Source organism: Macrotis lagotis, chromosome 5 (assembly GCF_037893015.1).
Source record: "Macrotis lagotis isolate mMagLag1 chromosome 5, bilby.v1.9.chrom.fasta, whole genome shotgun sequence".
NCBI classification, from domain to species: Eukaryota; Metazoa; Chordata; class Mammalia; order Peramelemorphia; family Peramelidae; genus Macrotis; species Macrotis lagotis.
Genome location: NC_133662.1, coordinates 232,906,863 through 233,051,041, shown reverse-complemented (window position 1 = coordinate 233,051,041; position 144,179 = coordinate 232,906,863). Strand labels below are relative to the sequence as shown.

The window sequence follows — 144,179 nt, the reverse complement described above, 5'->3', positions numbered from 1 at the left end:
TTCTCACTTGATCATCACAACCCTGTGAAGTTGGTTCTTTAAGTATTGGTCCCATTTTAAAGAACCAGAAACTGAGGTTCAGAAAAGTTCATTCTGCCTCTGATAAGAGTAAGAAATTGAACTTAGAACCCAGATGTCTGAAAGGTTTGTGGAAACGTTAAACCTTGAAAGATGTCCCAGGTGCCCTTTGCATAGAGATAACTGAAGGAATATATGAAAGAAGAAATGACTTCCACTCAAAGAGAACTTATATTCTAATGTCCTTTTCTTATTTTTTATCAATTTTATCAGTTAATATGCATTATAAAGCACTTATTATGTGACAGACACTGTAAAAAATGTGAATACCAAAAAAAAGGCAAAAGACAGCCAAGGAGCTTACAATCTAATGGAAGAGATAACATGCAGACAAAGATAGACAAATAAGAAATAATTAAAAGAGGGGAGGCACTCAAATTATGAGAGGTTGGGGAAGGCTTCCTGTAGAAAGTGGGGATTTTATTTGGAATTTAAAGGAACCCAAAGAAGCCAGGAGATAAAGATGAGGAGGATAAACATTTTAAGTCCATCAGCTCCAGGCCCCACATATAATACACGGTCACCCTCCTTAAATGAAAGAGTGAAATTTCACTGTTTAGGACAGGGTCAATATTGAGATAAACACATATTTTACACGTAGAGGTCCATTGAATTAATCAGTCAATCAAATCTCCCCCATTACATTTAAAATAACTGACAAGGAGCTACTGCATTCAATACACTTCCAGTGAGTGAATGAATCAATCATAAGTAAGAAACAGGTGTGAACAAGACCCAGTCATATGTCAATCAAAGGTTTTAGATTAGTGTGAAAAGTTCTTGATTAATTTACTTGCATGGAAAGCAACTAGATAAAATGGAGAAACTTTGTTCAAGTAATCCATTCAGATTGATTGACAGAGACTTGGTTATGTCCTGTGAGCTTGACATAAAATGCCAAGCCAATTTGAGACCCAGGCATTTGAACACCTGGAAGCTTAGTGATGGGAGTTGTTCCAGATGAACCCCTGAGAAGGAATTACCAGATCCCCTGAGAAGGAATTACCAGATAAAGGGGAAGGAAAGAAAAGGAAATGGAAGGTGAAGAGAAAAATCTAGGTTTGACCTCAGTCTTGGTGACTTCCTCCTCCTGCCCTTGGTTGGGGCTTCAAACAGTCTCAAAGATTTTAGACTTCCCAGTAGTACCCTAGCACCATCCCTGGAAAAAAAAAACTGGCAGCATTTACATCAGGAGCTAGGGATAAACTAGATGCAAAGATGAAAGGCAGCTTCATTATTTAACAAGGAGTCTAGTAAATGAGATCCATCCCCAGTCATCCTGATTCATATCTGGTCAGATGGCTCCAGAGGAAAAAATTGAGGCTTGTGACTTTGTCCAACCCTTCTTTCCTTAACTCCAAGTCACTTATACAATATGGCACCACTTCCCTGATGTCACAGTCTTCCTCAAGAATGAAGGATAAAGAGCAACAACAAGAAAAGTACAACATGCCCAGGGATAACTTAAAAAGCAATAAGAATTACAATTAGCATTTGTGTAATGCATTAAGGTTAGAAAAATGCTTTACAAATATTATCTCATTTAATCCTCATAACTACCCTGGGAGGTAGCTGCTATTATTATCCATTTAACAGATGAGGAAACTGCAGCAAATGGTGGTTAAGTGACTTCTCCAAGGTCTCATTGCTAGTAAGTGTTTGAAGCTCGATTTGAAATCAAGTCTTCCGGATTCTAGTTCCAGCACTCTATCCACTACTCTAGCTGCTTACTCTCACCAAGGGAAGGAAAAAAAACTTCTGGCAACCAGGGAGTTAGTGTTAGCCTCATTTTCACATGTGTTCTTTAAGGCTGAGCTCACATTTCTTTAGACTCTGTTCATTCTTGTGGGAAAGTGTGTTAAAAGATTTTGAAAAGGAGGAATGCTTTGTAAGAAATGTTCTTACTAATTCCACTATAGTAAATACCTTTAATGTAAAGCTAATTAAATCTGGTGATGTGTGTCTTGGTGACTGCCCCCTCCTCCTGTCCTTGGTTAGAGAGCTTAAAAGGGTTCAGAGGATTTTAGGCTCCCCAGCAGTATCCTTGCGCCATCCCTGGAACAACTGATGGCAGTGTCTGCATCAAGAGATGAGGGTAAACTAGACACAATGACAAGAGGCAGCCTCAATATTTTACAAAGAGCCTATAATCAATAGGATAATTAATGCGAGAAGCACACTAGTGGAGGATTGTGAGATAGCATTAGGAAAAACACCCCCCCCCCACCAAACCCTATGAGAGGATAAGTAACTACCCAAGCTCTGGAGATCTAGCCTGTGGAGGTTGTTGGAATATCTCCTGATGATGTACTACATGCGGATAGTAGAACAGAAATATTAAAATATCACAAATTAAATGTATTTGTACTCCATCACATCAACATCAGTCAGGAGCTAGCACATTTCAGGAAAGTTGGTATATGGAAAATGAGCATGAAGACCCAGATCCAGCCTTACTGGGGTGGGAGAAAATCATGGGCATTCCTCTGATCCAGGAATATACATCTATTCATAGAACGTCAGAGCAGAAAGAGATCTCAGAACACAGAATGGTAGAACAGAGAGGGTCAGAGCTGGAAGGGTCCTCAGAGATCTGGTAGTTCCAAACCCTTATTTCACAGAGAAAGAAACTGAGGTTGTCTCAGCCAAAGTGAGATTTCAGGATCAATTTGAATGATGGTGGTTGGGGGGAGGGAAGATGTGGCTTAGTGTAGGGGATTTTTCAGGTATGTGACAAGACGTGGGAGGAAGCCAGGCAGACAGAAGAACTAAGCACACAGTCTGTATATTGTACTGACAGCCTCATCCCTCTGTAAGAAGACAAAATTATAGCAGAGGAAGGAGCACGAACACCATAAAGTCACATGCATGTTGTGTCAGATGCCAATACACCGGCAGGGGACACAGTAGTCATCGTTTTGCTGCAGAGCTCCTCTGAGCCAAAGCCTATCCTAGGAGGACACAACTCTGAAATTGCAAAAGGAACAAAATAAAAACAAGGACTCAAATAGAGAAAAGCACTAATATTCCACCACAGCACTACTCAACATTTTGGTAAGCATCTATATGTATCTGGCTCTATACTAGGTGCTGAAGATACAAAGACCAAAGCCTCCTTGCCCTCGAATCTCTTGCATTCTAAGAGGGAGATAAGACAGAAAAAGGGGAAGTGGAGTCAAGAAAGGGAATCTCGGGGAGTCTGAGGATTTGGGGACTCACAGAGCTTATGAATCAAGTCAAGGGAGAGTCCATTATTATATCCTTTCCTGTAATAATGTCCACATTGCTTCAGTTACTGTTCCCAGAGGAAGAGCAAGAGAGGGGAAAAGGAAGTGGGAAGAAAGGAGCAGGGTGCAGATGGCAAGATACCCAGTTTAAACAGTCCCTGGTTTCTTTTTGGATTGCTTGCTTGGATATTAAGCATAATCTGAGGTCAGTTATAGTATTGTGTGAGCATTCATTCTCCCACCCATCAGTATCATTCAGCTCCAGGTGTTATCCTATCTTTAGGACTCTGCCCTAATATGTAGACTTTAGTATAAAGATGTTTCTTTCTCCTTTATCCAATATAATCTTTACTCAGCAAGGGCACCCTTTTGTGGAACTGCTTGACTAGTGAGTAAAACTATCAAGTGAGAGAAGAATGATTACTTCCTTGTAACTTCCTTGTGACTGTTACTACTCGGAATGAATGTCACAATTTCTTTGCCAAATTGTTCTAGGAAAAATGCTTCTAATAGTAACAGATATGATCATGGCACATTATCCCATCCGTATTGTGAATCTTATATAACACAGGCCTGACCTCAATGATAATGGAAAGAACCCACCTTAATCGGTTTCAACAATTCTTAGCAAAGACTTCCATGATAAAAATAAGTGAAAAGTATTCCCATAATACCTAATTCATCTGTGGTTCCAAAAAGTTGTATCTTGTGCAGCAGCCACATCTCAGTAAAACCTTCTTGGCAGATGGACTAAATTAGGTGGAGGGTAATAACAAGCCTCAAATCCATTCATGAGTTAGGGGGATGGCAACTCATGTGAAGACATCCCCCAGCATAATGGACAGAGAAGGATTCCAATGGCCTTCCTCTTACAGCTTGGTCAGGCATTGAAGACACCAAACTCATATACTGCATTGTGGGCCACCACCAGTCACTTTGACTTTTGTCCTGCCACTGGACTTTGATGACTCTGGAAGAGAGAGTGAGGAAGACAACTTTGAGCGACTCTATCTCACTTTAATACAATTCAAGACATCATCCACAGGGACATTGGTACTCTTCAAAAACAAAGGATGAACAACAAGAGCCTTAGAATCCCTTAGGCATGGATGACAAAGACTCCCCTGATACCCCATAAGATGAACATACATAAAAGTAGCTCTTCCTCCAACCAGTCAGATGTTATTATACACCAGAAAAACTTCTTTAAAGTCCAACTCCATGAGTTGAAGAACATACATCTACCAAATCTCAAACTCCCTACTTTCTGCCTTTTCAGAGTGCTAAGAAAGTGGGGAAAATAGCACATTAAGCATAGAGGTCTTTACTAACACAACATTTCAGCATAAAAGATTATCCACCATAGTCTTTATTCCTATACTTGGTTTCTCCCAGTTTTTTCAACACTGACTTGTTTATCTTATTGCCCATCTGCTGTGTTCTTTTAGGTTAATTTGTATTTTTTCCTATTTATTTCTACTCCTTAGCCCCTTGTTGTTTGTTGCTAAACATTACAAATAGCAGACCACCCTGCCCCTGCTTAGAACTTTTGGTAATGGTACCTTTTTCCCATTTAGTTTTGAAACTCCTTTGGCTGACCTCTACAGTCTCTTATCTTTGTCTCCATATGCTCCCTATTGAATGGAGAATTCTTTACCCATTCAGCGCATTCTGGTGAAGGGAAAGAGATGTTACCTTCATTTGCTGCCTTCCATCTCTGGTTTGAATTTCCAATACAAATGTTCTCAATTATGTTTGCTGGACATCCAAGTGCCCACACCTGTAGCTATCTTTTAATTCCCTCACTCTTGGTTACCAATTACCCTCTACCTCCTAAATGTCTTGCTTGGTCCTTTGCTCCATCAAATGGACAACATCCACCAAGGCCATTTTAGCACTAGCCGAGCCCATTCTTTGGCTCCACCTGCTGGTCAAGCCCAGCCTAGCAATACAATCTTCACCACAGCACAGGGAAGCTGGACAAGTTTTCTCAGCCCATGACCTACAAGACTCAATGAAACCTTGGTGGTCTGGATCATTCTTCCAGCTTCACCTTTTGCTGAGTAGCAAGGGCCCAGATATAGTTTTCAAAGCCAAATTCCTCAAATTCAATAGAGATACCTGGAGACCCGCTGTGACAAACTAGCATCCAAGGAACCACCTATTGTAAATAACATTCACGGCACTGTGCTCACTGAAACAGAAGTTTGGGGGTTTATAAGTGTTTATAGTGGAAAAACTCAGGATTTGAATGCTGTCTCTGACACTTAACTAATTGAACTTGTATGACCTTGGACAATTCCCTTAATGTCTGTTCACTCCAGTTTCCTCAACCTGTAAAATGAATATAATCTAGAGTACTTATGTTATGAAATGGTTATAGTACATGTTTATCTATTTGCAGAAATAGCCAGGTAAGTGCCATAGTGCACAGATCACTGGACATGGATTCAGGAAAACCTGAGTTCAAATCTGACCTCAGATACTTACTAGCTGTGTGATCCTGAGCAATTCACTTTAACCCCTGTCAGCCTCAGTTTCCTCACTTGTAAATGGGAATAGTACTAGCACCAAGATCTCAGAGTTGCGAAGATCAAATGAAGTAATATTTTTAAAAGGTTTGTCACATAGTAGGTATTTAATAAATTTGTGTTCCCTTCCAAATATACATAACATGATATGATATAAAGTATGAAGCTTATAATATATTATATTTATACTTAGTTTATATATATGTATATATTTATACATATTATATATATACATGCTTAGCTATATAAGCTTAACTTCAGACTGTAGTAAGATTTTTGGGACACTCTATGTTCCAAAACATATTTATTTCCATTTAGCCCTAAACTGTCTCCCAAACTGCTGTCTGGTATTTCCAACTACCTACTGAACATTTCAAAAAGGATGTCTCAAGAGACAAAAAAGTTCAAAGCAGAACTCAATATCTTTTAAGCCAAACCTACCCATCTTCCTAATTTCCCTATGTCTGCTGGGGGCACTGCCCTCCAACAATCAGAAGATTTCAGCCAAAAGTCAGCACCCTATTGATTACACTCCCTTAGAATTAGGGAGTGTAATCAATAGGGTGCTGACTTTTTTTTTTTGCTAATTGTGTGATACCAGTTTAGCTCTATGGATATCAGATTCCTTACCCATAGAATGGCAGAATTGGACCTGACCACCTCTCAGATCCCTCCCAGCTTTAAATCATAATCCTATGAATCATATACATTTTGTAGATATTTATGCATGTATATACAGCTATGTATGCATATATGTTCTTAATTTTGTACATTTATATTGTGTGTATATTGCCATATATTTCATATGATCATATATGTACATGTCATTTCCCTTGATGGATCTAAGCTCCTTGAAGGCAGATTCTGGTTTATTTTTATCTTTGTATTCTCAGAACCTAGCAGAGTAACTGGCTTAATTATAGGTGCTTAGTAAATGTTTTTCTACTGATGATTGACAGATTCTCAAATGAGACAAAGAAGGTAAAGTGCTCAGGAATTTTAAATCCAAAGTGTCATATAAATGTCAGTTTTTATTAAACTGGGCACACTCCAACCATTTTTGGAGTCAACTGCAATCAAAATGTTACCCAAAAAATTAACTTTAATAATAAATAAGATGCTATCCACTTTAAAATTATTTTTGTTTTTCCTGTGGAACAATCCTACAAAATTAATATGGATCATAACATCATGAGTTGCAGGAAATTTAGAGACCATTGAGTCCAATTTTCTCATTTTATAGATAAGAAACTGAGACTCAGAGAGGTGAGGTCTTCCAGGTAAGTGAGTGACAAAGATGGGGCTCCAATCCATCCAATCCAACTCATCTCTTACTCATGGAAAGAGTCTACTGCAACATCTCAAATTCTTAATTAAGGTTTCTTTGGCATTATGCTACAGAAAACTAGTCACTTTTGGCAGAGCATGCTGGACATTCTGGCATGGATTACACCCATTTAATCTTTTCAATATCAGAATCATTTCCAGGCCATCAAACAAAACCATTGCTTTCATGTGAACAATTCTAGGACACACTGCATTCACTATAGCCAAGATAACAAAGTGACCAAAAGGATACATGGTGGCAACCTTCATGGACAAAGATAACTCATGGTCATGTTTAAGAGTTTGACTGTTTCAGTTTCTCTGATGTACACCCCTCATCACCTGGTTTAATCACAGACTGCTCTAAGAATCCCATTCAGTTAATTATGTAATATGGTCAATTCAAAGAGGTGGGTCAGAGAGATCTTTTATCATCAATAGTTCAAGGGAAAGAGGCATAACAGAACCTAGGATCTAAAGCATCAAATGGTTCAGTGCAGTCATGTTGGATGTTATTCTTCCAAGTCCATAAATTAATATGCAGTCAGTTATAAAAGCAGTGCAGAAGACTACAATGCTTTGTATAGGAATGAAAGAATCAGTATTTATTAAGCACTATTTGTCAAATAAGCAATGGAGATACAATTACAAAAGTAAATAGCTCCTGCCCTCTTGGAGCTTACATTCTAATGGGGAAGAGAATACATATAGGAGAGTGATGGCTAAGGAATGGAGGTATGACCTAGGAAGTCATAAAAATGTTTAATAGTCACCCTGGTTACTCACACTTTCTAGAGGTACCAATAGTGATGTCACTGTGGAGCAAGAAGTAAAAAGGGGAAAAGGGAGAGAGCACACAGAGACAGGGAGGGGAAATGATGGGAGTGAAGAGGATACGTGATTCTAGTGGACGTCGTTCCTAGTAGTTTGGCTCCCCCATGTCGACATCTGGGGGAGGGGTGTCCATTGGTGGGGGGGGGGAGAAGGGGTCCATAAGCTGGAATGGTCAGTGTGAAGATGAGGATAAAGGATATCAGCTTATTCTTTTAAAAAGCAAAACCGATCCTCAAGGAGATCTATGTCTTCACCAATTCTAAAGGCACAGAGACCAAGGAATTGTATTACAGAAGCAAAGGCTTCTTTGTCCCTTTGTAAATAGTTTGGTCCTAGAGATAACATTGCTCTTGAGTGGAAAGCAATTGTTTTTCCAAAGCCATTTGCCAATTTGTGGCCGAGTATCACTCCAGCACCATAAAGTATCCGTGATAAGAAGCAGTGGTTTATGGTCATCATAATGTAGCACAGACCAGAGCCAGAACAAGTCATCTGTGTGCTCTGGTAATTGCTCCTCTACCACTCCCACTCCCAGCACTTCTCACTGCCTTGAGCCTTCCATATAAAAGATGTGACTTGCAATTTCACAAAATAAATATCATGATGATAATTAAAGCTTAATGAGGGATATTGTGATATTCAAATATGCACATTTATTTTTAAAATATTAAAAATCACCCCTTATTTTGTCCCTCTTCTGCCTGCATGTTGAATCCTGGATGGTTGTCCACTCTACCTACTGAACCCTGGTTCAGTCACAAACCCAGAAAAGAATAACTGATTGGCATTCTGGAAAATGTTCTCATGACATGGAGTCCAGTTAAATAATGTCTTTTCTTTCTATCTTGAAATGAAGTGACCCAAATATCATCATCTTAGATGGAAGGGAAATGGCAGACATAAGCAACATTGGGGAAGGCTTGAAGCTCTAATTTTGGTTTTGAATAGATGTATGCATTGTAGTCTCACAAACCTCATTCTTGATGGATGAATACCAGCAATATTGAGAGGACAATCTAGTCAAGTAATTTGGCATCTTTGTATTCCATGATTGACTCTGGCCCCATTCTTTTGGGGGGTCAGGCTTCTCCTCCTCAGGGTTCCCAAATAGCTTACAAAGATTGTAATTTTTCTTTTAGCACCTGCCAAATAAGGTCTCTGATGGTTCATTTTGGAGAGTGGACCAGCCTCAAGAGCAGTAAAATTGAGTCCCATCAAGGAATTGTATTATAGAAGCAAAAGCTTCTTTGTCCCTTTGTAAATAGCTTGGTCCTAGGGATGACATTGTTCTTGAATGGAAAGCAATTTTTCCTCTTTCCTCAGCTCAAACCCCCACTAGATGCAGTCCCATCATTTTTAGGAACCCAATGATTAACAATTTAATCCATTTAATAGCATAACATCAGGAGGTTTTTATAAAAGGATAATAATATTTCCCCCAATGCATCACTTTGGTTGGGGAAAAGGGGGAGAATTGGACTCATAATCTAACTCAGTTCCTACATAGCATTGGTTCACAAAAGTTCATATCCAGATGTGGTACAATTGCTGAATGAATCCTTCCACTGGTCTGGAATCCTGACGATCACTCTCAAAGATCATTCCTTGCTCCACAGTACCATCAACGCTGTGTTGACCATAAAACTCAACCTTGATCTTGACTTCCATATTCCTGTGGCTTACTCTCTCAGAGATGGAGATTCAGTTCTCTAGATACCCTGAGTAAATAATCACAGAAATCCCTCCAATAACAAATGAGTCAAAGAGACTGTGACTGCTGCTGACAGAGTTGATTGAAGCCTCTGAAGCCAATCAAAGAATGTTTTCTTCAATAGCTGGTTGGCTATGGTGCTGTAGTTATTTCAATTCTCCCAGAATTAACATCTTAGCATCCCCCATTTCATTTGACTTCACATTTTTATTTTTAGATATCTAATATACTGAATGGGTTACAGCACATCCTGAATACTCTCAGAAAAATCCATCATCTGCTGATTCTACCATCAGGACATTGTTGAAATATGGTATCACGCCTCCTAAAGGCAGAAGCCTTCTAAAGCAGGGTCTCTCTATTCATTTTTCAAGATTATTCAAAGGGAAGAAGAATTTGATTGCAGCTGACAGCAAAAATGGTTTAAGTGGGTTTAGTGTAATTTTTAACATTGACACTTATATAGTGCTCTGAGGCTGTCAAAGCACTTTACATTCATTATCTCATTTGAGTATCACAGTAACTGTGAAGTAAGTACTACAGACCTTATTATCTTTATTTAATGTATGAAAGATAAGTTAAGTGACTTGCCCAAGGTCATAATGAACATTCCAGGGGAAGCAAAGATATCAATCCAGAGACATTAACTTTGGGATGTCTTTTTGAGAAGTGATCATTGTTTGCCATCATTGGCAAGCAACTTTTGGCAAACTTGGGCAAATTCAAGCTTTTCAAAGCCTTTTCGATTCAACATAAAGAGGCAGCTAAGGGGCTTAGTTTATAGAGCTTTGGGCCTGGAGGAAGACCTGAATTCAAATCTGTTCTCAGACACTTACTAGTCATGTGACCCAAGACAAGTCATTTAACCTCCTTTTGCCTTAATCCACTGGAGAAGGAACTGGCAAACTCCCCAGTATCTTTGGTATGAAAACCCCATAGACAATATGGTCTTCAGGGTCACAAAGAGTTGGACACAACTGAACAACGACTATATACAAGACATTGTTCTAGGTTGTAGGGACACAAAGACAAAAAGCATAATAATTCTTGACCTCAAGTTTTTCTGGGCAGAAGAGAAAGTCAAAGACATAGATGAAGCAATATAAAATGGGAAATGAAAAGAGAAAGGAGAAATTTTTCTAGTGATATTTAAAAAAAAGGAGGAGAACAATATTGCCTAGGAAAGGCAGGAATCACAAGGAATTGACTGATCAAAGAATCAGAGATCTATGCTAAGGCTGAAGGGGACTACCAAGGCCATCTAGATCAATCCCCTCACTTTACATTTGAGAAAAACAAGACGAAGATATTTCTTTATATGCCCGAGATTATATTGGTAAATGCAACAGAACCACAATTTTAACTTATATCCTGAAGCTCCAAAAACTATTTCCACTCTATCACATTAGGAGCAGCTCAAGTGTCTTACAAGATTATTTGGGTTCTCCCCAAAGTCTCACCTTGCCAGCAGCTGGTAAAATTGATGGAAGCTAGAGATATGGAACTGGTTGGAGAATGCTATGTTCTAGTCTTCACAGGAATAGGTATATTAGCTGGACTCAAATGGAATACACTGGTTCCCTCTCCCTCCCTCATAAACTCCCAATTTCTTAGGGAATATCCTTGGAAATCATGACAGCTTCCTCTGGCTGGGTTGTTTTAATAGTGTGACTGGATAGATCACTGATATTCAGTGATGAAAAATAAGTTTCCTTATAAGTTTTTACATCATCCCCTGGTGATGATAAGTGGAAACTTTTCCATTAAGAAGATATATGACACCTTCACAACTCAGCTTTTTGCTATATTAACTGGTTGACCTTTGTCCTAAAGAATGTATGGTGGCCCCAACATGTTGGGCAATGATTCTTGTAACTAAATATTGTGGAAGGTTTCTCTTCACATTATTGGCATAACACAACTGGAGTGTACTTCCATTTTGGGTTCATGGTCTTTGAAGAGCACTCTTCCAAATTGTTCGATATTCTCCCTACAAATCCAACTCATGCAGTCCGTGACCCCCCAGATCACTTCTCAACCTCTGTCCTTGCTGAGGTAGCTTTCTATTTCTCTTACCTTTGCTTCTTTCCCACTCCCTTTTATAGGTTATTTCCCCAATTAAAATGTAGGGGCGGCTAGGTGGCACAGTGAATAGAATAACCCTGGAATCAGGAGTACCTGAGTTCAAATCTGGCCTCAGACACTTAATAATGACCTAGCTGTGTGGCCTTGGGCAAGCCACTTAACCCCATTGCCTTGCAAAAACCTAAAAAAAATGTAGAGACAGTCTTTCTTTTTGCTTATATTTATCAAATGACTGGCATATAGTAAGTACCTAATCAATGTTTGCCAGGTTAATTAACTGAGGTATGCTATCATTGAATCTCTAAATATGATGACACATCTCCAGGAATTTGGTGTCATAAGAAAAATCAAAACAGCTGAATTGAGTGTTAGGAATTGCCATTAGTTCCTACACTTCCTGCTGTTACAGCCCCTGTTCTTGAATAATCCACTTTCTGAAACCCTGAACCTATTTAAGCTGAGTGTGGACCTAGAGCTCTCTATAGACTGTACAGAATTTTCTCAGTGTATATGAGCTGATCCATAGATTATAGAACATTCATACTCTGTTTTCTCCTGAATCTGCTGGCAAGAACTTCCGCCTTTTGTCTACATAACATTTACATTCGAAGTTGCTACTTAATATTCCCTAAAATAGTTTTTCAATGACATAAAAGACTTTTCACTGATCAGAGCTTCCTCGTGTGTTATCATAAGTGGTAAAGTTGATTCATTTGAATATCCTCGGTAAAGCAGGGCCCAGGAAGGCATGATGCTGTAATTTAGGTTAGGCACACTACCCTCTCTATTCAGGATCTATTGTGATAGCCTTTTGATAGGAAGAAAGCTTTTTAGATAATAATCACTGGAACCTGATCACCTGACATCAAAATCATCAACATGCCTCAAAACCAGTACTATAAACATGAGGAAGTATCCAGTTCTTGAATAGAGGCTATTCAATTGTTACTGTAATAATTGTATTGCCTAGAGTCATGTAATTCTAACAAGATCCCACTCCATTGTAGACCCCATTATAGAGACAGCTGGCGGGGGTAGTGTGCAGTTAGGAAGAAAAATTCAGACATAGACATTTACTAGCTGGGTGACCCTTGGTAAGACACTCAGCCTCTGCCTCAGTTTTCTCAGCTATAGAAGGGGGATAATTCTTATCTCACAGAATTTGGGGGTGGATCAAATGAAATAATATTTGTAAAGTGCATAACACAGCAAAATAGATACTTAGCGAAAATTGGTTCCTTCCTATGATTATCACCAGAAAGGAATTTTGATGGGTAATAATGAGCAGGAAGAAAAACATGATGGTCCTTTTATTACTTAAAAATAACCAGGAAGAAAAACTCATCAAGCTTATTTTGAAAAATTTCAGAACTCTGATTAGGGTAGTGACCAATGATAGCTTTAGAAGGCTGATGAGAAAACACACTTCTCACCTCTTGGCAGAGAAGAAACTCACTAAAGGTGTAAGATATACATACATTTACAGATATGTCCAATGTATTGATTTATCCTACCAGATTCTGCCTATTTTTACAAAAGGGGCAGGGTAGGGAAGGATACTGATAATGGTGCAAAAAAAAAGAAGAAAATACAGCAAAGAACATGAATTAACAATTAACAAGGACATCAAATGGGGAATGGAAGGGAAGAAGCATTTCTTGAGAGCCTTCTGTGACACTGTCCTAATAGTGTTTGTCCTTCATTTTCAAAGATGACCACAACATCAGGGAGATGATGTCATGACAAGCATGTGAATTGGATTTGAGTGAGGGGAGCTGTGCTAAGTCACCAGCCTCACTTTCTCCTCCAGAACTATCTGGGTCCAGTAGCCAGATATGAATCAGGACAAGTAGAGATGGCCCTGGATGCGAGACCATCTGGGTTAAGTGACTTGCCCAAAGTCACACACCTAGTAAGAGTCAAGTGTCTGAGGCCATATTTGAACACCTGTCCTGACTCCAAGGTCAGTGCTCTGCCACCTAGCTGCCCTGGCACTTTCCTAAGTATTCTCAATATTACCTCACTTGAATCCTCACAACAACCCTGGGCATTATTTTTATCCCTATTTTACAGTTGAGGAAACTGAGGCAATGAGAGGTGAGATGGCTTGCCCAGGGTCACCCAGCTACTTAAGTAGCAGAGGCTGGATTTGAATTCAGTTTTCCCTGCCTCCAGAGCCAGCATTCCAACCACTATACAGAGAGCAGAGGAACATCAGAAGAGAATATGCATGCAGGTTAAGGGGTTTTGGGGGGGCGTTGCTACATTGTTAAATTTAAATTATACTTTTAAAACACTGTTCATAAGAGAAATACAGAGTTTAAGATTCAATCTTCTTAATCTGACACTGACATATAGTTGCTGGGCCCACAGGGGCTGGGAAAGTTGCCTACCCTCTGTTCTGTGTCCAGGAACGCGCTTTAGACCAACTCAGTCATGGGGAGCCTGGCCTCTAATGAAAGGGGACCAAGGCTCCCTGTCCTCATATGCTTCAGCTCATTAAACTCCAACTCCAGCCCTGGGGACAGATTATTTAAAGCTTGTGCTGTGGCCCATGGCTAGAGTTTCCCCAAAAAGGAGAATTAAAAAGATACCCAATGTACTATACGAATAAAGTATAGGACAGGTGTTTTATTCCTATCACAACAGAAATTCTAAGCATAAAAGACTCCCAGTAAGCATTAAAAGAATGTCCTAAGACGGTCTTCAGTAACTTAACATATAACAAATTGCTACAATCTGCTGAGGCTGATTTCTTAAGCCTCCTCAAAGTATAAAGCAGGAATACTAATTAATCATTCTACATTTCACCTCAATTCTGCATCATCCAAACAATTGCCAGAGCATGTCTACTGGTAAAATGGCCAGGCTTGGGGGGAGTCTTTTTGTAGCTGGTCATTCTGGGCAGGAACGAAGTCATCAGGGACTCCTCCCCCCATCACTATTCATACTGTTGTTTGTCCTGCCTTTTCAGAGACGATGTGATGCTCTGTATGACATGCAAGTGAATTGGATCTGAGTGTCTCGTGTTCTCTTGTGATTCATCAGGACCCAGTGGCCAGATAGGCATGCTATGACTTCATGGAACTAGATCTTTGAAAATTCATAAGGTCAAATCTAAGTCTAGATCTATCCATCTCAAAAAAAAAAAGGGCAGGATCCAATTTTTCTAAGTAGGATGTGTACTTTAGATACCATTTGGTAATGGCCATATGGAAGCAGAATTGGGGTGGTGGGGTAGGGGCAGGGGGGGGAACAGGTTTAGGTCAAGCTGCCCCTATTCTTAGAAATCAAATCACAACAGTCCTAAAAGAGCTCCTGGCTGGAAGAAAAAAAGAAAGGCTGAGGAAATAGTTGCTCTCTCTTTGCTATCCATTCAGTCATCAGTTCTTCCACTACTAAGGGAGCCAGAGGACCCCTTATCCTCTCAAAGTATTAACTCTTTAGCCCTAAGATCATATCCAAGAGCAGCCCCCCAAAGCTCTCTACCTGATCAACTAGAACTAAGAAGGGCAATTCTGAGCATGTTTCAGGAGACATCTCTGGCATAGCTGTATATTTAGATTTCATGTATGTTAAGCACATAATAAAAAGAACTCATTCTAGAAATCACATCACAATATAGATGCAGTCACGGGCACTGAAACGCAACAAAATTTCATAAGGAGTAGAACTACCAATGATGCTACCGCAGCCGCTGCTGACAAAGCATACACACAGACCAAAGACCTCTGGGCCTTTGCTAATGTTCTCATAGAACTGAGTAATGCGCAGTATTATTAGCAGTGACGTCCACCATCAATTCCCAATGGTCCAAGTCCATCGCTTTACTGGTGAGGCTTAGTCAGGAGGAGACATAGTAGATTCAGTCAGAGATAATAACAGCAGTGCTGCATAGGAGCAAATATCCATAGCTGTCATTCAAGGCCAAAAGTTTTGGAGAGATAGACTGAATTAGGGCGATAGTCATTTCTCTGACTCTACTCATACCTTGCCTTCTAAACTGGTGCCAGTCTTCTAGTCTGAATCTTGCTCCCCAAATCTAGTCTTCATCCTGGGGACTGCAGCTCTCTAAAGGGACACCCATTGAGAGAACCCTCTATCCTATGGCCTCTATCTCTGGATAAATGGCCCCTCCCAAAAACATCATATAAGGAGGACACCCAGCCCAACCATGTCTTCATTCCTCCTCTGTCACAGTGAGGATTTCCCCACCATGTCTCGCATTTGGTACCACACCATTTCAATTTCTTTTTATGTATTGTCTTTCCCTATTAGAAAGTAAGCTACTTGAGGTCAGGGACTGTCTTTTTTTCTACTTGTATTTATATTCCCATAGTTTATTTTAGGCATTTGGGAAGCATTTAATGAATGCTTGATAATTTGGAGCCTGAACTTTGCTACCAGCAGGGCCCAACCCTTGGCAGACACTTAATAAATGTGGGTTGACTGACGCACTGACCTGATCTGTCCTGCTTTATGATTGTCCTGGATCCTATTTGGTCCCTCCTCCCCTTCATTGGTCCGGATTTTCTCTTCTCAGGACCAGGGATAATCACTAGCATCTACCTTGTTTTATGTCATAAACAACCTGATGGGTGGGGAGGGGAAAGTAAGAAGGCAGGAGATAGAATAGTGGGTAATGGTAGACATGAAAAAAACATTTTTAATGCACACACGAGAAAAGAACAGAAGGGACACAAATATAACCATTTTGTTACTGTTTAGTCTAAAATATATATTTCTCTTTTTAAAATAAAACAGAAATTCACAGCTTCTTAAGCAGTCTCTTCTCCCTGTTCTTCTTGGTATCTTGAAATGTTTGTTGATGATTTTTAAATACACACCAAAAACCAAAATTTTAAAATAAAAAACAACAGACTGCCTGTGGCTAATAATGGTAGAACTGCTGTCTATACTGCAGGCCCCACCTCCATCAAGGGGCTCTAGAGACCTGGGAGTTACAGCAACATTTGGGACAGACATCTGCAGGCTGTGCTGACAGGTATGTTTGTTACTCAGAAGAAAACAAACTCCTGATGGAATTAATAGGACAGATGAAACCTTTCCCTGCGGACTGGGGAACTTCACGGGGTCTTGGATCAGAGTTCCAGGGAATTTCAATGGACCACCCACCAGGTCACCAATTGGGTTACCCTATAGTGCTTAGAAAATACTCCCTCATTAGACAAAGGGAAAGGAGGGCTTCCTTGGTGACTCAAGGAGACTTTTACCACCCCCTTTAGAGTCAAGAATTACAACTAGATCCTTCAGATCCAGGTAGTGAAAGGAATACTCAGAGAACATGCTAGCTCCTTCCACATTCTAGATTGACATTTAACAAAGAATACTCCAGTCATAGTGAATCATTTTGGCCACACCTAACCATGGTTAATTATTCCTAGCAGATGCAATAACTGGCCTTATTCATGTTTACCTGCCAACATTATAAGGCAGTGTAGTATAGCAGACAGATCCCTGGCTGCATTCTTGGAAGATCTGAGTTCAACTTTCACCTGTTATACTAAGTATCTCTGTGTCCTTGAGCAAATCACTTTAAACTCACAGTTCCTTTGTATGTAAAAATGAGGAAGTTGGACTAGATCTCTGCAGCTAAGTGTATATCTGGTCATGACTAAATCTGGGGCAGACCACCCAACCAGCACCCAGCTCACCTTTGCAGGTCCAGTCCAAGCCCACTCGCTCAGGCAAGTCTCCACAAACTAGCCTGCCCTCTGTCTACTATATATGAGGCAGTAAAAGGGTCTCCCCTCCACCACCACCCATTTCCAGACTAAACAGTATCCACCACCCCACCATCCTACCCCACAATCCACCTATTTCTGTACCTGGAAATCAAAACTCAAAAATATGGTATAGTTGGGGTTCTTTTGGTGTATGGATTGGACTAGACAGTTACTGAGTTCCCTTACACCTCCATTTCCATAACTCTAAGCCAAGCCCTCAGATCACTTGGCTGATGCTGCATAATTCAGCCATTTCATGGGATTTGCAGATCATTTTTGTTTCTAGCCCTTCTGGATTCATTGGCTAGAATGGTTACATGCTATGCCCCAACCATACCTTTTGGCTCAATTCCCAATCAGAATTCTTTCCTAGGTACTGGGACAATAAGGGTGAGTTTAACCTAGTCAAGATACTGAAGATGCCCAAGAGAGAGAGAGAGGGAAAGAGGAAAGGAAGAATAGAGAAAGGAAGCCCTTCTCCATAACTTGTTCCCAACCCTATTTCTCCCATAATTTATCATATACAGAAAGGAACAATCTGATGTGGAAGCAGATTCAGCTTACAATGAAATCTTCTTAAGGCTTAGAGTCACCATCTTCCCAGAATCTAGCCTTGGAAAGGACCTCAGAGAACACTGAAGTCTGAACCAGAATTTCCTCTACTATATATTTGACAAGTGATTGTTATAAGGAGCACAGTGGCTGGTCCATTGTAGGTGCCTAATGCTTGCTTCCTTCCTAGCTCCAGAGGCAGTCCTTTCTACTTTTGGAGAGTGTTATGAAGAAAAATTTCCCTGATATAACACCAAAATCCACCTCTCTCTCCAACTTCCATGAATCATTACTAGTTCTTTTCCCTAGAACTCATCAAAAAAATTAAATCCCATTTCCATGTGACAGCCTTTCACATACATGAAGGCATCCATGATGCTCCCTCTAAGTCTTCTCTTCTCCAAGCTAACCCTCTTCATGTCCTTGCCATGATTTTCACATGACAGATTCTCCTGTTCTCTCACCATCCTGGTTTCTTCCAACTTGTTAATGTCTAAAATCAAACAAAAAGACCAAAAACCAAAACATTTTTCTCAATATGGGCTGACCAAGGTTTAATCCAGTAGGACTATCCTCATCCTCATTGCAAATATGATATTCCTCATTGCGAATATGATATGCCTCATTGCTACCTAGTGTCATTAGATTTTTTGTGCTGCCATATTCCTTTTTGACTCATATTAAACTTGTGCTTATTAAAACCCCCAGATAGTTTTTAGATAAATTGCTACCCAGCATACCTTCCCCACCCTGTAATTGTAAAGTTGAGTATTAAATTAAATTTCATTACATTTTCACAAACAACCACTTTCTCTCATTCTCCCCTCCTAAAAGTTATTTGTTTTTAAACCAGCATCTAAAGCTTTATATTTATCCCAATTAAATTCATCTTGGGACCAATGTTTTAAGTTTTTGATTCTCATTCTGTCATCCAAAATGTTAGTTATTTCTCCAAGTTTTGTGACAATTTCAAATGTAGTAAACATGTTATTTTTGTCCATGACTAAGTCATTAAAAAAAGTTAAATAACACAGAACAAAGGACAGATTTCTGGGCTCTTTATCCATGACTTCCTTCCAAGTTGGTGTAGAATGATTAATGACTACTCACTTGTTTGGTCCAGCCATTCAATCAGTTGTGATTCTACTTAACTGTATTATCACCTAGGTCATATATCTCCATTGTGTCCAAAAAAATAGCATGAGAGGGATGATGTTTTATTAAAATATGTTTAAACTAGAAAACATTATTCTGTTCTACCAGCAGAGCAAATATTCCAATAAAAGTAATGGCATTAGTCCAGCATGACCTCTCCATAATGAAGCCAGGCTGCATCTTTGAAACCCTTGCTTCCTTTTTAGATGATCCATAATCATTCTTTTAATAATGCCTCTGAGAATTTTGCCATGCATCAAAGTCAAACTCAGTCACTTACAGTTCCAAACTACCATCTTTCTTTTTTTTTAAATCAGAATAATATTTGTCTGCAGGACTCTCCCATTCTCCATGATCTTTCAAAGATCAGAGGCTCAGTAAACACACTAACCAGTTATCTCAATATCATAGATTGCATTTTGTCTGAGTTAAATCATTTGAACTCAATAAAGGCAGTTAAGTATCCTCTTACTGTTTCCCAACTTATCTTGGGTATCAACTCCCTATGAGTCATTATTGTTCTATCATTTCTAATCCAAAGATCATTCTTCTTGGTGGAGAAAACAGAGGCAAATAAATTAATAAGTAATTTTGCTTTCTTTCCTCTGTCCATTATCATCATCCCATCCACCCCAATATTTCTTTCCCCTTTTTTATCATTTTCTTTTCCCCAAAATAGCTTAAGAAACACATTCATTTTTGTTGTCCTTGACATTCTTCACATGTTCAATTTATTCTGAGTTTAGTAATTATTCTTACAAGATTATGACATTTTGAAGAAATGATATGCCCCTTCATTATTCATGTTAGCTACAAAAGTACAGACACTTTCAGGGCACCCCACAGTTCAAAATGCTACTAGACCTTTCCCCAAAATTACAATTCATACTTGGATTGCTGGCATGAAAACCTACATTTAATCTTCCAAGAGACCCACAAAGACCACAAGCTTTGCAGTCACTAAGCTTCAGTTGACATTAATCTAGCCATGGCAGGTATGAGAAAGATGTTCAAACCAGGTTTCCAACCTCAAAGTAGGCAAAATGCCTAAAGCTAAGGGAGTCAGCTTCCAATGGGCTCTAGCAATGATGCATTGTGGTACACTGGGAAAGAGTTCTAGATTTTAATCAGAAGATGTGCCTCTAGACTCACTACTTATGTATCCTTGCATTTCTTATTCTTTTCAAAATGAGCAGGTAGAATTAGATGATCTGGAAGACGTATTCCATCTCTAAATCGATGATTCAATGTGTCTGTACATCTGGTGAGTTTAGATAAGAATTCTCTTTATCTACCATAATAGGTATATTGTGCTCCCTATTTAGTCCCTTACATCTGTGGATAATGGCCAGGTCATACATTGGATAGACCTAGTATCAGGAAGATCTGAGTTCAAATTCTATCTCATTCCTGAGTGACCCTTTCATGTCACTTCATCTCTCTAGACTCGGTTTCTTCATCTGTAAAATGAAAGAAACAATAGCACCTACTAAATGTATTATGTAAATCTTAGAGTTCTAATAAGTGCCAGCTATTCTTCTTCTTCTTCTTCTTCATATACTTACTTTTGTCCCACAAGCATAATGCTCTCTGGGCATTGGTAGATAGATACCTGACCAAGATGGTTTGTTTCATTCCCTTTGCAGGATCTTCCCTTAGCAACCAAGATTAAGCACCTGCTCCTGAATAACATTTTCACATTGTAAAGCCTTCCTTTTCACATCATCTTAGGTCTCCAAACTATTTCCCATATTTTAAGTTGGTTATTCATGGAACTCTAGATGAGGATTCCCCTTCTCACAGTGTATTGCCCTCAGTTCAGATCCTCATTTTCTCTCTCTGCAGTGGCTTCCAAATTAGCCTTCCTGCAATGAGTCTCTCCCCACTAAGATCTGATCATATGATTCTCCTCTATTCAATAAATTCCCACAGGATCAAATAGAAATTTGCTTTGATATTTAAAGCTCTTCACAACCTGAACCCCACCCCCTCTAGATTTTTTATACTTAACTCCTCTCCATAAAAATCTGTGATCCAGTCATACTGGCTTCCTTGCTATTCTTTGCATATGACACTCCATCTCCCATCTTGCTCCCTTTGCAATGGCTGTTCTCCATGTCTGGAATGCTCTGACCTCTGACCTATGCCTCCTAAAATCTGTTGTCTTCCTTTAGATTTAGCTCAACCACCACTTTCTGCAGATTTTCCCACTCCTCCTAGCTTCCAAAGCTTCCCACCTTGGATCTACTTTTCCCCATTATGATTTGTCATCTATTAAAATAGATTGGTTAGTTCCTTAAGAGTGGGGGCCATTTTGTTTTCTTGTATTTAGATGGCTGGTGATTAGCTCAATACCTGGCACAGAATAAGTGCTTAGTAATATCTGTCTCTGTCTACCCTATCCATATACATCTATTTATCTCTATTCTCCTATCTCTATCTATCCTTCCATCTATCCATCTGTTCATCTATCCATCTCTCTCTATTCTTTCACCTGTTTCAAGTCATCTAGTTCTCCATCCATCCATCTTTCTCTATCTATTTATCTATCCCTATCCATCCATATATCTCTAGTCATCTTTCTATCTATCCAAGAATCTCTATCATCTATCATCTCTATCTGTATCCATTCATCTCTCTATTCATCAGTCTCTCTCTCTAACATCTACCCAGTTTTATCTGTATCATTCATCTATCTAACTCTAGTCACCTATCTCAATCTATCCATCTCTTTATCCATCTTTCAATCTATTTCTATCCATTCATCAATCTCTAGTCATCTATCTCTATCTATCCATTTCTCTCAATCCACCTGTCTCTATCTATATCCATTCATCTATCCATATCTATCTGCTATTTTATATGGATCTCGTATGAACTTATTTATTTACATAGGGCACCTAGTTGGTGCAGTGGATAGAGCACTGGTCTTGAAATCAAGAGGATGGGAGTTTGAATTCAACCTCTGACACTTACTAGCTGTGTGGCTTTGGGCAAGTCACTTAATCCTGACTTCCTCCCATACAAGGTCATCTTGAGTGTCCTGATTCATATTTGGCCACTGGAACCAGATGGCTCTGGAAGAGAAAGAGAGGCTGGTGACTTAGCACAGCCCCCCTCATTCAAATTCAGTTCATGGGCTTGTCATGGCATTACCTCCCTGATGTCATGGTCTTCTTCAAAAATGGAAGACAAACATTATTATTATTTATTTACATGATATCTCCCCTATTAGAATGTAAACTTCTGGAGGGCAAGGACTGTTGTTTTCTTAATTCCCTATTACTTAGTACAGTGCTTGGCAAATAGTAAACATTAATAATGCTTGCTGATTAATTGCCTGATATATTGTAGCCATTGTTTCCTAGAAGAGTTTTTCCTTCATCTATCATCAATATTATCATTTCCTTTGTTGTCCCTTTCTCTCTGCTCTCTGAAGCTCTTTCTCTGGCCCAAACTTGAGAATTTTTAAAAAATGGTTCCCCCATAGAAGAGTATTGAATATGGAGTTAAAAAGCCTGATTTCAAACCCTGAATTTGTCCCTTACTCCCTGTCTGAACTTGTACAAGTCATTTCCTCCTTCCACAGTTTCTTTCACTGAATAATAAAGGAGATTGGACTCTATAGAAAAATATTCCTTGCAGCTCTAAATCCATGACCCTATGATCTTTGGGTTGCTCTAATGTAGAGAAAGGGGTGTTAGGGAAGTGTAGAAAATTTGGTTGGAGAGAGGGTGGCAAAGCAGAAAAGAAAGGAGACAGTAATGCAATTCCACCTTTGGGCCAAGAAAGGTAAATGTGTTGAACAGCCCAAGGCCATGTTAATCTTTAATTATCCTGTTAATGTCTGCCTTCCCCCAGGTAGCCATTATTCCAGCAGTAACAGCCACTGTCCAGGCTTCAAACAGCTTGCAGATTTCCTAAAGGGTATTAATGGAAGTTTTGCAAATTGATTTGGGAAGATTAGATAGAGAGAAATTGTCACTACGTGAAGCTCATTTTAAGTGGCAAAAATCCATCTGCCCTTGATCCCAATTGAGGGCAAAAAAAAGGCAACACAGGATCATGGAAAGAGCCTAGAAACCTGGAGATCTTGCTTCTAAGTAAGTAACTCTTAAAGTAATCTTTAGCAAATCATTTCCTTTCTTGGGCCCTCAGTTGCCTCCTCATTTAAAAAAAAGTGAGGGGGAAGGGGGAGAGAGAGCAACTAAGATATTCTCTAAAGTTGTCTCAAGTTTTAATAGTCTATGACTCAATTATTTTGAAAAGGATGGATTAGATTCTGCCCAGGAGGTTCCAGGAGAGGAGATTCTAGCCTTAGGTCAATTTGAGATCCTATGGGCAAGACATACAGCTTCCTACAGTTCTGACCTCTCTAAAAAAACTGGGGATCTATCCCATCTTCCAGACCCCTGTGTGACATTTAGTTTCTCTGAATGAGTAGACACTAAACTTTTTTTTAATGATACACTCAAAAAATATTTTTGCATGGCTTTACATATTTAATGGGTATCATATCTCTTACCTTCTCAATGAATGAGGGAGGGAATGAAGGAACTCAAAATTTAGAAGAATGCTTTACATATACATTTATTTATATGTTTTTGACCAGTACCCTTGATATGTACAGATATGTACAGATACATACTAATAATTGTGAGGAATGTAGGGTGTTGGTCTTCGAAGGGTGTGGCAGGGAGCCCTTAGGGAATCCATTACAAAGGGGGACTGGCCCAGCCAATCACAAGACTGGAAGAGTTTTCCTAATCCCATTCCACAGGTAGCAAACCCCAAACCAGTTCTCAACCAGTCAAGAGTGACCTAGAGATCTTGACCTAATGTTACTGAGTTTGTGCAATTAGGTCATTAAATATTAACCCACACACACCCATGATGATTGGGGTTCATTACCATATCATGCATCGTATAATGTGGGGGGGGGTCATACTAGGGGCATGTCATGGAATGGGTGGACCTCTTAGATTGTAACTCAAACTCTGAGAGTTTATGAAAATCCAAGAGGGTGGAGAGTTTCTGAAGACTATAAATTACCTGAAGTTCCAAGACCAATTCGTGCCTCAGGTGAGGTACCCAGATCTTGCTAGGTGTGCAAGGTTCATGAATAAAATGTACGATTTTCTCTCACTCTAGCAGGTTTTTCTTTTCATTCATTTATAACAATTATAAAACTGACATAAAAACAGACATTTTTAAAAGATTAGAAACTCAATATAATTGATCCTAGAACATTCCAAATATTCCAGAAATTGCATTTCACTTTCTTTCATTTATTGGGTGGGGTGGGCATGTGAAAAAGTAAAAAATGGTCAGGAAGTGCCCCTTCCTTCACAATCTGTTCTATAGCCTGGGTTTATTCTTCCTTCAAGTCAACAAGCGTTTTTTAAAATACTTACCTATGTGTCAAGGTATAAGGGATTGTTGTGTGTGGGAGTACTATAAGCTTTCATCACCTGGTGTCTTCTAGCACCAGAGCATTATTTTACTGGTTGATTGGAGAGTGCCATGGGAGTGGGAGTGGACCCAGGACTGGGAAGGATATTTAAGTACTAGTATTTGGTTTAATACAGAGAACTTGGAGAACTTTTCATCTTTGTCTTCTGCGTCTTCAAAGTTCATCTGGGAAAGGATAAGCCAACCCGCAGGTATATAACATCAAGGTACTGGGATAAGCACTGGAAATACAAAGAAAGCAGAAAAAATATTTCCTGTCCTCAAGGAGTTTTCAGTTTAAATTGAGGAGACAATGCAAACAAATATGTAAAATAAGATACATAAAGAAAAAAATTGGAGATAATCTTAGAGAGAAAGTAGACTCTTTTTCTCTGTCTTTATGTAGTGGGAAGAAATCTAGATTTGGAGACTACGGATCTGGGTTCAATTCCTGATTTCACTAATTATTCCTTATGTGACATGAAAAAAGTGACTTAACTCCCCTAGTCCTAGTTCCCTCTTTGTCTACAGCTTGTTTGCATATAGTTGTGCTTATTGTCTCTCTCCCAATAGACTAGGGGTTCATTGAAGGCAGGAACTATGTGTTTTTGCCTTTCTTTTATCCCTAGCAAATAGCTGGGGCTTAATAGGTTCTCATTGATAATGATATTGATGAGAAGGGAGACTGAGAAAAATCATAGGATGACTGGATTTATAACTGGAAGACCCTTGGAGATCATTGTCCAACCACCTGGTCTTACAAAGAAGAAACTCAGTCTGGCCCCTCCCCTACCTTTCTAGTCTTTTTACACCTTATTCCTCCAAAGGTGCTCTAAGATGCAGTGACACTGGCTTCCTGACTGTCCACCAACAAGATCCCCCATTTTCTTGGTTCTGGACATCTTCCTTAGCTATTCCCCAGGCCTGAAATGATCACCTCTTCTACTCTGACCTCCCTGGTTTCCTTTAAAACACAACTAAGACCCCACCTTTTACAAGAAGTCTTCCTCAATCTCTTAATTCATTATTTTCTGATTTTATAGTTATTTACAGTTTGTTTTTCTATACATTTTTTGCATGTTGTCTCCTCCATTAAATTGTAAGCCCCTTGAGGGCAGGGACTGTCATTTGCCTTTTTTTTTTAGTATCACAAGGCTTAGCAAGTAATTGGTACCTGGTAGACACTTAATAAATGTTTAATGATTGATTGCTAAAGGCCCTAGGTCCAAATCCCATCCATGTGACCTTTGGAAATCACTTCATTGCCCTAGGCCTCAGTTTTCACAGTTGTAAAATGAGGGTATTTCATAAATAGGTCTTCCTATGTTCTTATGATGAATTTGTCTTGGTCTCCCAGGCTTTATTTCTTGCCCAGTCCCTCCTACCTTCCGTTGCTCAGCTTCCTCTCACCCTTCTCCCCACAATATCTGTCTCTGTCTTCTAGGCTTGCTAAAAATAGCTGCTTGGTCTCACCAGTTGTACCTCAGGGAAGCTCTTCTGACCAGAGCCTCTCTAGATCCCATGAGCCAAGCATGGCCATGAAACAGCCAGCAACCACCAGGTGTAATACTTTGTCTGCCCTACATCCCCATCCCATGTAACCTTGACTGCTGAGAGGGGTCATCTATCCTGGGGAGCTTCATCTAATTGAGGATTTTTTTTACAACATATTTTTTAAAATAAAAGTTGAACCAGAGAAATGAGAACTTTGAAGCCAGCAGGCAAGGCCTCTCCCCGCTCTTCCTTGAGAGAGCAGATGGTTCCCTGTATTTTTAATTAAAATGAGAAAGTGCAGATGGGGGCACTTAATAGCCTGCAGCTAAAGCCAGAGGCCAGAAAGCAAGGTATTTAAGGGCAAGTCCCCAAAGGAGCATAGTCCTGGGTGTGGGGGATGAAGGTTGGAGAGGTAAATGGGGATCAATCTGCCCTGGGTGTCCTTTTCTAGAACAGGGAAAGGAATCACAGCAACCTGAGCACCTGGACCCTGAACTTCTCTGGGGACTAAACTTGGCCTGGTCTGTCCTGAACCAAGAAAGGGAAAAGAAGGAAATAACCTACATGTCTCAGAGGCTGCCCATATTGAGGAATGACAGGGCCTTTGACCTTTTGGGATGAGTCTTTCTGGCTCCCTTAGTTCCTGTCTTTCCCTAAACTTCCAACTTGGACAGATCATTGATCCTTTCTATCCTCAGTTTTTTCCCCCCTGTAAAATGGGGTTGATAATTTCTGTCCTGACCATTTGGAAAGAAGCTGCTGTAAAAACACCATCCTTAGCAAAGAAATAAGCTCTCCAAGACAGGAGAGAAGAGTTGTAGAAGGTGACCAATGAAGCTGTTAGGTGGTACAGTGGATAGAGAGTAGGGCCTGGAGTCCAAAAGACCTGAGTTCAAACCCAGACTTAGACAATGACTGGCTCTGTGACACTGGGTAAGTCATTTGACCTTTTGATAACCTCTGTTTCCTCAATTGTAAAATTGTTGTGAGATTCAAATGAGATAATATTTTTAAAGAGCCTGGCTCAGAGTAGGCACTTTATACATGCTTATTTCCTTCCTTCCTCTGAATCAGAAGAGAAGAAAGCAAGGGTACCCAGAGTCAAGGTAATACAGTGCTTTACAGATAGACTGTATCTGTAGATACAGAGGCTTATCTTCTCCCACTAAAGGAGCCCCAGCTCTGGGTTCATGTGCACAGGGTTCCTTCTGAGGGAGCCCAGACTCTAAAGAGAAGGAATTATTGGGGGCAGCTAGGTGGCGCAGTGAATAGAGCACTGGCCCTGGAGTCAGGAGGACCTGAGTTCAAATTTGACCTCAGACATTTAATAATTACCTAGCTGTGTGGCCTGGGGCAAGCCACTTAACCCCATTTACCTTGCAAAAAAAAAAAGAAAAGAAAAAAGGAAAGAAAGAAGGAAAGAAAGAAAGAACTTTAAAACAAAAAGAATTATGGTCTTTCTCATTGTCTCTGATTTATTTACCTTCCTATCCCCACTCCTAAAACCTTGAAGAAAATCACTTAATGAAAATTTGGTTTTGACTCATATCCAAATTCTCCCAAAAAGAGTCCTTTAAATAACAGTATCCTTTATAGAAAAGTATTTAATATACAAGGTAAATTAGGTATGGGACAGCTATTTCCTTCCTCCACCTAAAAGAAATTCTTAAAATACAAAAGTTTATGTTAATAAAGACTTAAAACATGAAACAGTAACTCATAATTCTTATTATACTATCCCAGGAAGTTGCTACTTAATTTTTTTTCCTCATGGTATTACTTCTAAGACATTCCATCTTGGGGGACTTCATAGTTGGTATTTCACCTTCCCTTCAGCTCTGTCCTGTCTAAATATTTCTCACAAGATCCCAAGCAGTACATGCCTTGGACTCAGTCCTGGTGGTTATCCATCCAAGAAGAAGATAGTTACAGAAAATTCTTTCTGCCATCACTTAGATGTCTGGGAAACTGAGAAATAATTGAACTCCCAAGGTAATTACATTCTTGAAAATCCATCTCTCAAAATCACAATTTGGTCATCAATGCTCAAGAAAAGGTAGAAGAGATAGTCACAGGCCTGAAGTTCAATGACAATCTCACCCAGTAACACATGTACCTACTGCCAAAAGCAAGAAACTGCCATAGCTAAAAAGCATAGGAGTGGCAGGAAAGTCCAAGAGAGAGTCTTATAGAATCTCTAATTACTTAACAAATGAGAAAATAAAGGCCCAGAGGGCAGAACAAAGTTCTATCAAGTGGACTGCTCTTCAGTCATAAGATTGGAAGAGATGCCTAGGATGGTTCAGATCCTTTGAGAAATAGTGCAAATGCCTGCTCCATCCCCTATAAGACACCAGGTTCATTTTTTGGGAAGTGGTCACTCTTGGTTTCTTTGTCTCATCTGTTTCTTAACTAACCTTAATCACAGAATGGGTTTTGCTCCAGTTAAACTTTGACCTGGGAAAAGCCTAGCTTTAAAAAGTCAAGGTCCTGGAAGAAGGGAGTGCTGACTGAGAGAGGCAGTAGTTAGACACAAAACAGTAAGAAAGTATAAGGGGGGGGAGAAGAAAGAAAAATACAAAGAGAAGGAAGATAGGATAGAGGGAAATACAGAATTAGTCATCTTAACTATGAATGTGAATGGGATGAACTCTCCTATAAAACAGAAGCAAATAGCAGAATAGATTAAAACCACAATCTATAAGATGATGTTTACAAGAAACACATTTGAAGCAGAGAGTTTCATACAGGATAAGGTAAAAGACAGGAGCAGAATATATTACATTTCAGCTTAAGTTAAAAAAAAAGTAGGGGTAGCAATCCTGATCTCAGACAAAGCAAAAGCAAAAAAATAGATCTAATTAAAAGGGATAAGGAAAGAGAAAGACATTATAAAGCTAAGGCTAATTAAATTTTGTGAAATACTCCTTATAATGCTCATCACTTGGGAAATGGTTGAACAAGCTATGGTATATGAATATTATAGAGTTTTATAGTTCTGTAAGAAATAATGAGTGGCTGGATTTCAAAAAAGCCTGGACTTTCATGAACTGAAACTGAGTGAAGTGAGCAGAACCAGGAGAACATTGTTCACATTAACAACAACATTGTGAGATGATCAACTATGATGGATAAATTCCTCTCAGTAGTTCAGTGATCAAGGACAATCCTAAGAGACATTAAGCAAAATGCATCTACATGCAGAGAAGAAACTCTGGATTCTGGATGCAGAGCAAAGCATACTAAGTTCACATTTTAAAACTTCATATTTTTTCTTTCCTTCTCAAGGTTTTTCCCCCCTTAGTTCTAATTCTTCTTTAACAACATGGCTATTATGGAAATATGTTAAAACAAATGTACATGTATAGCCTGTATCAAATTATTTACTGCCATGGGGAGGGTCGAGAAGAGAGGATGTTAGAAAAATGTGGAACTCAAAAGCTTGCAAAAAGATGAATGTTGAAAATTATCTCTGCATGTAATAGGGTAACAGATAACAGATAGACAAACAGAGAGAAGGATGGACAGAGACAGACAGACAGATAGATGAATAAAAAGGCCAAGGTCACCCATTGCATACAGGACCATCTCCAGTCATCGTGATCCATATCTGGCCACTGGACCCAGATGGCTCCTGAGGAGAAAGTGAGGCTGGTGACTTGGCACAGCCCCCTCATTTAAATCTAATTGAACTGTTTGTCAGGGCATCACCTCCCTGATGTCATGATCTTCTCTGAGATCAGAGGACAAACAACAATGATTCTGATAATAGATTTGGGATTGAAAAGAGGGCAGATTATCAGTTTTATCAGAAGTTATCTTTTACATCATCCTAGAGGAAGTATTTGTCCTTAATTACATTGCTACTTTGAAGAGGGCCAGATTACTGGATAGAAGGCACCCTCTCTTCATCTGCCTATGGGACTCCCAAGGACTCAGGTCCCTAGGATCTCTCCTTCCCCTCTCCTCCATATCAAGAAAATGGTAAATAGCATTCTTGTGGAGCAGCACAAGATACTGTCTCCTACTTACAAGGCTTTACAAAAATTGTCCCCCATGCCTCCTCACTTTCACCACTTAAACTCCCTAGCTCTATTCAAAGCTCACCCAAAGCTGCCACCTCCCATATGAGATTTCTCTTGATACCTCCCCACCTCCTGATTAAATATGAACCCTTTCCCTCTCAAGAAATGATTTTATATTTACTTTTTTTAAAATCAGATACTTAGCCTGAAATTTCTACTATAAATTACTAATGGGCAGATAGCAGAGGGGAAAGGGTACTGTCTCCCTACTAAAGCACACAAGCTGCCAACACTATTTCATTAGCATATGTGCATGGATTAAATTCCCAGGTTGGCTCATTATCACTTTACATAGCATAGAAAGCAGGTTCCTTGGCACTAGGACACAGAATGGAAAGCTGTGGCCAGGAAGGGAGGATCACAGCAGCAGCAAGCCCACTAGAGAAGGCATTCCAAATGGAAGGATGATAGTAGCAACAAGTGCAAGAAGCAGGCAAGCACGAGACATACTGGACCAAACCAGCTTAGGGGAGCAGTGTGACACAAAGCAAGAAATATATAGATTTATAGTCACTGATCAAGAAGGGATCCTAGAAATCATTTAGTCCAACACTTTTATTTTACAATTAAGGAAACTGAGGCAATCAGAAGTTAAGTAAGGTGGCCAGGGTCACAAAGTCAAAAAGCTAGTAAGTATCTGAGGCTAGATTTGAACTCAGATCTCCCTGACTTCAGGCCCAACATTCTATCCACTGCACCAGCTAGCTGCCTACTACATGTTGGAAATAGTTAACACAGGGTCAAGCTGAGGGATTTAAATTTATAATATAAATATATAGATATAGATAAATAGATTTATGCATATTTATCCTATGGGATACAGGGTCCCATGAAGTGTAAATGATGACCTTAAAGACCTTAAGATTTGACAGAAAGTTATAGAATTTTAGAAATTTATAGAAAAAGACCATGAAATTGTAGATTTAGAGCTAGACTAGACCTCAGAACCACTTAGTTTAATTCCTTATTTTTCAAATAAGAAACTGAAGTCTAAGTAAGACAAGTGGGCCTCTAAGTAGCAGAACTAAGAAGTGAACTTGAGTCATCTGACTCCAAATCTAGTACATGGGCATTATACCATGCTGTTGGCATGCCCCCAGGTCAAGGAGAGAAATAAACTTCAAAGAATTCCCTTGTCCTCTCTTCTGAGTCTTCTATAGGGTACTGAGGAGAAACAGGAATGGGAATGGGATGGGAAAGAGTCCTAGCTCTAATAAAGAAGAAGAGGTGGACGGGGGCGGGGGGGATACAGCTGGGAAAACGTAATAAATCTGTGCCCAGGGTCAAGGGACAGAGCAACTTCCAATCAATCTACTAACAAGGAAAGTGGAATAAAAGCAGAAAATGTAATAGCTTGGTCACTCAATGATCTCTGAAAGGTGGTAGAAATTACAAGAGGTGCTTCAGAACTAGAAAAGGACAAATGATTTCCTGCTTTTCAAAAGAAGGAAAAGGTCAATGAGTTTGACAGCCATAACTGGCCAAACCCTAGAATACATTATTAAAATTAGTGAGCACCCAGGGAGGGAAGCAATGAACCAAGGGGTTTTGATAAGAACACAATCTGCCAGACTAATCTTATTACCTTTTTGTGAAGAGTTGCTAAAATGGTTATAGTATATAGTTTACCTAGCTTTCAGCCAAGTTTTTTTTACAGAAATCCCTCAAGTTCATTTTTGTGCATGATGAAGAAATGAAGGCTAGAGGATAATACAGTAGAGGGAATTCCGAAAAAAGAGCCAAAGTGTGCTCAGCTAGGGTTCAATTCAAAGTGGAAGAGGTCTCTAATGGAGTCCTACAGAGATTGAACTTTGAGTGTGGTTCAATTTTCTTTTTATCAATAGTTTAGAATAGATGAAGGCATAGATGGCACACTTATTGAGTTTACACATAAGATGAAGCAGAGGAGGATAGCTTATCACTTTGGTAAACAGAATCAGGATTAAAATGAATTTGACAGGTTAGGACAATAAACTGAGACTAATTCAATGAAATTTAATAAAGATGGATTGGATCTGAAGTCATACTTAGCTTCATAAAAGCACCTTTACAATAGTCCATAAGCATGTATTAATTGCCTGCTCAAAAGAGATTATATGTGTAAAAGCCCTTGGCAAGTGTCTAGCAGATAGTAGGAGCTTAATAAATGCTCATTTCCATCCTATAAGCCCTGGGGAATACAAAGAAAGGCAAAAGATGGTCTCTGTTCTCAAGGAGCTCACAGTCTAATAGCAGAGACAACATGCAAACAATTATGTGCAAACACGTTCTACATGGGATAAATTAAAGATAATCATCAGAACAAAGACATGAATATCAAGAGGGATTGGGAAAGGCTTCCTGTGGTAGTGATGAGGAGGAAACAGTTCAGAATGTGGGGAATGGCCAGTGAAAATACCTAATGTATAAATACTATATATGAAAACACAGTTAGACAACAGTGGAAGTGAAAAAAGAGCTACACTATAATATGGTAGCCCCTCAAAAGTTGGTACAATCTTAGGCTGCATTGAGAGGTATTCTTTGGTATCCTGCAAGTTTGGATTTTATTAGTTTGATTAAATTTAATTGACTCAGGGGGGGAGCCAAGATGGAGGCATAAAGGCAAGAATTCCCAGAAACTCATTCCCCAAAAAACTCCAAAAGCCATCAAATTATGACTCTAGCCAAAATTTAAAGGGGCAGAACACAGAAAGACCGAGTGATATAATTTCCCAGTCCAAGACAATTTAGAAGTTCTACAGAAAAGGTCTGTTTCACTGGAACTGGGGGTTTGGAAAAAGCTGTGCAGCCACAGAGCAGTATAGCTGGACTGAGTGCCGAGATCCCTGGGTGCACCTGGGTCCGTGGCGAGGGGTTTCCAGACCTCCTGGCCCAGGGATCACCAGGGACAGCTTGAAGGGGTGGTGAGAGAACTCTGACATACCAGAGTGAGTGCAGGCGAGCCCCAGCCTCAGAGCAGTCCTGCAGCAAGAACCTGCAGCAGGAATTGGGGAAGCCAGCCTGCACCTCCAGAGCACAGTCCACAGATGGTGAGGGGGTCGGGGGAGACTGCAAAGGTCTCTCTATTCTCCCTGAGGCAGGACTCAGCTGTTTGCCCACACTCAGATCCAGGTTACAATCTGGGGCTCCACAACATCACTATAGCACAGCAGGGATCTTCCTCACAACTCCAGGGCAGGGGGTGGTCATCCACATACCAAAGCATAGGCAAGAGAGCAGTCAAAGCCTCTCATAAGACCTTGTGTAGGTTGTCCCCAAAACTCCCCAAAGCCTTGGAAGTGCGGTAAATCAGTCATAGGCTGAGGAAATGAGCATATAAAAGAAAAAGAAGAATCTGACCATAGAAAATTACTTTGGTCCCATGGAAGATTCAGAAGATGACAAAATCAAAGCTTCTGTATCCAAAACCTCTAAGAGAAATAGAAAAATGGGCTTAGGCTATGGATGAGCTCAAAAGAGACTTTGAAAAACAAGGAAGGTAGAAGAAAAATTGGGAAGAGAAATGAGAGTGATGCAGATAAATCAAGAAAAACAAATCAGCAGCTTGGTGAAAGAAATACAAAAAAATACTGCAGAAAATAATATGTTAAAAACCAGTTTAGGCCAAATTGGGGGGAAAAAGGTAAGGAGAAATGAGTGAGCCTTCATTCTCATCAGAAATGAATCAGAGAGGAAATAACATAATAGGGTATAGGAAATACTTAATAGGGTATAGAAATCTATCTTACCCTAGAAAAATGAGAGGAAAAGATGGGGATGGGATAAGGGGGAATGGGGGGAGGGAAGGGGGGAACAGGTGATAGAAGAGAGGAACTATCATGGGAGAGGGTACTCAGATACAACACACTTTTGAACAGGGACAGGGTGAAAGGAGAGAGAATACAATAAATAAGAGTGGGAAGGAATAGAATGGAGGTACAGCTAGTGATAGCAACTGTAGGAAAAATATTGAAGCAACTTCTTTGGTAGACTCATGATAAAGAAAGCAACTCATCCCAGAGTCAGAGCCATTGGAATCTGAACACAGAATGAAGTATATTTTTTTCTCTCTCACTATTCTTGAGGTTTCTCATCTTTTTGGGGGGAAAGAGGGTTTATGTTTACTCTCACAACAAGATTATTGTAATAATAAAAAATAAACAAATTTAATTGACTCTACAGAGTTCTTTAAGCATAAAAAGTTAACATTTCATTTCTTCCTTTTGACTATTCTTTCAATTTTTTAAATTTTTATCTTATTAGCACTTCTGCTATTAAGGCAAATAGAATTGGTAACAATGGACAAATTCATTCCATACTTGAATTTCTTGGAAAGAGTTCTAATTTGTAATAGTAGTACTTTTTTTAGGTATTTAAATGGAAAGTTCATTTATTCCTATGTTTTCTGGTATTTTAATAGATATTTTAATAAATAGTGTATTTTATCAAAAAGTTTTTCTACTCCATTGAAATAATTATATGATGATGTTTGTTCATTTAGTTAATATGGTTAATTAGGTCATTGTTTATAATATTCCTAATACTAAGCCATTCCTGTATAAATCCAACCTGGTCATTAAGTATAATCTTTGTGATATGTTGTTTTAGCTTCTTTGCTAATATTTTATTTAACATTTTTTGCATCTGTGTTCAATAGGGATATTGGTCTATAGTTTTCCTTTTTCTGGTTTGACTCTCATTGATTTCTGTATCATGATCATTCTAGGAAGTAGTTGGAAATTTTTCACAAAAGTTACTACAAATGCATGCTTTTTGACCTAACTATATACCACTGGAGATCTTTACCCAAAAAAGATCAAAGAAAGAGGAATAGGTCCTAAATGTACAAAAATATTTATAGCAGTTCGTTTTTTGTGGTGGTAATAAAAACTATGGAAATGAAGGGGAGGCCACCAATCAAGAAGTTGTGGTATATGAATGTGATGGAATGATATTATTATATAAGAAATAAGGCAATATTTGACTTTTTTTAAAAAAAGATGTGAAAAGACCTATATGAACTGAAGAAGAGTGAAATGAACAGACCCAGAAATATAGACCATATTATAAAAACAAATGATTTTGAAGACTTTTTATAATCCAAAGAATGAAATGAGCAGATCCAGGAGAAGAATTTATACAATAACAAACACAGTAAAATAACATGTAAAACCAGACATCTTTGAAAGCTGTAAAAACTATGATCAAATACAATGACCACTCTTGCTTCCTAAAGTATTGGATGATTAAATATAGGGATATGTTTATGTGCATCTGTATGCATACCCACATTTTACATATATGTGAGTGTGTATGTCATATACATTAAATATAACCAATAATGGGATCTGTTTTGTTTGACTATGTATTTGTTATGAGAAATGTTTTTCTTTTATTCCCTAAAGAGGTAGAAAATAAGGTGGAGAAATAATAATTTCTTTAATTTTTTTATAATAGGTGAAGAGTACCATGGAAAATACACATAATGTTTTATGCACTTTCAGATAAGATCATAATATTATTAGTTTCACCTCATTATTTTATTTTGTTACAAGAACCCACTCATGGGGTAAGGTTGATCTGTAAATGCTTATAAAACAAAAACAAAACACATCAATAAAACTTTAATTTTAAAAAAATAATAAAACTAAAATCATGATTCTGAAAAGGGATACATGGGCTTCCCCAGACTACCAAAGGTGAATATGACAGAAACAAAGTAAACAATCTCTATACAAATCCTTAGTTTAAATGGTCTCTTTCATCTCTGATTCTGTATTACTATAAAGTATAAATCCTGTCCTAGCTGCAATCAAGGATTCAGAATCCCAGAATTCTGAGAGTTTACCATTTCATTGAGACAAGAAGACTAAAAAAAGTGAAGTGTTATTATTGTACCTAAAAATTATACACTTAAATTATTACATGCTAGAAGCATAAAAATAGCTAAGTGAGACTTGCTTCCTAGTAGAAGCAAGGTTTTGCCTGCTCTTGGGGAACACAGAGGATTTGGATACCCATGGGGGAGAACGAAAGGGAAATCTGATTGATTGAGAAGGAGACAACACATAAAGATATGGAGTTTTAGAATGAATATGGTATGTGTAAAAGCCTAGTCTAACTGGAGCAGAAAGTGGATGCTGGGAAGAGTGTGAGAAATCAGGCAGAGAGAGTAAAATGAGAACAGATCACTGAGGTCCTCAAAAGCTAACCAAGAGAATGTCAAGGGAATTAATGGGAAAAATGCAAAAGAAGATAGCCTAGCTGTACCAGATCTAAAATTGCATTATAAAGCATCAGTCATCAAAAACTGTTTGGTACAGGCTAAGAAACAGAGTGGTGGATCAGTGGAATAGATTAGGTACAAAAGAGGCAGTAGTAAATAACTATGGCAACCTACTATTTTATAAACTCAAAGATTCCAGTTTCTAGAATAAGAACTCACTCATTGATAAAAACTTCTGGGAAGAAAATATGGCAGAAATTAGACATAGACCAACATCTCACTCCCTGTGCCAAGATATGGGTACAGAATTTAGACATAAATGGGTACAGGATTTAGACATAAAAGGTGATATCATAAGCCAATTATAAGAACAAAGAATAGTTTACCTGTCGGATCTATGGGAAGAGTTTATGATCAAACAAGAGATAAAATGCAAAATGTTTAATTGTAGAGTCCCTTTCCTGGACTCATATGTTGAGTCCCCTTCCCTGGACTCTTATGTTGAGTGCCAGTTCTGGACTCCTTCAGTCTTCCCCAGGCAAGCATGGAGGGGCAGGAGACAAGGAAGACAAAGGAAACAAGTACTCCATTAAGATCCCCAAGTGCTCCATTTATTCACCAGAACACAAGTGCTTAAATATCCTTCCCAGACCTTAATCCACTCCCACTCCAGTGGCACTTAGTAAAGCAAGGTTCTGATGCTCAAAGGAACCAGGTGATGATAATTTACAGTATTCCCAGACACAATAGCCCCTAACATTTAATTTTGATAACGTCAAATTGAAATGTTTTTACACAAATAAAACCAATGCAACCAAGATTAAAAGGAAGGAAGGAAGTTGAGAAATAATATTTACAACTAGTTTTCTAACAAAGGACTCATTTCTAAAGTACATAGAGAACTGAGTCAAAATTATAATACAAGTTATTCCCCAATTGATAAATGGTCAAAGGATATGAAAAGGCAATGATGAAGATAAAGAAATTAAAACTTTCTATAGACATATGAAAAAATACTCTAAATCATTATTGATGAGAGAAAAGCAAATTAAAGCAACTCTGAAGAACCACTTGCATCTATCAGATTGTCCAATATGACTAAAGAGGAAAATGATCAATGTTGGAGGAGATGGAGGAAAATGGTACACTAATGCATTGTTGCTCTCCAACCTTTCTGGTGAACAATTTGGAACTATATCCAAAGGCAATAAAATTATGCATACCCTTTGATCCAGCAATACCACTACTAGGTCTGTATCCCAAACAAATCATGATAAAGCATAAAAAAAACCCACAAAAATATTCATGGTTGCATAGAATTAGAAACTGAGGGAATACCCATCAGTTGGGGAATGGCTGCACAAATTGTGGTGTATATCAATGTGATGGATCACTATTTTTCTATAAAAAATTATGAAGAATGGGACTTCATAAAAACCTGGAGAGACTTACATGAATGATAGTAATTAAAATAAGCAGAACCAGAAGATTATTCATGCTAACAACAGAATGGGGTGATAATCAACTATGATTGAATTATTTCAGCAGCACAATAATCAATGACAAGTCTAAAAAATATGTGATGGGGGTGACTTGGTGGCACAGTGGATAGAGCACTGGCCCTGGAGTCAGGAGTACCTGAGTTCAAATTCAGCCTCGGACACTTAATAATTACCTAGCTGTGCGGCCTTGGGACTTAACCTCATTTGCCTTGCAAAACCCCCCCAAAAAATGTGATGGAAAAATACCATCCATATCCAAAGAATGATCTATGGAGTTTAAATGCAAACCAAAGCCTACTATATTTAATTTTTTAAAAGTTGACTTAAGTATTGTGTTTTTTTCTCTCTAATGTTTTTTTTCCCATTTCAGTTCTTCTTTCACATCATAATTAATATGGATCTACGTTTAGCATGGTTATACTTGTAGAGTCTGTATTAGATTGCTTTCTGTCAGGGGAAAGGGGGGGAGGGAGAAAATGTAAAACTCAAAACCTTGCAAAAAATGATTGTTGAAAACTACTTTGCATGTAATTGGAAAATTAAATAAATAAAGTATTATTTCCTAAAAAAAAGAAAAGAAAAAGAAAAAGAAAGGCTTACCAAGGACTTTGAGCTTCACTTAGAATTCCATCCTAGGATTTTCAGCAGGAGAATAACAAAATGAGATCAGAAGACAGGGTTTGAATCTGGTGTGTCATTGTATGACCTAAGTCAAATGGCTTAACCTCTCTCTAGGCCTCAGTTACCTCTACTATAAAATGAAAGGAGCTAGGTTCAATCCAGTTCTAAAGTCTACAATCCCATGAATACTGTAGAAAACAAAGCTCATTGATTTGACAAACTTGTTTTTTCGCTTGTTCCTTGAGTATAGCCCAACAATAGATGATATCAAAACCCTGCAGTTTATTGATCTGGACCTAAATTTTAGGATTGAAAGATGGGAATGGAGGGTCAAATTAAGCAGAGGGGTCCTGAAAGTTCCAAGGGTCAGAGACTCAGAAAGGTTATCCTCAGTTACCCAAATGAAAGGACAATAGTCATTTAGATAATATCCTCCAACAATTCTCCTTTGGCTTTGGAAAACATTATGAGATTTTCTCTCAGAAGATTGCCTTCCTCATTACAGTTGACTTATCTGGCAGGAAGACAAATCTAAATTCCCTATGGATACACTGTCTGAGCAGTAAGAGGTTTTTTGGTGGGGGCTTTTTAAATCTTTTATTTAGCCCTCCAGTAAAGTCCTCCTCTAATGGCTCACTGGGATTCCCACACAGTATACACTCTAGTTGGTCTTTCCAAGTTTGAAAGGCTTTAAGTGTGGGTCTGGTGACCCATTGAGTATTATTTAAAAACTAGCCTAGCTAAGTATGGAGAGTCTCATCCCCAGGAGGTTGACAGCTGAGCAATAATTTTTAACCATAGAAATTGATAGAATGATCAACTAAGATACAGAGAGTCAGTGTGAAGAAGGGGAAGAGAATCAGAAAATTGTTTTTGGTCAGAGGACCGGAATTCAGATTCCCTCCTTGCCACTGACTTATGTGACCTCAGGTAAATCACTTCCCTCGGGGTCTCAAGTTCATCATGTATAAATTAATGGATTAAGCTAAATGACCTCTGAAGTTTTTCCATTTCTAGTCCTATGACCATTTGCAACAGATGAGAGGTGACCATGTAGGTTACTGGAAGGGAGAGTCACACAGAATCACAGTTTTTAAAGTAAAAAATAAACCTCAGAGAGCATCCAGTCTAACTGCCCCCCCCCCAGCTGAACCAGGATTCCTTCTAAACATGGCATCCATTATCAAGAAGTCTTTCCAGATTGGCACTATTTGGGTCTGATGGCCTTCAAGACCCCAGGGCTATCTCCAGGCCAAGATAAGACACTGGAGAAAAGTTTTAGGGCATTTCACCTTTTTTTGTATCCTGGACCTTTTGGGGAGTCTGGTGAAGCCTATGACCCCTTTCTGAAAATGTTTTTAAATGCATAAAATAAAATACCTACCCTTGCAAAGGAGACCAATTTTATTGAATTATTTATCAAAATATTTTTAAAAACAGATTCATAGACCTCATGTTAAAAAACCTTTTAAGGGGAATCTTGGGTCTATACCTCTCACAAAGTTGGCCATGTTACTAGCCTCTCTGTTAATAGAAATGCTGATAAGCCTAATTTGAGTGAGGAATTTCTACCCTCTAGTACTGTCCTAAAGCTGAAAAGTTTGAACTCTTTCCTCAGAGTCCTACTTCTGAAAGGTAAACCACCTGGACCAAAGGACAGGGAGGCAAAATTTTCCCAAAGGGCAAACAATGTTTCTGCCTCTTCTATGATATAATGAAGGGATAGACACTGTCAGGGAACTCCATGGTTTTGGGGGGGCCAGGATATGGTTTCATTTTGAGGCATAAATCATAATGGGTGAAATGGGTGAAATTGGGTGAAATGGTGCTTGAATTCTCTATGTACATGGGGTGTGAATATGCCTTGAAGGAAAGGCTTAGAGTGTCAACTTAATGGCCAGTCACCAGTCTTACAAGTTAAAACTACTCTTTGAGTTGGTTTGATCCCTTTGTCCAAACCCTGAAACCAAGTCAATAAACCCACAAAAGGTATGGCTCTCTATGTTTTTGTCTTGCCATTTGTTGCTGGGAGGTTGCCAAGGCTTGAAACTATCCAAACTGGCTCCAAGGACCAGGCCCTCCATGGGGAAATCACAGTTCTGACATCAAGAGAATTCCAACTGTTCCGTAGCTAAGGAGGTAAGTGCAAAGGGTCAAGATCATCACAAATATGAACTAGTTAACTTTACTAGGGAGAGAGGCAGCAGAGTGGTGTAGAAAGAGCCCTAAAGGCAGGAGATATGAGTTCAAATCCCAGCCCTGACACTTAGCCAGAGGCATTTCAGTCCTACTCACTGAGCTAAGATTTCCTTCTCTATAAAATAGAAATAATATTTACATGATGTACCTCACAGGGTTATTGTGAGGAGAGCACTTTACAAACCTTAGAGCCCTGTAAACATATGCAACCATTCTGGAAAAGCTATTTGCAATGATATAAAGTGATGAAAATGTTCGTTCCTTTTGATCCAGAGATACCACTGTTAGGTATATTCTCCAAGGAGGTCAATGATTAAAAAGAAAGGTTCCTATATACACCAAAATATTTATAGCAACATTCTTTGTAGTAGTGATGAATTGGAAACAATTTAGGTACCCATCAATTGAGGAGTGATTTAACAAATTTTGGTACATGAAAAGAATATTATTGCATTGTAAGAAATGCTTACTTCAGAGAAGCAGTCTATATAAGAAGACCTATACTGACTGATGCAGAGTGAAAATAACAGGACCAAGAAAACAAAATACACAATGACTAGAACAATGTAAATAGAAATAACTAGAAAAAATACTTAAAATTGAAGACAGTGAAATTACAATGGCCAAGCTTGGTACCAAAGAAGAGGTAGAAGAAAATATTAATATTTAATTCTTTTACAGAGTCAAGGGACTCTAGTTGTACAACACAGAATATATCATCAGACTTTTTTTGATGTATGGATTAGTTTTATCTGATGGTTTTCCTCCTTTTTGTTCTTTCTTATAAGAGCTGGCTCTGAGGGGAATAAGGGAAGATACACTAGGAAACATGGGCGACATGAGAACAAAAGCTGTCCATAAAAATGTATCTTTAAAACCGGTCAATGTGATTTGTAATTGTTTTCTTGTTCCAGAATGCATCTCTATTCCCAACACCTTCATAATTGTAATTATTGGTTATACATTAAGCTCAGGACCTGCTGATTCCCACAATCGAAAAGGGGTAGCTAGGTGACACAGTGAGTGCTGGCCCTGGAGTCAGAAGGACTTGAGTTCAAATCTGAACTCAAACACTTAATAATTGCTTAGCTGTGTGACCTTGGGCAAGTCACTCTTAACCCTATTGCCTTAAATAAAAATTTAGAAATTTTTAAAAAAGAAAACTCTCTGTGCCAAGTTGGATGTATATAGCATTATCTTTAGGATAGCATATGAAAGGGCAGTTAGATGGAGTAGTGAATATAGCACCCTCCAAGGAGTCAGGAGGACCTAAGTTCAGATCCAGCCTCATAAACTTAATAATTGCCTGGCTGTGTGACCTTGGGCAAGTCACTTAATCCCATTGCTTTAAATAAATAAAAAACATTTTAAAGATGTTAAAAATATGGAATACATTCAAAATAAAAGCAAAGAAATTAGATGAGAGGTGGTGAAAAACTGCTAACTGGTAGTATCAGGAAAAACCTCTTGTAGAAGGTAGATTTGGGGTTAAGCCCTAAAGGGCACTGGGGTGAGGTGGTATTACAGGCTAGAGTTGGGATTTAGCTAAGGATGGAATGAAGTAACCAGAATGAGAAGTCTCTGAGGTAGGTTCCAGAACAGTTAAAAGTTTTGATGCCATTAACATGGCATAGTGTGTTGCTCAGTCCAAAGTGGGATGGAGGATTGAAAAGGTCCTCTTAAGCTAGCTTGCTTTCTTATCCATTTTTTACCTTTCCTGTTTCATGAGATATTTGCCAGACAAGCATATGGCCTGCACCTGTTCCTCCTGATTTTCTCCACCAGGACTGATGCTGTAGATACATCTCCAAGGTGCTGGCAGGAGCCCACTGGCTATTTGTCCAACAAGACATTTGGCTAGAACCAAGTCCAAGCAGTGAAGAGACAGGAGGTTGTGCCAACTGTTGTCTTGGAACTGGGATGCTGAGAAACGTCAGAAAAGCTATCTCTCTCTTTCTCTCTCTCTCTCCAAGATATAATAGATGGGTAATTGAAAACATGGAAGGTAGCAGCAAAGGGCATTCCTCATAAAGATCAGAGGTAGCTGGCTAGTTAGTCAAGCAGAAGGCACACCTGGGGGCTAGCCACGGTCAAGCAAAGGGCACACCTGGGAAATAGCAGGCTAGGTACAAAAAAAGTTTCCATTCCTTCTACTCCTGGGGGGGGGGGGTTTCTATGGCACCATTAACTTTCTGGAATTGCCACGGTTCTTGATCAAAATCTATCTTTAAAAAACACTCCAAGATTTTTGGCTCCAGGAGAACATGGGTTGTTTCTGGAATAAACTCTCACATGGGAGAGTTGGAAGGCAGCTCAGAGGTTCATGGTTCTAGCACTAGAAGGGACCTTAAAGGTTGTTGAGTTCAATCCCCTCATTTTATAGAAGAGTAAACTGAGACCCATCATAGTTAAATTCAGATTATAGGATTGTTTTATTAAAATAACCTTTATTTTTAAGTAAATTTTTGACCAAGGCAACTGAAAAATTGTGTTCCTTCCAGAGACATCCCATTATCACTATTGTAGATAGCCTATTTCACCAAGAAAAGCCTGGTTGAAGATGAAATCTAATTCATGGTGAGCTTAGCTTCCTATATGATACGCTTAAAGACCTTGATGTAGAATGGAGTAAAGGAAACAGAATATTTACAGAGTTGCTAGGGATATCTTAATGACTGTATCCTTGTTCCCCTAGATCTCTTTGACAATTATATAGGCAGCTGTAAAGGAAGACGGAATTGATTGTTACAAGGCCCTAATACTTGAAGATATTAAATTGAATTATGTTCAAGAGCCCAAACCCCTGGCATAGCAGTGGTGCTATGGGAGGCTGGGATGGTAGTAATGTATGACTATCAGACAGGATCAAAATATAAAGCAACAGAGATGGCACCTATAAAGTGATCTCACCGAAATAGTTACTGTTAGAAAAAGGTCAGTAAAAACAGAGAGGTAAGAAACAAACGATTAGGAGAATGGCAGGCAGGGGGATTACAATTCTTGGCTTGTAATATTTTTATTGAATTCTAGAGAATTATGAAGTAATTCTACATTTTAAACAGATGAAATAAAATTATGATTGTCTTTATTGTCTGTTTTACTTAAAAATCCAGTGCCTTTTCAAAAAGGGGGGTCATGAATTATAATTTCTATTGAAAATAGGTCGTGGGGGTGGCTAGGTGGCGCAGTGGATAGAGCACTGGCCCTGGAGTCAGGAGTACCTGGATTCAAATCCAGTCTCAAACACTTGATAATTACCTAGATGTGCAGCCTTGGGAAAGCCACTTAACCCCATTTACCTTGCAAAAAAACTTAAAAAAAAAGGCTGGTGGTCCCAGATCAAACAAATCAGTGGATAGAAATCCCTAATTGGGCAAAAAACCAAAATTAGTGTAAATAGGAAGTGCCTGGAAGAAAGTATGGTCCATGAAGGCTACTAGAATCCTAACTATTCTTGAAGAACTGAACTGCAATGGGTTTTCAGAAAAACAAAGACCAGGTCTCTTCCAAAACACAATGCAGCAGCAGGTCCTACCAATCAGAACACTAGGTACCTACACTTGCTGCTTCCTATGCCTTTCCTCTGGCTCTCTGGCTTCCAGTCTCATCCTCATTCAGCTGAAACTACCTTCTCCAGTTGCTGTTCGTCTCTAAATTGCCAAATCTAACAGCCTGGTGCCCCTATGTACTCTAGCACCTCTAGAAACCCCTTTTCTAGATCTTATCTCCTTCAAGTACATTTTCAGCTCCAGGACAGCATGGGTTATTTCTGGAATAAACTCACATGGGAGAGTCAGAAGGCAGCTCAGAGGTCATAGGCTCATGGTTCTAGAGCTGGAATGTTTTCCATCCTTCTCATTGTGGTTGTTGTCTTTTGTTCTTGAAGACCAATCAGTGGCATTTTGATTCTTTTGTCACCTTCTCCTACTCCTGGAGATTCTCTCCTTCCTGGAAACTCTCCTTTTCTTTTCTTTTCCCCTGGGGACATTGCTCTCTCCCTGGTCTCCTCTACTTGTCTGCTCACTCTTCAGTATCTTTTACCGGATCTTTGTGTCACAGCCGCCAGTGTCTCCCAAGAGTTCTATCCAAAACCTTTTTTTTTTAATCCTCTCTCAATGATCTCATCAAGTAACATGGGTTCAATTATTACCTTGAGATGGATGATTCTCAGATCCATAAACATAGCCCTGGTCTCTTTCTTGAACTCCAGTCTCACATTACTAACTCCCTATCAGACTTTTTTTTTTACTTTTTGCAAGGCGAAGTGGTTTGCCCAAGGCCACACATCTAGGTAATTATTAAGTGTCTGAGGTCAGCTTTGAAGTCAGGTACTCTTGACTCCAGGACCGGTGCTCTATCTACTGTGCCACCTAGCCACCCCTCTATCAGACACTTTCAACTAGATAAAAATGAAACTCATCTTTGCCTAAAACTCCATACTTCTCCTTGAACTTCTCTGTTACCACTGAGGGTAACACTATCCTTGTGGTTACACAGGTTTCTAGCGTCAACTTCTCATTCACATTGACTAGGTATTTACCAGCTGCCAAATCTTGTCATTTCTCCATAAGAGCTCTGATATATCCCCTTCTCTCCATTTACACAGCCACCACTGGAAATTAAACCTTTATCACCTCTCACCCCAAGCTGTTGTTTTAAGGACATCCCCACTCCAGTTTCTCCACCCAGCAGCCAAAGTGATCTTCCTAAAGTGTACATCTAGCCATGTAACAACTCTTCTCCTCCCCAACTACAATGGCTTTGTACCTCCAGAACAATATAAGACTGGAGTTGCTCCTCACACACAACCCTCCATCCTTTACCTCCAAGCCTTTTCACTGGCTGTCCCCCATGCCTAGAATGCTCTCCTTCCTTACCTGTCTCCTGAGTTTCATCAAGTCCCAGATAAAATCCCACCTTTTACAGGTACTCAATACTTAATTCCAATGTCTTCTGTTCATTATATTTAATCACTATATATTTATGCATATTTGTTTGTCCCCCCCCCCCATTGGATTATGAATTAGAGGACAGGGACTGTCTTTTGCCTTATTTTACATCCCCACTGCATAGCATGGTGCTGGACAGCATGTTAACAAATGTTTATTGCTGACCTATCCATTCTGTTCTACCTTTTGAAGTCACCTGACCTGGGGGACTCATCCTAGAAATCCCCCAAGTGTCAGGAGTTTTAGGGAATATTTTAAGCTGAAGTGGGGAAAATAGGCCCTTACAGTCCCAAATTCAGATATTATTTTACTCCCCTCCATAAGCTGGCCATTATTACTTCCAGATCTTTCGAGAGCCACACTCAAAGGTCTTTTTGGTAAACTTCCTAAGGAGGACAGAAGTTCCTAAGTCTTAAGCCTCATCCCATCATTTGTCTTGTCAGCTATATCTGCATGGTCAAGAGCAGCAGGAAGGGAAAAGAGACTGGAAGTTCCCAATTTCCCATTCAAATTTCACCAGTTGATTAGTTCATGCCTATAAGATGCCATGCTAGGGGAAGTATGTGGCTTAAAGCCTAATGTTACTACTCTGATTGGACTGTACCCAAAAGGCAAGATCTAATTCTAATGCCAGCTGGTCAGAGAGCACAAGTAGAGTAGTATGCCCATCTCTTTGTATTTAACTCTGTCTCTTACTGACATTTATTGAAGAGTTGGTTGCAAAGAGAGCACGCCGTTATGGTAGAATATGGTTTGTACTGCTCATTTTAGCCACCTAAAAAGGGACAAGTCTGTCCTCATTCAGGGTCTCTGCCTGATTTAAATGGCTTTGTAAATGTCTTCTATCAGATGCCTAAATCAATGGAATTCTGAGGTCAAGAGAAGCCTCATACTGACTCATCAGACTATATTCTCCCCAACCATTATTCTAATGCCTTATCAAATTGTTCTTCACCCTGCCCAGTTCCTTGATGGTAAAAGGATTTCTACCTCCAACCTCTCTGTGAAAGAAGTCACCCCTGAGGGGCAATAACAGGTAGATCCAAGGTTCTCTCACAACTTCACTCCCATTCCCATTCTCTTCTCTAATTAGCCGATATCGGTTCAGTGAGGCCTTTGGATCAAAAACCATACTTCTCATCCAAGAGTTGGTTCTTGACCCCACTCAGTATAACCTCTTTTACTTGGGCTGTTTCTAAGACAATGAGCTGTTACTCTTTTTTTCAGAACAGGGCATCCATGGAAGTCTACTTTCATTTTCCTTGTGCTAGTGATACAGATTTTCTAGAGTCAGCAGTAATAGACAGGAAATGCTATCCCTGGTGGTACTTCAGTTCCTATCTCCTTAAACAACCAGCAGACTAAATCCGCTGGATCACTAGGGGTCCCCTCTCTGACCAACAGAGACCCCTAAATATATTAGGGTCCCAAACTTCTTTATCAGGCTACCCAACCAACTCCCTTCCCTCTGCACACTCTCCTGTCCCCAGGCCAACTATGAAGTTAGCCACAGAGTCATTCCAGAACAATCCTTTCTGCCACACCAAATGTTCAGAGGTTCGGGCCAGTTCAGGGGTTAAAACTCAGGACTAGAACAAAATGAGGCACTCATAGACATTCAATAGTAAAGAAAACATATTTAATAAGGATTTAGCATTGGTTCAGTAGCTCCTCTTTGCCATGATGGTATGTATACCTGGTCAGAATGGTAAGTTACCTTGCAGGGCAGTGAGAAGGTTATCCAGCCTGAGTTCCAAATACTCATTTTTTTCAGTCATTTTCAGTTGTGTCCAATTTTCTGTGATTCCATTTGGGGTTTTCTTGGCAAAGATACTGGAGTGGTTTGCCATCTCCTTCTTCAGTTCACCTTACAGAGGAGAAAACTGAGGCAAACAGGGTTTAGTAATTTGCCCGGCGTCACACAGCTACTAAGTGTCTGAAACCAGATTTGAACTAAGTTCTCCACTGCATCACCTAGCTATTCTCATATATTCATATCCTGAGCTTTTATGCCTTAGGCAACTGAAAACTAACAAGTGATTTGAGCCTCCTCTGAACCAAATGGGTCTGAAGGACACTTACATCACCTAGATGACAGACATCCTGTTCTTCTTGGATCATGCCCTGGTTCCCAATCAGATGTATGGCAAGTGTTCTTACCATAGTCTCTTCATGCCTCTATCATCCTGTACTATTATTATTCCTAGAAATCCTCCAGAGGACCTCCCTAATATGTTGTAGGTTTTTTCTTGTTCTTTTAGTATCTCAGGGGAACCAATGTACCACTCAAGCTGTTGCCTCATTCTTGCTACACGATCAGCCCATTTCCTTTTCCCACAGTTCCTATTCATCTTGTTCATTCTGAGCGTGAAGAGGTAAGAACCAGATGCAAGATATATTGACTTTGTCACCATAGTCAAGAGAGGATCTCTCCTGTGCCCATGTATACATCTGATCTGAGAAAACAGGCATAGCTAACCAAATAGTAAAACCTTCAGCCTACATCCCTATATCCCTTATGCACACAGAGAGGAGTCTGATTGACGCTCCATTTGGGCAAGTTTGTTATTTCAGTCAAATACTAGTGTATGCCCTTGAAAAGAAGTTACCACAGGGACAACTAATAGGAAGTGGCAAGTACAACAAGAAAAACAGAATATCTAGAAACTGTATTGGTACAGGAGACTAAAATAATCCCTTCTAGGCTTTAGTACCTAATATCTGGGAATGCAGTTACCATCATCTATTTACCGAGTGGCCACTTTTGAACACTAAACTACTTGAAATCTGTTTCGTCCCAGGACAATTAAGTAATTATTTGAACCAATATTATAGTATTGGTTACTGGTTACTTGTACAATACATAACCTTAGGCTAACTTTCTATTCCTAACTAGTAACTAACATAGGCCATGTATCACATTGTTTAAGAAATTAGTTTAAAATGGATTTTATCCATCTCTTTAGACCTTCCCCCCCTACTAATTAGAAATCTAATTTAGGTCCATTGGCTCAAAATAAGAACTTCCTCTCAAAGCTAACTAAAAAATGCTGTAGGCTGCCTTAGGAAGTAATGAGTTCACTGTCACTGAAAGTCCCAAGTACAGTCTCATCAGGTGTACCCCGGAGGATTCTAGCTTCAGATGGTGATTATACCAAGCAAATTACAATGTTCCTTTCAACTCTAATATTTTGTGATTTATTCCTATTCTTAGAAGAGAAAGTGATGGCACCATGTTATTAAGATAGAAGCAGAGAAAATCCAATCCCAAGTAAGGAGTCATGTCCCTCACAGCAAGAGTCCTAGATGTTAATGATTATGGTGTACAAATTCATCTCAGTAAGAATAATAATAATGATGATGATATTATTTCATTAGATCTTTACAGGAACCTTGAAGTACTTACTAACAGTATTGTTATCCCCCCATTTTATAAATGAACAAATTGAGGCTAAGTGATTTGCCCATGGCCACATGGTTGGTAAATATAAGAAATGGGATTCAACCCTAATTTTCTCCTTTATTCCAAGGACAGCACCCTCCACTACACCACAATGTAATCACCACATTGGATACTGTGTTCATTCAACTGGAGATCTGAGTTCTACAATTAAGGTTGTAATCACAATTTCTTTTAACATTATCACTTTTCATTCTATGAAATTTCATGAGAAATATTTTAAGACTAGTTTAAAACCACTGAAGGCAAAAAACCCAAGTGCATTTATTTGTAAAATTCAGACTGAATGGGAATATATGGGCAACTGCTCCAGAGATGTAGTGAAATGCAGCTTCCAAGGTTGGATTGGAATTCAATTCATCCTTTGAGAGAAGACATACCAGCTCGCATAATTTCATCAACCAAGAGAATGTTTGTAGCAATCATTGTGCTAAAGAAACAGAGGACAGATTTAGTAATGCACAGCAGCACCCCCTTCCTTCCCCTTATCAATCCTCAGCTACACTGAGAACTTCATTCTTCACTTTTCATTAGTACAAGATTTTTGTGAGCCAAAGTTAATTCAAGCTATTAAAAATAGAAATACCATCCCAATTTTCTTGTTTATAGTACCTTTTGTTGCCAAGACCAATGTGCTTGAACTTATGAGTCCTATAATTTGTTCTTTTTCTTGGCAAAGAAAATGGAATGATTTCCCATTTCATTCTCCAACATCTATGCATATGTGTGTATGTGTATGTGTGTGTGTATTCATTAGTGATTTAGCAATGCTATTTTTTTTTAAAATTCTCCCATTAGATTGCAAATTCCTTCAGGGCAGGGACTATTTTTACCTATCTTTATATCCCCAATGCTTGACACAGTGAGAAGCACACTGTAAGAGCCTAAAATGCTTCTTATTAAATGAACAAGGAAACCAAGTTTTCCTCCTGGAGATGAAAACAACATTAATGACAAAATATGGCATAATCTAATGATGAATATTAAACTTTTTGAAAAATATCACATTTTCTATTTCTGAATCTAAAAGAAAAAGTTCCTAAAAAAATTTTATTTTTTTAAAGAAAAAAGATATCAAATAGGATCACGAGGATTTTTTCCCATTCTTCATAAAAACTCAACCTTACCAAGAGTGAAGAAGTTGCTTCTTCACACAGTAGTTGTCCCAAATTCCTGATTCTGCTGGTAGTATTGGAGCACCTGGAAAGTAAAATAAAGTCCCTTAATACTACAGTCACGCATTTACATTCTTACTTTCTTCTAAAAGACTAAATAGGAAGTGGCAAGTACAACAAGAAAAAAGTGGCACAGAAGATACAACACAGTCTTGGAGTCAGGATGATGGGAGTTGGAATCTGGCCTCAGACATTTGACTCTTACTCACTATGTGACCTTAGGCAAGTCACTTAACCCTGATTGCCTCACCTCCAGGACCATCTCCAGTCATCCTAATTCAAATATGGCCACTGGACCCAGATGGCTCTGAAGGTGAAAGCGAGACTGGTGATTTAGCACAGATCCCCCCTCATTCAAATCCAATTCATGTACTTATCATGGCATCACCTCTCATGACATCATGTCATGGTCTTGTTTGAAAATGAAGGACAATGGGGCAGCTAGGTGGCGCAGTGGATAAAGCACTGGCCCTGGAGTCAGGAGTACCTGGGTTCAAATCTGGTCTCAGACACTTAATAATTACCTAGCTGTGTGGCCTTGGGCAAGCCACTTAACCCCATTTGCCTTGCAAAAAAAAAAAACAAAAAAAAAAAAACCTGAAAATGAAGGACAAACATATTATTAGAAGGCTAAAACCAAATAATTACCAAGTATTCTCCAATATAAAATCTGCTATTGAGAAGGAAAAAGACATTATTTGAGATAAATAGAAAAAAATAAAGACCTACTTTTGATAACTTTAAATGTGAATGGGTTAAATAATCCCATAAAACTAAAAGTTTGGATATCTAAACAGATTGGATAAGAAAACAAAACTTCCACAATCTGTTGCTGGTAAGAAACACACCAAATAAAGATGAAAGGCTGGGAGAAAATATACTGTGTATCATGTGAATAAAAAAAAAAACAGCAGTTGCTATCCTGAACTCAAAGAAAAAAAGAAAAATTAAAAGACATTTAATAAAAGGAAATCACATTATTCTGAAAGAAAGCATAGACACTTAGATATATACATTTATATGTTCTAAATTCCTTTAATCTAAAAATAACTCAGGAAGACAAGATGTAAAATACAATAACAGTAGACAAACAGTAGACAGTAGACAAAGTTATGGACAAATAAAATTCATACTTGAACAAATTGCTAGAAAATCATAGCAAAGACACATGACATTTTTAATGGAACTGTTAAGAGAATATACAAATTTTTCAGCACCCCATGGAGCATTTACAAAAACTGACTATATTAAGACACAGATATTGCAAATAAATAATTAAGGCAGAAATAGTAAAAACATTCTTTAAAGATCACAATGTAATAAAAACAACAATGAATTCAAAGAGTTCAAACAAAAGACATAGATACAAATGGAATCTTAACAATGAAATCCTGAGTAATGAGCAAGCTATAGAAACAATTAAAAATTATGTGCAAGAAAATGATAACAATAAAACAACATATCAAAATTTCTAGGAGAGAATTTACTATCTTACCATAATATGAATTATTTTAGTAAATAAATCTAATGATTTTTTTTCATAATCACTATATTTCTATTACCTGTGTTCAAATCTATGCCATAAAGTTTTCCTGTTTCTGCATGTTCTGCCTGAATTTTTACTAGTGTTTCTTGGAGATCAAAACCAGAATTTTGAGCAAGAACCTTTAATGGAGGGAGAAAAAAGAATATACATGAAAGTCTAATAGTGAAATTTAAAATGTCTTTGTCCTCTAGTTATGAAGAATATATATATATATATGTATATATACATAAAAGACTATCAGAATACATCTATTTTTAGAAACCCAATTCCTCAATTCAAGAGGAAGTTCAAACTTCAGGCTGAACAAGATAAACTCCAAATTTCCATCTGACTCTAAACATAACATTTATTAAGTGCCTACTTACCAAAGGGACATAAAAAAATAAAAATAAAAAAGGTCCAAATCATCAAAGAGTTTTATTTCTGGAAGAAATCAGTTACAGCAGTTGTCATACAAAATGCAGAGGAGAAACAATCCAGAAGACAACATGTACCTATATAAATATAAAGTGCAAAGTTGTTTGGTGGGGATAAAGAAAAGATTCACATAGAAAGTGATTTTTGAGCAAGATTTTAGAGAAACTAGGAATTCTATGAGACAGAGATGATGAAGGAATGCATCCTAGGGGCAGCTAGGTGGCACAGTGGATAGAACACCAGTCTTGGAGCCAGGAGGACTTGAGTCCAAATCCAGCCCCAGATACTTAATAATTACCTAGCTTTGTGATCATGAGCAAGTCACTTAATCCCAATGCCTTGCAAAAAGCAAAAGCAAAAGCAAAAGCAAAAGCAAAAACAAAAAATGAAAGGAAGGAAGGAAGGAAGGAAGGAAGGAAGGAAGGAAGGAAGGAAGGAAGGAAGGAAGGAAGGAAGGAAGGAGAAAGAAAGAAAGAAAGAAAGAAAGAAAGAAAGAAAGAAAGAAAGAAAGAAAGAAAGAAAGAAAGAAAGAAAGAAAGAAAGAAAGAAAGAAAGAATCCTGGGCATAAGAGACAGTCAATGCAAACCACAGACTAGGAAGATAGAATATCATGGGGGAGGTACAACAAGAAGGTTGCTTTGGTTAGACCACAGATTGTAATATTAACTCTAAAGGCTAAAACCAGGTTATTAAGAGTTTTAAAATCCAAACAGAGAAGTTATTCATTTTATTCTTTTAACAATGGAAGTCCCTGACGCTTCTTAAACAGGGGAGTGTCCATTGCAGAAAAGAATTGTGCATAAAAACTGCAAATCTTTATTACATAAAGTTTACTTTTCTTTTTAAGAATATAATTTCTTGGGGGCAGCTAGGTGGCACAGTGGATAGAGCACTGGCCCTGGAGTCAGGAGTACCTGAGTTCAAATCTGGCCTCAGACATTTAGCCTTGGGCAAGTCACTTAACCCCATTTGCCTTGCAAAAACCTAAAAACAAAAAACAAAAATAAAAAGAATATAATTTCTTGCTTAAATGCTTTCTAAAGGCCTTTCTTCTGTTTTTTTTTTTTCTCTTTGGAGGTAGAGAATGGTGGAGTCTTATTCCTAAACCCACTTTTCCCTCTACTTTTCTGTCCTCCCCTCAAAAACTAGAAACAAAATAGAACCATTACAACAAATATACATAAACAAAATGAGCTCCCATGTCATCCATATGCAAAAATATGTCTAATCCCAAGCCTTGAATTCATTACTTCTTTGTCAGTAGCTGAATAGGAAATCTGCTTGCCAAAGGATCAACTTCATTATGGGCTAAGGGTCTTATTATTAGTAGAATGACTACTTGGTGATAACATCTTGGGCAATGGCAAACTATGAAGCAAACTGAAATACAAAATATCGTCCAGTCCTGTGCAGTCTCCTTCCAATTTTGTAGAGATGGTAGCAAAGTGGCAAAAGTAGGAAAGAATCAGTTTTGGAGTCATTATAATTTTGAATGTTAATACACTAAATGTGAGGCCCTTGTCCAATGACTATTAAGTGAACATAGTTCCAAGAGAATTGAATCGTGATATTCTCACTATCAACAAAACCAAAAGAAAAAGTAAAGTTGCAGCTAAAGAAGTTGACTCATAGATATTCTTTTGAGAGGAAAGAAAAGGGAACAGGAAATAGGGTTTTATTTTTATTTATTTTATTATTTTTATTATTTTTACAAAGACAATCACAAATATTAATCCATAGCATATTTGACTATTGAACTGTAGTCCTCTAAGCAAAAAGACCACTATGAAAATAATTGTAGCTTATGAACCAAGAGCTGCAGGGGATAAAGAGGTGGAGAAATTCTACATGGAAAGTGGATAAAATCCTTCAAATCAAATTACTAAGTACTCCAATAGTGGATGATTTTAACACAAAGGTGGCTAGAGGTCAGAATTGAGAGACATATTTAGAAAAGCATGGCTCAAAAAGAAGGAATATGAGAAAAACTAGACTCATAGATTCCATAGAAATTTCATACCTTTACATTATGAGTATTCTCTTCAAGGAAAAAAATCTGTAGGTTCTGGATATGATGAGGATCACTTAATATAAGAAAAATGAAACTGATTCTATTTTAGCAGACAGAATATGACTCGTTGATATGAATTATCTCTGAATTATCTTTCTGTGTATAGTTGGACCACTGACTTATCCAAGTAAATATGAGAATAAGCAAAAAGCAAGAAGACGAATGAGAAACAGATTTTGAAACAACTCAATATTGAAATATTTAACCAACTGGTCATGAAAAATAGGCAATGAACAACTAAAATACATCAACAATTATAATACTTTGCTACTGAAGTTTAGCCTGTGTAAATTAATTGCCACACTAGGAAGAGCACAGGAACACAGAAAATGTCTAAATCAGCAAATATTTGAATGGCTTGTCAAGGGCAGAGATGACAGCAAAAGACAATATTGGTATAGAAAATAAAACTCATTTCTAATACTCTATGAAGAAGGATAAGGCAGTGTATAAAGAATACTAATTTAGCAATGGTATATATAGATTGGAGAGTAAAGAAAATGGAACAGGAAGACCTCTTAAGAAGTTATTGAAACCTGGGCAGGTAAAAATGAAAGTGATACCTGAAGTAGAACCAAAGAAGACACATGAGAGGTGCTACAGAGGGAACTGACAGGAACTGAAAACTGCTTCAATATGAGAAGGGAAAGGATCAATCAATCAATACAAAAGCATTTATTATGGGCCTACTGTGTGCAGTAAGCTCAAAGAACTTACATTCCACTGAGTGGAAAAAACATGTTATCAATAATCACAGCAATTACAAAGCATATAAAAGATAAGTACAAAGTCGTTTTGGGAGTGCTAGTGGGGGGTACAGAAAAGGACTCATAGAAGGTGGCATCTGCTGAGTTTTGAAGGCAGGTGGAGGTGAGGAGGGAGGGCATTCTAGGAATGAAGAAGAGCCTGTGCAAAGGCATGAAAACAGGAGATGGAACCTATACAGTCAGAAGAGCAAAAAGACATAAGTTCATCTAGATATGTCCATATATACATATCTAAGGGGTGGCTAGGTGGCGCAGTGGATAGATCACCAGCCCTGGAGTCAGGAGTACCTGAGTTCAAATCTGACCTCGGACACTTAATAATTACCTAGCTGTGTGGCCTTGGGTAAGCCACTTAACCCCATTTGCCTTGCAAAAACCTTAAAAAAAAAGACATATACATATATATATGTATATAAAATGTGTATATAGATATATCTATCTATAGATGATATATAATAGGAGAGAGAATAAATGTTGGTTTCACTGACAAAAAGAGTGAAATCAAGAGGAAAAATATTTAGGAAGAAATATAAGTTTATTTTTTTTGAGAGGCTGAGTTGGCAGTAGCATTAAGACTTCCAAGCACCAAAGTCCTGCCAATGCATATCTGCTTTTGCCTGTCCTTGAAGAAGAAACAATTAAAGACAACCTTTCTCCATTCTTTGCAGAGGTGGGAGCCTATGGGTGGAGAACACAGCATATACACTATCAGATTAAGGATATTAGTTTTGTTGAACTGTTTTTATACTCTTCTTTGTGTTAGAAGGGATAGCTTGCAGGATATGAACTAGGAATGGCCATATTCAAAAATAAATATGATATGAAAACAAAACTTGTCTACAAAAATGCAGAATTTGAAAAGAGAAAATACAAATGTAGAACTCTGAAGAGAGGACAGGCTTGGGGCAGTTAAGTGATGCAGTGGATAGAATACCCGCCCTGGAGTCAGGAGGACCTGAGTTCAAATTTGACCTTAGTCACTTAATCATTACCTAGCTATGTGACCTTGGGCAAGTCACTTAACCCCACTGCCTTGCACAAACCAAGAAAGAGAGGGGGGTAGGAGGAGAAAGGTTTGAGATAAGAGTAGTAGCAGTTGTCTGCATAAAACCAGATTCTCAAATTTGTCTAGGGAGAGAAGAGAAAGGTCATTCTTTCAGGAAATATTTACCGCAGAGGGATAAAGAAGAGGATGAGGAATATTAGAAAGGTGTTGGCTACCTCTTAAATGACGACAAGGAAAGAGAAGCTAGAAGATAATGATGCAGAGGTGTCTTAGGAATAAAAGAAGGGAATTAAGACTTTTCATGTCCAATAGTCTAAATATCACTCTTAGAAGACTAAGTCATTTATTGGGAAGTTTGGGGTGCAGGCATGCAGTGTTTGGAATAGTCATTGTGGAGAATAAGATAAGGAGTTTGGAAGAGCAGAACAGAAAGCTGGACCATTTGCAGAGAGAGAAATCAGCTCCATTTCATGATTTCTCAAAACACTCAACAATCTAGAAATAGGACCAGAAGTTACCTAAAGAGGACAGTTGGCCAGGAAGATAATAAGATTGGGGCAAGAAGGAATTCTAGCATCATGTTTAGTGAAGTCAGTTTCGGGGGGAAAACATGGGTTATGATGGGGGGGGGAAGATTTAGTGTGACACTAAAGGGAAAGATTGAAAGTCATGGTCAGAAATTGAAATTTTAATTGTCAGGATCTTATAGAGTCATAATTTCAAGATGGCAATGCCTAAGGTGGGGCCATACAAATATGACTGGAAAAGGTCATTGGAGTTAAAGCACTGGTGTTCAGGTTGTTACACAGCATCATCATATGCATACTGAAGTCCATAAGGAGGCTGGAAGAAAATAGAAGGAAGGAAAGAAGCATTGTGGGAGAGCCTACTGCGACCTAGGAACTGCACGAAGAGCTTCACAAATATCTCACAGGAAAAATGAAAATCACAAAATTAATGCAATTACATAACACTTTTAGGTTCTCAAAGCACTTTTCTCATAATACTACTATAAGGTAAGTGATTCGCTCCTGGTCACAGACAAGTCCATTGACTCCAGGGCCAGCATACTGTCCGTCCCCTATGCTGTGCTGCATAAGAGACAGGTACTGAAGAGAAGGTGGGAAGAAGCTGGCACAAATGAACTTAATATTCTTCTAAAGAGAAAAGAGATGTTGGCAAGATGAATGACCTGGAAACAGCAGTGTGGTAAAAGGAAGGGTCAGTCAGTTCAAGTCAGAGGAGACTGTGGGAATGAGTTTCAATGGGGAGGGTACAAAAGCCGTAGTGCCCTCAAGAGAATAGGGGTTTCTTTAAAGCATGTGGAATAATTATAAATAATGGTTTAAAAGATCAGGATGTCATGGAGTCGGTTGACAATAGATTTTACTCCATATTTACTCACTCAGCATACACACATTACTCCAAGTTCTGAAGGGGAAATTAAAGAGTTCCTCTCCCCTCTGTGATTTTACCATTTTTGATAAGATATTGAGTGCCTCTTATAATAAATCTTATTGTATTATCTAGGAGACTATCATTTATTGTTCCTGCTGTTTAATGGGAAAAGGGAGTTTAATCATTGCAAATAATGGATTGTTTTTGCAACAGTCAGAAATAAAGGGGTGCTACTTTACATGAGTTCCTAGTCTAAGTCTGAATTCAGACTAAAATAGCATATTTGAAGGGAGAGTGGTAACATATGTGCTCCAATGGTGATTAAATCTAAATTGTGGTGACAGGGCAGCTAGGTCATGCAGTGGATAGAGCACAGGCCCTGGAGTGTCAGGAGTCCCTAAATTCAAATCCGGCCTCAGACACTTAATAATTACCTAGCTGTGTGGCCTTGGGCAAGCTACTTAACCCCATTTGCCTTGCAAAAACCTAAAAAAAAAAAAATCTAAATTGTGGCAAAAGTTTCCTCTGTGGGGCAGCTAGATGGTGCAGTGGATAGAGTACTGGCCTTGGAGTCAGGAGTACCTGAGTTCAAATCCGGCCTCAGACACTTAATAATTACCTAGCCATGTGGCCTTGGGCAAGCCACTTAACTCCATTGCCTTAGAAAATCTAAAAAAAAAAAAGTTTCCTCTGTGTTACTTCTGTTTCCCAAAAGAAATCTGACCTCTTTTTTCTGTAGAAATGGCAATACCATCTCAAACCATAGCTGTCTCTGACAAATCTGGGCTAGTAACAAAGGGCAGAGGAAAGGAGGTTAAACATCATGAACTCTTCAGGGCTACAGAGAAATTTAAGTTGATGATCCCTTAGCTCTGGTCAACAGAGAATGTTCTATGGTTATCAGTACCCTTTCAAATTGAGCGAGCCCTTTATGAGAACTTCCAATGCTATTATCTAAGAAGCCTCCCAGGGGAGAAATTATCCTCCCTCATGAAGCTCCTCACAGTGTTCACAGCTATCACCACATAATTTTCCCCATTTTAGAAGCAAAATATCTGCAAATGAGAAGGGGAAATTGTGAATAAATGCAAGTAAATACATGTAGTATCTTTTTACTGTGCCAGCTATTAGAGACACCCTGTGATTACTTGAGCATCTTTCTAACCACCTCTGACCAATAAGATAGAACGCTACCTTTGGAATAATGAGCAATGCATCAGCAAAAGCCTGGACTCCGAGACGGGCTCTCCCTTTGATGCTGGATTTGTGTTTGACAAGAGCTTCAGATATTGCCACTTCAGCTGCGCCAGCACCCGGAACTACGCAGTCTATTAGAAAGAAAAAGAAACGATTGACAAGACATACCATGGAGAAAAAGTTTTTTTTAAAAAGCAGTTAGCATAGTCAAGTGTGTGCTATTTCCCAAAGATATTTGAATGGTATTTAAATATACACAGAAATGTAACAAGTAAGAGTTTCACAGCTCAGTAATTATGAGGTTGCCTTATGGAACTCTAAAGGTAGATGCAGTTCAATAAATAATGAAACATGGTACAGATGAGGGACTTTAAATTCTCCTATTTCATTGTTTACTCCATAATAGCTAAGGTTGAAAGAAACATCTAGATAGCTATTCTCCTAGATTTCAGAGTGTCTCCTCTATTACTAAGTTTCAGAGGTGATGTCTCTTAAAGGACTGATTTATTCCCTTCTCTCCCATTCTCTCTTAAGGCTACTTTTCAGTATCTTAAGGCTACTTTTCAGTATCATGGCAAGATAACAGATAAGCTATCTGGTGGTCAAGTTTAACTCTTGACTTGGGATGATTTTTAGAAGCAAATTCTTTCAAAAATGACTGTGCTGACAGCAACAGCATATTGTACTGAAAATGAATTTATGTGGGGAGCAGGAAAACCAGAGTGAGAAGCCCGGCTCCAAAACTTTTCCAGAACATTGCACATGTCACAGTTTCTCTAAATTTCAACTTAGATCACTTTCTTCCTTTATAAAATGGAGATAATAATCCCATCGGTATACTTAAATGCTATAAGCATCAAATGAGAGAGGAAAGTGTTTTGAAATATAAAGAACTATAAGGCAATTTTAATAAATTAAAATGTGTTCATTTGCCTTTCAAAATTATATACTAATTTAAAGGAGAATCTATCATTAAAATAGAAATTACTTATGTTAGATTGAGTCTGCCTATATAAATCATTGATAAAATAAATGCAATAAAAGGGTTCACTCTATAGCATACCAAAACCAGGATACCATGGTATTCTGGTAGATCTCTTAGTATTAGGGGTAGGGACTAGACCTGTGATTTCTTTAGTAGAGGGAATGCCCAAGAAGCACTTTCTACCAGTACAGGTCAGTACTTTCTTTGAACTTAGCATCTTAAAGACAGTTGATGTTTAAGTTTAAGTTTAATTTAAGTTCTAGGACGTTGCATGACCTGGCCAGGAAGTAACAGATACAGGACATGAATCCAGTTTTTCCTGGGTTTGAGATTAGCTCTCTTTCTCTACTTTATCTTGCTGTCTCTCAGGGGTTTATTATTACTTTGAAAATTGCCTTCATGGAGTACACAACCAAAACAAAGGGTAGCTTACGATCATCAAGAGCGTTTTTGACAGCACGAAGTCCATCTCTGATGGCATCCTTGATTTGCGTGAGCGTGTGCTTGTTTGGGCCTTTCACCAGCAGGGTTACAGAACGAGGGTTGTCACATTTCTCGATAAAGGTGAACTTTTCTTCCCCCTAAAGTATACCCAAGATGTCACATATGTTCTTCCATGTGGTTATGAAATATAATGAACTCCCCTAAAACTTATAAAAATTCATTGCAGGCACAAACTTTATGTGGTTCTTCTTGTTAGACATAAATAAAAGTACTAAAAGTAATCTCTGGGTTTTCTACATGAACACAACTGAAATTTAAATGGTTAAGTTGTTTAAACTGATGTTTATATTGTACATCCAAACTGCACAATTTGACAGTTTCATAATCAGTATTCAATAATTTACAGAACTAAAAAAAAATACTTACTAATGTATACTCATAAACAAGCCCAGCATGGCCCAAGCACTCTGGAGTGAGGTCATCAAGAGAATTCATTGCAATCCCACCACAAGCAAGAGTCAGCCTGAAATAGATTTTACCAAATGTTTAGGTAGTTCTAGGAAATTTCTGTGTGGTATAAGAATCCACTTTAAAAAATACAGAGACTCCTCTGAGCAAAAAGGAAAGTTTATTTTGGCTTTTCTCGAGAAAAGGACAGCTCCAAGTCTCACAAAGGTAGTGAAGATCAAGGAGCTGCCCCGAGGTGACAGTCAAGCAAAATTTTATGGCCTAGCATGATTCCCCCCTCCCTAGCCCCCTCTCTTCCAACCTTATTGGTTAAGGTTTTCAGAGTTACAATCTTTACATGAAAAATCTACCCAGCAACAAAGAGAAGAATTAAAAGGTTTTCATAAAATATTACCTCACCATCCAGATGGCGAGGGTATCAGAAGAAGAGTTCTAATGACCTTCTTTCAAATGAATTAATGCCTGCGTATGCAAGGTCTTCTAAGGAACTCTACTATCTTCTTAGTTTAGTAGTTATCAAACAAAAGAAGCCAGACTTCTGTTCTCACAGTCTATTATCAAATAGGTGGCTAAGATGGCAAGGTCTCTTCTATGGAAATATTCCACTATTTCCTTCCCCCCTAACAGAATCAATGCAAGGTCTTTCTGGAAATAGTTCACTGTTTCACTCCCTAGCAGAACTGGGAGGGTGTCTGCCATTAAGAGTAATAATCTGGGGGCAGCTAGTGGATAAAGTACAGTAGATAAAGCACTGGCCCTGGAGTCAGGAGTACCTGGGTTCAAATCCGGTCTCAGACACTTAGTAATTACCTAGCTGTGTGGCCTTGGGCAAGCCACTTAACCCCATTTGCCGTGCAAAAAAAAAAACCAACCTAAGAGTAATAATCTGTCTTTGTTTCAATGATTTTTAACTCTGAGAGGACTTCACTAGGAATGTTAACTCTTAAGGGGGAATATTCCACTCACTGCCAAAAAATGTTCTAATCACCTTAAAATTATCGAACAGTATTCTAATAAGGCAGCATTGCCATGATGTTTTAAAATTCAATTTTAAAGAGAAAGTTGAGTAAAGATGTTAAGGGAGTTGGAAGAAGTACAGTCAGACTGCCCCTTTCCTACCAGTAATTCTTCTAAACAAACCTAGTAAATGCACCAGACCAAATCCTGATTGGGAAATGCAAGGACAAAAACCATAGTGATTTATTTTTCACAGTCCAGGAACACATAGGAAGGCAGGTAGAGAAGTCTGCAGACCCTGGTGATGGGATCTGGCCAGGAACCATATGGAGCACTCCAAGGCAAGAAGAGGTCATACACCAGGGTGAGTAGAGGGCCCTATATCCAACACAGAAGGGTCAAATTTGTCTAGGGTGCAAAAAGAATGCAAACTGGAAAGCTCTACTGCATACCAGCTGCTGCCCATTAGAAAGGATCTATAGGTAGGGGTAGCATTTCAAGGTAAACACTGGTAGTGAGCCTAGATTGCATAATGAATAAGGAGTAAATCCAGAACAAGCAACATCTGTATGTCTAGCAGTAGAGCAGGTTCTCACTTTCAGTCTCCAGATCAGTCTGAAAAATACAGTAGCATAACCAAGACATGAATCCTAGATCAACGGGGAATCTCCAATTCTGTTATCCTAAGTCTGCAGAGATGCTACAGTAGGAGTCTACTGGAACACCAAGTGGGACCAGTTCATAGGCTGCTGCTCAGACCTCAAACCAAGACAGAGCTCAGACCAGAAAGGTCAGCAATTAGACAATACCCTAGAACAGACCACTCTGGGAATAGTGAAAGTTTGTAGATCTCTAATCTGAGTTATTCCTGAGATCCCAAAATAATACTCAAAAGTTCAAGAAAGAAGTAGGACCAGCACTGACCTTTCTTCCAGAAGTGACATAAAGGCCAAAGTCAGGTTGGAAGAACAAACGAATCCAAAACAAACAAAAAAAAGGAATAAAAAGAGTCATTATGGTGAGAAGAAAATGCAAGACAAAAACACTGAAGAAAGCAAAGACTTGAAAAAAACGGGGGGGGGGGGGGGCAGAGCCAAGATGGCGACATGAAGGGATCCAGTCTTAGGAGCTCTCTGATAAAAACTCATAAACTAAGGACTCTAACTAAACTTTCAAGGGACAGAACCCACAGAGGGGCACAGTGAGGCAGTTCTCCTACTCAAGGTAACCTGGAAAAGAGCAGAAAGGCTCTGCTCCCCGGGGTCGGGGGGTGGCCCGCTAGAGGGGGGGTCCGCCAGAAAGAAAGAACTTCAGCCTCCCGAAGGCAGCCCCAGGGCACTGGGAGCTGCGGCTCACAGCAGCGGGGGAGTCTCCTGAGCTGCACCCCGAGGAGCACCGGCACAAAGCGGGGGAACAGCGGGGGACCTCTGCCAGAGCGACCACGTGAAGCCCAGCCCTCAGGGCACACAGCCAGCAGCTTGGTCTTTCTGCAGCCCAAATCCAGGAAACAGAAGCAGGCAGAGCCGGTAAGCAGGAGCCCCCAGGGCATGAGCCCACTGAGCTGAGGGAGGGGAGTGAAGAGAGAGAGAGACTGCCGAGCTCTGTCCTCTGCCCTCTGCCTCTGGAACAGGACTCTGGGGCTCTGACCACATTCAGATCCTGATCCCAGTCTAGGCCCCCCCATAGAACAACAGGGCCCCCCCACCTCGGCCCCATGGCAGAGGGGGGCGCTTATGTTCATTCATAGACCAGGAGGGAGGACAGAACCTCACACACTGAGACCCTTGTGGGAGTGTCCCAAAAGCTCAGGAAGCACCCCCCAAAAACAGGCTTAGGCTGGGAAAATGAACAAGCAAAGAAATAAGAGGAAGACCATTGAGAAATGTTTTGCGAATGAGCCCAAGAAGGATCAAAATACTCAGTCTGAAGATGAGGAAGCACAAGCTCCTGCATCTAAAGACTCCAAGAAAAACAGAAATTGGGCTCAGGCTATGACAGAGCTCAAAAAAGACTTTGAAAATCAAATGAGGGAGTTGGAAGAAAAACTGGGAAAAGAAAGGAGAGAGATGCAGGAAAAACATGAAAATGAAGTCAGCAGCTTAGTCAAGGAAATCCAAAAAAATGCTGAAGAAAATAGCATGCTAAAAACCAGCTTAGGTCAAATGGATAAAACAGTAAAAAAAGTTATTGAGGAGAAGAATGCTTTAAAAAGCAAAATTGGCCAGATGGAAAAAGAGATAAGAAAACTCTCTGAGGAGAACAAATCATTCAGACAAAGAACAGAATTCAGGGAGATTGATGAATTTACCAGGAATCAGGAATCAATACTTCAAAACCAAAAAAATGAAAAATTAGAAGAAAATGTGAAATATCTCATTGAAAAAACAACTGATATGGAAAACAGACTTAGGAAAGATAATTTGAAAATTATTGGAATACCTGAAAGTCATGATCAGGAAAAGAGCCTTGACATCATTTTCAAAGAATTACTACAGGAAAATTGCCCTGATATTCTAGAAGCAGAGGGCAAAATAGAAATGGAGAGAATCCACTGATCTCCCTGAGAAAGAGATCCCAAAAAACCAACCCCTAGGAATATTATAGCCAAGTTCCAGAACTCCCAAGTCAAAGAGAAAATATTACAAGCAGCCAGAAGGACACAGTTCAAATATCGTGGAGCTGCAGTCAGGATCACTCAGGACTTAGCAGCAACTACATTGGAAGCTCGTAGGGCTTGGAATACAATATACCGGAAGGCAAAAGAGCTTAGAATGCAGCCAAGAATGAACTACCCAGCAAGGCTGAATGTCCTCTTCTAGGGAAAAAGATGGACTTTCAATGAACCAGGGGAATTTCAAAGCTTCCTTTTGGAATGGCCAGAGCTGAACAGAAGGTTTGATCTTCAGATACAGGACTCAGGTGAAGCATGGAGATTGGAGGAGAGGGGGGAAATATGAGGGACTTAATGAGGATGAACTGCATGTATAGAAAAATGATACTGATAATATTCATATGAACCATCTCAGTTAATAGAGCAGGTAGAGGGAGCTTTTATAGTTGAAGCACAGGAGAAAGCTGAATTCGAAGATAAAATATGGTGTAAAAATGGAGTCAATAGGAAAAAAGGGGAAATGGAAAGGGAGAAAGAAAAAGGAGAGGGGGAATAGTCCAAGATATTTCACATAATAAGATTTTTTTATTACAATGAGCTATTGGAATGATATGGAAGGGGGGAGGCAAGGGGGAATGAGGGAACCTTTGCTCTCATCAGAGATGGCTAGAACAGGAAATAGCAAATATACTCAATGGGGTATAGACATCTGGAGTAAGAAGGAGGGGGGAACAGGGGGAAGGGGTGGGGATGTGAATAAAGGAGGAGAGGATGGACCATGGGGGGACAGTGTTCAGATATAACACATTTTCTTTTTTACTTCTTACAAGGGGCTGGGATTGGATGGCCTGCCCAGGACCATAGGGCCAGGTGGATTCTGGGCCTAAGGGGTGGTATGGGGGCTCAGGGCTTCTTGGCCCCAGGACCAGGGATCTGTCTGCTGCACCACTCAACGACCATACAGCAGAGTCAGAGTGAAAGGAGAGAGAAAATATAGTACACGGTAGTGGAGAAATAAGAAAGGAGGGAGTTGTGATCAGCAATGGCAACGTTGGAAAAATATGGAAGTGACTTTTGTGATGGACTTATCATAAAGAATGTGATCCACTCATGACAGAGTTGATGGTGTTGGAACAAAGACTGAAGCACATTTTTTTGTTATTATTATTTGGGGGAGGGTGCAGGGCAAGTGGGGCTGGGTGGCCTGCCTGGAGCCACATAGCAGAATGATCTTTGGGTGTCTGAGGCCAGATTCGGACCCAGGTGCTCCTGGCTCAAGGGCCAATGCTCTGTCTGCCACCCAGCCACCCCTACTATTATTACTATTTTATTTTGGGTTTTTTTTTCTTTCTTCTTTTTGGTTTTTGCAGGGCAGTGGGGATCGGGTGGCTTGCATGTCACATGGCTGGGTGATTATTGGGTTTAAGAGGCTGGATATGGACTCAGGTGCTTGTGGCTCCAGGGCTGGTGCTTTGTCCATTAGGCCACCTGGCCATACCTACAATTATTACTATTATTTTTTTTTAATTTTAATTTTTTTTCTCTCCCCTTTACTTTTTCGCCCAAGCAAGTCTATCTATATTCATGGGGGGAGGGGTATTTTGTTTACTTGTAAACAAGTATATTTTATTAATGTAAAAAAAAACATTTGTACGAAATGAGAATAAAAAAATTAGAAAATTAATTAATTAATTAAAAAAAAAAGAAAGCAAAGACTCACCTGGGCACAAATTCATCTAGATTTCCTGAAAGAGATAAAGCTTGAGTTTTGAAAAGAGTTGAAAATGTTTTGTTTTTTTACAAATGAAATGAAAACTGTTAAAAAAAAAAAGAAATATGGAAGAAAAAAATTGGAAAGAGAATTAACACCTTGACATAGTAGATACAAAGCCTTGCCCAAGGTCTGAAAATTAAAATGGACCAAAAAGAAAAGAATGACTCCAGAAACTCCACAGACATTAAGAAACATTAAAACAAAGTCAAAAATAGGAGAAAATATAAGGCATCTTAAAACAAAACTAACTTATCTGGAAAACAGATGAAGAAAGATAATTTAAGAAACAAACATTGTATTTCAAGAAATCATAAAAGATGAATGCCCATATCACTTAGAACCAGAAGGCAAAGTAGAAATAGAAAGAATCCATCAGTTACCTCCTGATAAAAACTCCAAAATGAAACTGCCTAGTCAAAATTCAGAGCTTCTTAGTCAAAGTAAAAAATAGTGTGAGCAGTCAGAAAGCAAGAATTCAAATGATGATCACACATGATTTAGCAGCCATTCCTTTAAAGGAGCAAAGAGCTTGTGATAATTGATATTCCAGAAGGAAAGGATATAGGATATAATCATAAATTACTTCACAAAAATAAGTACAATCCTATTGGGGGAAATGCACTTTTAATGAAGTAGATGATTCTAAGCATGCTTGATAAAAAAGGCCAGAGCTAAGCAGAAAATTTAAAATTCAAAAACAGGAGTCAAGAGAAACATTAAAAAAGTAAAAATGAACAAATGATCATAAGAGATTAAATAAGGATAAAATCTTTACATTCTAATATGGGGAGATGAGACTCCTGTCTTCTCTGAACCTTATCACCAATGGGCATCATTGAAGGATTCTAATTAAATAGAAGGATCGGGAATGGTTCTATTGTGTTTTAATGCTCTTAAAAGAAGAATGGATAGGGAGGGATACACTAAAGGAGAAAAAGAGTGGAAGGTTGGGGAAAATTATCTCACATAATCTGGGTGACAAGTAGACATCTATACAAATAAAGAGGAGAGGGTGCATAAAAGTATGGAGAGGTGACACTTGAACCTCACACTCTTCTAGATTGATCAAAAAGAGAAGAATACATAATCACAGTTGGTTACAGAAATGCATTTCATTCAACAGGAAATAGGAGGAAGATGGAAATAATAGTTTGAGTAATTTAAAGAGGGATTACTTCTAAGGAAAACAAACTTTAAAAAGGATGTACAAAAATATCTATAGTATCTCTTTTTGTAATGGCAAAGAATTGAAAACTAAGTTTTAAGAAACTGAGGAATGGCTAAACAGCTTATGGTATATAAATGTGATAGAATACTATTATTTTGTGATGAATGTGATGTCTTCAAAGAAACCTAGGAATACTTGTCTGAACTGATGTTGAATGAAGAAAGTAGAAGCCGAAGAATAATTTATACAATGACAACAATATTGTAAACCAACAATTCAGAAAGACTTAGGAACTATGATAAGCTTAATGACCAATCATAATTCCAGAAGATTCATTATGAAATATGCTACCCATCTCCTCATGGAAAGAAAGGACTTAGAATATAGAATAAAGCATTTTTATTTGGACATGTTTGATGTTGGAATTTGTTTTACTTAAATTATATTTTAAAACAAAAGTTGTATTATTTTTTAAATTGTTGAGGTGGGAAGATGGTAGAAAAGGCAAAATTTTTGATGATTAAAAAAATAAAATTTAGTTTTAAAAAAAATCAGTTTTGAGGAGACTGTCAAATTCTTATACATTTCAAGAAAGTTTTTATAGAGATTGAAGAGCTTTTGGTAACTCATTCATTTATCACTATTTAGAACCCTGTTACAGTATTCTAGTTATAACAATATAATGATTTGTTCTTACTTGAATTAGCTAACTCCGGGGCAATTATACTTTTGTAAAAATTAATAGATGTCTAATAAATAAGCTAAAATGGACAAAAGTACAAAATAATTACAACTCCCAACTCTGAATTATTTAGAACATATGGTTATTTTTATCTATATCCTAAACCTACCGTTCCATATTCCTTCTTTTAGCTCTACGAAGAGCCACAATACCTTCTTTTGCAAGGATATCTAAGGAAAATGGATCAATGCCCTGTAATCAAGTAGAGAAATTACAAATAGGATTTAAGTATTCTCCATTACCAAATTATAAGCATTTAAATATATTTATATTTTTAAATTAAATTCTCACCTTCTGATTAAGAACAATAAATCCTTTCTTTCCATCATTACAGACTTCTCTTTTCAGGTTTATTATTTTGTTCACTCTATCTTCAATAAATTGTCTTTCAGCTTTTACTAATTTCTCTCTCTCTTCTGCAGTCTTGTAGAAGAAACCAGAGTTCACCTCTCTAAAAGAACACAGAGAATCGTGAATATATACATAAGTAGCAAAGAAGCAGATACAACAGAAATGGGAAGAAAAAAAAGACTTTCAGAAAGAAAGAAAAATCTAAGTTTTCATTACATTATAAAGAGAAAAATAATTCCTTACGTTTTTTCATATTCTAGTGATACATTGCAAGTGAGAATAAAAGCATCTTCAACTCTTTTCTTCATATCAGGATGACGAGCTCCATGGTCTAAAACTAGCCCTCTGATCAACCTGGTAAAATAATTCAGTTCCTTTCTTTAATACTCTAGGAGATAACATACTTTTTTTAATACTCTAGAAGATAACATCATCTAGTAGATGATGATGATGATGATCTCTCACATTTATATAACAATTCAGAGTTACCAAAGATTTTACATGTTATTTGATTCTCAACCTGATTAAGAGGAAGGTTTGTATGCATATTATTATTTCCATTTGTCACATGAAGAAACTAAGGTTCAGATAGGGTTTTGTATTGAAATTGACCACAGAGATGATCTCATCTGACCATTCATATAAAAGATGAAAATATTTAGCCTAGCATTCCAACATTACAAGAGTGCAACTACAATGGGCTGGACATGTTGTTAGAACACCAGAAGTACACTTGCCACAAAAACTATTTTATGGAGAACTCACACAGGGCAAGTACTCACAAGGCATCAGAAGAAGCGAGACTGAGACACTGAAGGTCTCCACTGAAAAACTTTGGAATTGAGTGTACAGTTTGGGAAACACTGGCACAGGACCACCCAGCATGACCTGCCCTCATCAGTGAGGGGGCTGCGCTCTCTGAGAAAGGGAGAATTGAAGCAGCTCAAAGGAAATGTGGCGATCATAAGTTTAGAGAACCCACCTCAGGTGGTCACATGAACTATTTGTGTCCAACTTGTGGTAGTGCAATCTGAGCTCATATTGGTCTGATCAACACTGTAATTTGTCTCAAACACAGTAATGTTATTTTGGTCTTCTTCAATAAAGAAGGACAAGAACCACCCATCCAACCAGCTACACCCTTTAAAGAGTCACTCCAACTTTAAATCAAACATAAACCTGGAAATTTCTAAAGAGAATCTTCTTCAATACACAAAATGATATTACTTCACTTTAAAATCTGTGACTTGCCAATGTCTGCACTCCCTCCACTGATTCACACTGTAACCTTTCCATGAATTAGTACATCTCTGAAAACTGCTGGAACTAAAAACCCCATGAGGACAACCCATGATGAACTGTACTAGTCTTACAAACACTGCTCCTCAAGTGGCAGACAATCCATCACTAGGCCCATTCTCTAGATTTTTTCCAATTTGTAAAAGCCTAACAGTGTAATTCTCTAGGTGTTGGCATAGTCTTCACAAACTCATGGTCAACTCCACACCATAATATGATATTCAATTAGAATCTAAGTTGCATGTGATTACATTAACTACTAGAATAGCACCATGGAATTATTTTTTAAGTTATATGGCTCAATCTGAAAAAAAAAATCAATAACATGATATTTTTTCTTAATATCTGCTCAAAATAATTAGAAAATTTCTAAATTATTGATATTTTTAATTTTAATTGATCCTTTTAATCACCTCTATAAACAGTTTGGTTTTTAGTAGACTAGCAAAACATATTTCTAACATTCAGTGTAAAATATAAAATTAACTGAAGCCAAGTTGAGGGTATTTGTCTAAATCTAATATTGGCCATATTTTATCAACATTTTATTTGACTTACGTTGTGTCAGTTTCTGACTTATGCTTCATCTCCATTATCTCTACCATGAAAAGGTCAATAGGAAAACCTGGTCTTCTAATGGCCAAAAGAGATTCTACCACAGCCTATAATAATAGAAATGAATGCAATGATGAAATAATTTGAACTCTAAAATCACAATCCATTGCCCCAAATATTCCCTTACTTCCCCTTCAAGTTACACAAGATTAGATATGAAAATAAAAATTCTGAACCCCATATATATATCTATGTTAGCCTAAACAAACAGAGGATTGGTTACATGCCTAAAATTAATCTGTAGCCCAAAACACAAAGACAAATTCAACAATTAGAGTTGCTCTCACTGCAGCTAAAAAGACCTTACAAACAACAGAGAGGATTACCCAGAGGTAGGGATATAGAATCATACAATCTTTTAGAATTGGAAACGGTATCTTCAGTTAAAGGTCAGAAACTGAAAATATGTGATATTAAATGAATTGTCCAAGATCCTACATCTAATTAAGAGCAGATCCAGAAGATCTAACTCCTAGTCCAGGGTTTAATTTATTAGAGTGCATTAACTCTCCCAGAAATAATTCAAAATTTTGATTTGAAGATAGTTTACTTATAGGAATAGTTTTAAACCCTAACTGACATAAAATAATTTATAATGTAATAAATCATATGAGATAATATAAAAAATATTTTCAATAATTGACAAAGAATATTTTTAAAGGATAGTTGAGTAGGAAAAATTTGCCAGGCCCCCTTTAACACTAATCTAAGTTGCTTGAGCAGCCTATATGTGTATTTCAGTTGACTTGGCAAATATAATACCACAGAGGAAAGCAAGGCATTGGACTGCCATAGTCTGATAATGCTATGACTTTAATATCACACAATTCCTTTTGTTGTGACCCTATAATTATTAAGAAACGTGATCTTAATTTGTAACATTCCAAGATCATAGGATTTAGAACCCAAAAGAATTTTGGAGATCATGAAGTCCAACTGTTCCATTTAACAGATAAGAAACACCCAAATTCAATAAACAAAAACAAAAGAAAAGAAATCTCATTACCTTTCCCACTCATTCCCCAAACTTACTCCTCTTCCAAATTTCCCTATTTCTGTCAAGGGTCCTTCCAACCTTCCAATCTCACAATCATTTCTGACTCCTCATTTTCACTCACTTCACAACTCTATCAGTTACCCAATCTTAGGGTTTCTATTTTCAAAATATCTTACATCTTTCTCCTTGCCTCTATATAACAGCAACCAGTCCATTTCAAATTCTCATTCTCCTGGACTATTGCAACAGCTTCCTAATTGTCTCTCAGAATCAGGGTTCTACCCTTTCCAATCCATCCTCCATAATTTTCCATAAGCATAACTGTGATGTTGTCAATTCCCTTATTCAATAAAATCCAATGGTCCCTCCCTACTGGCCTTAGAATCAAATGTAAAATCCTCTGTTGGTGTTTAAATACTGACCCCAGTGTAACTTTCTAGCTTATCATATATAACTCTTATTCACTCTACAAATCCAATCAAACTAGCTCTCTTATGGTTCTTTATGATCTTCCATCTTTCAACTTGGGACCTTTGCACTGGCTGTCACCCATAACTGGAATGTACTCCTTCCTTATCTCCTCCTCTTAAAATTCCTTGTTTCCTTCAAAATGCCAATCAAGCTTACCCTACTATATAAAGACTTTCTGGGTCCTCCCAGCTGCTGCTGCCTTCCTGGTCTCGATATTGCCTTATGTTTATTTGTTATGTATTTTATATAATCATATATACAAATGTTTTTTCTCCCAGGAGAATGTAAGCTCCTTGAGGGCAGGGTATATTATATCTTTGCCTCTGTATTAGTAGAGCCTGGGAGAGGTAATGTGGACTCCAATAGGGGTTACAGGGCCAGGAAGACCCACTTCTGATAAAAACTATATACATACTTATCCACAAACAAAACAAATACAAAAACAAAAGACAGAAGAATCTCAGAAATACTTATAAAAGAATACAGGAAAAATTGCATTTATTTGTTTTGTCAAACGTACTGGTTGCATGATTCTGGAAAAACTCCATAAGCTCTTCATTCAAGAAAAGTGCCAATTAGCTTTGCATCACCTTGGAGTTCTTTATAATACCAGTGAAATCAACAGTCTAGGGCGGCTAGGTGGCACAGTGGATAGAACACCAGCCCTGGAGTCAGGTGTACCTGAGTTCAAATCCAGCCTCAGACAAAATTACCTAGCTCTGTGGCCTTGGACAAGCCACTTAACCCTAATTGCCTTATTACCAGGGGTCAAGTAGAGGGCTAAGGACATTGTAAGTATTTAAAAAATATTTGTGGTAACTGATCTCCAACTCTAAATTCAATAATCTGTCCATTACATCAAATAGACCATCCTATGAGGAAAGAGCTGCTGAGAAACCCACCTTAGGTGAATATTCTAGTTCTTATTTATCAGCATAAAATTAATAAACTGAAATCCTGATTTGTAAATCATCTTATGTGTTCAGTTAGGAAAAACTGGATAGACCTTGGGGTCCAACAAATCTGGGAAAAAACCCAAGTTTCTAACAGTTCACTTGGGATAACTCCACAAAGGAACAACCCTTACAAACAGGTTTGAAACCATCAAGAAGTCCTCACATGTCAACACATCCAACAAAAATTTTGTTTTTAATTAAGAACATTCACAACTACATCAATAGCCATAAAATACTCTATCTGGGTCCACAAACATATGGAGTACCTTAAACACAGTTTCCTTGGCTAACACAGTGGGTGGCAGCGCTTTAGTATATAAGGTGATTTTTCCTCCCTCCTAACCATGAAATTTTCTTTTCTAATTACAGTGGCCCAACCTTCTGCTGTTTCTTCTTTCATCATTGCTCAATCTGTTTCCCCACTCCATCCATCCCTTCATTCTCCGTTTTTACCCAAGTTGACTCAATAATTAACCCCCAAAACTAGTTCCGGTGCAGGAGAGCTGTGGACACCATCCCTGGGCTCCTCTGGTCTGAGGAACTCTGAGTCCACACCTCCATTACAGCTGAGGCCTCTTCCCAGAACAAACATTTGCTGACTAATTCTGCCTCAGACCCAGGTGTGTGAGCAGAATTAGCCCAGCTGACAAAGGAGAGAGGAATGACCTCAGGCTAGAGTAAAGCCCACAATTGATTGAAGGCAAAAGAATTCAATAGCTCCAACTCCTCCCTTCAAGCAAAGGGAGAAGGTCTCAATCAAGGTCCCAGACACTCCAGAAAAAGCAACCAACACCTCCTACTGGCCAGCCAGAGAAATTGCATTCAGTGAGTAAAGCCTTTAGCGATCCCAAGCCCCTGTGAACCAGCCCCTCCCCAACTCAAGGTATTAGCAAAATGAAGAAGGGTCAGCAGAAAGGTGGATCTATAGAAAAATTCTTGGAAGGGAAAGACCCTAACTGAGAAAGACCTGGAACCTCTGAGGAGAATACAATCTGGTCTTCAGCACAGAAAGACTTCCTTGAAGAAATAAGGAAGGAACTTAAAAATCAACTGGAAAATTTGGGAGAGACAATTAATACTTTGCAACAAGAAAACAAATCCTTAGAAAATGCAACTGGACAAATACAAAAGGAGAATAAATCTCTCAGATCCTCAATTGGACAATTACAAAATGAGAATAAATCTCTCACATCATCAATTGGACAAATACAAAATGAGAATAATTCTCCCAGATCCTCAACTGGGCAAATGCAAAAAGAAAATAATTCTCTCAAAACTTCAATTGGGGGCCACTAGGTGGTGCAGTGGATAAAGCACCGACCCTGGAGTCAGGAGTACCCGGGTTCAAATCCTGTCTCAGACACTTACTAATTACCTAGCTGTGTGGCCTTGCCTTACAAAAAAATAAATAAATAAATAAAAATTAAAAAAACTTCAATTGGTCAAAGGAAGAGCTCTTTCAAAAGTAGAATTGACCAATTGGAAAAGGTTGCAAAAGGTTAATGAAGAAAACTCCTCCCTAAAAAAAAAGAATGGAGTCTGCAGAAACTAATGACTCCATGAGACAGCAAGAGCCAGTTAAACAAAATCAAAAAATAGAAAAAATAAAAGAAAATGTAAAATACCTCATCAACAAAACCAGACCTTGAGAATAGATTGAGGAGGGGCAACCTGAGAATTATAGGAATTCCTGAAAACATTGAAGAGAAAAAAAAGCCTGGAATTAATATTACAGGATCTAGTGATGGAAAACTGCCCTGATACAATGGAACCGGAGGGCAAAGTAGTTATTGAAAGAATACATCAAGGGCAGCTAGGTGACAGTGGATAAAGCACCAGCCCTGGAGTCAGGAGTACCTGGGTTCAAATCCGGTCTCAGACACTTAATAATTACCTAGCTGTGTGGCCTTAGGCAAACCACTTAACCCCATTTGCCTTGAAAAAACCTTAAAAAAAAAAAAGAATACATTGATCCCCTCCAGAAAAAGATCCTAAAATGAAAACACCAAGGAATGTTGTGGCCAAATTCCAGAACTATCACATAAAAGAGAACATCCTACAAGCAGCCAGAAAGAAACAACTTAAATATCAAGGAGCCACAGTAAGGATCACGCAGGATCTAGCTGTATCAATATTAAGGGATGGAAGGGCCTGGAACTAGATATTTCAAAGAGCAAGGAAGCTTGAAATGCAGCCAAGAATCTACTATCCCGCAAAGCTGAGCCTTCTCTTCCAGGGAAAGAGATGGACATTTAACTAAATGGAAGATTTCCAAAATTCCTGATGAAAAGACCAGAACTAAATAGAAAATTTAGACATCAAACAGGAGGTTCAAGAGACACATGAAAAGGTTAAAAAGGGGGGGGGGGCAGTAAAAGGAAAAAAACTGTTATCCAGTAAGTTGAAACTGGCTATATCCCAGCATGGGGGAAAAGATTCTCATAAATCTTGAGAATTGTAACTCTAACAGAGAGAATATACCTAGCCAGAAATGATGGACATTCCTGATCTATCCATGAGACTGCTACCTAATGGGATGTAACTGGCTTTAACCCCACTTGGGAGACTCTAATAACTCTCAAGAATTTTAACCCTAATAGATAGAATATACTTAACTAGAAGTGACAGATAACTCAGAATTTTCTATGACTCAGATAGAATGATCTAAAAAAGATACTACCTCCTTAAAAAGGGGGACAGGAAAGAGATGGGAGGAGGGAGGGGACTGAATGGAGTAAATCTCATTACACTAAGAGGTATAGAATACCTATGGTAATAGAGGGAAAGAAGGGAGCAGATGAGAAACACCTGAATCTTCTCATCAGACTTCGCTTAAAGTCAACCTACACATACTCAGTTAACTTATAAAACATCTAACCTTTCAAGTATTAAAAGGGGGAAAGGGGACGGGGGATGGAGAAAGGGAAGGGGAGTGGGGGAAAAAAAGGGGAACAAACAAAAGGAAGGGAAGGGAAAAGCGAAAAAGGGAAAGGGGAAAGAAAGGAGAGGGGGTGATATAGGAGGGTAAACACACCGAAGGGGGTGGTATTCAGAAACAAAATACTGGTGAATATGGATAAGGGGGGGGAAAGGAGGAAAAATACAAACAGAGGGAAGATAACATAGAGGGCAATAAAGAATCAGTAATCATAACTTTGAATGTGAATAGGATGAACTCTCCCTTAAAACATAGGCAAATAGCAGAGTGGATTAAAAAACAGAATCCTACAATATGATGCTTACAAGAAAACTCATTTGAAGCAGAGAGATACATATAGAGTAAAGGTAAAAGGCTGGAGCAAAATATATTTTGCTTCAGCTGAAGTAAAAAAAAGCAGGGGTAGCAATCCTTATCTCAGACAAAGCAGCAGCAAAAATAGATAGCGTTAAAAGAGATAAGGAAGGAAACTTTATTCTAAAAGGCAATATGCACACACACACACACACACACACACAAACAAAAAAACACCCAGTGGGATAGCATTCAAATTCTTAGAGGAGAAGCTGAAAGAACTGCAGGAAGACATAGGCCCCAAAACTCTACTAGTGGGAGACCTCAACCTCCCACTCTCAGATCTAGATAATTCGAATCATACAATAAACAAGAAAGAAGTTAAGGAGGTAAATAGATTATTAGAAAAATTAGATATGGTAGACTTATGGAAGAAACTGAATGGGGATAGAAAGGAATATACCTTTTTCTCTGTAGTACATGGAACTTATACAAAAATTGACCATGTACTAGGACATAAAAACCTAATGATCAACTGCAGAAAGGAAGAAATAGTGAATACATCTTTCTCAGATCACAATGCAATAAAAGTTATATGCAATACAGGGCCAAGGAGATATAAACCCAGAACAAATTGGAAACTGAATAACCTCATTTTAAAAAATGAGTGGACCAAAAAACAAATTATAGAAAGAATTAACCATTTTATCCTAGATAATGATAATAATGAAACAACATACCAAAACCTATGGGATTCATTCAAAGAGACTCTCAGGGGATATATTATAGCTTTAAATGCTTACATGAATAAATTGGAGAAAGAGGAAATCAATGAACTAAATATGCAACTAAAAAAATTAGAGAAAGAAAAAATCAAAACTCCCCAATTAAATACCAAATTAGAAATTCTAGAAATTAAAGGAGAAATTAATAAAATTGAAAGCAAAAAAACTATTGCATTAATAAATAAAACCAAAAGTTGGTATTATGAAAAAACCAATAAAATTGATAAACCTCTGGTCAATTTGATTAAATGAAGGAAAGAAGAAAATCAAATTGCTAGTATCAAATGAAAAAGGTGAACTCACCACCAATGAGGAGGAAATTAAAGTAATAATTTGAAATTACTTTGCCCAACTCTCTGCCAAAAAAATTGATAATCTAAGTGAAATGGATGAATATTTACAAAAATATAAGTTGCCCAGGTTAAATGAAGAGGAGATTAAATACCTAAACAACCCTATCTCAGAAAAAGAAATTCAACAAGCCATCACTGAACTCCCTAAGAAAAAGCACCAGGGCCTGATGGATTCACAAGCAAATTCTACCAAACATTTAAGGAACAATTAGTTCCAATTCTATATAAATTCTTTGGTAAAATAGGGAAAGGTGGAAGTCTGCCTAACTCTTTCTATTAAACCAATATGGTGCTGTTACCTAAACCAGGAAGAGTTAAAACAGAGAATGAAAATTATAGACCTATCTCTCTGATGAATATAGATGCAGAAATCTTAAATAAAATCTTAGTAAAATGATTACAACAAGTTATCACTAGGATAATGCATTATAATCAAGTAGGATTTATTCCAGGAATGCAGGGTTGGTTCAATATTAGCAAAATGTTAGTATACTCAATTATATTAACAACAAACCTATCAGAAAGTATATGATCATATCAATAGATGCTGAAAAAGCTTTTGACAAAATACAGCACTGATTCCTACTAAAAATACTCGAAGTGTAGGAATGGACTGTTCCTTAGAATAATTAGAAGTATCAATCTGAAACCATCAACAAGCATTATATTCAATGGAGAGAGGCTAGAAGCATTCCCAATAAGATCAGGGGTGAAACAAGGATGCCCATTATCACCACTACTACTCAATATTGTATTAGAAATGTTAGCTTCAGCAATTAGAGAAGAAAAAGAAATTGAAGGAATTAGAATTGGGAAGGAAGAGACAAAACTCTCACTCTTTTCAGATGACATGATGGTCTACCTACAGAATCCCAAGAAATCATCCAAAAAACTACTGGAAACAATTAGCAATTTTAGCAAAGTTGCAGGTTATAAAATAAACCCTCATAAATCCTCAACTTTTCTATATATGTCTAGCAAGATACAGCAGGAAGAGCAAGAAAGAGAAATGCCATTCAAAGTAACCTCAGACAATATAAAATACTTGGGAGTCTATTTGCCAAGACAGACTCAGAATCTTTTTTTTTTAGGTTTTGGTAAGGCAAATGGGGTTAAGTGGCTTGCCCAAGGCAATACAGCTAGGTAATTATTAAGTGTCTGAGAGCGCATTTGAACCCAGGTACTCCTGACTCCAGGGCCGGTGCTTTATCCACTGCGCCACCTAGCGGCCCGCAGACTCAGAATCTTTTTGAAAACAATTATAAAACACTTCTCACACAAATTAAATCAGATTTAAATAACAGGACAAACATCAACTGCTCATGGATAGGTAGAGCTAATATAATAAAAATGACAATTCTACCAAAACTAAACTATCTGTTTAGTGCCCTACCAATCAAAATTCCAAAAAATTACTTTAATGAATTAGAAAAAATTGTAAGTAAATTCATATGGAGAAATAAAAAGTCAAGAATTGCCAGGAGCTTAATGAAAAAAAAAAGTACCAAAGAAGGGGGCTTAGACTCACCTGATCTAAAATTATATTATAAAGCATCAGTCATCAAAACTGTTTGGTATTGGCTAAGAAATAGAGTGGTGGACCAGTGGAATAGAATAGGTGTAAAAGCAGGAGATGATTATAGTAAGCTGCTGTTTGATAAACCCAAAGAGTCCAGCTATTGGGATAAAAACTGCTGGGATAATTGGAAGTTAGTATGGAATAAACTTAAAACCAACACCTCACACCCTTTACCAAGATAAGATCCAAATGGTTACAGGACTTAGACATAAAAAAAAATACTATAAGCAAATTAGAAGATCAAGGACTAGTTTACCTGTCAGATCTATGGAAAGGGGAGCAGTTTATGACTAAGGAAGAGCTGGAGAACATCACCAAAAACCAATTAGATGATTTCTATTACATTAAATTAAAAAGCTTTTGCACAGATAAAACCAATGTAACCAAGATCAAAAGAAATGTAGTAAATTGGGAAACAATCTTTACAACTAACGATTCCGAAAAAGGACTCATTTCTAAAATATATAGAGAACTGAGTCATATTTTTAAAACAAAAAGCCATTCCCCAATTAACAAATGGTCAAAGGATATGCAAAGGCAAATAGCCATATGAAAAATTTCCCTAAATCATTAATTATTAGAGAAATGCAAATTAAAGTTTCTCTGAGGTACCACCTCACACCTCTCAGATTGGCCAATATGACCAGAAAGGATAATGATCATTGTTGGAAGGACTGTGGGAAATCTGGGACACTATTACACTGTTGGTGGAGCTGTGAACTCATCCAACCTTTCTGGAGAGCTATTTGGAACTACACCCAAAGGGCAACAAAAATGTGCATACCCTTTGACCCAGAAATACCACTACTGGGTCTATATCCTAAAGAGATGATGAAAAAGGGTAAAAACATCACTTGTACAAAAATATTTATAGCAGCCCTGTTTGTGGTGGCAAAGAATTGGAAATCAAGTAAATGTCCTTCAATTGGGGAGTGGCTTAGCAAACTGTGGTATATGTATGTCATGGAACACTATTGTTCTATTAGAAACCAGAAGGGAATGGGAATTCAGGGAAGCCTGGAAGGATTTGCATGAACTGATGCTGAGTGAGATGAGCAGAACCAGAAAAACACTGTATACCCTAACAGCAACATGGGAGTGATGATCAACCTTGAAGGACTCGCTCATTCCATCAGTGCAACAATTGGGAACAATTTGGGGCTATCTGCAAAGGAGAGTTCCATCTGTACCCAGATAAGGAGCAAAGTTCAAGGACTATTCCCTTTAATTTAGAAAAAAACAGATATCTTATTGTCTGATTTTGTTACGTCTTAGACTTCCTTCTTTAAGGATATGATTTCTCTCTCATCACACCCAATTTGGATCAAGGTACAACACGGAAACAAAAGACTTACAGATTGCTTTCCATGGGGGGGGTTGGGGGAGGGAAGTAAGATTGGGGGGGAAATTGTAAAACTCAAATAACATCTTTAATAAAAATAAATTTAAAAATAATAAAAAATTATTGGAATACCTGAAAGTCATGATCAGGAAAAGAGTCTTGATCTCATTTTTAAAGAATTCTTACAGGAAAATTGCCCTGATATCCTAGAAGCAGAGGGCAAAATAAAAATTGAGAGAATCCACCAATGTCCCCCCAGAAAGAGATCCAAAAAAAAAAAAACCAACCCCCAGAAATATTATAGCCAAGTTACAGAACTCCCAAGTCAAAAAGAAAATACTGCAAGTAATCGGAAGGACACAATTCAAATATTGTGGAGCTGCAGTCAGGATCACAAAAGACTTAGCAGCAACTACATTAAGGGTTTGTAGGTCTTGGAATATAATATTTCAGAAGGCAAGAGCTTGGAATGCAACCGAGAATCAACTACCCAGCAAAACTGAACATCCTCTTCCAGGGGAAAAGATGGACTTTCAATGAAACAGGGGAATTTCAAATGTTCCTGTTAAAAAGATCAGAACTGAACAGAAAGTTTGACCTTCAAATACAGGACTCAGATGAAGCACAGAAAATGGTAAAATATGAGGTACTTAATGATGATGAACTGCATGTATTCCTGCATAGAAAAATGATACTGATAATACTCATATGAACCTTCTCATTTAATAGAGCAGGTAGGGGATTTTATAGATGAAGCACAAGAGAGAGCTGAATTTGAAGATGTAATATATTGTAAAAATGGGGGCAGCTAGGTGGTGTAGTGGATAAAGCACTGGCCTTGGAGTCAGGAGTACCTGGGTTCAAATCTGGCCTCAGACACTTCATAATGACCTAGCTGTGTGGCCTTGGGCAAGCCACTTAACCCCGTTTGCCTTACCAAAAAAAAAATATATATATATTGTAAAAATGGAGTCAATGGCTAAAAGGGAAATGTACTGGGAGTAAGAAAAAGGAGAGGTGGAATAGGCTAAGATATTTCATATAAAAGATTTTTTTTTGCAATGATATGTAAGGGGGGAAGGTGAGGGGGAATGACAAAACCTTCACTGTCATCTGAAACAGCTCAGAGAGGAAACAGCATACACACCCAATAGGGTACAGACATCTAGAGTAAAAAGGAGAGAAGGGGGGGAGGGGGAGGGGGGGTGTGGGTGATAGAGGAGAGGGTAGATCATAGGAGAGAATAGTCAGATATAACACATTTTCTCTTTTTACTTTTTGCAAGGCTCTGGGATTGGGTAGCCTATCCGGGACCACGGGGCCAGGTGGTTGCTGGGTCTCTGGGGTGGTATGTTGGCTTGGGGCCTCTTGGCCCCAGGGCTAGTGCTCTGGCTGCTGCGCCACTCAGCTACCCTACAACACATTTTAGAAGAGGGACCAAGTGAAAGGAGAGAGAAAATAGAAGGTAGTGGGGAGGAAAGGATGGAGGAAATTACAATCACCAACTATGCAAAAATATGGAAGTAACTTTTGTGATGGATTTATGATAAAGAATGTGACCCACCCAAGGCAGAGCTGATGGTATCAGAACACAGACTGAAACATATTTTTTCTCTTTCTTTTACTTGATTTCTCACAAGGTTCTCTATTTTTGTGGGGAGGGGTATTATGTTTATTCTTTTTTTTCTTTTTTCTTGTTTTTTTAGATTTTGCAAGGCAAATGGGGTTAAGTGGCTTGCCCAAGGCCACACAGCTAGGTAATTATTAAGTGTCTGAGACCGGATTTGAACCCAGGTACTCCTGACTCCAATGTTTATTCTTAAACAAGAATATTTTAGTAATATATAAATAAAGTCATATTAACCAAAAAAAAAAAAAAAAAAGAAAGAAACCAAGAGGAATGGGAATTCAGGGAAACATGGAAGGATTTGCTCGAACTGATGTTGAGTGAGATGAGCAGAACTAGAAAAACATTGATTGTATACCCTAACAGCAACAGAGGGGTGATCATCATCCTTGATGGACTTGTTCATTCCATCAGTGCAACAACCAGGGACAATTTTGGGCTATCTGCGATGGAGAATACCATCTGTATCCAGAGAAAGAAGTGTGGAGTTTCAACAAAGACCAAAGACTATTACCTTCAATTTAGGGGGAAAAAAACTGTTATCTTATTATATAATTTTGCTATCTCTTATACTTTATTTTTATTCCTTAAGGATATGATTTCTCTCTCATCACATTCAACTTAGATCAATGCATACCATGGAAACAATGCAAAGACTAACAGACTGCCTTCTGTGGGGAGTGGGGGAAGGGAAGCAAGAATAGGGGTAAATTTGTAAAACTCAAAATAAATAAAATCTTTCATTGAAAAAAACTCAATATGCCAGCAAACTTGGAAAACTCTGGTCACTAGATCGAAAAAGATCAGACTACATCCCAATCCTGAAGAAGGGAAATGCCAAAAAAAAATGTTCAAATTACCAAACTAGCCTCCTTTCACATGCCAATAAGATTATGCTTAAGATTCTGCAAGCTAGGCTTTCAGCAATATGTGAACTGAGAAGTGCTCGGGGGACCTGTCCCAAGCTGGCGCCTGGATACATACTTCCCCAGTCCCGTCCCTCTTATAGCCCCGAGCTCCTCCCTTGTTCCTCCCTTATGGGCAGAGCCGTTAAGGGGGTGGAGGGTCCCAGGGCCCATGTGGGTGGGTTCGCACCCCCAGGTGTCTCCTAGCCCATAAGTGGCCAAGGTCCAGAGCTGGGTCCCTGACAAGAAGGACCAGAAAAGCAGGTCAGTTTTCAAAAAGACAGAGGAACTAGAGACCAAAATGTCAACATTTGCTGAAATATAGAGAAAGCAAGGGAGTTTCAGAAAAAACCTGTGCTTTATTGACTACACTTAAAAAGTCTTTGATTGTGTGGCTCACAACAAAATATGGCAAGTCTCAAAGAGAGTACCAGATGATCTTTTTGTCTCCTGAGGAACCTGTATGTAGATCAAGAAGTAACAGAACCAAATATGGAACAAGTGACTTATTTAAGATTCAAGAAAGAGTACAAAAACACTTTATATTGTCACCTTATTTAACTAATATGCAGAATGCATCATGCAAAATGCCAGGTCAAATGAATCAAAAACTTTAAGAAATATCTGGGAGAAATAATGGAAGAAATATCAACAATCTGAGATACACAAATAATGCCATTCTGATGGTAGACAGTGATGAAGAATTAAGAAGTTTCTTGGTTAGGGTAAAAGAAGAGAGTTTCCAAAAACTGACTTGAAGTTTAACATAAATAATAACAACAGCAACATAATAGTAAGACCATATCAATTAGTCCCGTCACTTCTTGGTAAATAGAGGGGAAAAAAATGGAAAGTGTCAGATTTTAAATTCCTGAACTCAAAGATCATTACAGTGACTACAGTCATGAAATTAAAAGATATTTGCTCCTTGGAAGTATAACTATAACAAAGTTAGACAACATACTGAAAAACAGAGATATTACATAGTTGATGTCAAAGTTATGATTTTTCCAGTAACAATATGTAACTATTAGAGCTATACTCTAAAGAAAGCTGAACACCACACAAATGACACTTTCAAATTTGTGGTGCTGAAGACTTCTGAGAATCCCTTGGACAGCAAGGAGATCAACTCACTCAACAATTAAATAAATTTGTGCTATTCCCTGAAAGATCAAATACAAAAGCTAAGTTTAAATAGTTTTGTACTTATAATGAGAATATAGGACTCACTGGAAAAGATCTTAATATTGGGAAGAAGGGAAAAGGGGATGGCAGAGGATGAGATATTAGATAGTGGCACAGATGAAATGAATATGAACTTGGACAGACTTTGGGAGACAGTAGAAAATTGAAAGGCCTGATATACTATGGTCCATGGGGTCGCAAAGAGTTGAACATGCCTGAATAACTAACAACCACAATAACAACAGCAACAAATATTCTTGAATGTTTTGAATAAGTTTCATATAAGATTCTTGACATTCTTTTGTATGCTTACTTAGTTATTTGTCCTTATCAATAGTTATTAAGTTTATAACAAACATAATTTGAAAGGTAACGAGAAAATGTTAATGTTTCAAGTAAAAAGTTTAACACATACCTCTGTTAATACATCAGCCAACTCAGCATGAACTTTAGTAAGGAGAGATGTTCTAGCCACATCTAGAAGGATTTCTCGGTTCATCTCTTTTTCTATTTTAATGTCCTCTAGAACTTCAAGTGCCTTTACTTTTGCTGCTTCAAAGCCTTCAGTTATTATCCTTGGATGTAGACCCTATTACAATCATATTGCCATAAAATTACCATTATTAAAGTCATCCAAATGGATGTAACCATTTTATATAAGAAACTATGTTTTATAATGTATAATACATATATGTATTTTAAATACACACACACACACATATATATATATATTCTTTGTCATAAACAATAATGATGCATATTTTCTTAGTAATTAAAGGTTTGGGGGCGTTTTTTGGTCCAGATCTGAGTTTTCATTGGTAAAGGAATTTCTGGTACAAAAATTCCCACCCCTTGTAGAGGCCAATAACTTTTCTGTCACTTAAAGCCTTAGAAAATTACCTGGGGTGCTGAGAGGGTAAATGATCACCCCTAGGTCACACAGCTAATACATGTCAAGAGGCAAAACTGGAACAAGACAGACCTCTATTTTACTTCACCAGGCTATCTTCAAATAAAATAGTTAAGTAATTCCTGATTACTCTAAAACCAATGACAGCACTAATGTTTGCTATGTGAAAATGTGAATTTACACACATTTTATAGAGAAAGAAAAAGAGACTCCTTTTAATGAAAAGGAAAAGTACAAATACTGCGCAGACAAAGAATTTAATCCAAAGAAACTATAAATCACACTTAGGGGTCAATGAAGCAATATTACCAGGATTTTTTCCAGTGGCAAAAATTCTGCAATTAGCATCATTTGAAAGAATACCATATTGGTACAGATATAGGTCATTTTTTTCTCAAATTTTGACTTAAACAAACACTGAGTATAGCCTAGAAATCATGGTTCTTAATAAGTAATAAAGACTAGGAGAGCAATAATGATAAATAAAACATTTCATTTAAATTAAAAGGAAAAACACTTTACAGCAAATAAATCTTTTATATGGTAATTTTATATAAACCAAACATGGTAATTATTTTTCATTATATACCTTACTAAATGGTGTCATGAGGGAAATCTGAAGTTGAAGCAGCCTATATTGAGATCAAAATAATGTTTTCCAAATGTTCCTGGAACTGAGCAACATCAGTACGATCTGTGCAGCAAAAGAGAATCCTTGCCCAAGCTTTCCATATGATTTGTTTGCTACTATTTTTCCCTGTCCATCCATTAAGATCCACCTTTAAAAACTCTTCCTCTCTATTCTCCTTTAATGTTTGCCTGTGGCTGCAAAAATTCAATCTGAGTACCTTTTAGGGATAATATCTGAAACTACCATAAGATGAGATATGCTGTTATTCTATAGGAGAATTTTATGTCTTTAAATGAGTGTCACATTTCTCACTTTCCGCATCCAGAGTCTGGTATCTTTCCCACACTACAAGTAAGGAGAAAAGAAGTCTACAGAAGGTTAATGGTCCTGAATTTTAGGTAAAAATAAAACTGTGATAGCAAATTTTGGCAAGAGTTATCTATTTCTTCCTCTAAAGAGTTGTCTTTTTTTCCCCAAAGAGTACCCAGAGAGCTTTGCTTCCAGGGCAGTTATTTACATCTCATTTGTGTTTCTACAACTATATTTTTGGTTGATACCACCCTTCTCATGAGATACATATACACAGATGTCAGTATTACTTTCTTTGTAGGCGGTCTGTTTTTCTGAGGTCCCCGGAAAAGAAATTCTAGCAAAAAGGCCTAGATTGGTCTTCTTTCCTTCGTTTTAAGTACACCCTGGAGTTCCCTTGACTCCAAATTGCCCTGAGGCAAAGTGTGAATTCTAAACTACACACAGGTGCAAATAATTATTTTTAAAATCCAACAGTTTCTGAAGTTCCCTTTTTAGGGAGAAGGGTTTTGTTTTGTTTTGTTTTTTGTTTTTTTTTTTTTACCTTACTGTTGTCAGAGGGCTCAGTGTGCTACCAAGATACAAATTTCTGAACCATTTTTCTTCATGCTGACTGGAATCCCAGAGGAGGTGTCACTTTTAATATAGAATACATTTTCCAGTTTCTGCTATACTCATTCCTTAATTCAACAAATATTTAATGATCACCTATATCTACATAGCATGGTACTAGCATACTATGGAGTATATAAAAAGGATAACAGGAGTGGGCAGCAGCTAACAGGCCCAGCAAACAAAGAGATTATTGATTTTAGAATAATTTAGCAAGCAGTTTCTGTGTCTGCTGATTGTAGTCTTGTGTTTCTGTCTAATGATTGACAGAACAGTACTAATTCTTGATGCTAAAACCTGGACAAATTAACTTGAGTTTACACACAAAAGAAAATGATGAGGATGGTTTAAATAGTAGCAAGTCTAGTAACTTTAAAGGATGAAAAGTTTATAGCAGCAAACATAGCCAAACAGGAAAAAAAAACCTATTACTTTTTGCAGATAATATGATGGTTCATCTAGACAGCTATAAATAGTCAACTAAAAAAGTAATTTAAACAATTAATAAATTCAGCAAAGCTTCAGAATATAAAATAAATCCCCACAATTTATTAGGTTTTTTTCCTGTATATTGCTAGGTGGAAGTAAAAGAAACAGAAATTCCATTTCAAATGGCTACAGAATGTAGCCATCTGCAACAAGTCCAAGCTCTCCCCAGGGTGGAATCTGCTAAGAGTGTCCTCCACGCCACTTTGGGGAGCACATCTGTCCATGCCTTTGCACTATATACATGCACAAGGCTGGACAACGCTGACTCTACCCTGCTGAGGAAGGCCTCTACAACTGGGCCACAAGCTTTGCAAGCAAGTAGAAAAGACCTGAGAACTCACAACATGCCAGGAAGGGAAAGCTAAGTAGTCCAGTGAATAGTGTTAAGACCTGCAATCTGGTAAATCAGAGCTCAAATTCAATCACTAATATTTACTATTTCTCTAACACGTTAGGTCACCTAGCCTATGTTTGCCTCAGTTTCCTCATCTGAAAAAAATGGGCATAATATACTGATGACTAAATGAGAAAATAATTCTCGTTCTGCAAACCCTATGCTATATAAATGCTATATAAATTCTAGCTATTATTATGTTTAATAATAAAATACTTAGGAATCTATCAACCAGACACAGGGGAACTATAGGAAAGAAACTACAAAATTCTCCATACAATAATAAAAACAGACCTAAATAATTAGAGAAATGTTAATTGCTCAAACGTAGACCAATGCCAATCTAATAAAAATGGCAATTCCTCCTAAAGTAATTTACTTATTAAGTACAATACTATGTTCTCCAAGGAGACCAAAGTCAAAAATTAAAGACTTGATATGTGCCAAAATATTCTTTGTAGTACTTCTTTAGTAAGAGCAAACTAGAAATAAAGTGTAGGTCCATCAACTGGATAATGGCTAAGGAAATTATGGCATATGAATTAATAGAATTATTATTATGCCTTAAGAAACAATAAATATGAAGAATTCTGAGAAATATGAGAAGACTGGCAAGAACTGGTACAGATCAAAGCAGAGACAGAACAATATACAATGACAGAGCAACATACAATGACAGAGCAACATAAATGAAAACAACAAAAAGCAGTTGAACTCAGATCAGACTCATCATGACTAATATTGTGTACAATGGACACAAGATGAAGCAAACCTACCCTCCACTAAGTAGGAGACTAAGGTGGCATGAATCATAAGATCTATGCCAACTGAGGTTGCCTATTTTTCTTAGTCACAAAAGATTAATTTTGTAAGTAATCTCTTGAATCAAGAAGCATAATAGCAGATGAATTGGTATAAAAAACAAAGTCATAAAAAAACTTTTTTAAAGTTCCTTGGAGGTCTGAAGGGGCCTAGCACAGACATGACATTAGAATTATGCTGACCACGAATGCCTATTGTATTGAAAAGAGGCCTATGTTTTGTCCTGTTGACAAGAGCAATGGTTGTGGTTTTCCTTCTCTTGTACTGATCAGGAGCCAAGATTATGTGAACAGAGGAGGAGGGATGACTGCAGAAGTTGGGAATGGAGTTATCCATCTGGACAAGGAGTTCAGAAAAAGTATAGTTGAGTTATCACAAAGGATGAGTGGCAGTAGTCACACAGTCCTCTCTCTCAAAAGCCAAGTAGGTATACCATGATGCCTAAATTTGAACCAAAAAAACTGGATCATTTCTAGGTATTACTAGTGGCCCAGCATAGCCCAGGATGTATATTGGTTTATCAGGGAGAGATGCCAAAGGACCAAGAAATCCTGGAGGAGGCAACAACAGAAATTACTACAGTCATTTTCCTTATCATTCTAACCTGCTCCCAAACGGCAATGGATTTAATCACAATTTCAGAGCACACACACTACCTGCTCCCTTAACAGGTTAGGCCATCTCAATCTCTGAGCAATCATGATGGCTTCAGAGCTGGCAGATAAGCTAGAGGTGTTGCAAAGGAAACTAAATTTAGGGTTATAGAAGTTTGACTCAATACTCTGTCACCTTTGTGACTAAAGTCACTTACTGTCGAATTCTGGAGGAAGTCTCAAAAGAAGCTAAGTGAACAATGACTCTGTTCCTATCACCAGGGCTATGCAGGCATCATGGGGCAACAAAGACTCCAAGCCCTCCCTGTTGACTTAAACTTTCCATCTGCAACAAGTCCAAGCTCTCCCCAGGGTGGAATCTGCTAAGAGTGTCCTCCATGCCACTTTAGGAAGCACATCTGTCCATGCTTTTGCACCATGTACATGCACAAGGCTGGACAACTGTTGACTCTACCCTGCTGAGAAAGGCCTCTACAACTGGGCCACACGCTTTGCAAGCAAGTAGAAAAGACTTGAGAACCCACAACATGCCAGGAAAACAAAGGATGGTAAAGTGTAAAGTGTCCTTTCTTCAAACTGAGAAATCTCATTGAAAACCAACACATTTACAATACATGTTCAGAAGTTTCTGTCCTAGGCCCATCAAAGTCTTAGACACCCATTATTTAGGCTGCTTCATGGATAAAGAATGTGAGTCTGCTGACACAGGAGATGAAGCTTCATTGTCTTTCATGTTTCATACAAGAATTCAATGTATCCCAGGGGCATTCCCATGAAAACACATAACAAGATTGATTTGTGCTCTTTAAGGAGGGAATGAAGGAATACAAGGTGCAAGGCAATTGTAGAATGACAAAAGGTAATAGTGTGGTACCATCTTGTATACTTGAGGGATATGGATCAGAACTTATGTGGAAGGGAATTCAGGTCATCTGTGATCTCAGCCTGATGATATTTCCACCAAAGGGACTCAGAAAGACCAATTCAGGGAATTGGCTTGGGAAATAGAAGGAAATAACACATAAAAGAAAAAGGACACTATCAAGGAAAAACAGTACTATTGAAGGCATTGGTTATTCAAAGTTGATTAGCATAGGACATGACTTTCAACAATTCTATTCTAGAGGCTGCTAGGTGATTCAGTGGATAGAGAACTAGGCCTAGAGTCAGGAGGACCCTAGCTGTGTGGCCTTTAGGCAATTAACCCCATCAGCTTGCAAAAAAAAAAGAAGAAAAAACAATTCCACTCTAAGGATGAGAGTGGCTTGAGGTATATGTAGTCAAAGAATCATTACAGGGAGGCATCACTATTCTCCCTAGCAAGAGTATGGTTTTGAAAAAAGCCTGGATCATGAAACAGGGTGAAGAAGTCAGTTCCCTCTCACATGTATAAAGTCTCAATTGCTGATCAAGTCCTCAGGGGGGAACAGTTCTATCCTTGTCCTCTGTGAAAGATGAGAAGCAAGGACTATCACTGTTTTGGTCTGTCTAGAACTAAAAGGAGAAGTTTACTGGGGGACCAGAGAATTCATTTGGGAACTCACTTGTGACATAAAACATTTCCACTTTACTGCATGTGAGACTCTCCAACAAAGTGAGGCAGTCCCATCTCCAAGGCAACACTTGGATATCAATCAGGAGGCCCAGGCCTTAGAGCCTGGGATACATTTCCAGTCCCTGAAGGGAGAGTCTGGTGATATTTAACACATCCCCCAACCATCATTCAGTTAGAGTAACTCATATGTGGTCACATGATGTCAACAAAAGAAATTTTGACACTATATATCTGGCATTGATGACATCATCTAGACAGGAAAATAAAGAACCAAGAGATAACAGCTAATTTTCATTTCTTCTTCCATTTGCAGATTGGGACTAAGGAAGAGAAAGTAAGATACAAGAAAGTGTGTCACTTGTTCTGTTGATAGTGTTAAAGAATGATATTTGATTTTCCAGATCTACAAGATACAACAAACGCCTGACTGGTGATGTTATACATGCCATAATGATTGAAAAGAATATATTTGACTGCAAGTTTGTCGATATGACCAAGACAATTTTAAACTAAAAACTATCACGAAAGAATTTTCCGGATAAAACTGTAAATCTGTATATTATAGAGATCATAGATGACATAGGGAAAAAACCCCAGCAGACAAGACACCTAATTCACAAGAGAAATAACATTATAAAATACAGACACCAAGGAAGAATGGGGGGGGGGGGGGGTAATATGAATTTATAAAAATTTTAGAAAGGATGAAATCTAGAATGAAATGAAATAAAATTTGCAAAAAAAATGCTAAGGACAGCACAAGACTTTTTAATAAAATTTTTTTCCAGAAGTATTTATTTCCTCTTTCTTTCCATTCTCCTCCTTTCCTGCCCTATACCTCCCCCCAAAAGGAAGACAAAAACAAAACACTCATAACAAATAACTGTAGTCAAGCAAAAGGGATTCCTATAATGGCTGTCCAAAAAGTATGTGTCACTGTGCAAATTTAATCTATTACAGTTTTGTCAGGAAAGTAGCCTTTTTCATCATCAGTCCAAAGAACTTTTTAGGTTTTTATTTAGGATAAGAAGAATAAGGAAAGGCTAGATCTTGTGCATGAGAAGTATAGTGTCAGGGGGTGGCTAGGTGGCGCAGTGGATAAAGCACTGGCCCTGAAGTCAGGAGTACCTGGGTTCAAATTCAGTCTCAGACACTTAATAATTACCTAGCCGTGTGGCCTTGGGCAAGCCACTTAACCCCATTTGCCTTGCAAAAACCTAAAAAAGTAAAAAGAAGAGAGAGAGAGAGAAGTATAGTGTCATATTAGCAAACATAAAAAGAGTATAACTCCTCCTCTTCCTATTTTACCTTCTCTGTCAAAGAAAATTATCTTTAGTCTGTAAAGACTGAAATTAAAATAGTTAAAAGGAAATTGAAGCCCAAAGAACAAGTAAGAGAATAGCAAGTTGCTCTAAATGAGTTCAAGTGTCCTGACCCAAAGGTTATTACTGAATAATTGTCAGTGAATTCTGAGAAATTAAGAGCAACAGAGAAGCGTAGAAGGACTGGAAGCCAAACAAATAATCGAATGTAAGCTCCTTTTTCAAAATGGCAAATTACAGAAACTACAAAAATCTCAATCAATCAAACCAAATCAATTATAGAACAAATTACTAATGACTGGTGGTGTAAGCCCCTAGATCAGTACTGATCACTAAAAACAAGAATGATTTCCCTAGGAAAAAATCATGCCTAAATTTATTCCCTTTGTTGACAGGCTTATAAGACTGGTGCAACAGGGAGATAAATACAGTATATATCCATAGTTCATCAAGGCATCTGACAAAGTTTCTCATGACATTCTGTGCAAGAAGATGAAGAGCCGTGGGCTGGATGACCTTACAATATAGTTAGGAAAACAAGATATACCTTCATTTAAAATTAAATAGCAGGGTGGCTAGGTGATGCAGTGGATACAGCACTGGCCCTGGAGTCAGGAGTAAATGAGTTCAAATCCGGCCTCAGACACTTAATAATTACCTAGCTGTGTGGCCTTGAGCAAGCCACTTAACCCCATTGCATTGCAAAAAACCTAAAAAAAAAAATTTAAAAATGAAGTTAAATAGCAAAACAAGACCACAATATGAAAGATGTCACAAGACAGTTAAGATATCAAGATAGACAATAAAAACTTACAGAAGCCACAAAGGAAGTATGATGTATGATATAGAGAAATGTGACTTGAGCTAGGTTTTGAGGGATCAGTAAGATGTGAATGGTGGAAAGAAAGGACACAGTGGCTCTGAGGAAGAGCCTGGGGGTGGGGGGGAAGGTATAGAAATGGGCACTAAAGTGCAAGAAGGTTAAAAAATAACCAAAGACACATTGCAACTCTTTGTTACAAAACTCTTTCAGTAAAAGGGTACTGAATTTCTGGCACTATTTTTTCTTTTATTTACTTCCTATTGAGTCAATAAATATACATGGAGATACAATTACTTATGAATTAGTCTTACTAATTAGTCTTACAGAAGTAAATCAAACCTCAGAAAACACCGAATTCTACTACAATAAGGGTTATCTTTTCAACTGAATTCATTTGACTCGACATACAATATTTTCCTTTCAGAATAAAATAAAATTATGCAACACTGATACCTCAGAAATGTAGAGATCTGCCTGTTTCAGGAGTTCTCCAATTATTAGAACATTTGAAGTAGTACCATCGCCAGTGATGTCATCTTGAGCTGTTGCTACTTTTGCTATCAAAGAAGCAGTTGGGTGCTGAATTTGCTATAAAGGAGACAACAGGTTTCTTTAAAATGAAATAAGTTGGATGTAATGAACAGGTTAATGGAAGTATCAATGCTATATTCCACCAACAAACACAAGGATGAAATTAAACTTCATTTCACAAATTTACAAACTCTTCCTGTCTAGTCTCTATTAGGTGAGCAGAACTATTTTGAAACAGGCAAAACAGAAAAAGTTAATTGGCTAGTACACCATCTCCTAGTTCAAGACTGCAGATAATGTACAATAAAACAATTGCTTTGGCATGTATTATATTGACATGACACTTCCAAGATAAGATTAAATTCTTCCATCTCAAAGATGAATACATTTACTAAAATTGCAATGGGTGACTGATTGTCCCCTGATCACATAGAATAAGACATAGTGTGCTTTTAAAATGACTTCAACTTAAAGGTATTCCTCAAGTCATTTTTCAGGATACATATAAAATTTTAAAAACTGCTGACAAGGGGAACTTAATCTAACTTATCTTAACAGTACTACTGTATTAAACTATCTTATTAGCATTACCCTTTTTCTTAATTAATGCCTACTTATAAATATTATGAGGAAAGCAAGCATAGATAGCTCACCATTTCATGGAGCAGAACATTGCCGTCTTTGGTAAGTTTAATGTCTCCTGCACCAGAAACAAGCCTGTTCAAAGAATAATATATAATTAACAAATGCATATGTTAAAAAGAATGTTTGCCACTCCTCTGTCATTTGTCACCCACCAACCCAATTTAAACTCAAAGAGCTGGATCTTCTACAATCTACATAGACAGATATAGAAACCTCCAAGTTTCACAAAGACATATATGGAAACTTCCAAATGTTTCACAAAAACATGTATGAAAAATTCAAGAGCATATCATTAGCTTTTATTCAAAACCAAAGTAGGTTTATAGGATCATAGATTGAGAGCTAGCTGGGAGCTATCAGGCTCTCATTTTCCAGATGTAGAACCGACTAAGAGATTAAGTGTGTAAAGTATGAGTGGCTAAGTGGCACAGTGGATAGAGCACTGGCCCTGGAGTCAAGAGGACCTGAGTTCAAATCCAACCTCAGACACTTAATTATTACCTAGCTGTGTGGCCTTGGGCAAGCCACTTAACCCCATTGCCTTTCAAAAAACCCTAAAAAAAAAAGTGTAAAGCAGTGTTTGAACCCACTCCTCCTGACTCCAAATCCTGTTTAACAAAGTCCTGTTACTCTGTAGTCCAGAAAAAATAATCTTCCTCTTAGGAGAGCTACTAGAGCCCTCTCATTCAAAAATGGAGGTTCTATGGATTTAAAGGGTAATGGAAGGTCTAGAGTGATTAAATCAAACAGACTCATCTAAGAACTTACCAAGGTTTCCATTATCTCACCACTCTTAATATTTCTTTCCTTCCCCAGTGAACCTCTCCTTTTCTGCCTCTGTTGCCCTCCAAAATGTATACTAGAAACAACACTGGGGGGGGGCAGCTAGGTGGCGCAGTAGATAAAGCACCAGCCCGGGGTCAGGAGTACCTGGGTTCAAATCTGGTCTCAGACACTTAATAATTACCTAGCTGTGTGGCCTTGGGCAAGCCACTTAACCCCACTGCCTTGCAAAAACCTTAAAAAAAAAAAAAAGGAAAGAAACAAACAACACTGGATTTGGAATCAGAGGGCTAAGGTCAAAAGTCCTTTCCTCTGTTACTTGAGATCTTGGACAAGCAACCTCCAAAGGGATTAGTTTACATATCTGTAAAATGAAAGGAATAGACCCAAAGACCTCTTAAGGTCTCTTTCAGCATGACCCTCCCCTTCTCCTGTTTCTTCCAGATCCTAATTTATCCAGACATTCAGATCCTTTGTCACTGGACAAAAAGAGCTACCAAAAAGCAAATCCTGAGCTCATCTAAAGATTTACTTAGTCCATTCAGCAGTAATTTATGATGATTTATATAATGACAACAATATTGCACAAACAACTCTGACTTGGGAATTCTGATCAAATTTCAAAAACAAAAATAAAAAATTCTGAACAAAAATCAACTATAATTTTGAGGAATCATGATGAACCCACCTTCAAATAAGGAGATGTGTGAAGATTGACATTTTTGGACATCATTAATGTAAGGAATTTTGATGACTATACCTGTTTGTGACAGATTTTTTTCCTTTCATGCTTAATCATGAGGTGGGGACCAGGGAAAATTCAAATATGAAAATAAAATTGAATTAAAAATTTTAAATTGCTTATGATAGTTTTCATTTACTAGCCCTCAGAATCCTTTCACCCCTACACTCCCACCGAAAATGTAGGAATACCGTCTCTGACCTTTCTATCCTCCACCAGTTTAGAAGAAAACTTTAGTCAAGGGCTTTCTCCTGGGCTGATTTCTGGCTAGGTTTGTTGTTCCTGTCCCAGTCAAAGTAAGAGTATACCATTAGCCATTATTCAAAACCAAAGTAGATTTATAGGATCACAGATTTAGACCTAACTGGGAGCTTCGAGGCCATGGAATAGCCAGCAGGCTTTCATTTTCCAGATGTGGAACCAAGACACTAAGAGTGTAAGGCAATGTTTGAATCTACTCCTTTTCACTCCAAATCCTGTTCTTGATCCACTACCTGCTGTGTCTTGTCTATAATATTCAATTCTTTCATTTTACAGATAAAGAAACTGAGGCCCTAAGTGACTTAATGGGATGAGGAAGGGAGCACTGGACCTACAGACTGATTAAATCACTTTCCAATTGCATCTCCAGTTGAACAGAAGCTTTCCCTTCCCAACTTTCTGCATTTGAAACATTAGAGGCCATAGAAGGATGGCTCCTCAGGTTCCTTCCAGTTTTAAATTGACAATCCTAGACATAGTAAGGGGCAAGATTCCACACAAGGCCATGACTTCAAATCTAGAGTCCTTTCCACTCTTAACAAGTTCCCTAGTTTTATTGTTAAAGGTTTATGTTCCCCATGATCTGTGGCTAATCTAGACAAATCTCTGACTTTAAATTGTGGAAAAGATGCTGACCTTGTATGGGAAGAGAAAGTTTCCTTATTCAGAAAGTTTTTATTTCAATGAAATTACAAGTCCACTCCCTATCTCTTTATGTTCTCTATCCTTAAACACTTTTGAATGGTAGAATGATGGAACAGTGGACTAAGAATCTGGAAAAATCTAAGTTCAAATCCAGCCTGACACTTAATAGCTGTAGTTAGCCAGGCAAGTTATTTAACATCTGTCTCAATCTCATCTGTAAAAATGCTGTAACAGCATCTTCCTCCCCGGGGTGAGATGAGTACAAATGAGATATTTGTAAAGCACTCTGCAAATCCTACTATATGATAATAAATGCTTATCCTATCCTTATTTTTAATTCAGTTTAAATCCAGTAAGCTATCACCTGGTGTGACCTTAGACAAGTCACTTAACCTGAGCTCATTTCCTCACTGGTAAAATGAGGTGTCAGAAGTAAATGATCTGTGAGGTTCCTCCCAGTTCTAGCTCTATGCTCTCATAATCCAAAATTGCTTTCCATTTTTCTGATCATCTTAAATTTAGTCTTCTCAGCCCTGGGTCAGGTGGAAGTTCCCTTGCCGGTCATTTGGGGAATAGGGCTCACAGAACCCTGAATGGGGCAGGCAATGCAAAACCTGGCCACCAGACAGAAAATGGGAGTTGGGGAAGGTTTTACTTCTTTCAGTCAAATAGAGTCAAGCTAGGGAGGGGTGCAGTGAACAGAACATTGAAATGGAAGTCTGGAAGCCCTGGGTTCAAATTCTTCCTCAGATACAAACTGTGTCACCCTAGGTAAGTTATTTAACCCATTGCCTTCTTTTGTTGTCAGGTCATTTCTCAGTGTCTCCAACTCTTCATAAACCCATTTGAGATAATCTTGGCAAAAATCTAGAGTGGTTTGTCATTTCCTTTTCCAGCTCATTTGACAGATGAGGAAACTGAGGCAAACAGGATTAGGTTGACTTTGTCCATGGGGACAAAACTACCATGAGGGAGGGAGGACAAATTTGAATTCACAAAAATGAGTCTTTCTGGATTCAAGCCCAGGGTTCTATTTACTTTGCTCTCTAGTCAGCCCCTAGCTTGGCTAATTTAGTTGTAAAATAGGTATAATACCACCACCTATTGTTGTAAGGCTCAAATAAGATATTTGTAATGAGTTGGACCCGTAGAAGGTGCTTTAAGAATCCTTATTCCTTTCCTTCCCCATAGGGCAAAGGATTTTGGAGGCTTTCTCGTGAGCCCCCTTGTTTCCAGATGAGGATAAACCCCATGCTCACGTTTGTCCTTCCTTCTCCAAGAAGGCCGTGGCATCAGGAATGCCGTGACAAGCGCATGAGCTGGATCTGAGCGGGGGGTCTGCGGCGGGACCCCAGCCTCACTCTCCCCTCCAGAGCCACCTGGGTCGGGATGCCCGGCCCCATTCCTGCCCCCGAGGCCTCTGCACGGCACCACCCGGCTGCCCCCCAGTTTCTCGGACTCAGAGCCCGCGCCCCCACTGCTGGGGGAGGGGCTGCTTGCGCGTGGCCACGCCCCCGTTCTAAACGGCCTCCGGCCCGCCCCTCCCCCTCGGCTCACATCTTCATGGTGCCCTTGGGCCCCAGGTTGGAGCGCAGCACGTCCTGCAGCCCCCGGGCCGCGCAGATGTTAACGGCCAGCGCGGCCTGGGCTCGCGCCACCTCGGCCCTGGGGTTGAGCGCCTTCACGGCCGCCATCCCCGCGCTCCTCTAGAGACCGAGGCCGGGGAGGCAGGAAGCGGCCAAGGGAGACCAGCGCCACCGAGCCCCTCCTGTCATTGGTCGGCCGCCGGCCAATCCGGGAGCGGCGTGCCGGAAGTGAAGCGCGCCGGCCGGAAGTGACGCGCGCCGGCCGGAAGTGACGCGGCGGATGTTGTGGAAGGAGAGCCGAGGGGCGGAAGCGCCGCCTCGGGCCGCCGAGATGGCGTCGTCCGGCAAGCGGACGGTGAAGCAGGACGAGCTGCGGCGCCTGATGAAGTCCGAGAAGCAGCGGCTGAGCGCCGGCCGGAAGCGGGTGGAGTCGCCCTTCGCCAAGTACAACCGCCTGGGGCAGCTGAGCTGCGCGCTGTGCGGCGTCCCCGTCAAGAGCGAGCTGCTGTGGCCGGCCCACGCCCTGGGCAAGCCGCACAAGGAGAAGGTGGCGCTGCTCAAGGGGCCCCGGGAGCCGGCGCCGGGCCCCGCGCCGCCGGGCCCCGCGCCGCCGCCCGACCTGAAGAGGGCGCGAGCCGACGGCCCCGCGCCGCCCGCCGTGGAGGAGCCCCCGCCGAAGGCCCCGGCGCGCACGCTGCTCCCCGACTACGAGGACGACGACGAGGACGACGAGCAGGAGCAGCAGGAGCAGCAGGCGGCGCCCCCCGGCCCGCCCCCCGGCCTGCCCCCCGACTTCTTCGACCACGACGCCCCGCCGGCGCCCGCCGTCTTCCACTCGGGCTCCATCCAGAAGGCCGAGGTGCAGGAGAAGGTGGTGGAGCGGCGGGAGAACTCGGCCGAGGCGCTGCCCGAGGGCTTCTTCGACGACCCCGAGGTGGACGCCCGCGTGCGCAAGGTGGACGCGCCCAAGGACCAGATGGACAAGGAGTGGGACGAGTTCCAGAAGGCCATGCGGCAGGTGAGCACCGTCTCGGAGGCCATCGTGGCCAAGGAGGACGAGAAGGGGCGGCTGGACCGGCAGATCGGGGAGCTGTACGAGCAGATCGAGTGCTACCGCCGCGTGGAGACGCTGCGCGACCGGCGCGAGGGCCTCCGGAGCCGCCGAGGGCCAGGCCGGGCGCCGCCCGAGCCCCCCGCCGAGGGCCAGCCCAGCCCGGCCGGCAGCGAGGACGAGGGCGAGCTGCAGGAGCTGCTGAGCCAGGACTGGAGGGTCAAGGGCGCGCTGCTCTGAGGGCCGCACAGGCCGGACTAGCCACCGCCCTCGGCGCAGCCCTGGGGGCCGAGGTGCCATCGCGTGACCCGCTCTGCCAAGGCTGGCGTGGGCCCTTTAATGCTAAGACTCAGCTCTCCGTGGTGACGCCACATTCTCCTCAGCCGGGACTCCACCACCATAAACGTTTGCAGGGTGACCAGAAGGCGGACGTGGTCCATATGGGCAGCAACACCAAACACTTGAAGTCTAAAGAATTAAGTTTGTTTGAGTCGGAAGACGGAACTGGCCTGTTTTTAAGCAGTGGACACTTATACTAGGAGAACTAGAAGCGAATAAAGAGGATGGGGCCTGGCAAGGAATAAAATATTTTTTTTCAATGGCATGAGGCTGTTGTTGCTCTTTGACCAAATATATTCCCTCTGTAATAAGTTGGGATTTTACAATGTTTAAATGAATGTGCTTGGATTGTGGAAGGGTTTCCACCCACCCTCCAACCCCATATGTGAAAGCTCTCCATCTCTGTAACCAAGCAGGTAATTTCTGGATGAGAAGCTCTGGGCTTATAAATAGGTATAGCTAAGGACAGGTAAAGAAAATCGCCCTTGGTGACTCCTCTCTCAAGCCGACACCAACCCCTTCATTCCAGATCTCCCTCTCCCTTTAAGGTGATTCCAAACCAGTGGATAATAAGCCGACACCAACCCCTTCATTCCAGATCTCCCTCTCCCTTTAAGGTGATTCCAAACCAGTGGATAAGGTCACTGAAAATCTGAGGCCCGAGAAAGAGTTGGAAGCAGATGGAGAAGCTGACCAAATATTGCCCCCCTAACCGTCTTAGCCAGAAACTTAGCTCCCCACCTTCACAGAGCTTAATGAAACAGGGAAAGGAAAAGGAAGGATGGAGCCCTGGACAATGCCCAGGCAATGGGAAGGGAAAAGAAGGTCAGGAGGCAACAGACACTAACATTTATTGAGCACCTGTGTCTTCCAGACACTGCTGCTATTAGAGATACAAAGAATGAAACAATTCTTATTCTTAGCTTACATTCTAATAGGGATCCAAGTGTGTGATGCACATACATAAAGACACTTGTATGTGGCAGAAGATAAATACATAAATGCAAAGTTGTTGTCTTTCATTCTCAAAGAAGACCGTGACATCAGGGAGGTGATGCCACAACATGTAGGTGAGTTGGATTTGAGCTAAGTCACCAACCTCACTTTCTCCTCCAGAGCCAGCTGGGTCCAGTGCCTAGCTATGCGTCAGGACGACTGGAGATATCTCTGAATGCAAGGCAGTCGGGGTAAGTATCAAAGGTCTGAGGGCACATTTGAACTCGGGTCCTCTTGATATCCACTGTTCCACCTAGCTTCCCTAAGTGCAAAGTAACTAAGGAAGGGCTACTAGCATTTGGGAGTGAGAAATAGTTTGGAAAAGATTTCATATAAAAGGTGCTTCTTGAGTGTATCTGAAAAGAAGACAGCTTCTATGAGGTAGAAAGAAGTTTTCAGTAGTTTAGGCATCTGAGACAGACATTGCAAAGTCATTGAGGGGGGCCAGCTAAGTAGTACAATGCTACAGCCCTGGAGTCAGGAGGATCTGAGTTGAAATCCGGCCTCAAGACACTTGACACTTAGTAGCTGTGTGACCCTGGGCTAGTCATTTAACCCTGACTGCCTCACATCTCCAGTCATCCTGATAAATACCTGACCACTGGATCCAGATGGCTCCAAGGAGAAAGTGAGACTGGTGACCTAGCACAGCACCCCCTTACTCACATCCAATTCATGTGCTTGTCATGACATCACCTCCTGATGTCATAGTCTTCTAACAGAAGGACAAACATCTCTACTGCTTCACTTGATGAGGTTATTAGCTCCCAAGAATATAATTACCATCCCTGCTGATGATTCTCCTTTGCCTCAATCTCTGCTGACCTCCCATCTCATCTCAGCCACCTTTTAAACATCTTTAACCAGATGACGTGTGCTAAACAAAAATTATCTTTTCCCCCAAATTCTTTACCCTGAGCATCTCTCCTACTTTCCCTATGACTGTCGAGGGAAATATCTTCCCAGTCCCTCAGGCTCACAACCTGAACATCATCCTAGATTCTTCACCATCTCTATTTCTCACTGTCTCTCTCTGACTCCATCTATCCTACCACTTCATATCTGGACTATGGTAATAACCTACTGTTAGTCTGCTGGCCTCAAACCTCTTCCTTTTCACATCAAAGTGATTTTCCTAAAGTTCAAATCTAAATACATCACCCCTTTTTAAAAAACTCCAGTGGATTCCTCTCACCTCAGAGAACAAATACAAAATCTGTTTGGCTCTCTCCCAGTCCTGAAATGCATTCCCTCATTTCCATTCATTGATTTCCTCTAAGTCCCAACTAAAATCCCAACCACAGGAATCTTTTCCCAACATTTAATAATTCCTTCCCTTTTGATATTTTCCTATTTGTCATGTATATAATTTGTTTATATATCTTTTCTTGTCTCTCCAATTAGATTGTAAGAATCTTGAGGGCAAGGACTGTTTTGTTTTTGCCACTTTTGTTAATCCCAGTCCTTGGGGCCAGGCCTGAAACATCATAGATGCTGAATGTGTATTATTTAATTGACAAGGTAACACTGGAACCCAAGGAAATCCCGAGATATAGAGAGAAGAGACCTTATGACAACCCTCTGAGGAACACCAGCAATTTGCAGGCATGACAAATGAAGAATCCACAAAGGAGGCTAAGAAGGAGCAGTAGGACAGATAAGTGGAGGAGATTCAAGAGACCAATGACAAAAACTTGAGTATTCAGCATTCAGAAGAAAGTGATCAACAGAAGTTGTAAAGGTATAGAAAGATGAGTACTGAGAAAGTCATGAGATTTTGCAATTAAGAGATCATTGGTAAAATTGGAAAGGTAAATTCTGTTTAGGATGAGGTCAGAAGCCAAATCTTAGAGGGTTTGGAAGTGAAAGGAGAGGAAATGGTTCTTGAGTCCAATTTCTGAAATTTAACTGGCAAGGAGGAAAAGGAAATGGATAATAGAAAGGACAGATCAAGTGAGAGGTTTTGTTTTTAGGAATTAGGAGACATAGATACAGGAAGCAGAGAATAAGCCAGGGGACAAACTGGAAATGACAGTCTGTGGAAAAAGAAGGAAGGGAATGGGATCAAAGGTATATGTAAAGAGATTTGCTTTGGCCTGAAGTGACCCCTTCTGAAATTAGTCAAAGGAGAGCTAGTACGTGAAACTGAAGTATAGGAGATGAAGAGGGAAGAAAGGAATTTTTTCAATAAAATTATGAATAAGTCAACCTGCCAAGATTGGAAAAAGAAGGTACCTGAGGAGCAAGAAAAAGGTTTTAAATAGCTGCTAAGGAAATGCTATAACATTGAATAGAGGAAGAATAGAATGCTTTCCTACCAAGAGAGCCCAGTTGAATGTATGTAACTCATTGACAGCATATCCAGTCAGCACAGTGATTTTCTCCAGCTCTGTTCAGTCCTGAATGAATGGGAGAGGAGGAAGCAGATGGCATGAGTAGCCAAGACATGTTTGGCAAAGTAAGATATGCAGTAGGACAAGGATTCGGGTTCAGCTTCATTGGTTGGTTGGTTGGTATCTTTTGTTCTTGAAGGAAAATGACATCACTAGGTCAGGGTCAAGGATTACTGTTTCCAACTATGGTTGATCAAACCAATACGAGGTCTGAAGGCGCTACTCCAGGTTGGACACAAATGGTCCACATGAACATCTGGAGTGGAGGTGTCTATAAATTAGGGTGCTCATGTCTGTTCAATGCCATCCTCCATTCTGCTTTGCTCATGGAGCACAGCACCCTCTACCATGAGGGCAAGTTATGCTGGGCAATCCCATGCCAGTGTTTCCCCGAGTGCACAGAGAGATCTTGAGAGTGTCTTCTGCCCTTCATGTGAGCACTTGTGTGAGTTCTCCACAAAATAGTCTCTTGGGCAAACATTCCGTGTTACTCTAACATGGCCAGCCCATCAGTGTTGCTCTCTCTGCAGTAGAGTGAATGCTTGACAGTTTAGCTCGAGAAAGGACCTCAGCCTGGTTACCCTATCTTGCCAGTTGAGCTTCAGAATCTTCCTAAGACAAGTCAAATGGAAGTGATTCTTGGCTTGGCTCTGGTAGATTGTCCAAGATTCACAGGTAAATACAAGGTCAGCACAGCAGTTCTGCAGACCTTCAGTTAGGTAGTCAGTATAATACTCTTCTATCCCACACTTTCCTTCAGAGCCTCCCAAACACTGAGCCAACTCTGACAATGTGTATGTCAGCCTGTACACCCCTGGAAAGTAGACTGCCAAGGGAAGTGAACTTATCCACAGTATTCAAAACTTCTTCATTTGCTGTAACCAGTGGCTCCACATGTCCATGGTTGGCTATTGGCTGGTGGAGAACCTCTGTTTTCTTGGTATTTAGTTGTCAGACCAAAATTCACACATCAGCAACTAAGAAATGATCCATACTTTGATGCATCTCAGCTTCAGAGGCTACATTGAGTGTATCTTCTTGAGTATAAAAAAATCACAACCAACTTTCCTTCCATTTTCATCTTGGGTTGAAACTAGATGATAAGTAACAGAGCTTTTAGTTTGCACCCCCTTCTGAACTCTGGTCAAATTTAGACCTTTCTGTGCTAGATACGGGATCTCTTCTTGCCCTGATGCATACAGCCTCTCCTTGCCTTGGAGTGCTCAGTATGGTTCCTGGTCAGATCTGACCACCAGGGTCTGCAGACTTCTCTGGCTGCCTTCTAATGTGTACCTGTTGTGGAAAAATAACCCTGATTTTTTTCTTGGATTTTCCAATCAGGATTTGGCCTGGTGCATTTTCTAGATCTGTCTGGAGGAATTGTCAGTGGGGGAGGGGAGGGACTGGTTATACTTCTTCCAGTTCCTCTGCCACCTTGGCTCTTTGTTGTTGTTCACTTTTTCATCATATCTGACACTTCATGACCTCATTTGGGTTTTACTTTTTGAGGGGTATTAGAGTGGTTTTCCATTTCCTTCTCCAGTTCATTTTACAGTTTAGGAACTGAGGCAAACTGACTTTCCCAGGGTCACAAACTCAATGACTGAGGTCAGATTTGAACTCAAGATAAATCCTCCTGACTACAGGTTCAGTGCTCTCTCCACTCTCTGAGCACTATCTAGTGTTCTATACTAGCTGCCCCACCTTGGCTCTACCTTCTTCTTAAAACTGAATTGTGTGGCAATGCTATTTTACAAGCAATGCAATTTTCCACATTTAAGACAACTAAAACATTTTTGACAGTTCCTCAAGCTGAAAACTTTAGTTTTTGAAAAGCTAAAACTTTAGTAAAATTCATTTCAGGTTGACTTTTGCTTGGAGTGGGATTGCAATGAATTTCTTTGATGACCCTCACCCCTGAGTATTTGTTTATGGACTTGTTTATAATCACATTAGTAATTTTTTAAATTTAAAATTTTTCAATTGAATGTGAATTATTTTTTAACCTCACCACAAGGTGGAAATATCGGCAGATTCAGACAGGTTCCCCTTTAGTCTAGGACTCCTGCCAAGGAATTTCAGGGGCTAGAGCATTATACCAAGTCATTCTCCATAATGGGGTCTCTCTGCTCTGGACTCAGAAATGATGTTCAAACTGGGTTCAGTCCTTGGGAGCCTATTCTCTAATGAGAAAGTTTGGCTTCCTATTCTCAAATTTCAGGCTCATTTAGCTTATTTCTTTGCAAACTTCAGACTGGGCCAGGGACTGAAACTAAGAGCCAGCTCTAATTTCTCAACCACAGAACTGCTATTTGCCTCTGTACTTGCTCCCTGCTCAATACAAAACCTGGGGCCCACAACTGCTCCTTGCCCAAGATTGCCACCCTTAGAGGCACGTCCCCTCCTTAGTTACCCACTGTATCTGTGACAGGAACTGGGCAGTAAGTAACAGACTTGCTAGTGGCAGCCTTTGCTGGCATTCTGCACATCCCTTTCGGTTGACCTAGGTTGGACCCTGGTGCTTAGCCCCAGCCTCTTGCAGTCCCTGTGCTAGAATGTGACTCATGATTGTTCATGGCTAGACCTCAATCCCCAATATCTGCATTTCCCTGCCTGTCTCTGCTTACAAGGGTTGAAAAAAATTGTGATATTTTTCCCTTGAATTTACTAAGCAGGGCTCTATGTTATGTTTTCTAGATTTTTGTGAAGGGATTGTAAAAGGGAGCTCAGCTATACTTCCAACTACTCTACTTTCTTGGCTCACTTCCTGCCTTCATATATTAACTTCTTTGTTTTTTGTATTTGGAATATTTGTTGGTGTTCCCAAAGTTCAGAACAACAAAAACTAGAGAAGGTAATCTGTTCAAGATTGTGAGTAGGAAGTTAACAAGTGAATGATCAAACGAAGGTGAAAGCAGTGTATAAGAACTTCTATCCAGAAGTCTGACCATCATATCCTCTGTATCTTAAAGGGGTTAACAGGGACCTAGGAATGTTTTTCTAATTTATTTTTTTTATTTATTTAAGACAATGGGGTTAAGTGACTTGCCTAAGGTCACACAGCTAGGCAATTATTAAGTGTCTGAGGTTGGATTTGAACTCAGGTCCTAGAATATTGTTTTTAAGATGTCTTAGAGTCAGAAAAGCAGCAGCCAGTGGTGAGAGAGAAAATGAAGATAAAAAACAGGTGATTAATGGATCCAGGTCATAGAGTAAGTAATTAACAAATCATTATTGAATATCTGTGATTTTTCAAGGCACTATGCTAAGTTCTCTGAGACATATCAAGATTTAATAGAGGGGCGGAGCCAAGATGGCAGCGTGAAGGCAGCATTCCTGACAACTCTGAGCCCCCAAACCCCCCCAAAAAACAAACAAATGAGGGCTCTAGCCAAAATTTAGAGGGGCAGAACCCACAGAAAGACTGATACATTTTCCCAGTCCAAGATAACTTGGAACCTCCACAGGGAAGGTGTGCTTCACCAGGACCTGGGGTGGGAAAAAAAGCCACTGCACAGCCCAGCCCAGAGATCACCAGCAACAGCTTGAAGGGAAGAGAAGAGAACTCTGCTGCACCTGGGTGAGTGTGGAGTAAGAAGCACCAACCACAGAACCTGCAGCGAGAATCAGGAGAAAGCATCCTGCACCCCCAGAGAAGGGTAGGGAAGTCTGCAGAGATCTCTCTGCTCTCCCTGGGGCAGGATGCAGTTTAGGCTTCCTTACTAAGATAGCTGGATCCAGCCTTATAGCCCCAGGGCAGAGGGCAATGCTGTTGTCATCTACATATCAAAGCACAGGAAAGAGCCCTTAAGATCTTGGAGAAATAAAGGTCCCAGTGGGCTGTCCCCCTCCAAAAAAAAAAAACCCAAAGCCTTGGAAATGCTGTAAATTAGCCTTGGGCTGAGGAAATGAGTAAACAACAGAAAAAGAAGGATCTGACCATAGAGAATTACTTCAGTCCTATGGAAGGTCAAAACAGATACTCTGATGATGACAAAATCAGCTTCTGTATCCAAAACCTCCAAGACACACAGATGGGCACAGATGAGCTCAAAAAAGACTTTGAAAAGCAATTAAGGGAGGTGGAGGAAAAATTGGGAGGAGAAATGAGAGCAATGCAAAAAAATCATGAAAACCAAATCAAAAGCTTGGTGAAAGAAATACAAAAAAATACTGAAGAAAATAATATGTTAAAACCAGTTTAGGCCTAATGGAAAAAGCAAAACAAAATGCAAATGAGGAGAAGAATGCCTTAAAAAGAAGAATTGGCCAGCTGGAAAAGGAGATGAAAAAGCTCTCTGAAAAAAATAACTCCTTCAAAGGCAAAATGAAAGTAAAGGAAGCTGATGACTTTGCAAGAAATCAGGAAGAAATAAAACTCTTCCAAAAAAGCCAAAAATTAGAAGAAAATGTGAAATATCTCATTGGAAAAACAACTGACCTTGAAAACAGATCCAGAAGAAATAATTTGAAAATTATTGGACTATCTGAAAGCCACAACCAGGAAAAGAGCCTAAACTTTATTTTTCAAGAAATAATACAGCAAAATTGCCCTGAGATCCTAGAAGGTGAGGGTAAAATAGAAATTGAGAGAATTCACCGGTCACCCCCTGAAAGGGATCCCAAAAGAAAAACTTCCAAGGAATATTATAGTCAAATTCCAAAACTCCCAAATCAAAGAGAAAATTCTAAAAGCTGCCAGAAACAGACAACTCAACTACCGAGGCTCCATAGTCAGGATTACACAAGATCTGGCAGCATCTACATTAAGGGCTCATAGGGATTGGAATATGATATTCCAGAAGGCAAAAGATCTTGGTTTACAACCGAGAATCAATTACCCAGCAAAACTGAGCATCCTCTTTCAGGGGAAAAGATGGATTTTCAATGAAACAGGAAACTTTCAAACTTTCCTAATGAGATGACCAGAGCTGAACAAAAAGTTTGATCTACAAGTACAGGACTCTGGTGAACCACAGAGGGGGTGGAAGAGAGGGCTAACTATGAGGAACTTGATGATGCTGAACTGTTTGTATTCCTGCATGGGAAGAAGATATTGATAACTCATATGAACTTTCTCATTTATAAGAGCAGTTAGAAGGAGCATATATAGATAGGATATAGGAAGGAGTGGAATATAATGGTATGATGTGGTAAAGGGATGGAATCAATGGGCAATGGGGGAAAGTACTGGAAGGAAGGAAAAGGAGATGAAGAAGAAGCTGAGAGATTTCAAATAAGAGTAAAAAAAAGCTTTTTCAATGGAGGGGAGGGGGGAAGGCAAGGGGGAATGAGTGAGCCTTCATTCTCATCAGAAATGGCTCAGGGAGGAAATCTGTCTTGCCCTAGAGAAGGATGGGAAGAAAGGGACAGGATGAGGGGAAGGGGGGAATAGGTGACAGAAGAGAGGAAAAATCAAGGAAGAGGGTACTCAGATACAACACGCTTTTGGACAGGGCCAGGATGAAAGGAAAGAATAGAATAAATGAGAGTGGGGAGGAATAGAGTGGAGGTACAGCTAGTGATAGCAACTGTGGGGAAAATATAGAAGCAACTTCTCTGGTGGACTTATGATAAAGAAAGGAACTCACCCCAGAGAGAGAGAGACATTGGAATGTGAACACAGACTGAAGTACATTTTTTTTTCTCTCTATTCTTCAGGTTTCCCATCTTCTTGGGGGAAGGGGGTTTATGTTTATTCTTATGTTTATACTTATAACATTCAATTTACATCACTGTATGGCATGGAAACAATGTAGAGACTGTCAGACAGCCTGTGGGGAGGAGGAGGGGGAAAAATTGTAGAATTCAGAGACTTGAAAAAAAAATGATGGGTATAATTTACTATTGTATATAATTGGAAAACAAAATGTTTTAAAAAAAAGATTTAATAGGACAATCTTAGTGTCCTAACAATCGAGTTGGGGGAAAAAAAACATGGGAAATTAAACAATATAAGAGATGTCACAAAGGTAGAATATGATAATTATATGATTGATTATGATAATCACATAAATAATGTGTTAATTTCAAAAGAAAGAAATTCTCCCATTGGATTAAAGAAATGAGAAGACCAGGCTGGAGTAGTCAAGTAAAACTTAATGGAAATTGAATCTAAATTGGAGCTTAAAAAATTGATAAAATCTGGATAAGTGGGGAGGAGAGAGGGAATAATCAAGAAAAATTAAGAGATTAAACACACTCAAGAATAATAATTTGGTTGAAATTAATATAATTAGTCTGATTGAAAGATTTATGTCAGAAGATAGGGTGAGGGGGCAGGCAGCTAGGTGGAGCAGTGAATAGAGCACCAGCCCTGGAGTCAGGAGGACCTGAGTTCTGATCCACCCTCAGACACTTACTAATTACCTAGCTATGTTACCTTGGGCAAGTCACTTAACCCCATTGCCTTGAAAAAACCCTAAAAAAAAAATAGGGTGAGATCAACTGGGAAGGCAGGCAGGCAACAGATCATGGAAAAACTTTAATATCAAACTTACAAAGTTGTATTTTGACCTGCAAGCAAAGGGTAGGTGGGTCGTTTTGTTTTTGTATTGTACTTGTAGGTTGTTGTTTTCTTATGTTTTATGGAGTTGATGCAATAAGAACAACGTTTTTGAAAAATTGACCTCAGTGAGCAAAAGGCAGGAGAGTAATTTTTAATATGACAACAATATTACAAAGACAAACAACTGTGAACGTCTTTAAGAACACTTATCAATGCCATGATCAACCATGATTCCAGAGACCTAAAGAAAGGTGATAGACTCAAGCTATAGAATGAGACAGATATTTTGGGTCTTGATATATCTAATGCCTGTCTTAATTTCTTAAGAGAGGACTTATACAGAGTTTCAGGCTTTAGTTAGTCACCTCTGTCATAGAACAGCAATAACCTGTTGTCCCAACCTTTGGAAGAAGAGAATTTGTCTCTCTTTTACCACTGATTAGGTGGAATGATAATGACAAACTTGTTTTGCTTGATTATGCATATTTGTTAGAAAAGTTTGGCTTTTATTTTTCTTTTATTTTCAAATGAAGAGAGAGATGTGAAAAGGAAGTACTAATGAGGCTGCCGCTGAAGTATTTTAAATGTTCAGAAGATAAAAAGAACAAACAACTTTGAGAGTCACATTTTAAATTTATTATATATATTTAAAAGGAAAAATACTGAGCATAAGAGATTTGCAGTTTCATTTGCAATCCTTTTTCTGTCCTGCTTTGTATGTGAAAATATACATTTTATTTGGTAAGTTCAGAATAAAAATGTTTTTAATGATCTTACAGGACTAAACATAATGCATTAGAAAGGATAGAGACTGGAAGCTGGAAGACAAGATGCTATATATGCTCTTCACCCCTGTAACTATAAGATAAAATACATTCTATCAAAGGATATAGGAGATCTCCTTTAAAAAGGCTTATTAGGACATTTATAACAAACCAAAATACTGGTCCAAAGATCAGAAATTACATAAGGATGCAAAGGGAGAATACAGATGAGGAAAGAGGTTAGGGCACAGCCATACACTGAAGTCAAATGTTCTTAACCTGGATTCCACGATCTTGTTTTGTTTTTTTTTTAATTTTCTGATAAAAGTATTTTAGTATAATTGATTTTATAATCTATGGCTTTTATTTTATACATTTAAAAATATCATTCTGATAAAGGATCCATAGACTGTGCCAGACTGCCAAAGGATGAGCCCATGACACAAAAAAAGGTAAAGAACCTCAATTTAAGTCTTATAATATTATTCTACCTAATCAGAGCCAAAACTAATTCTCTTCTTCCATAGGATGGGACAAGAAGCTGTTGGCATTCTATGATAGAGGTGACTAGCTACGATCTGAAACCGTGTAAGTCCTCTCCTAAGAAATTAGATATTAGAGATGTCAAATCCCTTTTATTTCCTATTACAAAGCCTTGTGTCATATAGAGAGAAGGATATCAGTAGAAAGAATAGTACAGATGCATCTGTCTTGGATCCCACTTTGGGAGGGTCCCTACCACTTCTGCACCAGGCTTAGATGTTGAAGCCTAAGTCAGGTCTTTGGGAGAAACCAAGAAAGGAAAGAAAAAGAAAGGAGGGAAGAGAGGGAAGGAAGGAGGAAAGAAGGAAGGAAAAGAGGAAAGGAAGGGGAGGAAGACCCCCAAAACAAATTCTTCCTACCTTCTGACAAGTTACTTTGGAACCTGGCATTTCTTCTAAATATCATTCTCTTATTTTGAAGAGAACTTCACCATTAAGCTACATTGGAAGTAAGGACCAAACTAGGGAATAATATAATGAAAACCCCTCCCCACTGGATTTATCACAATTCCTTTATTAAAAGAAATATTGATCTGCAGCATCCTCAAATGGTAAACAACATTGGTTTATAAAATATTAGCATTTCAGTAAGTCTCCTGAATCATATTGTCTAAAAGTATGAAACCTGCAGTCCATAAGACTCCTGAGTGCAGCCTAAACCAGATTAAAATGTAATGGGGGGGGGCAGCTAGGTGGTGGAATGGATAAAGCACCGGCCCTGGAGTCAGGAGTACCTGGGTTCAAATCCGGTCTCAGACACTTAATAATTACCTAGCTGTGTGGCCTTGGGCAAGCCACTTAACCTTCCATTTGTCTTGCAAAAACTTAAAAAAAAAAAAAAGAGAGAGACACTAAAATGTAATTGGGGGATATTTAGCAAAATAAACAAAAGTACAATAGAAAATAAATAACATGAAACTTTCTGAGTCAGCATGCAGCCTGTAGGAGTCTATATGTATGGTTTAATGGCCACTGTTTTTGAGTTTGACACCAATGTTCTATCTCGTCCAACCCATACCTGCACAGCGCCCCATATGGCATCTCTGTGCAGTGGTGATACAGGCTCTGCTCAAAGACCTCTAATAATGTGGAACTTACTAACTATTGAAGCACATCAATCAACATTAAGTACCTACTATTTATAAGAACCCAGTGAAGCACTAAGAAGAGTTTCAAAAATGAAACAGTTTCTGCTCTAAAAGAGCTCACAGGGGTCAGCTAGGTGGTACAGTGGATAGAGCACCAGCCCTGGAGTCAGGAGTACCTGAGTTCAAATTCAGCCTCGGACACTTAATAATTACCTAGCTGTGTGGCCTTGGGCAAGCCACTTAGCCCCATTGCCTTGCAAAAACTAAAAAATTAAAAAATTAAAAAAAGCTCACATTCTGTCATGGAAATATAATTGCATACATATATATGCAAGAGATACATAGAGTACACAAAGGGTAACCTTGGCGAGAAAGACTTAAGAAGCAGAGGAAACTGGGAAAAACATCCTACAGCTTTCCTAAGGAAGGTGAAATTTGACCCAAGGAGCATTCCAGGTAGGGGAGACAGTCAAAACCCTATCATGAAATTGGGAGAGAAAACACTGTGTGTGAAGAAAGCAATAGGTCACTATGGTTGTACTATAGTGTGAAAGGAGAGTCACCTGGAAAGTACTGGAGAGATAGGAGAAGGCCAGGGTGATGGGAAGATTTAGATGCCAAACAGAGGAATCTATGCTTGATCCTAGAGGTAATAGGGGATCACTAGAATTTATTGAGGGACAAAGACAGATTCAAGCTTAAGGAAAATTGCTTTGGCAGCTGAATGTAGCAAGAACAGGGAGGTCATAGTGAGGATGAAGAATAGGTTTAGGAGAAGCAAGGCATAGGGAGATGATGAAATGATAAAACTTATTATAGTCCTTTGGAGGAATTTCAAGAGTTCTTGATCATGGAAGTAAATACTTAGGAGTGATGACAAAATCAAGAATTTGGCCATTTCTTTAAATAGCTGAGGTGTAGGTCATGAAAAGTGAATAGTTAGAGGAACTGGGAGGTTACAGAACAGTATCACAAATATTGAAATCCCCACCATAAAGGCAAGAGTTCAGATGAAAAGAAAGACTGAACCAGGAACTAAATTCATTGACAAAGAAGGAAGAATATTTTATGGAAATAAATAGAAAACAGCCACTAGGATTTGAATTGGGTGATAATTTTGAATAGAATAAAGTAAAAGACATGGGCTTTAAACTTGCATCCAGTGAATATGAACTAATTCAAAGACCTTCAACCACAAGCTGAGTTTATTTGAATGAGCACCATGTGTGAAGAGAAGAAATCACTAGGTAGAGATCTTGTAAAGATTAAGGCAGTTCATCCAGCTATTCAGGATAGTTCCATGGTGGTCAAACTAGGTCAGGATGCTTAAAACCTACCAAGGCATATTATTGTCTCTTTCTCCAGATAAATATGCAATCTAATTAACAAAACTGTGAAAAGTTGCATAAATTAAAAGGAAGCAAAGTTAGAACAAATATGAAATTTGAGTTTGAGACTCCAGGACTAGGAAAACCTCTGGAGAATTCATTTAATCTTGATACTAGGAATATAGAATTAGATTAGTTTTCTGGTTGTCTGTCACTGTTCTTGCTTAGGGAAACAAAGTCCAAGCACTAATCCCTTTGGAATGCCTAATGCATACTCATTAAATTTATTTACCTAAGGGAGTAGTAAAGTCACCAAACCAACTCATGTAACTCACAAAGAAAACAACTATCAAGTTCTAAGAACTGAGACAATTTTTTCCTAGTAAGATGACTAATTCTTTCTGGTGTTATTTTCCCCTCCCACTTTTTAAAAAATGTTTTATTAGAATTTTTTTAAAAATTCTATTGTTTGATAACATCCCTCTCAACCCCATCCCCAGCAATAAAAAGTTTCCCATAACAAAGAAATATAACTTCCTCACTTTTCTTGTGATGTTCCTAAGGTCCAAACTCATTCTGATGAAAGGGGGAATGAAGGAGAGATGTATATCTACAGGTTTCCTCTCTGTTGTACAACAGGGATTCCTCTCACCTCAGGAAACCAAAGATCCTGGAGAGGAATGGGTAGAACTGTTTATTAGAATAAAAGCAAAGATGGTATGTTTATTACATCTCCAGATGACATCAAGCTAAGAGGGGTAGTTAACATACTGGATGACAGAAACTCAATAGATACAATTACGAATCATATCTAATAAGATGAAATCTAAGAAAAATAAGTGGTATAAAGGATGTCATCCTATTAATATGTTTGGAATAGACGATCCCTTAGCAAGAGCTTGGTATAGCCCATATTCTACTTTAGCATACTCATATATCGATATAATTTTGAGGAAGCCAGTAGTACATTGGGTGAAGCCTTTGTGGAGAATATTTGGAGGATATAGACAACAGCCACATAAGATGGGTTGGCATGGTGTATTGAAAATTATATCACTAAAGGAAATAAGTATATTAATGAGATCACAGATCCATTGTAGAATGGAATTTAAATGTAAAATCTTACACATGGGTTCAAAAAATCAATAACATAAATGTCATGCATGCCCATGGTATTCTGAGTACCCCTTAGGGCCCCCCCCCTCTACTTTTCAGCTTTCTTTCATATGCTGTCTTCCCTCATTAAACTGTTAGCCCCTTTAGGAAAGTAATCGTCTGTGCTTAATGGTAGACAATAAATGTCTGTTGAATTTAACTGTAATCACTCCATTAAAAAGGTCTTGATAACTTGTATTGGAGCAATATTCACTAATATCCTTGCCACAAAGGCTGAGGAAACTGTTCTCTAGATGTAATTGGTTCATAGGATTAGGGCTTAAGCCTTAAGAAATTTCCAGGTCACTCTAGATTTAAAAAAAAAAAAGTCAATGCCCTTATCAGCAGGAACCTCCTGACCCACCACACCTTTCTGACCCTCCTCTTCATGGAGATTGGAGTGGTGGTGCAGAGTTGTGTCTAACTGAGCCAATATTATATCCTTTCTGAGTGTACCTTTCATGCTACTGGTTTTTTTTTGTTTGTTTGTTTTTTTAGGTTTCTGCAAGGCAAATGGGGTTAAGTGGCTTGCCCAAGCCCACACAGCTAGGTAATTATCAAGTGTCTGAGCCCGGATTTGAATCCAGGTACTCCTGACTCCAGGGCCCGTGCTCTATCCACTATGCCACCTAGCTGCCCCTTTTCATGCTACTGTTAAGGAATTTTTTTGGTTAAGTATTGGAATGACCTACAATTGTTGAATCTCATTCCAATTCCAAGCCTGTTCCAGGGCTGGCTCAGGACACCTGGTGACCAACCTCCTATAAACCTAGGCTTCTCTAATTTAATGAGACTGGACTTCCATATCTGCAAACATACTGAAAACCCTTCGCAACTTAGGACTGCCAGAATTTGTGTTCCAATGATATAGCCTTTGAGAGCCCAAGGTCAAGGTCATCTCATCCCACATTGTCTTGTATAGGACTTGGGCACAGGGGATATTAAGAGCTAGACTGCCAATACTTTTAAAACAATAATAGTAATTTTTTTCTATATTTGTGTCTTGCTCTTAATTTTTTTTTACCATACTCATATACATCACTTCCTTAGAGTCTCACAAGATCTTCCTCCAATTCCTGACAACTCCTACTCCTAACCCTCAAAACAGACGTCTCCCAAAGAGTCAGGGCCAAATAATGGAACTAGAATGTGGAGTGAGTTGGTCCCAAGGCAAGCTGATGGCCAGCAGTTAGATCTGGCTCATCTCCCAAACTAGGTTTCTTTCAATGATGACATGCTATCTATTTAGGGAAGAGATGAAAAAGCAGTTTCTAATTAAGCTTAAGGAAATTGGCTATTAAATATTAGGGAATATAGATAAAGATAGGTAATCTTTCAGACCTCATCAGGAAATGGGGAAGCAATAATATAGAGTGTTTCTGTGGGTTTTGGATTTGATTCAAAATAACAAATATTAATTAAGCGCTTACAAAGTATAAAATATTGGGCGGCTAGGTGTCACAGTGGATAGAGCACCAGCCCTGGAGTCAGGAGTACCTGAGTTCAAATCCAGCCTCAGACACTTAATAATTACCTAGCCGTGTGGCCTTGGGCAAGCCACTTAACCCCATTGCCTTGCAAAAATTAAAAACAACAACAAATAAAAGAAACCCAAAGTATAAAATATTATGAAGGACAAGCATGGCAACATCAGAACCCTGATACTTTGAATAACTTATATGTGGAAGCAGTTTTAGGAGATGGAGGAAAGTCCTGCATCCTTTGTTTCCATGAAGTTTAGGCTTCACACAAGGTGCCATACCCATTTGTCCCTCTGTGACATTACTATTTCTCATATCATTCAATAATTCAACAAACAGCTATAAAACACCTGCTTTGCATCATACACTGTGTCAGGGTATAGGCTTTGAAAAACAGGACTTCATCAGATGGAGACAGAAGGAAGGGAAGATGCTAAAAGCAGAAAAATTCAAATCCTAACCTACTTCCCCCAATTTCATGACAAAAATTTCATTACTCTCCAGTTTACTAGGAGCACAGAGGAGAACAGCTGCTCCCCAAAATTCTTTGCAAATGGCAGGGTTCTGTTCAGTAATCCTCAATGGCTCCCTGTTGCCTTCAAGTTAAAAGCACATGTTTTTTTACCTTGGGCAGCTTGATGGCACAGTGGCTAGAGCACCAACCTTGGAGTCAGGAGGCCAGGAGTTCAAATCCAGCCTCAGACACTTGATACTCACCAGTTGTATGATCTTGAGCAAGTCATTTCAGTCTGATTGCCTCAAATTCAGGGCCATCTTCAGTTGTCCTAATTCACATCTGGCCACTGGACCCAGGTAGCTCTGGAGGAGAAAGTGAGGCTGATGACTTAGCACAGCCCCCCCTTTACTCAAATCCAATTCATGTCCTTGTCTCATGGTATCACCTCCCTGATGTTATGGCCTTCTTTGAGAATGAAGGACAATCATCATCATCATCATCATCATCATCGTCATCATCATTGTGGCCCTACAATAATCTTGCCCTCTACATACAATTTCATCCTTAACTTCTACTCCTCTGCTCCAGCCAAACTCTGCTCACCCCACCTACAGGCCTATGCTCATTCTCTTTAACCTATCTGAATTGTCCTACCCCAGAGAGGCAATGGGTCTAGTGCAAGGTCATCAGATAGTAAGTAAATTGAGATTTAAATCTTCAAATACATTACTTTCTCCACATACTCTTTGCCACCTCTCTACTTGTCTAAAGGAATGGAGAATGGAATCTGACCTCAGAGGGTTCCTACAATTCATTGCCTCCAAGTGAAATGAGGAAAGGAAAGCACCAGAAACCTCCCTCACTAAAGAAAACTCTGGCCATTTCTGTCCTAGAAAGGAAGAGAACAAAGAGCTTATTTGAGATGTTACATATTCCTTGCAGCTGTTCCCTTTTAAATATTTATCTTGGCAAATGACACTAACATCTTTACAACTTATTTTAATTATGTGCCTTTTAAGCAAATCAAGTTGTAAAATCAGCTCTATCTACTGAGATTTATGGAATTCATAGCCTGACTCTTATTAAAAAAAGAACTATTGAGAATGTTAGCCAGGGGGATACACAGACAGTGATGAAACATTTCTCTCTTTCCTCTCAATGGTTTCCAACCTTTTCTAGATGAGTTGCCTGGAAAATGGAAATAGAAATCCTTCTATTTCCCAAGGTTGTTTGTTTGCTATTTTCCTGTTTTGAAGAACCACAAAGCATTTTTGAGGTGGAAGCTATGGATGGGACAGTCTCAAATAGGGAAACTGAGATTCTGGCAAAGAAAAGAGCCTAGATTCCCAAGAGGAAATATGATTCAAAGACAGAAAGGACTAGATGACTTCTGGAGGTCTCTGCAAGACTGAGGTCTTTGAGGAACAGACATGAGCAGTGTCTTTTCTTACAGACCAGGCACATCTACCCAATGGCTAAGCCCCTAAGGCTTCCACATCAGATGGCCCCTTTGCCATTTGACCAACATCAGATCCTGAAGTAAATTAATCTCCTGTGTCAGTACAGTAATTGGAGAAAACTACAACAAAAATATCTAGGTGCTTAATTAATGGTATGCCAATGATAGCAGCTAGGTGCATAGAGTATTGGGTCTGTAATCTGGAAGACTTACTTTCCTAAATTCAAATCCATCCTCAGACACTTCCAAGTTGTGTTATCCTGAGCAAGTCCCTTCATCCTAATTATCTCGGTTTCCACATCTGTTAAATGAACTAGAGAAGGAAATGTCAAACCACTACAGTATCTCTACCAAGAAAACTCTAATTGGGGTCATGAAAGGTCAGACAAAATGAAACAAAAATAACATGGTGATGATATGCTATTACAAGAGTTGTGAATTAGCTTAAACTACTGTAGAAATCAATTAAATTTATGAGAAATACATTAATAAATGATTCATATTTTTTGATCCAACTTTCCAACTATTAGGCATATAACCCCAATGAAGTCAATGATATATATGTCAAAATTTTCAAAGTAATACCGCTTTGTAGGGGAAAAAAAGGTAGGTGTTCATGGATTAGGAAATTAGGAATTTTTTAAAACATTAATAATAAGCATTTATTAAGCACCTACAAGGCACCATGCTAAGCAACTATTTCATTTGACTATCATAACAACTCCTTGAGATAGGCACTACTGTCATCCTCATTTTATAGTTGAGAAAACAAAGAAAATGAATAAGTGAATTCCCATAGTCTGAGGCTGGATTTGCACCTAGGTCTTCCTTACTTCATATTCGGAATCTATACACCTAGCCCAACAAGTTGTGGCATATGAATGTAACAGACTATAGGCAATGTGGTATAATGGAAAGATTCAGAGCACATGGATTCATGTCCTACCTTATTAGGTAACCTTGGATCTGTTGCCTAATTTCTATAAGTCTCATTTTTCTAATCTGCAAAATGGCAGGGTTAATCCCAGATTATTGCATAATAATACAGCAAGGATTTTGGCAAATATACAGAGCACCTGGGATAGTGTTTCCCCACCTGAAAACATAGAGGATCCTGTTTCCAGGAGAGTCAAGAGAATGTATGTGTACATCATCTCCAGTACCTTGGACAGTACCTCAGAACCTGGTGATAGTGATGTCAAAAGCAAAATACGTCAATAAAATATTCTTTTAAAAAATTCCTGAAAGGTTAATGTTGACAGAAGCATACTTCAAGATCTCCTTTTCTCCAGCTGAATACTAAGCTACCTGGGAACCTACAGGATCTCTTATAAAGTTGTTCTAATTTGTATGAACTATATTGTCACTATCTTTTATTCTGTTTCCTCATCTGTATAAAAAAAAAAGACTTTAGAATACCACCCAGGGATGGAGACAGGATTTGTGTTTTCATCATCAGTACAGGAAATCCTCAGTGAAGAGCCAGTCTACCAATGTAGCCTGGTGCCTACTGTACAAGTTATACTACTACAAAGTTGACTTGCCAAGGGTCCTACAGCCAGTATGTGTCAAAGAATGTACTTGAACCCAAGTCTGGCTTTGAGGCCAGGTCCTACTCACTATTCTCTTACCACAGTGTCTCTGACTTTGTGCAGTTTTAAGTTTTACTAAAGTTATTAATAATATGGGGTTAAAAAGTGAGTAAAACTATTTCCAGGGGTATATTGGTACATGTTTAACAATTGGCTCTCCAGGGAGGGAAAAGTATGCTCAACATACTTTTAAACTTAATATTGCATTATTGACTTTTCTCTATCCTTTCTTAAATCTAAACTGTCAGCAAAACAATAAATCAAGTCCTTTCACTAAGGCATTGTTGGTCTAGTTGTGAACTGATCCAGCCATCCTGGAAAGCAATCTGGAGCTATGCCCAAAGGGCAAATAAAACTCTACATACCTTTTGATCCAGTGTGTATCCCAAAGAAATCATAAAAAGAGGAAAGGATCCACATATACAGAAATATTTATAGCAGTTTTCTTTGTAGTATCAAAGAATTGGAAATTAAGGGGATACCCATCAATGGGGAATGGTTGAACGAATATGAATGTGTTGGAGTACTATTGTTCAGTAAGAAATCATGAATGAGCAGATTTTAGAAAAGCCTGGAAAGATGTAGATGAATGAATCTGAGTAAAGTGAACAGAACCACGAGAACATTAATAGCAACATTGTGCAATGATCAAATATGATGGACTTAGCCCCCCTCAAGCAGCACACTAATCAAAGACAATTCTGAAAGACATGTGATGGAAAATACCAACCATATCCAGAGAAAAAACTATGGAGTCTGAATGCAGACCAAAGTATACTATACCTTTAAAATTTTTTTTTGTTTTATGGGTTTTTTCACCCACTCATGCATTGCTAATAATAATTAATAATATGAGATATGATTACAAATGTATAACCTATACAATAAAAATATAATATGGGATATGACTATAAATGTATAACCTACACTAATAATAATATAATATGGGATATGATTATAAATGTATAACCTATACTACTACTAATAATAATATGGGATATGTCTATAAATGTATAACCTATACTAATAATAATATGGGATATGATTATAAACATATAATCTAATATAATAATATGGGATATGATTATAAACATAATCTAATATAATAATATGGGATATGATTATAAATGTATAACCTATACTAATATGGGACATGATTATAAATGCATAACCTATACTAATAATAATATGGGATATGACTATAAATGTATAACCTATACTACTACTACTAATAATAATAATATGGGATATGATTATAAATGTATAACCTATACTACTACTAATATGGAATATGACTATAAATGTATAACCTATATTAATAATAGTATAATATGGGATATGATTATAATCTATGCTAATAATATAATATGGGATATAATTATAAATGTATAATCTGTACTATAATAATATGGGATATGACTATAAATATATAACCTATACTAATAATAATATAATATGGGATATGATTATAAATGTATAATCTATACTATAATAATATGGGATATGACTATAAATGTATAAACTATACTAATAATATAATATGGGCTATGATTATAAATGTATAACCTATACTAATAATAATATGGGATATGATTATAAATGTATAACTTATACTAATTATAATATGGGATGCGATTATAAATGCATAAATTATACTAATAATATGGGATGTGATTATAAATGTATAACCTATACTAATATAATAATATGGGATATGGTCATCTATATCAGATTACTCACTGTCAAGGGGGGAGGGGAAGGAGAAAAATGTAGAACTCAAAGTCTTATAAAAAAAGAATGTTGAAAACTATCTTTGCATAATAAATTTAAATTAAAAAACTAAATCAAGTCCTGATTTGGAGCATTTCCAAGATAAAAAGGCTCATCCTACTAAAAAGGGGATGGCTCCAATACACTCCGCCTATCCCTCAGCTTTCCCTCTCTATCTTATCAAGGCTTAGCGTGGAAAGTGACAGACACCCCTTCTTGGTCCCCCATCTGCAGATGGATGACTTCAGGGCAGAAAGCATTAAGGGCTCCTTTCAGATGAACTTGACAGCAAACAAGCAGAGTTAAAACGTTTGCGAAATATTACATTTATCCTGGCACAATACCGGTATTGACAGATAATGATGCGTGTTCGGCCCCCCTGCATTCTTCCACTGGGCTTTTTTAGGTTTTTGCAAGGCAGTGGGGTTCGGCGGCTTGGCCCAGGCCACACAGCCGGGTCAGGAGGAGTGTCTGAGGCCGGTCTGCACTCGGGTCCTGCCGCCTCCAGGTGCTCCAGGCCAGGCGCCCCCCGGCCGCCCCCCGGGCCTGGGGAGGGGCGGGCCCCTGCTCTCTCCGGGGTAGGAGTCCGGGAGAGCGTGCGGGGCCCGGCGCGGGCCCCAGGCCTGCCCTCGCGGAGCTCCGGGGCCCCCTCGGCTCGGAGGAAAGGCGCTCCAGGGGCCCCGGGCTGGTTTCTTGAGGTGACGTAAAAACAAGACGTGGCCCCCAAAGCCGCGAGGGAAGGCTCCCGCTTCGCCCCGTCCCGGCCTTCGGCGGCCCCCGAGCGGCGGGGCCTCCCTTCCGGAGCCCCGGGGGGCGGGCCCCGGCCTGCGGATTGGCTCTCGCGCTTAGCACCGCCCCGCGCCCTCCCGCGCCTGCGCCCCGTCGCCGCGTCCGAGGACCCGGATTGAGAGCGATTGTAGTCTCCAGCCCTGCTGCCGGGAGGCCTTGGCTCGGACTCGGCCGACTCATCCGGGGCTCCGGGGCCGGAGCCGAGGCACAGATGAGACAGGTGAGGGGGGGAGGGGAGGGGAGGAGGCCGGCGGCCCCGGGGGGCCTGGCCCCCGCTATCTGCCCCCCGTGCCGCCGCCTCCACGTGGCACCCCGCCCCCCACGCAGCCCCTCGGGCCGCGCCCCCGACGGTTGGCCGGCCCGGCCCCCCGTGCGCCCACTGCCCGCGAGACCCCGCCCCCCATTGTGGACGCCCACCCCGGGCTGCCCCGCAGCTTCGCCCCCTCGGAAGCCTCCGTCGGACCCCCCTGCCCCGAGTCTTCCTCATGCGCCCCAAGGCGGCAGGCCCGGTGCCCGCCGCCCGGGGCGGCCTCGGGGGTGCCCCGGGGCTCCCGCCTCCCGCCGTTGGAGGGGTTCAGCCGCTGGCCGTCTGACTCCCCGCAAGCCCGGCCTCGGAACGCAAAAAAGTTTGGCTAGAAACCCCCCGGGAAAGCCTTGGGGTAAGAAAAGCCCGAAGTGGCGGCGCCCGGGGCCCTCCGGGGCCTCGGCCGACTTGGGGCTCCCCGGGGCCCAGCGGGCCGGACCTGGGAAGGTGCCCACCTGAGGAGCATCCGCCTGCTCTGGAGCTCCAAATGGGCGAGTGCCAGGACCCGAGTCTCACATGGATTATCAGACTTTTACCATCTGAAAAGTTGTTGTAAATGGAACAAAAAGTCTTCCGATGGATTTGCCTTAGGATTTCATAAAGGTTTCTTCCGATTTGGTTTGCGGTTGATTGTAGGTTTTGACACTTTTGCTGTAAATGCTTCTGGCTTCCCCTTCACTACCCTGTACCAACGTTTTACACTTGGATACTTGCTGAGCTTTAACCAGCCTTTAAATGTACCGGGAAAACTGCAATTTAAGTTAATCCTTTTTGAATAATTGTTAATAAAAAGGTAAAGTTATATCACAAGTCACTTATTTTTCAAGGATTAGATAAAGCATTAAGTGGTGAAGATCTAAACTAAAAATTTAGAAGTCTAGGTTCTAATTATAGCTCCGCTGTCCCCCTTGGCACTTTCAGGCAAGTTACAACTTGGACCTCAGTTTCCTCCTCTGCAAAATTAGGGGTTGAGTAGTTAGAAAAACTAGCTCTTTCCAACTCTAACATTCTTTAATTCTATGAAATTTGTGACAACTAGCACTTTATTGAATAATGGTATAATCACTTTTTAAAAAGACAGTTAAGGATCTTGCAGTGCCTAAGAATCATCATTATGAACATCAGATGTTACTATATGAGATCATTTGTTAAGTAAACAAGTTTTTTTTCTATATTGGGTTTTTTTTAAAAAGATTGCCTGTATTAACAATGAATCGAACACATATTAAACACCTGCTGTTGGAGATTCAAAAGCAAAAATGTCATAGTCCCTGCCCTCAGAAATCTTACATCTTACAGGTACTGTTAAAGTTGTTGCCATGATCTGCAAATGAATTTAAGTGAAGGAGGACTGTGCAAAGTCACCAGCCTCACTTTTTCCTCCAGAGCCAACTGGTTCCATGACCAGAGATGGATCAGGATGAATGGAGATGGTCTTGGATGCAGGGAGACCTTGACTTTTTTAAGCTAAGGTCTTTACCAGCTCTTAGTCTGACTGAGGCAAGGCTCATTCAGTGATTAAGGCTAGGTAAGAAAGAAATGAGACCCCAAAAGAGGCCTGCCTCTTTTACCTAGTTAAAAAAAAAATCAAATAATTTTTTTGTTTTGACCAGAAACCCGAAGGGTCTTCCTTTCCTAGACTGACCTATTTAAATATACGAAAGTAGATTAAAGGTGTTGGGTTGGAGGAGGAGGATGGGGGGTGGAGATTGTAATTGAGTGGAATCAGACAGTGACTAGGTGGGACCTGGACTTTAGAGGAAATCATTAGCATTTGTATGGAACTATGTTGAATGGTAAACCCCAGAGATAAAGTTTTGGAGTAATTAATATTAGAGTAGCTAAAAAGAAATTGATGATTTGATGATGGTTGGTGATTTTTCTAGCTAACCAAAAATACCACCCCCCCCCTGCCCCCCCCCCCCCCCCCCCCCCCCCGCAGTGAAGACACTGAATGAATTAAATATTTTTTGAAAGGGAATGCCCCTGACAAGTGGCATTGAGAACTTGGCTTAAGCATGAGGCTTGGCCACCTCCAGCATTCTGGACAGGGGAATCCAACTCCATCCAGACCATTCTGGTTGTTTTTTCCTTAATGAGCCCAGTTGCCCTACACTCTAATGGAGGGATACAAGGACAGGAGCTCATTTTCTTGGAGCAAGAACTCTGCAAGTCTGCTGGAAGAAGCTGGAAGTAAGGTCTCTTAGCTGGTTGGGGTCTCAACCAAGATTGAAGGGCATGGGCTTGAGGGTTAAGGACAATCAAGCCATGTCCTTCAGAAATTGACTTTTTATTAGGACTGACCCTTAAATAAGGAAATAAAAGAAAATCCTGGATCCTAATCTAATAATTGATTACTAATATATTAACAAAATAATACTGTCTCTTAGAGTATTGATTTGACTGGGGAGACTAGGCTATAGCAATAGTTCCTTTAAGAGATGATGAAAGACCTGAACCAGGATGAGTAGTTTTGGGGGATGGAGAGAAGACAAATGTGAGAGATATGGTAGAGACAGAAATAGCAAGATTTGGTAAGTAGTTATGTGGGATGAGGGAGAGGAGTTGAGCATGATACCAAAGTTTTGAAACCTGGGTAACTCTCAGAATAGTTTTTCTTTCAGCAAAAATGGGAAAGTTTGGAAGAGGGGTAGGGGTTTGGGAGGATAGATGAGTTCTATTTTGGAAATGTTGAGTTTACAATGCTTACAGGACATTTAGTTCCAAATGTCCTATTTTTTTAATGTGGGACTGGATCTCAGGAGAGAGATTAGGGCTGGATGTTTATGGTTCAGAGTCACCTGCATAGAGATATTAATTATATCCATGGGAGTTGATGAGGTCACTGAATATAGAGAGAAGACAAGGAGGATCAAGACAGAGTTTTTATATTTACTACCATTAGGGGACTTTAATTATGGAAAATGATCTAACAAAAGAAAAACAGATCTGAAGGAGAACCTCAAAAGAACAGCATCACAAAATCCTAGAAAAGATTATCTCTGGAGGAGAGTGTAGTCTACCATGCCAGAATTTTCAGAGAGCTCCAGAAAGATTAATAATAAGAAAAGTTCATCAACTTTGGCAATTAGGAGTTCTTTGAATGAACAGTCTCAATTAAATAATAAAGGCCTGAAACCAGATTATAAAAGTTTGAGAAAAGGAAAGAAAAGTAGACAGCTTTTTCTAGGAGTTTGGCTGATAAAAAGAGGAGAGATAAAGAATTATAACTAGAAGGGATGGAAGAGTTCAGTGAACATTTTTTTAAGAACTGACCTAGAGAGAATTTGAAGATAAGAGACTAGAAGACGTGATTGGGAGGCAGTTAACTGACAGGAGATAGAGAGGCTCCCTCCTTGGTGAGAAATAAAGATGGAGATAATGAGAGTTGAAGATTCTGGGAGGAGAGAGAGCTCATGGAGAACAGCCTCAGTTTTCTCAGGAAAGAATGAAGTTGAGATCCTGAACTAAGGGCAGGGCAGTCCTGGGGCTTAAGGAGAGAAGAGCTCAGGAACAGTTACTGGACACAGGAAAACAGAAAAAGAGTTGAGAGGAGCTTCCTGCAGTGTAGATTGTTGTGTCAGGACAATGCCTTTGTTTCTAGAACCTGACAACAGGGTTCTCATGTCGATTCTTCCCCTACAGCTGTATGCTGGTGGGTGTGGCCAGCCTCTTCCAGCAGACTTTCGGAGTTCTTGGCCGAAGATCGGCATCACATCTGCTCCACGAACGGTTACTCTGGCAGCTGAGTAGCCCACTCTCTACTGTACCAGGAGCTGCTCGCCTCCATGGGTCCTGGCTCTTTGTGAGGAAGCAACCTCTCTGGTTCAAGGGGGATATCCCAGGACCATGCACTGCCCGCTCTGCCTTCCTGCCAGTGTCCTGTGGGGGGTTCTGCAGCAGCACTTCTGAGATGGCTGAACAGCGATATTGTGTGGACTATGCCAAGCGCAGCACAGCTGGCTGCAAGAAATGCAAGGAAAAGATAGTGAAGGGTGTGTGCCGGATAGGCAAAGTGGTACCCAACCCCTTCTCGGAGTCTGGGGGTGACATGAAGGAATGGTACCACATTAAGTGCATGTTTGAGAAGCTGCAGCGGGCCCGGGCTTCCACCAAGAAAATTGAGGACCTGACCGAACTGGAGGGCTGGGAAGAATTGCAGGACCCAGAGAAGGATCAGATCAGTGAGCACATCGCAGGTGAGGCATGGGAAAGGCTGGGGGCCTTCTGGCAGCACTTGGGGGTTGGAGGGAGGGGGCAGGGTGACTTCAATACAGCTTACAGTTGAATGACCACCAAGCCTTCCCATGGGCCTTAGGAAGGAGCAAGCCTTCCAGACTGCCCCCCTCCTCTTTCACACAAGGTTGTCAGGAGCTCTTAGCCTTTCCTTGTGATCTAGTTTGGGAATTTTCAATCTCTTTCTGCTGTTTTAACATACTGCTTATTGAGAAAAAGTCCATTCTCTGACCTGTCCTCTGGACAAGTCTCTTCACCTCTTAGAGCCTCAGGCAGCTCTCAGCTTATAAGAGGCTTTAGAGGGATTCCCAAGGTGCCCCTCTCATTCACTTGAGGAATGCTGGGAGACCTAGCTGCTGATGGGGTGACACCAGCCCAGAGCCAACTGAATTTCTATCTCCCTAGGGATGTCCTAAAAGATGGAAGAAGTTGGGGATGGTGGCGATTGGCTTGGAATTTGAATGAATAAAGTTTTACTATCAACTTGACGTGATTCCCCCTCAGAGTCTCCCAATCTTTGTCCCATCCCCTCATGGCTTTCTTTTGGGTGTCTGGCAGCCCTCTCCTCCAAGGCAGTGAGCACACCCACAAAGAAAGCCACTGTCCAGGCCAAGCTGACGCCCACCGGCCAGGTGGTTTCCCCGCACAAAGGAACCTCACCGATGAACACCAACCCCCGGAAGTTCTCTGGTTTCACAGGTAAGAGAGCGGCCTTGAGGCTTCAGGCTGGGTATATCTGAAGTATGGGCTTTGGAAGGTGGACGTGTTCAGTGAGCCCTGATGAACCTGGCCCTTCCCTAGCAGTGGCACACCCTGCTGATCTCCACCTGTGCAGTGAGCAGGGTCTGTGGCATGGAAGGAAGACCCAGTGATCCTCTTTTTGTCAGTCCTTTTGCTTGTAAATTTGTAACCTGTTGGAAAGTCCAGGCATGAGCAAGTTGTACTCTAGTTTTGTTCTAATGAATGTGTTGCTAGAAATCCTATTCCTCACTTCTAGGCCCTGGAGACATCTCAAAGTTGACTTCATTATACAACCCTATCTATTTTCCTACTTTTACTTTCTTTTGTCTGATGGTTTGTTGTTTGTTTTGTTTTGTTTTTTTAAATTAGTTTCTCATTATTTTTAAAATTTTGAATTCTAAATTCTGTTCCTCCCAAGCACTCCTCCCTAACCATCATGAAGGTAAGTAATGTCAGTTATATTTGTGAAATCATACAAAATATTTCCCTAGCCATGTGACCAAAAAAAAGCATTAAAAATAAAGTAAGTGAAAATATGTACTCCGGTCTGTACTCAGAGTTCATCAGTTCTTTCTCTGGAGGACAGCATTTTTTTTATCAAGGGTGCTTTGGAGCTACTACAGATCATTGTCTTGATCAAGGTAGTCAGGTCTTCCAGAGTTTATCATCCTTACAAAATTGCTGTTATTATATACGATGTTTTGCAAGTTTTGCTCACTTCACTTTTTTGTTTTGTTTTTAATATTTTATTTTTCCAATCACATATTATGATTGTATTTAAACATTCATCCATTTGCACATTTATAAGTTCCACATTTTTCTCCCATCTTCCCTTCCCTCCAGTACGGTAAAAGTTTATATTTGTGTTCAGCACATTTACATATTAATCATTTTGTGCTAGAGGAATTAGGATCAAAGGAAAAGAAAGAAAACCATGAGATAGGAAGGAAAAACATAGGAGAAGTTTTAGAAAAGTAACCATAGTATACATTCAGAGTCTGTGGTTTGGGGATTTTTTGTTATTTTTGCTCTGGTTGTGTTTGGCATTGTTCATAGCTTGTCTCCCAGGTTTGTCCTAGCTCTGAACCACTGGGAGGAACTGCCTCCCTCCCATTTGGTCATCTCACAGTGTTGTTATTAAGCTCACTTCACTTTGCATAAATTCAAAGACGTCCTCCCAAGTTTTTCTGAAACTCTCTCCTCATCATTTCTTCTAGTGTGATAGTATCCCACACAATCACGCCACTATTTATTCAGCCTTTCCCCAGGAATGGGCATTCCCTCAATTTCTAGTTCTTTACCACCACAAAGAGAGTTGTTCTAAATATTTTACACATAAGGGCCCTTTTTCCTTTTTGATCTCTTGAGATACACAGACCTTAGCAACGCTGTTACTGTGATCTTGGCTCTTCATTGTACCCCACAGACTCTCCCTAGTCCCCCAGGGGAAGTGCAATACCTCAGAGTTGTCTTAATTTGCATTTTTCTGTAGTGATCTAGAAGACTTTTTATGTGACTATTGATTAGCATTGCTTTCTACTGCTGAAAACTTCCAGTTCATATCCTTTGACCTCTTAATCAATTGGGGAATTGCTTTTCTTTTATAAATTTGGCTCAGTTCACAAAATATTTGAGAAATAAGGCCTTAGCAGAGAAACTTGCTGCAAAATTTCCCCATTTCCTGCTTTCCTTGTAATTGTGTCTGCATTGCTTCTGTTTGTGGAAAAAATTTTAATTGCATGTATTCAAAATTACCCACTTTACTTTCCATGATCCTCTTTTTTAATCATACACTCTTCCTTTATCCATATTCTTCCTTTATCTGGCAAACGAATTTCCATGCGCCCCTTTTTATCTTTTCTTGGTATATGGTGTGAGATGTTGGTCTTTACCTCAGTTCTGCCAGACTGCTTTTCTATTTTCCCAACAAATTTGGTCTAAAGCTGGCGTCTTTGGGTTTATCAAACAATAGATTACTATGGTCATTTACAGTAACATATTATATATCTAATCTATTCTGCTATCAAATTGCCACTTTGTAATAGTCTGAATGTTACTTCTAGGCCATCTGATGACTTTTTTGTAACAACTTGAATATTTGAAGAGGTAAAGGATAATTGTTTCTTGTTAGCAAAGCAAAAAAATTACAAATTTATCTTCTACCCTTTTCTTAGCTACATTGTAAATAACATATAAATCAGGTAAATTATTTTAAAATTTTGTTACAGGGACTAGGGAATGTCTTTGTGGTACAGTTGAAAAGAGTCAAGAAGAATCAGAAGATCTAAATTGAAAGCCCAGTTCTGCTCTTTTCTCTTTTAATTTTTTTTTTTTTAGATTTTTCAAGGCAATGGGGTTAAGTGGCTTCCCCAAGGCCACACAACTAGGTAATTATTAAGTGTCTGAAGTCAGAGTTGAACCCAGGTACTCCTGACTCCAAGGCCAGTGCTCTATCCACTGTACCACCTAGCTGCCCCACTCGCTCTTATATCTTTATATAATCCATTAGGCCTCTATAAAATAAGAGGTCCAGCCTAGATGATTTCCAAAATTCTTTATAAATTTTAATTCCACTACCCTGTTACTTCCTTATGCTGGGATCAGTAAAATACTATCACAACTTTAAAAAATAGCCTGTTTTAGACAAAAGCTGATTTTGTAATGGGATTTTTAGCTGTGCTTCTGGGCCATGATAGAATATAGAGGAGAGATGAAGACCAGTCATGCTGGGAAATAGAATGAGAGGAATTTAGTATTTATACTGAGGAGCCCCCATTTACCCTGAAATGTAGCTGAGCATCAGCCTTAAAGTTTGTTCCTCAACTTCCTCTGTCCCTTTGAGGGATGCTCTTTGGAACAGTAACTCTAGGGATTAACAGATCATCAGTACCCTTTCACAGTGAGCTCCTCATGGTCTTCAGACTCCTGTATCTCTTCCTTTTCCTTCTCTTCTCCACACAACCTCCACATGACCATTCTGACTGTGGCCAGAAGCTCCTTGTGGACCAGAGTTGTCTGGGTTTATGCCCCTAGTCTTAGCAGTCCTCGACAAATAATTGGTGATCGGTCAGTGCTTGATTCTTGATTCATTAGTCTTTGACTCCTCCTCTTCCCACAGCCAGTCACGTTCTGTATCTACAGTTTTTCCATCCATCCCCCTGCCGCTGTCCTAGAATCACCTCTCTTCTGTCCACTCTAGAATTGCTGATGGTACTTTATAGTATAATACTTCAAAGGACTAGTCTTGAATCAGTCCACAAGTATTTATTAATTGTCTCCTTATGCGTCCTTAGGCACTGTGGCTAGAGATACAGAGTTTACCATTCTAAGGGGGAGATCATAAGGTCATTGATATGATAGACTTAGAAAGCAGTATAACACAGAGTAGTTCAGGGAGGTACCAGGCTATTGGTGAGACCAAGGCTTTATAGAAAAGCCTAGGCTAGACCTTTGTCTTGAGAGGTTTTGGAAAGTATTGACCTTCCCGGCATGGAGATAGCTCCCCAGCTCTACTCTCTTCCAATCCAAGCCCACCTTCACTCCATTGCTAACCAGACCATTCATTCATAGTGCTCCATTGCTCAAAAACCTCCTCTTTCTCCCTCTTCAGTCCCAACCAAAGGCCCTTGTATTCAGAGCTCCCTCTAGTCTGATGCTGCCCTCCCGCTCTAGGATCATGGGAATAGCAACACTGCCACTCGTCCAGCCCACCCGCATTGCCATTACTGATATTACCTGTACCCAGACTGTTGTGTCTCTCTTCTACCTTCTCCTTTCCTTTGTTCATTCCCCCATTCCTTTCTGTTTATTGAAATCTTCCCTTTAAAAAGACCCCTTGAATGTCTCCTCCTCCATTCTATGAAACATCCCCAGGCAGGAATCTGTCCTTACCTTCAGTCTCTCATGGTTTTAAACCTCTCTTAAAGCCCTCAGTACTGGTATCTATGTTTTACATCCCTTTGTAGGTAGTGTGCTTCATGAAGGAAAGCATATCACATTTAATTTTTTATATCTCAGTTCCTGCCATATAGAAGGAATTGAATAAATATCCCCATTGATAAATGGGCCTGGACTTATTGCTGGTGAGGTTAGTCTTGGAGAAGGGAAGGCAGTAATCTTTTCTTCTTCTTTCTTTTCTTTACATTTCCCAACAGCCAAGCCAGGCATCTCCAAGGGACCCTCCCCCAATCCCACGCCCACCCTGTCAGCCAGGAAGTGTGATCCAAAGCACAAGGACTGTTTGTTGCGGGAATTCCGGAAGCTGTGTGCTATGGTGGCTGACAAGCCCAGCTACAACGTGAAGACCCAGATCATCCAGGACTTCCTGCACAAAGGATCAGGCGGGGGTGAGACTCGAGCTCCTCGAGCCCTACTCCCTGCCTTCAGTCCAAAGAATACACTCGGCCACATCTCCTCTAGCCTTGCATTGTGGCGGTGAAGCCCAAAGGACAGATTCCAAAGCAGATGTCTCCCAGTCTGTCCCAGAGACCTCATCTTCCTAGATCCATGCCTTCCTTCTCAGAATCACCTTTTTTTTTCTCCTTTGAAGGAAGTTCCATTTTTCATGAGGAATTCCTTTTTTCCTATCCCAGATGGTTTCCATGGCGATGTGTACCTGACAGTGAAGCTCCTCCTGCCAGGTGTGATCAAGAGTGTTTACAACCTGAATGACAAACAGATTGTGAAACTTTTCAGTCGGATTTTTAACTGCAGTCAGGATGACATGGTCCGGGACTTAGAGCAGGTCAGTGTACAGGGAGAGGGACAGGGTGACTTGTCTGAAGAAATGAGGCTTTGTACTTGGAGAATTTGGGGTGATGGCTGCAGATGCCTCCTGTTTCTTGGTCTCATCAGTGAACTGGTGTGGTATTTTGATTTCTGGAGACAGGGAGATGTGTCAGAGACAGTACGGGTGTTCTTCGAGCAAAGCCAGTCCTTCCCCCCGGCAGCCAAGAGCCTTCTCACCATACAAGAAGTAGATGAGTTCCTTCTAAAATTGTCCAAGCTCACAAAAGAAGACGATCAGCAAAATGTGCTCCAGGACATTGCCTCCAGGTGAGGACCCAGCCCTGGGTAGTGGGTGACCAGCTGAGGGCTGGACCGAGGCTGGAGAGCTGAGGTCACCAGAGAATTTGGCCCTCTGAAGGTTGGCACCACACAGAGGGAGAAATCGGCTTTCCTCATTCTTCCCCTCAGGTGTACTGCCAACGACCTGAAGTGTATCATCAGACTCATCAAGCACGACCTCAAGATGAATTCAGGCGCTAAGCACGTGTGCGTATCAAGTTTTCTGCCTCATGGGCACCACAGAAGTAGCAGCACGGAGAGGGTTTGACCACTAGGCCCTTCCCTGGAACAAGCTGCATTTGCCCTGGGCTGCCTTATTCATACATTCTGGGGTGGACCCTGTTACCACAGGGAGTGGCCCCAAGTGGCCCAAGATGGTCCTATTAGTCCAGGATGCCAGCTGTCATTGCTGAAAGTAACTGCTTTGGGGATCTTTGTCTCCGTTCTTTGGGCAGGCTGGACGCCCTGGATCCTAATGCCTATGAAGCTTTCAAGGCCTCGCGGAACCTCCAAGATGTGGTGGAGCGCGTCCTGGCAAATCAGCAAGAGTCTGAGAAGGCCCCAGGCATGAAGCGGACGCTCAGCGTCCAGGCAGCTCTCATGACCCCTGTGCAGCCCATGCTGGTGAGGAAAACCCTCTTTCCTGGCTCCTCTGGTCTCCCTGCTGCCCGACCTTGCCCCTGCCCCACCAAGACCTTCCATCCATGGAGTTGGTGGGGAGGTGGGGAGGCAAGAGTGACTTTCCCATTCGATCCTCCCAGCTGAGAGAGACAGAGCCTTGGTGTTGGGGTTGGGAAACTTGGGGGTTTGTCTTCACTCTACCCAATCACTTGGGTGACCTTGGATAAATCCCTGCTCTGAGGCTTCTCTCCTCTCTGCTATGAGGGTTGAACCAAATATTCAGGAAGGGTCCTTCCAGGCCATATCCTCTGGGATGCCCTCAAGCACCAATGTGGTGTGGACCCAGGGATACCGAAGGTCCTTGGAGCCCTGGGCTTCCTGTCTGCCAGCTCCTTTTTATTCCAGAGAGTTCTCTCTTCCACACGAGGGCTCTTTGCTCCACAGAGCTTATTTTCAGTGTCTCCTCCTTTCATGGACAGGAGATTTCCTTTGTGGTCTTCTGCTTCACTCTAATTCCCTTTTACAGACCCAGCAGAGATGCAGGCAGGCACCATCACAGGCCCTCAAGCTTGGCACTTGGCCAGGGGATGCTGGTGGGGTGCCCTGGCCTCCTTAGAAATTGAGGGAGATTTTGTTTTTCCCTTTCCTGTGTAGGGCTTCTTACTTTGGGGCGGGGAGGAAAGGAAGGGGAGCTGATTTGGGGCCAGGAGGCCTGTGGCCCCCTACCTCCCTGAAGTGGGGGAGGCCAGTGGGACCTTGGGGCTAGTGTCAGGACATCCCCAGCTCAGACAGAGTGACTGTGGGCTCTCTCTTCGGAAATGTCAGCCATTCCAAGGGTTTTGCCACCTCAGGATCTATTCTAGATCTACTTTCTGCCAGTTGAGGAGCCTAAGGGCTGCCCTGAGACCCTGCCCCACCATTAGTTGATTAAAGAGGGAAACGTGGTGGCTGGCAGCAGGCAGGCAGGCAGAGCCATTCACCAATGTGCTTGGGTCACAGCGGTGATCCTCAAGCCTGTCCTACCCTACGGGGCCTCCGCTTCCCCTGGCCCTGTCGGCTCCATCTGATCTCATCAGCATCCACTCCCAGGTGTAGAGATTGGCCCTTTGCATTAGGGTCACCAGCAGGAGCCCGGGGCTCTTCCTGGCAGGTATCCTGAGTTTAGAGAAGATGGTTGGGGGGGACCAAATGGCCTGATCACAGAGCTTCCTGGCCACTCTGGTGTTCATTGGGTACTTTACCCAAGAGGATGGAGCCAGCATCTCCAGGTAGAGGCAGGCTTTTTTTTTTAAATTACTTTCTAATATATTAAAAATGATTAAATGACATTTCAATATTCCTGAAAACTCATTTATGTAAAGTGTATGTGGTGACTGCTGAAGGATAAACTAGTATCTATTAAATCAAACTCCAGCATTAAAGTGACCCTAAGTTTATGGAAGGCATGTCGGGGTCCTGCCATGTTGGAGATCTAAAGGACAAGCCTCTCACCAACCACACATCTTGGGTTAGCCACCAGGATCTGGGTTTCGTTTGGTTTTGTTTGTGCTTTAATTTTTACTGCAGCAAATATCCTGAGGGAGACTGGTGACCACTGGTGACTGGGTCCAGCCCCACAGAGAAGAATCATCAATCTTCTGAAATAGCAGATGAATCAAGTCAGCTCTCTCCCTGACCACTCTCCCTTCCTTTCACCAGGCCGAGGCCTGCAAATCCATTGATTATGCAATGAAGAAGTGCCCCAACGGGATGTTCTCTGAGATCAAGTATGACGGGGAGCGGGTGCAGGTGCATAAGAAGGGGGATCAGTTCAGCTATTTCAGCCGAAGCCTCAAGCCTGTCCTGCCTCACAAAGTAAGTGCCCTCTGGGGCCTCCACTTCCCCTGGCCCTGTTGGCTCCAACTGATCTCGTCAACATCTGTTCCCAAGTGTAGGGATTGGCCCTTTGCACTAGGAGCACCAGCAGGAGCCCGGGGCTCTTCCTGGCAGGCATACTGAGTTTAGAGAAGATGGTTGGGGGGACCAAATGGCCTCATCACAGAGTTTCCCAGGCACTTTGGTGTTGGTTGGGTACCTTACCCGAGAGGACGGAGCCAGCATCTCTGGGTGGAAGCGTTTCCCTTTGCCTTCTCCCTCTGCTATCTGATGAACCTTCATCATGTAATGAAGAAAGGGTTCACAGCTCACCTCAGTACAGGGTGCTCCCCTAAGGGTCTTGGCCACGGTGGGCCAGCACTGTGGGCCCCCCATCTGGGGGAGTCTTGACAGCATGTGCTGCTTTGACAGTAAGGCAAGAGACCCAGGAGAAGCTCATTGAGGCTCCACCCATTGTGGGTCTGGCTCTGCTTGTGCCAGAGCTCCCTTCCATCCTCATCCCATCTGGCCATCCCGGCCCCTGCTTGGATTAGACGCCCCCTTTCCTGGTTCACACTTAGCTAGTCTGCTCCTGTGCCCAATTACACATGGCCATGGGCCCAGAGCCTTTGGGAGGGCTTCCCTCTCCATCTGACTCTCTTCCATGCTCAGTGATGAGGACTGAGGCTAAGCAGAGAAACCAGCTTGAGAACTGGACGTTACAATACTAAATGAAATGTCTGAATCAAGCAAAGTATAAATAAACCTTGCCTTTCATTTGTTAATTTTTCTCCTTCCCCTTCCCATAAATCTCTGCTCCTGAGGGGGGCTGCTGGTGACCAGCACATCCTATTCCAGCCCCCGCACTGTCCCAACTCTGCATGTTCTATACTCAACTGCCTTTCTGCCTCCAGGTGGCCCATTTTAAGGACTACATCCCTCAGGCCTTCCCAGGGGGCCAGAGCATGATCCTGGATGCCGAGGTTCTTCTGATCGACACCAAAACGAGCAGACCTTTGCCCTTTGGGACTTTGGGGGTTCATAAGGTATAATGTGGGGAGCACATCGGACCTTGGGTGTGCACTGACACAGGCATCTTTTGTTGGCATCCATTTGGGGGAGAAGGCTTTGTGGTGAGCAGGATTTCACTTTGTTGATAAAATGACTTTGAAGTCATCCCTCGGTTCATAAATAGTAACCACTTGGCTTTTCTCTGAAAAAAGGAAGTAAAAGTTGGGAGTCGAATCCTTGTGTCAGCATCAGCCTAGCAGGATGTGGGTGGTGACCTTGTGGCAGTGGCCTCTCCGGGGGTTTCCCTGTGGGCACCCAGTGCCTGCTTCTGGCCCACAGGTGTCAGGTGCCATATTCTGTGAGGGGCAGGCCAGCTGGTAAGCCTGCCAGCCTCAGGTCATCTTGAATTCCCTTTTCAGAAAGCCGCTTTCCAAGATGCCAATGTGTGCTTATTTGTGTTTGACTGCATCTATTTCAACGACATCAGCCTGATGGACAGGTGGGCATGATTGTCCGGCTTTAGTTCTGAAGGAATGGGGTGGGATTGGATTTCTAGAACCTGTAACCCATGGGGAAAAACTGGAGCCTTGGAGAGATGTTCACATGCCAGCCCCTCACCAGGCCCCCAGGGCTTGGGGAAGCTTGTCTCTCCAAAGCCAAACCAACCTGGAATTCTCTGCCACAGAGAAGGGAGGCAGGAGGAGGTAGAAGGCTTTTGGAAATCACTGGCCTTGAGGTGGGCAGGGTGTTGGATAGTCATGAGACCTCACAGGAGCTGACTGTAGACTCCATCCTCACAACTTAGGAATGCAGGGGACAGGTCATGTGCCTGGAAAGTAGTCTGAGGAAGGCACCAAGCTGTAGTGGAAAGAGTCTGAGCTTTGAAGAGCTGAGTTCAAGTCCTGCTTCTTACTCTCCTCACTTTGTCACCTGAGCAGTCAGGGTGAACTGCTTAATCATGGTTTGGAGGGACAGGATATGGAGCCTTCAAGTGGTAGCTCAGTCCAGACTGCTGGGAAGGTGAGGGGTCTGCCCTCGGCACCATCGGCCCATACTTCTTGCTCCTGTTTTCATATCCTTGGATGCAGAACATCCTGGGAAAAGCACACCAGAGAGAAAGGGGACTGGCCTTTAGGCTTACCCAAGGACTCCTTCAGCTCATGGACATTAGGTCCGATGCCTTTTGCCTAATCCAGTCTGCTGTCCTGCCTAGGGAGCCGCTTAATCTCTGTCCGAGAGGTTGAGGAATACACTTCAGAATCATCTTCAAGTTTATGCCAGACTTTTTTTTTTTAAAGCCTGATTGAAAAAGAGACCAGTCCTCCCATGAGTCTTTGGGACAAAAATGACATGTGATCACAGTCTTATCTATCTCATAGCTCTGCTGCCTCGCACATCAGAATTAACTTTTGCGCAATGTATGATCAAATCATCTGGAGAACCAGGCCTGCCTTTTTTAATAAGCAGCTTGCTAACATGTCATCTTGAATTTGCTATTCCTTTTCTTCCATTGGATCCTACCCTGAGCAGTCTCCAGGCTGACGGCTGTATTCCTTTTTCTGTTTTTTTTAATTACATGCAAAAGTAGTTTTCTACATTCATCCTTTTGCAAGCTTTTGAGTTCCACATTTTTCCACCACCTTCCCCTTCCACTCCCTCCCTATAGCAGCAAACAATCTTATATAGGTCATATGGACAGTTGTGTTTTAACATATTTCCATATTGTTATACTCATATAACCTGTATCAGATTGCTTTCTGTAAGGAGGAGGGAGGCAGGAAGGGAGGGAAAAATGTAAAACTTAAAACCTCACAAAAAATGATTATTGACAACTACCATGCATGTTGTTGGAAAAACAAATGAAATATTTAAAAGAAAAAAATCTATTTCTACATTATGGACAACTGAAGGCTGGCCTAACCCCCCTCTTGGGCCTCCTGCAGGCCATTGTGTGAACGGCGGAAGTTTCTCCACGACAACATGGTTGAAATCCCCAATCGGATCCTCTTCTCCGAAATGAAGCATGTCACGGTGAGTAGGAGCCTTCCTTAGAGCCATCTTGCCCAGCATGGAGTTGGGTTTCATGGACAGCAGCTCCTTCTGAATGACCGGAGAGGTTATCTTTATTTTGTCTGATTCTATTTTGGTTTCCAATCTATTGATTTATAATTTCTCACTGAAGAATGGAGATGTTCAATGGCATGAACTGTGTGACCTTGAAACTCCATATAGGCAACTGGTCATTTGGATGCTGGAAAAATAGGAGAGCTGGGCAGGGGTGAGGGAAGCCAGGAGCCTTTTAATCCAGTGTTCTCAAGTTAGAAAGGAAACAGAAAGCCTTCACAAACTTTCTGCCCACAAAGTGATGCAAATGAATATTCCTGTTGTGCCCTCCAGAGAGCTTCAGACCTGGCTGATATGATCAACCGAGTGATCCGGGAAGGGCTGGAAGGACTGGTGCTAAAAGATGTGAAGGTGAGGTGCTACTTTCTGCCAGAGGTTTCTGGTTCCTTCAGCTGCCTGTGACCCCCATCTCCATCCTTGCCAGCCTGGCATCATGGCAAACCTCCTGAGTGTGTTACCTATCTGTCTATGAAGGCAATACCTCATAGGATTAAGTAGGAAGGTATGTCAATATAATCTTTTAACTATAAAATCTATAGAAATGAGCCAGAGTAGGGAGTGACACCTCGGAGGGTAACTGTAATACAGCCTCATATGGAGCCCCATGGGTCTTCTATGTCAGACATCTCAGGGGATGCTCCTTTGCCTGGTACATGGCCCACAACATTTTGAATCCTCCTGGCCTTCCTCAGGGCACCTATGAGCCGGGGAAGCGGCACTGGCTAAAAGTGAAGAAGGACTACCTGAATGAGGGGGCCATGGCTGACACAGCAGATCTGGTGGTCCTGGGGGCCTTCTATGGGCAAGGGAACAAAGGTTAGTCTGAGCAGAACCGGGAAGTAGCAGGTGCTGGGGGCATGCTGAAGGCCATTTGGGGAGGGGTCTTGGCTGCAATGAGGGCTATTTCCTGGCCTGCCAGAGCCCCTTGCACCCTGTTGGGCCTTAACGTTTGATGCTTCTGCCTGGGCTCCATCTCAGTCCTCTTCTAAGCTTCAATAGAAGGGAGGAACAGTTTGGGAAAAACTACTCCCTTACTGGAGTAGGACAGGACTCAGAAATTCAAGCCCAGTGACAGAGAGGCGACAGTAAACTGACCTGGCCAGTTGGGCATCCTTGGTCCCTAGGCATGGGTCCTCTCTCAGGACTGGCCCCTCTGCTCTCATCCTTCCTCTCTTTAGGTGGCATGATGTCCATTTTCCTGATGGGCTGCTATGACCCCAGCAGCCAGAAGTGGTGCACAGTCACCAAGTGTTCCGGGGGCCATGACGACGCCACCCTTGCTCGCCTGCAAGACGAGCTGGACATGGTGAAGATCAGCAAGGTAGTGGGAGACACACCAGGGCCAGAGCCGTCATTCATCAGACCAATCAAAGCGGTTCCATCTGCTGCAGATGGCAGATGTTGGCTTCCACCTCCTCTAACAATATGCTATAGGGGGCCATCTCTCACGGGAAGGGAAGAGGAGGTGTGGAGCTCACCCTGTGAGATGAAGGCCAAGCCTCTTCCCCTCCTGTCTTGACTTTTCCTCCACTGCTTCCTCTCTTGAATAAATTCCCAAGTAAAATGATCGACCTCCCTGAGGATGGGGGGCTCCCAATAACCCGCCTCTTTAATCTTGACTTCCTAGGATCCCAATAAGATTCCTAGCTGGCTGAAAATCAACAAGAACTACTACCCGGATTTCATTGTCCCAGATCCAAAGGTACTGCTCTGTCCACTGTCCCCCACCCCAGGCTGCACTGGAAAGGGGTTTCTTCCCTTACTGACTCCCTCCCTCTGCAGAAAGCTCCAGTCTGGGAGATCACGGGGGCAGAATTCTCCAAGGCGGAGGCCCATACAGCTGATGGCATCTCCATCCGTTTCCCCCGCTGTACCCGAATTCGAGATGATAAAGATTGGAAGTCTGCCACCAACCTCCCACAGCTTAAGGTACCAGGGCTCCCCATGCCCCCTCTTCTAGCCAGTGCGCTTGTGCTTTGGCATGGCCTGCCCCTAACAGCCTCGTCCCGGAGAACACAGCCTCAGCCACTCTCCTCGACTTCATAAAGGGAGCAGGGAATTGCAGGTTCCTTCCATCTGAGTAAGAGGAGGAGGGTCAACATGGTGGGGGGGGTGCTTCATGTGCCTCTTTAGGAAAGGGCTTCTTGCAATGGATCTGCAGGGGCCTGTGGGATCTGGAAGCCACGGCATAAAGAAGGCCTTCCCAAGATGCCTCAGGCACAGGGACTGAACTAGGTCAACAATGAGTGCCAGAGCCTGGCTAGGAGCTGCAGGCAGAATCTGCCAGTCTAGACTGCACCGGGTCAGAGCAGGAGCAGAGGAGAGTATTGTTTTGCACGTGTCGGCTTAGAGCAGCGGCAAGCTGCTTGGATCCTGAGACAAACTCCTACAATGCTCCATTTAAGGGAGGGGCAGCTCAGGCATGAAGCAGAATGGAGAAGCCCAGCTCTTGTGGCTGCCATGCACCCTTCTGTTGTCTCCCCCATGGACGAGGCCTTCCCAAGCCAAGGAGGAGCTAGGCTGCTTTCCATGGATGATGCACTGGCTGCCACCTGGGCCTTCCCCCACCAGTTACAGATGGGATCACAATGGGGTGATCAGCAGCCTCGGGGTCCTCTCTCCTCAGGAGCTGTACCAGCTTTCCAAGGAAAAGGCTGACTTCACAGTGGTGGCCGCAGATGAGGGGAGCTCTGTGACAAGCAGCAGCAGTGGAGAGAATGATGGCACCTCTCAAAGAGCCTCCAAAGTATCCCCCAGTAAGACCCCTGCCCAAGCCAGAAAGGTCAAGAGAAAGGCGAATAGCCCCCCGAGTAAAGCAGGTAAGAGGGCTGCTGAGGGAGGCCGGAGTGGCATAGGGCAAGGCTAAGCAGAAACTAGAATACCTGCATTTATGTGGCAGATGCATCATGTGACATTTCAACCACCTCCAGAGCCTGGGTGGTGGGCGGGATTGCCCAAAGTGGCCCAGCTGGCCTTGGAGTTGAACCGGGTCTGCTGGGGGCCCAGAGCTCAGGTCCTCTTGGCTTCCTCATCTATGTTCATAGACATCTGGGTGGGGAAAATAGATGAAGCAGCCCGGATCCCCAGGGAAGCTGGGTATGCTCTCTCTCCATTCCTCAGCACCCGTTTTTGTGAAAGCGTCTGCCACCAGGAAGGGGAGGGGGCAGTGCCAGGCTTTTGACACTTAGTAGGTTAGGCTCTGTGAAATCTTTAAAAAATGTATTTTGAGAACTGTTTTAGTATGATTCATTTCCAATGTATTCTGATGCATTTTATTTTGTGCGCTGTTTTCCCATATTCTGAAGAAGCCAGTGGGCAAGGGTCCAATGCACAAGAGGGTCAGAACCCCTGCCCGAGACCTCTGGTACTCCCACTAGTCTCAGCACCACCTGCCATCCCCCTTCTCTTCCTTATAGACAACAAACCAGCCATGAGACCTTCCCCTGGGAAAGTGGAAAAGAAAGCGTTAAAAAGGAAGGCACCTGAGGAAGACACAAACCAAAAGAAGGTGATGCCCGGGAACCAGGGCCGGGTTGGGGGGGTGTTGCTAGGAGGGGAAGGGTTCTCGTCCTCCTTGGGCTGTCCCATGGCCTGGCCTTCCTGTCACACACGTGGGCCTCGTTGGAAGGAATAGAACAAGCCTTGAAGGTCCCCAAAGGTCAGGACTCAGGACACTCTTGTTGCCTTGCAGAGGAGACTGGTTGGAGAGCAGAGAGCAAGGCGAGGTGTGCGAGCAGGCAGGAAGTGGCGCAGCCAGGCTCGCAGCCATTTAACCAGTTGTGATTGACATTAAAGGGCCTGTGACTGTGTGTGGAGGTGCATGTGTGAGGCCAGAGGCAGAGGGGGTCCCGAGCCCTAACCCCTCCCTGATGGCCCATCCTCAGGAACTCCCTCTGGGCCCTGCCCAGGGGAATGCCACTTGGGCAGGTTGACATCGTCACCGCCCTTTGGGGCAGCGGGTCCTTCCCTTCCCTCCTCTGCACCTTTTAGGGCAGAAGGAGACTTCCCTTGACCTAGAGGAGCTCGGCCCCTGGCTCCTCTACTCCCTCCACTCCTCTCGGGGTCCAGAGCCCCTGCAGTAGTGCTGCCTTCCAGGCCCTTGTCCAGAGGTGCTGCCTCACAGGGGCCTCTCTCGCCCAAATCTTAATTCCTTTTCTTCCACCGCCTGGGACTGTTGTGTTTACAGACGCTGCTGGACATCTTCACGGGTGTGCGGCTCTACCTGCCACCCTCCACGCAGGATTTCAGCCAGCTGCGCCGCTACTTTGTGGCATTTGATGGGGATCTGGTCCAAGAGTTTGACACGGCCTCAGCTACGCATATGGTGGGCAGTGGGGACAAGAACCCCGGGGCCCAGCAGGTTTCCCCTGAATGGATCTGGGCATGTATCCGAAAGAGGAGATTGGTGGCACCGTGCTAGGGCTCAGGGCCGTGCTGCTGGTGACCCCAGGCCCACCCCTGGAGTGCTGCAGGAAGCAGACCAGCAGACACTGGATGAGAGGGAGGAAGGAGGGGAGCGGGCTTTAGATCCCTTCCCTATCTGGGTGCTGGTTTGGTCTTTTTTTCTTTTTCTTGTTTTTGTCTAAAAAGCCTGGCTGTTTTTATAAATCTGATCCTGAGTGGCTTCACCCTTCTGCCTGGTTTCTGTCCTGGTGCTCCTAGGCAGAAGAGCAGAGGAAATGGAGGAAGGGGCTCAAAGGGCAGAGGGCCTTCTGCTCTTGCCTGGCGGGTCCCACTCAGTATTTTTTTAAAGGTATTTCAAGATTGTCCTTCAAAATACTTTTTTTAAAAACAGAAAATGAAGATGTGTGGCCAGGCCCATCTTTTTCAGGTGGGATCAGTTTTTAAAAGATTAGCAGAATAAACTATGAACAATGGCTCTGTTGTGTCATTAAGACATCTCTACTGGGGGTGGGGGGAGGCTTGGGGCTTGGTTTATTTCTCTGGTTCCCTGTTTGTCCTTTCTTATGGGAGAACTACTCCTAAGCCTCTCCTAATGCATCCCCATCCTGGGCCAGCTGCCTAACCTCACTGTCTCCTTTTCTTTAACTGTAAAAATGAGAATAATAGCATCAACCTCCCAGATAATATGATAAACCATAAAATAGTTGCTTATCCCAAGGAATTCTACTTGACAGTTTTCTTCTACCAATGAATGCCCAGCACCGGAAGGTTCTGTGTCCCTGGGAAAGCCCAAAAGACAAAACAGAACAAGCCAAACATGCAACCCCACCATTTTTCCACTTCGGGTGGGGGGCTTTTTAAACACTGCCTCTTTTTTTTTTTTAAAGATTCCCCTGGAGCAGCTAGGTGGCCCCTTGGAGTCAGGAGGACCCGAGTTCAAATTCTGCCTCAGACACTTAATTACCTAGCTGTGTGGCCTTGGGCAAGCCACTCAACCCCATTGCCTGGCAAAAACAAACTTCTTTCTCCAGCTGTTTGACCACTCCCTGGTCTGTCTCAGAGGCCTCCACATGCTGCTACGGCACAAGGCAGTGACAAGTAAAGGACTGAGGGCTCCACTATTCCAAAGCCCCAGAGCAAGCACCTTTGTGGCTCATCTCCGCCCTCTCCCCGGAGGAGGAGGATCCTTGTCCTAAAGATTGACACATACATTTGTTTCTGACTCGACTTTCTCAGGAAGCCGGGCCAGTCTTTTCCATTCTGTGCCCCAGAATACTATGGGATAAAGTGAACTGGAAGTCAAAGGCCATCAGAGTCCAATCCCCTACCCCATTTTAACAAGGCCCATGGTAAGAGGGTACAGGTAGCAAGTCGGGATTCCGCTCTCTACATTAGCCCGAAGCATGTGATGCTTGCCTTATGTTTGACCTTTGACCACATTTTGGACACACAGCCAGGCGGGTTCCCCATGTCATTGCCCTTCTGGATCATTTCAGGTGTCATTAGTACACCTACCTGGGAGTGGAAATCTGTGAGCCTGCTGACGGGGATGCTTTGTGTTCTACCTTGCTCCTCCTGAGCCCTTTTAATCTAGTTCATGACCGAGGTCTGCTTTAGAAACGACTCCAGGCTTTGCTTCGGTGTGGACAGAACTCTGGTCCCCTTTAGCCTTTCAATAAAGTAACAAGTATGAATGAAAAATAACTGCCTAAAATCCAACATCTAAAGTTGTTGGGGTTCTGATGGCTTCAACCTGCAACTGCTCATTCTGTGATATTAATATGTTCCTTATTGAGCTAATTCATTTGAAAAGGGGGAATGATGCTGTAAAACTGCAAGGAGGAACATGCTTTGAAACCTCATGGTGCCATCGTATAATGTGAGCTGTCAGCACCTGGAGGTTTGTCATTTACAAAGAGTGGGGTGGCCAGGTGGCACCATACTGGATAGAGCACTGGCCTAGAGGCAGGAAGACTCTCCTTCCCAGGTTCAAAAATCTGGCATTGGACAGTGTGCGTAAATCACACAATTTGCCTCAGTTTCCTCATCTGTTCAAATGAGCTGAAGGCAAGGCAAACCCTTTCAATATCTGCCAAGAAAATCTCAAATGGGGATAGTGGAAGAAGTGTTCCCATTTAAGAGTTAAGAAAGCCAGGCTTAGGGAAGTTAATTGACATACCCATGGCCACAATGTCAGAGAATCTGGACTCCAGTGCCCTTCCCTTGCTCTCATGCCACACAAGTTAGTCGCAGCTGTCAGAACTGTTCTAACCCCACATAAAGGCTTCTTTGTCACACCTTTGGCCATTTTCCTTGTGCTTCATGACATCCTCCTTGGGGGGGGGGCGTCCCCTTCTAAAGGTGACCAATCACTGCTCTAAGGAGATAACTTCAAACTATAGTCCCCTTTAGGAAGGTTGTACATGACTCTACGGTCCTCTTTTTCCTCCTTCCCCCCCCCAAACTGTTGCTGGCCTGAACCTCAATTCCTCTTCACAAAAAAGGCCTACCCCATCACCATCCCAGACTACCTGAGATGCTCAATACAATTGCTGTCACCTCTTAAACCGGCTCAGACTAACAGTCTTTAGAACCCAGGCCCTTTTTTGCTTCTAGTTTGAAGGTTCTTAAAACCAGAATGTGATGAGCCTGAAGCAGCATGGTTGGGAGTGGAGGTCTGAAGGGAGAGAGGGAGAGAGGGAGGGAGGCTGGAGGAAGAAGAAAGTCAGGAATATTTGGATCTTAACTTTTTTTGTGTCTTGGACCTTCCAGGAGTCAGTCTGAGAAAA

The 144,179-nt window shown here is 40.4% G+C and overlaps 3 protein-coding genes across 12 annotated transcripts; 2 read left to right on the top strand and 1 right to left on the bottom strand.

Moving 5' to 3' along the window:
- Positions 1-49,455: 49,455 nt before the first annotated feature.
- Positions 49,456-121,368, bottom strand: CCT6B (chaperonin containing TCP1 subunit 6B). Of its 5 annotated transcripts, XM_074188934.1 has the most exons (15): positions 120,584-121,366; positions 112,868-112,995; positions 93,308-93,371; positions 92,577-92,711; positions 84,058-84,231; positions 70,151-70,254; positions 68,537-68,647; positions 68,234-68,393; positions 68,052-68,134; positions 60,649-60,745; positions 60,212-60,359; positions 58,791-58,924; positions 51,953-52,055; positions 50,343-50,415; positions 49,456-49,645 (listed from the first exon to the last, which is right to left on the bottom strand). In XM_074188934.1, exons 3-15 carry the CDS (start codon positions 93,308-93,310, stop codon positions 49,573-49,575), a joined length of 1,398 nt encoding a protein of 465 aa, XP_074045035.1. In that variant the 5' UTR covers positions 93,311-93,371; positions 112,868-112,995; positions 120,584-121,366; the 3' UTR covers positions 49,456-49,572. The 5 variants fall into 5 exon arrangements, with proteins under 5 accessions (XP_074045035.1, XP_074045033.1, XP_074045034.1 ...); XM_074188932.1 differs by lacking the exon at positions 112,868-112,995 and having other exon boundaries at positions 120,584-121,368; XM_074188933.1 differs by lacking the exons at positions 112,868-112,995; positions 120,584-121,366 and adding an exon at positions 97,288-97,523.
- On the top strand, positions 97,564-98,687 carry ZNF830 (zinc finger protein 830). The gene has a single exon (XM_074188950.1). It carries the CDS (start codon positions 97,597-97,599, stop codon positions 98,605-98,607), a length of 1,011 nt encoding a protein of 336 aa, XP_074045051.1. The 5' UTR covers positions 97,564-97,596; the 3' UTR covers positions 98,608-98,687.
- Positions 121,110-141,865, top strand: LIG3 (DNA ligase 3). 6 transcript variants are annotated; one of them, XM_074188926.1, is made up of 20 exons: positions 121,110-121,248; positions 124,978-125,531; positions 126,127-126,267; positions 130,464-130,655; positions 130,902-131,053; positions 131,198-131,364; positions 131,506-131,583; positions 131,832-132,000; positions 133,696-133,851; positions 134,766-134,897; positions 135,282-135,361; positions 136,806-136,893; positions 137,260-137,337; positions 137,679-137,802; positions 138,165-138,307; positions 138,614-138,688; positions 138,769-138,915; positions 139,613-139,805; positions 140,403-140,494; positions 141,173-141,865. In XM_074188926.1, the coding sequence occupies exons 2-20, from the start codon at positions 124,982-124,984 to the stop codon at positions 141,404-141,406; spliced, it is 2,991 nt and encodes a 996-aa protein (XP_074045027.1). In that variant the 5' UTR covers positions 121,110-121,248; positions 124,978-124,981; the 3' UTR covers positions 141,407-141,865. The 6 variants fall into 6 exon arrangements, with proteins under 6 accessions (XP_074045027.1, XP_074045032.1, XP_074045031.1 ...); XM_074188930.1 differs by lacking the exon at positions 141,173-141,865 and adding an exon at positions 140,678-140,795 and having other exon boundaries at positions 121,111-121,248; XM_074188927.1 differs by lacking the exon at positions 121,110-121,248 and adding an exon at positions 121,387-121,687.
- Positions 141,866-144,179: the final 2,314 nt, after the last annotated feature.

What these genes read in the sequence shown, in the direction of transcription:
- ZNF830 (XM_074188950.1), top strand. Translation starts at nt 97,597, where the DNA reads ATGTTGTGGAAGGAGAGCCGAGGGGCGGAAGCGCCGCCTCGGGCCGCC.
- LIG3 (XM_074188926.1), top strand. Translation starts at nt 124,982, where the DNA reads ATGCTGGTGGGTGTGGCCAGCCTCTTCCAGCAGACTTTCGGAGTTCTT. An exon ending in AGCCTGTCCTGCCTCACAAA is followed by an intron (nt 133,852 to 134,765) that starts GTAAGTGCCCTC and finishes TTCTGCCTCCAG; the next exon opens with GTGGCCCATTTTAAGGACTA. An exon ending in ACATGGTGAAGATCAGCAAG is followed by an intron (nt 138,308 to 138,613) that starts GTAGTGGGAGAC and finishes TTGACTTCCTAG; the next exon opens with GATCCCAATAAGATTCCTAG.
- CCT6B (XM_074188933.1), bottom strand. Translation starts at nt 97,424, where the DNA reads ATGGCGGCCGTGAAGGCGCTCAACCCCAGGGCCGAGGTGGCGCGAGCC. An exon ending in CCCAAGGGCACCATGAAGAT is followed by an intron (nt 93,372 to 97,287) that starts GTGAGCCGAGGG and finishes TTCTTTGAACAG; the next exon opens with GCTTGTTTCTGGTGCAGGAG. An exon ending in CATTGCTCATTATTCCAAAG is followed by an intron (nt 52,056 to 58,790) that starts GTAGCGTTCTAT and finishes CCTCCATTAAAG; the next exon opens with GTTCTTGCTCAAAATTCTGG.